This window comes from Saccopteryx bilineata, chromosome 5, assembly GCF_036850765.1.
Source record: "Saccopteryx bilineata isolate mSacBil1 chromosome 5, mSacBil1_pri_phased_curated, whole genome shotgun sequence".
NCBI lineage: Eukaryota > Metazoa > Chordata > Mammalia > Chiroptera > Emballonuridae > Saccopteryx > Saccopteryx bilineata.
Window position 1 is genome coordinate 28,154,951 of NC_089494.1, and position 144,179 is coordinate 28,299,129.

Consider the following 144,179-nt stretch of genomic DNA (forward strand, 5'->3'; position numbering starts at 1 on the left):
AGATACGGCTTCAGGTCAGTGTAATTCACTCTTCAAAGAGGCTGCTAAGATTTATTTCCTGGCTCTGTCTCATTGCTTTCTCTGGGATGGCTCATTCTTAGGCTCTATGTAGTATGTGTGGCTCAGTGGCTTCAGGCTCCTAGCATGACAACCCTAATACTCAGATCAAGAGAGGCAGAGCAAGTCTCTTCGGGTAGCAAAGTTCTCAGATCATTCTGATTGGCTTCTCACCCCGGAATCATCCACAGAATTTGGGGACGTCTGAAATACTAATGGGCCAGGCTTTGTTTTCACGTGTCACCACTAGGGCTGAGAAGTGATCAACTCTATCCTGAAGCTCCTTGGCTGTGACTATGGAAGAGGTCGTTCTGAGAGGAAAATCAGAGTAAGATGCTAGATGACCAGAAATCAATAAATGTCTGATAGAAATCTTATATATACAGCAGGGAACATGTGCCTGATGCATAGTTGTTACCAAGAAAAAGTTGTTAGGTTTGAATGTGAAAATTGAGCAAAAGAAAGTGTCGAAGCTAGAATTAGAGCCCAGATAGCCTGTTAGACTGACTGCTTAGTGCAGGGGTTGGGAACCTATGGCTCGCGAGCCAGATGTGGCTCTTTTGATGGCTGCATCTGGCTCGCAGACAAATCTTTAATAAAAAAAATAATAATGTTAAAAATATAAAACATTCTCATGTATTACAATCCATTCATTTCCTACCGCTCATGTTCATGATTGGGGGTGGCTGGAGCCAATCACAGCTGTCCTCTGGGACAACACCAAACTTTTATTGAATAATGCGTAATGTACACGGGTCGTTATATGGCTCTTATGGAATTACATTTTAAAATATGTGGCGTTCATGGCTCTCTCAGCCAAAAAGGTTCCCGACCCCTGGCTTAGTGCCATTGCTAACATGTGAGGTTAGCTGTCTCACAGGGTTCAGATAGTTGTTGCCTTCCCATCTCCACATCCATCAACCTTGTCATTCCATGGCTGGCCAGAGTCATTCTGTATTCTAAATGTCTCCAGTGGAAGCCCTGGCCAGGTAGCTTAGTTGGTTAGAGTGTCGTCCCTAAATGCCAAGGTAGCAAAGTTTAATTCCTGGTCTGGGCACCTACAAGAATCAATCAATGACTGTATAAATAAGTGGAATAACAAACTGATGTTTTTTCTCTCTCTTCCTTCCTCTCTCTAGAGTCAATTAAAAATATTTTTAATAAATGTTGCCAGTGGAGGTCATGGTCATGGCCATATACTGTTATCTCTGAGATTCCTATGACTGCAAAGATCCATGAAAGTTGCAGAACAGAACCAGAGTTGGAGGTGGGAAGAGGCTTGGCTCCTATGGATCAGGCAGCAACCTGGAGGGAAGGACCAACCCTACCTGAAGCAGCAAGTCGGAATGGGTAGTTCAGCAATGGACAGACTGTGCATCCTTCATTAGCACTCAGACCCCTTCTAGTTTAGGGTCTTCTGAAAGAACCTTCCCTCGGACACCACAGCAGGGAGCATAGGGTTAAGCAGGGACATTGTAACAGAGCTGGGGCAAAGGCTCTGAAATACTGTGGAAAAGTATGTTTCCAGGGAGGAGCCAAAGTGATTCTTCATAAGCAAAATGCTGGGAAAATGTGAGTAAGAGGTGGGTGAAGCAGTCAAGGCATGATCACTTAGTCATAGCATCCTAAGATTCCACTCAGAGTCCTTAAAAGTCTGGCCAGTAATGGCTCAGGTAGATCAGCTTTAAAACCATCCAAAACACCCTGGACTGTGTTTACAGGCATTTGGAAAGATTGCTTATTAAGAAACATATTCCAACGATAAAGCACTCTTTCATCTGGAAACTTTTATGACTTAATATACTGTATCTTGGTCTTTAAAGAAGCTAAATAATTTGAATATAGGAAGTCAGCTGAAAGACCAGTCTGTCATGACTCTGACCTCACACTGTCTCATCTTCCTTTTTTGTGCGCCCTAATTTTTATGTCTCTAAATCAAAAATAAGCTAGTTCCTTTATAGAAACATAATAAAGATGAGAAGATAAAATGTAAAAAAATATATTGAACCAGAAAGACAAAATGTACTATATAAACAAGTGTATTATTATAATTATTAGTTTTTAATTCAGTGACAGGAGGGGAAACAGAGACAGACTCCTGCATGCACCCTGATCAGGATCCGCCTGGCAAGCCCACTAGAGGGTGTTGCTCTGCTGTTCAGCAACCGAGCTCTTCTTAGCACCTGAGGTGGAAGCCATGGAGCCATCCTCAGCGCCCAGGGCCAACTTGCCCCAATCAAGCCATAGCTGAGGAGGGGAAGAAAGAGAGAAGCGGGGGTGGGGTGGGGTGGAGAAGCAGATGGGTGCTTCTGTGTGCCCTGACCAGGAACTGAACCCAGGACTTCCACATGCCAACCAGCCAAGGCACAAGTATATTATTATAATCCACATTATTACTAATGACAGTCGTAGTAACAGCAATACATCTATGTACAGAAAGAAAAGAATAATTTCTAGTTTAGGTGAAGATGTACACATGATTTAAGAAAACAGTGATAACACTTAGCTATCAATTGATTTCGCCTTTGTTATAAGGAAAAGATTGAGAATTTCTATCTTTTGAGTGAGTGAGTGTGTTTACTGTACAAAGAGTAAGCAATATTTTGTATTGAAAACCAAAACTGGAAATCAGGGTGACTTCAGGTTTTGTTCCTTAATTTTCACACCTTTTAACAATAACCTCCAGAAATGTTAAAACCAATCTTTTACTGTTTAATTTAGGGGCATTTTCTGGTATGATTAGTCATATATCTCAAAAGAAATATTGCTCACTTTTTAAAAGAATTAATGGTGATTCCTAGGTGGGAGCATATAGTCATGTATCATTCCCACGAGCGTTAGGTTTTCCCAGGAGAGATGTCTGGCAGCTTTTGTGGTTCAGCAATTTCATAGTTACTGTCCAAAGCAGAATGGACACATCATCAAGTTCTTCCTTCTCCTGCAATCTTGTCTTCCTGGAATTTGTAATATTTTTCTAATATGGGTGAGGGAATATTTTTTTGAGAGTGCACAGTCATGTTAAAGTAAATACCCTGGAGAAATACTTTCAATTAAAATTCAAAGCTTTAAAAATCCAGGCTAGAAAGGATTTCCCTGACCTACAAAACCTAATAAGATTTTTCCCTTTCCATTTCTCCCTCCTCATTTCTCTAAGTGTGTGGAGCCGGCCTGCTTTCTTACCTGGTGGCCCCATTTAGCTCTGCCCTCTAGGCATTTAAGTCAGAAATGGCTTTAAAGACTGTTTTGAGAAAGCTTGACATACTGATCTACTCTCAAACTCAATGAAAATTTTTTTGAGCTGGGAAAAAGAAAAAAAAATCACAAAAATAAAGCAATAATAAAAATCTTTTGAGTAAAAAAAATCTGACCAGAAGATAAAGAGGTAATTTGTGGTGACTGAAGAAATTAAATAAGAATATCTTAGAAAGCAGGGATTTTGAGACCTAAAGAGAGGGCAGGACTCGGGCAGCCAGTGCAAGCCTGGAGCGAGATGGGCTCTGGAAGCAAGGCCTTGTGTTCTCTGGTGCTGGGGGCCGGTCATTTCATCTGCCCCGGTCTCATCCACAAAGTGGGATATGGATGACGAGGTTGCAGAATTTCTTCATGAGTACTACCCGTAGTATATGTAAAATACTTAAAACCATTTTAGTACACAGGTACTCCCTCATTCAGTTATCACTATGAAAAATTAAATGCTTGGGTATAAAGGGGAAAAAATTCTCTTTTTATTGTGAATGTGTTCTTATTAGGGTTATGGTTAAAAGTATAGCTCTTCAACTGAAATTTATAAAACCTAACAGGTTAGAACCAATAAGCAGACATGCAGCAACTGAATAAATCCATGGGTATAAAGCAGTGGTCCCCAACCCCCGAGCCGCGAACCAGTACCAGTCCGTGGGCCATTTGGTACTGGTCCGCAGAGAAAGAATAAATAACTTACATTATTTCTGTTTTATTTATATTTAAGTCTGAACCATGTTTTATTTTAAAAAATGACCAGATTCCCTCTGTTACATCCGTCCAAGACTCTTGATGCTTGACTCAGTCACGTGATACATTTATCCGTCCCACCCTAAAGGCCGGTCCGTGGAAGTATTTTCTGACATTAAACTGGTCCATGGCCCAAAAAAAGTTGGGGACCACTGGTGTAAAGAGTCCATTAGAGATCACTCTCACTGGGAGGCAAGAGAAGTGCCCAGGGCCAACAGTAAGAGGCATACACCCTCAGGGCCCTGCAAATGCTGAAGCCTATACTACAGGAGCTGAGAGTGAGCACCTCCTTAAGTGTGGCTCCCAAGACACCTCTCCTGCCTTCCCCTAGTCTCTGTCCATCTCAGAGAACATCCTGCCTGATACCTCACTGTGACTTTACTTTCTGCTTAGCACTTTCTTCTCACATTCACTGTATCTGGAGACACAACAGCCACCTGTTGTTAGATGTTAATTTCGCAGAGAATTCCAAAAGATCATTACAGGCCGTGTGGCATGTGAAAGAGAACAGGCACACTGAAGACTATACATTTTAACTGCAGAGACATTTCACGTTTAGTCGTCAAAGAAGTACACAGAGGGACTTGCTAAACTTCCCACTGTTGAGGATAAGAAGTCATGACCTCATTCTCTAATTCCAGAGCTTTAATATAAATGCTAAGAATAGCACGCAGGACCCTTTTTCTGGGCTTGTCATGGACAACATTGGGGACTGGAAGGCACCAGCCTCCTTCAAGAACTAGCAACCAAGGGGAGTTTGATGGCAGTTGGTGGACAGCCTCCAACATACATATTTTTCTTAGACATAATCTTCAAAGTGCCATTATTTAATTCATTCAACCCCATACTCAATCTAAGTCATTTGTAAATGTAGGTTGATAATAACTAGCACTTTTATGCTGGACTAGTTGTTATACTTAGATGAAATCATGTTATTTATTTATTTATTTATTATTATTTTTTTAAAGAATGGTTCCTAGGAATGTGGCTACAAGTCACAATTCTTTCTCTATGTAACAAGGTATGAAGAATCAGGCGGTTCCTAATATTGGTTCAACTCCTAAATTCTTCTGGTCTTTCCCTCGTAATCCTAATAAGGCCAGGCAATTCCAGCGGTATAGAAGGCAGAAAGAAGGAAGGGCAGTGGAAGAATGGCACGCCATGACTGTCCCCTTTTATAAGGAAAGCTAAAGCTTCTCAAGAAACCCACGTTTCCCCCATGTATGGCTACCCATCCTGCTATCAACCCTGTGTCTCCCTGCCGGAAAGCAAAATATGTTGGAGACCCAACTCCTGGTACCTCTGAATGCGACCTTATTCAGAGATTGAGTAATTACAGAGTTAACTAATTTAAAATTGAGTCAATAAGATGAACCCTAACCCAACATGACTGGTATCTTTATGAAAAAGGGAAATTGAGACAGAGACCCGGAAACAGGGAGAACATCACGCGAACCGGAAGAGAGCCATCTACAAACCAAGGAAAGGTACCTGAAACAGCATTCCTTCAGAGCCTGCGGAAGGAACTAACCTTGCCAATATTTTGGTTTCAGACTTCTAGCCTCCAGGCCTGTGAGACAATACATGTCTGTTGTGTAAGCTACCCAGTTTGTGGTACTCTGTTACAGCAGTCCTAGCAAACTAATACGTCCTACAAAACTTCTGTTTATATTTTATTGGCTAGAATTGTGGCCCTAGCCATGCCTAACCACAAGGGAGGCTGGACAAGTAGGTATGTAGCTGAACATATTCCTGCCCAAGCATCAGGATTCTGTTAGCAAATTTAAAAGGGGGACTGGATGTTGGATGGATCACCAAGAGCGTTTTCCATAGGAGAGAAAATGTTTGCGCTTGGTAAATAGGCCAAGATGGTTAGCTCTCCCTCCAACATTCAGAGATTTGAAATAATGCTTTGGAGATAGAGTTGTGTAGTGAAAAGAAAACAGGGGGTCTGGAATCTAGCACTGATGTTGCCATTACTTGCTATGTGGTTTTGCCCAAGTTACCTTAACCTCTAAGTCTTAACTTTTTAAATTCACAAGTGGAAATATTAATCTTTGCTCTTAACATTTTAATGCTAGCTACATCAAAGAACTGTTGTCAGGACCACCGAGTATAATAGCAAATGTGAAACTACTTTTGAAAATATGACAGTCTATTCAGATGTAAAAGGATAATTAAACAGGAGATAATTCAGCTTTTATGTTTTGGGAATGAAGAAAAGTTAGAATGAAATAGCCTTCTCTTATAAGTCAGAGGAAGTGAAAGGCTATTCCTCTAAATCTAATTCTTACCAATGAGAAGGTATTAATTGATGAATTGGAAGTGACACCATAGAAAACAACCCCATTTTCTCAGAGTAAATAGCAGTCAGATAAGTGGGTGGGCCAGATGTAATTGGTTCTAGGCTTTATAACAAGTTCAGAAAAAGAGATCGTGAGTCCTTGGCCTATAAGAATACTTCTCCGACATTATGTGCACACAAATTACCTGGGGATTTTATTAAAATGTATATTGCAGTTCAATAGGTCTGCATTTCTCACAAGCACTCGGGTTGTCAGTGCTATTATATATGATCTAATTTGGTATTTTGGTAAATGTTCCACATGCAGTTGAAAATATGTTTTCTCTAGGCACTAAGTGCCATATTTTATATTTGACAATTAGGTGGACATCTTGTTGCTCAAATCTTTTATATCTTTACTGATTTATGTCTGTTTGTTCTACCAGTTACCAGGAAACATTATACTCTATCAGTATGATTGTAGATTTTTCTACTTCTCCTTTAATTCTTCCAGTTTATTTTATCATTTTGAGGTTATAATATTAGGTTCATACAGATGTAGAAGTGTTATATCTTTTTGGTGACTATTATAAATTATCTTTTTATGTCTAGTTTGTTTATTAATTTAAGGTCTAATTTGTCTGGTATTCTTAGATCTAAGCCAACTTCATTTTTATTTGCATAACTTGTCTTTTCTTCCTGTTACTCTCAGCTTTTCTTTTTTCTAATATTTAATAAATATTTCTTATAAGCAGCATATACTTTTTAGGTTGAAGTATGTTAAGTGTCAATATTAGACCATTTCTGATCTACAAAAAAGGAAATTACCTCATACCTGAGTTTTATTTTTATTTAGTTTCACACTGTTTTTTAGTTGGAAATTTTAGTCTGTTGGCAATCACTGAAATAATGGATGTATTTAGGTTTAAATCCACCATATTACTATTTGTTTTTTATTTGTACTACTTATTCTATTTATTTTTCTCTCCCTCCTAGAGTAATAATTTTATTTTTCCTCTCTTATTAACTTATTTAGTATTCTTAAACTTTTCCTTTAGTGGTTACTTCAGAAATTACAGTGTTTTTCTTTGATTTTTAAATGTCTAATATATAACAGTAATTATTCCAAGACCTGTGACCATGAAAAGATATTAGAATATTGCAAGTCCCTTTATTTCCCTATTTTGTGCTATTTCAATTCCACATAAAGTCTCATAGACCTTATTATTGTTGTTTTATTGAATCAATATTTATATTGACCCCCCAACTCCATTTCCACACCTTCATCTGGTACCATCATCTGGTTCATCATCCTGACTGATGAACTCTCCTTAGTACTACTTTAGAGTGGGTCTGACAACAGTTTTTTGAAGGACATTTTCCTGGGTATGAAAATCTAAATTGGTAGTTATTTTCTTTCTGTATTTTGAATATGTCATTCCATTGTCTTCTGTTTCCAATGTTTTTGATGAGAATAAAAAATTCAATCTTATTTTTGTACTCATAAAAAAGTAAAATATCTCATATCTAAATGCTTTTTATATTTTTTATTTAGTTGTCAGAAATTTTTGTATGAATTGCTTAGAAACAGTTTTGTTATATTTATCCATCTTGGGCATTTATAGCTCTTTGTAATCCATGGAATTGATATTTTTTCTTCAATTTTTGGAATATTCTCAGTAATTATCCCTTCATATATTGCTTCCTTCTTAGTTTCTCTTTGTTCTTTTTGGGATCCAATTATATATATGAAAGAACATTTTACCTTGTCCCATTTGTATTCCCATGCTTTTTTCTGAATATTGTTTTCTAACCAACTTCCAATTCTCTCTTCATCTGTCTCTAATCTGTTGTTAAACTCTCTGTTAGGGTTCTCTAGAGAAACAGAACCAATAGGGTATGGAGATAGATATATGAGGAGATTTACTATAGGAAATTGGCTCATGCAATTGTAGAGGCTGCAAACTCCCGCAATCTACCATAGGCAAACTGGAGACCCAGGAAAGCCAATGGTAAATTCAGTCTGAGTCTGAGGGCCTGAAATCCAGGAGTGATAATGCCAAGAGAAGATAGATATCCTGCAAATTCTTCCTTTCTCCGCCTTTTTATCCTATGGGGAGTGACATCCACATTGGGGAGGGCAAACTGCTATACAGAGTACCCTGATTCAAATGTTAATTTCATCCTAAACCACCCTCACAGACACACCCAGAAATGATGTGTAGCCAAAATCTGGGCACCATGTGATCCAGTCAAGCTAATACAACATTAACCATCACCAACCCTTACGTTACATTTTCATTTTTAATTATTGTGATATTTTGTTCCAGAATTTTATTTTATTCTTTGTTATAGCCTCTAGTTCTATGCTGAATTTCTCTTTCTTATCATTTAATTTCCTGATTATATTAGTAAATATTTTAAAGTATATGTCTGATAATGACAATATCTGTATTTCTTATGGGTCTGCTTCTATTATCTGTTTTTTAAATTTTGGTTTTGGGCAAATTTCACCTTTTTATGCTTGTTTGTTCTTAAATGAGTGCTGGATATTGTAGTTAGTTCAAGGTTCTGGATTATGTTTTTATGGAGAGGATTTACACATTTCTTCTGAAGGCAGCTTTACTTGGAGCAGATCACCTTCCTCTAATCAGGTATTGTGGTATCTTGAGGTCTGACTTCAGTCCTCATAAGGAAGGGATAGTCTGTTTCTGATCCCCCACCTCCTGCCAACTGGTTGGAAGACTCTAAACTCCAATACTGATACCCTCAGCCTTTTGCATTACTGAAAACTTTGCTCATCTTCATTTTCAGCTCTGTTTTCTGATCATCTTCATAGCCTCTCGGCTTTTTCTTCAATAATCACTTCACTGGAATAAAATCATGTTGATTTGGGGGCTTATTTCTTTGGGATTCCTATCTCCCCAGAATCTAAGTTTGGCAAGTTCTTGCTTCATTGTTAATTCTTTAAAACCTTCATCATGGAATTTTTATATTTTGTCTAGATTTTCTTTTTGTTTCTTTTTTCTCTTTTTCAGAGAGAGGGAGAAACAGACAGGAAAGGAGAGATATGAGAAGTATCAACTCGTAGCTGTAGCACTTTAGTTGTTCATTAATTGCTTCTCATATTTGCCTTGAACGGAAGCTCCAGCTGAGCCAGTGACCCCTTGCTCAAGTCAGCGATTTTGGACCTAAGCCAGCAACTTAGGCTTCAAGCCAGTGACCTTTGGGCTTAAGCCAGTGACCATGGGGTCATGTCTATGATCCCACGCTCAAGCCAGCAACCCTGAACTCAAGCTGGTGAGCCCATGCCCAAGCCATTGACCTCCGGGTTTGGAGCCTGGATCCTCAGTGTCCCAGGTCAATACTCTATGTACTGTACCACCACCTGGTCAGGCTTGTCTAGATTTTCTAGTTGTCTTGGGGTATGGGTGTGGTTCATCCCATCTCACCTAGTCTGTCTTTGCTAGAAGCAGACGTCACCCAACAGTGTTTTTAAACCTCTTTCTAATATACAGCCAGTGGTGGGAATACTGAGTTTAACAGCGCTCACTGCCAGAAGCAATGTTGAATCTCACTTTCACTTAGATTTTAACCCAATAATTTTTATTATCTTGTCAGCTCATCAATGCTGATGTCCTAGGATTTTGGTTGTTTTTACATGGAGGGAGTCTGACTTAATAATCTAGTCTGTCATATTACCCACATTACTTTTTAGTGAGATTTTTATTTAAATGTTTTCATTTAACATATCCAGTTATAGAAAGGCAAGAATCATATCTTATTCACCCTTATAGCCCCTGACCCTAACCTACTGCTTGACAGAATAGTTGTCAATAATTATTGAGTAAATGAAATATGGTTTTAAATAAGATGACATGAACACATCTAAGTGGGGTCCACTAGAACTGAAAAATATAAAGCTTAGTTTTGCCAGTTTAAAAAACAAATGATTAAGTTCACAAAGATAAGATTCTATGCTCTGAAGGTATCAGTTCACATGAAGTAAATTTACAAGAAACTAGTTTATAAATAACAACATAGCATGATCATGTTCACTAGGAGACACAGCTGAAATGATAAGGAGTACCTGTTACATTTATTCTTCCCTTATCTTTTGGTACTTGACTTCTGTCTTGTTTTTTAATGCTAATGGTTTTCTGCATTATCATTCCTGTATTTTACTGTCTTTATTCATCCTTCCCCTCTGGAAATAGAAGGAAAAAAAAAGAAATAAATATGTAAATAAGTAAAAATTGATATGTGTGTTTATGAAGGGCAATCTCATACAAGCAAGTCCACTCAGAAGATGAAATTACAGATCAGAAGATTGCTATGGCAACGACAAATTAGAAAGGGGAAATTCAAGTTTGCCAAATACTTATTTTCAAGCTACTAAAGTAGATCTTTCTGTTCTGTGATCTTTAAAGGTCATTAGCATCACGACATCCTTTACCTCAGGACAGTGTGAAAGAAACTGAAATTTAATAAATTTTTGTTCCTCAGCTTTCCTTTTACTGATATTACTAGTTCTCAGAAAATCTGTTATTACATCTCTTGGTGAAATGTTACAATATTTACTATTAGAGTCTCTCTTAAAATGTAACAAATGTAACAGTGGCTATGTCCTGATAGACTGAGAAACGTTTTATTTTTTAAAATATCTCTTCATTGCCTGACTGGTGGCGGCACAATGGATAGAGCATTGTCCTGGGACACGGAGGTCCCAGGTTCAAACCCCCGAGGTGGCTGGTTGAGTGCAGGCTCATTCAGCTTGAGAACAGGTTCACCAGCTTAAGAGTGGGGTTGCTGGCTTGAGGGTGGGTGAGGATCATCAACATGACCCCATGGTCATTGGCTTGAGCAAGGGGGTAACTGGTTCAGCTGGAGCATAGAGCCCTCTCACTCCCATTGAGGTATGTATGAGAAGCGATCAATAAACAAGTAAAGTGCCACAACAAGAGCTGACAATGTTTCTCATATACTTCATGTAAGATTTGGTCACTTGAATTTCAGAGTTTTTGCTGGAGGTCTTAGATCTTCTATTTTCTTTCAACAACATTTGACATCATTTGAGGTAATACCATTTCCTCCTCTTTAGGCCAAACTAACAGAAGCCAGCACAAACAATACCGTGTTCAAACATTACTGAAAAAAGAGTAATATTATCTTTAAATTTTACTAAAAATATTTTGTATGATCTTTTTTAAAGTTAGTTTAAAAAAGTTTATGTGTATGATAACAGATATTAGATTATCTACAGAGTGATCAGACAAATGTTCCTTAGGAATTTATCACTTCAAAAGGGCAATGAGGCACAGTAACACGTGGAAAGGACAGGAACGACAGAGAGGGTTTAACACAGACATCTCTCACAGGTCAAGAACTGATATTGCAGACAAGGCTAGATTCACTTGTGGCACAGAGGGAAGTGGGTAGAATTTAACATTTATACAAACTGGGTGGAGGGAGGGAGGCTTTCTGAGTTATGTTTTCCTTTGGCTTTCATCAAATGGGATTTCCCTAGCTTCCCAAATAATGACCAGCAATGAAATAAAGCAGAAGAGGATGTCATATGTGAGACCCAGCTTGGGAGAGGCCGGAATGAAACAACCCTGTGTAAAACATGACCACATTAGCTTAGAACTCTGAGCATTGCAAAGCCCAGTGTGGGGAGAGATCAGAGCTGGCAGAGGGTTATGGAACATTCTGAAGTGGACACTGAAGCCCCTCCCCCAATTAGATGGCATAAATGGAAGGTTAGGGTATTTGCCTCACTTACTCCAGAGAAGAGCAGTAACCACCATTAATAACTTACTCAGTTGACTCTTAACCAATTCACACAAGCATTCTCATGGTAAAGAAAATTAAGTGAAAGTCAAATGAGCAGCCTGTCAGCAAAAAACTGCTGCTGACATTATTAATCTTTCAAACTACCCAGATCTATCATACACATAAAAACCCATCACTGGGCACTTGTGGAATAAGTATCCCTCACTTAAAGGAATGACCACTGTCAGCAAAGTTTGAAGTGCAGAGACTGTCTATCAAATCAATCTTATTTTCCCATTGATTTCCATTACAAAATCGGAGATGCATTCTGCTGTTAAATCTCATTAACTGTGTACCAAAGCCTTTAGAAATGACATGTTTAAAAGAAAAATATGATATTCTGATAAAAAATTGACAGGGATATTTAATATAATAATAGTAATGCTGTGCTATATTCAACACGTCACAACGAAAAATGCTCACGATAAAACAACGCAATCCTACAAACTGTGCCTCACACGCTGCAAAGGGTAATAATTCCCCAAGCGTTAGCAAGTTAAAGTTAATTTCTCACTAATTTCATAACTGTCTTGGCATTTCTATCATTGTATAGCCAAAGGAGTTCTTTTTATTATTTAAAGATCTTTTCTCATTTTCTACTGGCTTCTCTCCTAAAATCTTCGGTCAGAACCCCCTGAATAGCTTGTGATGCTATTCTTAGATGGGGAAAATTAGCCAGTCAGGCTCAGTCATAGTGGTTTCTTGGGTCCTAGAGCAAATGAAGCCTGGAACATCACTGAAGGCAAAACTGACAAAACTGAATCCATCTTAATATGAGCACATCGAGGGGAGGAAGAGTTCTTCGGAAAAGACTATCTAGCTGTGAAAAACACACGCATCAGGACAAGTGGAGACAAACGGGAGATGGACTGAGTCTACAACAGAAGCCACAGGCATGAGTCTACAGGAATTGAGCAGGGCTGTTGAGGACAAAACGTCATGGACATCCCTCGTTCCTATGGTCACCAGGAGTCAAAGCCAATTCAGTGACACCTGACACACACACTCCTGGGATTTGCCCATCACTGGAGTAACTGAGTGTCTCCTGGAAGGTATGCTGCAGAGGAAAGTGTGGGACTGTGAAGCTGGATGAGAGGCTTCAAATGCCCTTCCACACTTCAGAGATATAGTACTACTATCTGACATTGATAATGTGTCTGTGTTTACCATTTAATTTCAACCTATGTACTTGCATAATCTATGTTAAATGATCAAGTATTTTGTACAGTATAGGTTGAATGACTAATTCAATTTAAATAATGATTTTGTTCCAAATCAGAGGAGACTGATATTTCTAAGTGCTGGTAGCTCAAGCTGGAAAAGTGACCAAAGTGACTTCAGATATTAATCTCCACAGGAATTATGCACCACAAGTCATAATGGCATTGAATGGCCAATATTCTAAGGTCTTGGCAGGCCATTCCAGATAGTATTATGCTGAATTTTTAAATTCCTTATCCTTATCATTGTGGGAAGTCAATTTTTGTTAAGCAATAGACCACATGAGTCCAAGCAACATGCTCATCACCCGCAATGCACCCAGGCCCCCCATTAACTACTTTTTTGTTTCCCATTGCAATGCCAAATTTAACACTCAGGGTTGGCTTTAACATTTTATTAAAAAATAAATGTTTATTAAACTATAACATAAAATTCTGAAAAGTCAATGGCAAGATTGAGATGTTTTCTGGAGATTAGCAGGTTACCTGCCAAGTTTCTGGTTAAAACACCAAAACCAAGACGGTTTTCTCCCCCCACCCCATATATGTCTAGAAACCTCAACATGTCAGAGTCTCAGATTTGACACACCCAGTGAGTCAGACCCATGCTAACTAAATGCCCAAGGAACACAGTTACAACTAAAACGTCTTTGTATTGACAATAACAACCGGAACCATAACAATGACCACCATGCTCCTGTGGTTGTAACCAGCACATTCTTTCCCTGCAGGCAGAACAAGTGGGAAGCCAAATTATGAGCTGAGCACAGAAGGAAAACAAAAGGAGATGTGTATTCTAGAGGAATGTTTTATGCAGGACATGACAGCCCTGATGAAGCTGCCATCTTTCTCTTCAGTCAGGAAACAACTCTCTGGCTACATATATGTATGTATGTCATTGTATGTATGACCACAAACATTTTCTTCCAGGTTAAAATCATGTCTCTCACAGACTTGTTTACCACCCTTCCCCTCTCTGACATTCTTGTTTTCCACGATGCAATCAAAGCAGGTTTTCCACGTTCATACTTCCCTCCACTATAGTAAGAGTGTGAAGGAAAACAAAAGTCATTAGTTCATGAAAGTATTTATCATGCTCGTTTCAGCAGCACATACACTAAAATTGGAACGATAAAGAAAAGATTAGCATGGCCCCTGCGCAAAGATGACATGCAAATTCGTGAAGCGGTCCAAATTTTTTTTTTGCTCAGCAAGAGAAACTGACAACAAAATAAACAGCCAACTAAATGGGAAATATTTTCAAACAACAGCTCAGATAAGGGCCTAATATCCAAAATATACAAAGAACTCATAAAACTTAGCAACAAACAAACAAACAATCCAATAAAAAAATGGGAAGAGGACATGAACAGACACTTCTCCCAGGAAGAAATACAAATGGCCAACAGATATATGAAAAGATGCTCAGCTTCATTAGTTATTAGAGAAATGCAAATCAAAACTACAATGAGATACCACGTCATACCTGTTAAATTAGCTATTATCAACATAATAGCAAGTGTTGGAGAGGCTGTGGAGAAAAAGGAACCCTCATTCACTGTTGGTGGGAATGTAAAGTAGTACAACCATTATGGAAGAAAGTATGGTGGTTCCTGAAAAAACTAAAAATAGAACTACCTTATGACCCAGTAATCCCTCTACTGGGTATATACCCCCAAAACTCAGAAACATTGATACGTAAAGACACATGCAGCCCCATGTTCATTGCAGCATTGTTCACAGTGGCCAGGACATGGAAACAACCAAAAAGCCCTTCAATAGATGACTGGATAAAGAAGATGTGGCACATACACATTATGGAATACTACTCAGCCATAAGAAATGATGACATCGGATCATTTACAACAAAATGGTTGGATCTTGATAACATTATATGGAGTGAAATAAGTAAATCAGAAAAAACTAAGAACTGCATGATTCCATACATAAGTGGGACATAAAAACAAGACTAAGAGACAAAGACAGAGTGTGGTGGTTAGGGGGAAGAGAAGGAGGGAGAGGGGAAGGGGGAGGGGGAGGGGCACAAAGAAAACCAGATAGAAGGTGACGGAGGACAATCTGACTTTGGGTGATGGGTATGCAACTTAATTGAATGACAAGATAACCTGGAGATGTTTTGTTTGAACATATGTACCCTGATTTATTGATGTCACCCCATTAAAATTAATAAAAATTTATAAAAATGAAAGTATTTATCAATGATATGACCACTTATAAATTAGTTCCCTATTCCAACATCTCTTTTAAACCTCAGGATCCTCATTCTCACCCCAACGCAAATATGCTTGATTCTACTGCAAAGTAAAATTGCCAATCATGCAAAATGTGTAAGATTTCAGGATGTCAAGAAAAATGAAATTGGTAAAGCAACTGACAAATGAAGACCTATAGACTCAAACAAACAAATGAAGGGGTGATGACTATACTGATGCGTTAGAAGAGAAGAAGATACTTTCAATATCAAGGAATTATGTAATTGAGATCATTGGGAAAACTGGTAAAACCCTCAAACATGTCTACAAAATGACCCTCTTTTTGATTATGGTGTAAAAGTCAAATATAAAATAAAGCATGTTATCAGGTGCTTCATATTTTGTAAAAGAAATTAAGCCAATAATAATCTCCTTGATTTATTACTTATTCATTCTATATATATTAGGACATAGTTGTACTTGCAATGCAAATTTTGTTCAATATAGGATAGAATAAATGTATTTTAATAAAATTGAGTTTTATTTTCAACAAAAGTCCCCAGCAAACCCTTTTTTTTTCTTTTCACTAATTGATCTGAAATTTGGTTCCTGTTTTAAGCAACTTTACCTTAAGGAGGCTTTACCAGTGCTAATCACACAGTGCTAATAAGGACAACCCATACTAATGAAGCAGAACTTTTCTAGTAGTAAGTGCCTGATGTCTCAATTGTGCCTATCTACATATTAAATTTTTACTCTTTTGTTCATAAAATAGCCTTATCATTTCTTAATTCTTGGGGGGGGTAACTTATTTAACTCTTAGGTGTTCCTGCAGTGAACTACTGCAGAAACAGAAAACTCATTAGTCAATAGAGCCAAATATCAACAGGACAACAATTGAAATTTCTTTTGAGAGCCAAATTTTTTAAACTTAAACTATACAGGTACATTGTTATTAACTTAATTAGGGTACTCCTAATCTGGCCTTTGCTGAAAACATCCTCAATCTGATTGAGCTGCCTGTGGCTCGCGAGCTGCGGTTTGCCAACTACTGACCTATAGGATCATTTCCAAAGGGTGATATTAAAAGTAATATTAGCCCTGGCTGGTTGGCTCAGTGGTAGAGTGTCGGCCTGGCGTGCAGAAGTCCTGGGTTCGATTCCTGGCCAGGGCACACAGGAGAAGCGCCCATCTGTTTCTCCACCCCTCCCCCTCTCCTTCCTTTCTGTCTCTCTCTTCTTCTCCCACAGCCAAGGCTCCATTGGAGCAAAGATGGCCCGGGCACTGGGGATGGCTCCATGGCCTCTGCCTCAGGCACTAGAGTGGCTCTGGTCGCAACAGAGCGACACCCCGGATGGGCAGGGCATCACCCCCCTGGTGGGCGTTCCGGGTGGATCCCAGTGGGGCCATGCAGGACTCTGTCTGACTGCCTCCCCATTTCCAGCTTCAGAAAAATATTTTTAAAGAATTAATTAATTAAAAAAATAAATAAAAGTAATATTAGTGTCTCCAAAAGCAACTAGGACACAGAATTTTGAGTCAACTTCGAGTCAGACTTATATTGAATCTGCTTCTGCCACTTAACTGACATATACGGTAATGAGCAAATGATGTGCCCTCTCTGAGCTCTGGTATGCTCATTTGTGAAAATGGAGCATAGTTCCCTCCTAAGATTGTGGTGAAGGTCAGATGTGAACATGTGTAAAATACCATATACAGAGAAGGCATTCAACTATGCAGTCATTATAGCAGTGCTGTTTGTTTTTGGTTTGTCTGACTACCGAAGTTCCCTTGTGATCTTAATTTGTTGATTATTTTTGTACATTCAGAATCTTTGCATGTGTTTTGCAATGTGCATCTATGCTATAAAAAGTAGCTAAATATGACTAATACTCAAAATGTACCTTTAGGAGCGACTTGTGCAAATCTCAGAATGAATTCTAAAACATTCTGTAAGTTTGAAAAAAGTCATAATGAGGTTTTGAGGATTTACACTGTAAAATTTTGGTAGTTGATATTTACATGGGGAAAACCTCAATGAAGGCCACCCTTCTTCACACCCAAGTGATTTTATAAACAAATCTTGACTTAAAAGCAAGAAACTCTGTTGAGAGCCCCATGCAGAGAACAATCCTGAAAATCAGATGTTTCTGGATTTGAACCCCTACTCAACTTGTGACCTTGAGTGACCAACATAGTATTTCTAAATCTGGATATCTTAATTCATAAAGTTGGAGGTAATAAAAATACCTACTTTGGGGTTGTCATGGGAACAAAATGATACACTGCATAGAAAATGTTCAAGTGCCCACACAGCTCAGCACATTGAAAGTGCTTAATAAATATTAACTATTACTGTACTTGTAAAATTTTCAAATTTACAAGCTAACATGGTAGGCAGAGGCAGATTAAGGTTGGTTGAGCCTGACCAGGCGGTGGTGCAGTGGATAGAGCGTCGGACTGGGATGCAGAGGACCCAGGTTCAAGACCCCGAGGTCACCAGCTTGAGCGCGGGCTCATCTAGTTTGAGCAAAGCTCACCAGCTTGGACCCCCAGTTGCTGACTTGAGCAAAGGGTTACTCAGTCTGCTGTAGCTCCGATGTCAAGGCACATATGAGAAAGCAATCAATGAACAACTAAAGTGCCACAATGAAAAACTGATGATTGATGCTTCTTATCTGCGTTCCTGTTTGTCTATCCCTATCTCTCTCTCTCTCTGACTCTCGCTCTGTCTCTGTAAAAAAAAAAAAAAAAAAAAATACTCTTTAAAAAAAAAGATCATTAAAAAAAAGGTTGGTTGAGGCCCCCAGCGGAGAAAAAAATATTGGGCCCTTTACATTAGAAAAAAGTGTGAAGTTGGGGTTTTGCGGGGCCCTTTAGAAGTCGGGGCCTAGGGCATGCTCCCTCATTTAATCTGCCTCTGATGGTATGTCATGTTTTGTTTTTAAATGGTAATAGTGTAACACAAAAACAAACAGTATGTTCACTTGAGCCTCAAACACCAAATTATAGGCTTTGCTCTTTTGCCTCTGGCATTTCCTATATCTGAGTTCCTCTCCTTCCCCAATTACTTCCCCATGAATTCGCCCTCTGCCCCAGTTCTTCTCAACAGCCTCCTCCCCATCCCCCCCCCCCCACAAGAACGGAATGGGGTACCGACCAGGAAGGGAGACCTTATTACAAACTGGAAGGCTTCTACGCCCCACCTCCTTCCTTAAGACTCTGATATGTATCTCCACGGGCCTAACTCGTTCAGATATTATATCTTTTACTTAGCTAACGCCAGGAGATAACAATGGCTAACATTTGGTATTCACCTAACAGCACCAGAGACTATATACTAGGTGAGTTACAAACATTATTTTGACTGTTCATAACAATTAGTCAAGGTAGATACCACTATGCCTATTTCTGAAATGGGTAGGCAGAGGGTCTGAACCAGTAAGTTGCTCCAAGTCACACAGCTAGTAAGTGTAAACACCAATGACCATAAGGATCAAGTTAACGCACTAATCAGGATGTGATGGCTCTAAGCGTTTTTCTACTAATGGGAAAGGCCCATCCTGTCTTCCAAAGAGGCAGAGCTGCCCTCTCATACTGGTGCTAACCTAACCTATGTGTGTGCTATCATGATATCATCTTATTCGTGTATGAGATATAACCTTTTTATACCGTTTATCACCTAGCACCATGGATGTGTATACATAATAACAAATGTACCAAGATCCTCACACATTCCACGCATATACACTACAGTAAATACACCAATTATACAATGGATGTTGTAGGTCTGATCAATAGTAGACTCGCCTCAATTTCAGTAATTCCTGTTTAATTCCCTCTAGCAAATGCTGAATTCCAAATTGTGCTCGTTCTAGAACGCAGAATCATTCAGATATGGTGATATGGAGTCCCACAGAGGGAAAGTTGAGAAGGGTCATTAAGGTGAATATGTTTCTTCCATATGGGTACAATTAAGTTTCTTATCTCTGAATAAGCGCCGAATTCTGCAATCATTCCAAAAGTGGAAGTTCAGCTCATAGTGCGTTTGAAGAAAGCTTTAACTACACTAACCATTTAAGGTCCGGAAAACAACTGGTCAACCCTAACAACGAGCGTGGTGCACTATTTTCACCTAATAGATAACAGGTTCTCCATGCATCTTTATGTGCGAACTCCAGAATAAAACACGATTCCACCTCCGGGCAGACACCTCTCCCGAAGCCACCTGGGGAGCCTAACGTGTAAACCCCCAGCAGAGCTGCCGCTCCCGCCTGTGCCCCACATCTACCCAGGCTCCCGGCCCCTCCCCTCAATTCTTTTTAACACTCAAACGAAATGCCCCCCTCCCCCCCATCAACTCTAACGGGGACTTGGGGCTGGTAACCCGCTGGGGGTCAGAAGGAAAGGGCGGGCGGGCGGGTGGCAGCGGCCGCGCGCACCCGGGCGCTCGGGGGCGGGGCGGGCCGCGCGCAGCTGTCGGGGGCGGGCCGGCCGGGCTCTCCGCGCCGCTCCCCTTTGTTCGGTGCCATTGTGTAGCACTTCCTCCTCTGGCGTTCGTGCTCTGCACCCTGGCAGCCTGTGGAACTTGTAAAGGGGCTTTTGGTGCGTTTTTCTTTTTCTTTTTTTTCGGTTTACTTTCATTAAGTGAGGCCCTCCCTTGCACGGCCTCTCCCTGGCTGCCCCGGAGGCCCCCGTGCCCAGGAGCGAGGCGGACTGGGAAGCGTCATTCCCTCCCCGCGAGGCTTCTCCTAGGGTCTGCCGCCCCGCGCCTCCTGCAGGAGGCAGCCTAACCCCGCATTCTGGACTTGCACCTCCCGAACCGCCGCGTTCACGCCACAACGGTGACACGCGAGCCCTCCTCTCCGAGGGGCGCAGGCTCCCGGCGCCTGGGGCTCTGCCAGGAACCAGGCCGAGGGTCGGAGGCCGGTGCTCGGCCCGAGTCCGGCGGCCCAGGCGCCCCGGGTGCTGGTGCGAGTGTCACCACGAGTGTCACCGCCACCCTCCCCGTCCCTTGCACTCCCGGGCCGCGGAGCGGACGCCTTAGCTCCCTTATATAGCCCTCTAAAAATAGCTCGCCTCGCACCGCCTTGTAAGGCAGCAGGGAGATCCTCCGCGCGCCAATCCGCGCTCGTCGCCTGGGCCAAGCCCCGCCTCGGGCCCGCTCCGCGATACTCATTGGTCCTCAGTGACTTCATGAGCCCCCTGTTTACCTTACATGGTCACACGCGGCCTAATGGACGCCCTCCTCCGAGATCCCACGGCTGCGCGGAGAGCCGGGCGGAGGGAGGGAGTTTGGCGAGGGGGAAGAGCAGGGGGAGGAGAAAAGGAGGAGGGTGGGGGGAGAGACTACAAACTAGCAAGGATGGGGTGGGGGTGGGGAGGGAAGGGAAAAGGGGGTGGGGGTGGGGAGAGAAGCGATCGCGAGAAAAAAAATGCAACCTCCCAAAATAAAGAGCAAAGATTGCATTAGGAGCGAACAGCGCTGCAGAAATAGATGGCAGCTTCGTGTCAGTGAGTTTGCATCCCCCTTCCTGATCCACGCGCTGGAGTGATTAGAGCCCTGGAAGGGAATTGTTACTCCCGTGGAGAAGTCCCCTTTTCCTGGCAGCCGTCTACACTGTACACGCTGGATGCCTCTCTCCATCCACCCCACTCACTCTTTTCTCTCTCACCTCCTCTCTCCCTCTCTCCTGCATTGATTTTTTTTTTTTCCTTTTTAGTTGACTGAAACAAAACAAAACAAAAGGGCCACTGGATGTCTGCCTTCTTGGGGGGTGAGCCAGACAGACTGACAAACAAACAGACCCAACTGTGTTCGGGGGAGGGTTTCTCCTCCCGTTTTGCCCGGCAGCAGCAGCATGGACGTGTTGGCTAGTTATAGTATATTCCAGGAGCTACAACTTGTCCACGACACCGGCTACTTCTCAGCTTTGCCATCCCTGGAGGAGACCTGGCAGCAGGTGAATGATTTAAATTACTTGTGTAAATCGTGTGGTGGCGGCGGAGACGCAGGGGGCTGCGTTGGTGTGGGCTTCGGGTTTGAATTTTTGGTTTGTTTTATCCCCCCCCCCCGGCTGTTTGTTGTTTAAAATGTTTTCGGAAACAGTCATCTGCGCTTACCTCTCCACCCACCCCCTAACCCCTTCGTGTGTCGAGCTGAGCAGCCGCTCGAGCTGCCTGCGGTTCAGTCACCAACACACATCCCTGCGCTCACGTTGTCGGGCTCACTGTCCCCTAGCAGAGACCTGTCTAACTACTGGGGTTCCGAGCAGCCGAGTGCGAAGGTGGTTTGGGGTTTTACGAGCCGAGCCGTGGCTGACAGCATACCGCGCCCCTACAGCCATGAGCTCTACCTACTTGATATCTTAAATCAGGTTCATTTCTGAACTGGTGCTGACAACCGTCAGATTGGGGGGGGGGGAGGATGTTAGTGTCAATAAAGAATAGAAACTTGATTTTAAGATTACAGGGTGGGCAGCAGCGAGAGGAGCCCAGTGACAAAAGATACTCAAGGATATCTAGAAAGAGGACGGGAAGATGTATCTGTTCTAACGCTGACCGTGCATTGTAGCTTTCCCCAGTCAGCCTCCGGAAAGAAAACACTCGCTCCGTGTGTCCTTGTTTCTCTCTTTTTTTGGAGGGGGGGGGGTGTCCCTCTTCAGTTAGACAGCACAACCTTCGACAAAGGACCGTGTGTGCTTCCGTGCCTCTGACTTGGTCTTAGAGGACTAGTTAAGAAACTCAGGATGCTGAAGGGCACCAGTGCTAAGTTGGCTAGGCATCCCAGTGAGGGCAGAGTGGGGCTGGTGACAAGTTCACTGGGCTTTGTGAAGTGGAATAAAGTGCTGGTCAGGGAAAAGTACTAGAGATCTGCTTAAATAGAGGTTTTCTCAGCAGGGATTAGGAGCTGCTGAGGGGACATTCCGCAGGAAATATGGTGGGTGGGAGGTGGGGGACACTGGGTATTCTTTAAAATTCTACAGTGCACGGAGGAAAGTCCAAGAAAACGGTCTGGGTTTACAGATCGGAAATGTGAACTTGCACAGCCCTTGATGGAGGAACCCACTTGCCCTTGGGGAGGGCTACGAGAAGCTTGGTGTGTGGCTGCTCTTGTAACTTCTCCGCTCTGTGACAGCCGCTTGTTAAGGCTAATGAACGGCTGATTTTCCTCTGCCAGGATCCAAGGCGGGATCAGCCAGCTTGAGGCTGGGATGTAACAGTTGCTGCTTTAGCGAGTGAGGTTTGGCTTTTGGTACAACCAGCCGAGTGGCAAAGCTGATCTTCTGACTGTTCCATTGTTACTAGTTGCTGCTGTCCCCTGATTAGAGGCTGTCAGTTTTCTTCCAGGTGTTGGCCTCTGGTGTCTATGTGTCCGTACATGCATTCCTGCCCAACGTTGCTGGCAGATATCTTTGACTTTGTCACTCTCTATATGCACACACAGTTCTCATGTTTTTAGCATAAGGCGTTTCTTCAGTGCATCATTTCTCCTATCCTTATCACTATCTACATCTTCTTCCTCCTTTTAATTCACATGCTAATTAAACTGAAATGCCAGAATTTCATTTTCTGAAATAGCCTTCATTTCACACTGTCAGCCCACTGGTGTCAAATGGTTGGGTATTAACAACTGTCTAGACAGGTTAGGAAGGGAATCTGTTGATTTAGTCAGTCTGCCTAAGGCAGCTCTTGTTTGTGACTAACTGTTAAGCAGTGTTGGAGGGAAGAAAGTTGGCTTTATTTGTTACAACGTTCCCTCCTGATGAATCACACAACTTTGTTTTGGTTCAAGTTATCACAGTAGTAAAGCCTGCTTTGGGGGAAGGCCTCTCCAGAGGGAACTGGCTTTTCTAGACCAGGTTAGACCATCCAGGAGAAAGTCTAGATCTGTGAAGAAGAACATCATTCGTTTGATAATTAGGGGGTGTATTAGATCTATTGTTTCCTCAGAAGCTTTCTCAGCTTTTCCTTACCCTCTCTCCTCCCACTTCCCTCCTCCCTCCATCCACCCCCTTCAAGGAACCTCTTTTATAGTCTCTATCAGCAGGCAAAGGAATTTCCACCCCCCTGCACCTCCCTCCTTATGTCTTGCCTTAACGCTCTCCAACTGCCAGCTACCCTCATCTTAAAACACTGTGCCAAGCAATGTCAGAGGCGTACGCATAGTGCATACTGATAACTTGGGGGAAGCGCTCCCAAATAACATATCACTCCGAGGAGCTTTCTGCTCTGGACTCTACAGTCACAACTGCTCTATATAAAGGTGACTCTGACTCTTTAAGTTCATAGTGATGACAAAAACCTCCGACATCTATCTCTTCCTCTCCCTACCCCCATTCCCCCTTCTGAGTGTAAGGAGGGGGGATGGTTCTATGCAACTGTTGGTTCCAAATCAGCCATCAGATGGTGAAATTTTGAGACTCCTTTGCTCAAAGAGGCTCAAGAAGGTTGCTACAAAGAACCTCAGGCAGGAGGAAGTTTCCTCATGCTCTGGAGTAATCAGATTTTAGAGGTCAAATAAGGAGCAGTTATTAGATGTTCTTCTGAAAGTGAACAGTGTACCTGGCCCTGAGGAGATGAGCGAAACAGAGTTTCCAATCTGATTTGATTTTGTTTGTCGAGAAAGAGTGGCTTGGATGATCAACCGAGAACCTCTGTGCATTTGAAAATTGACAATGAACTATTTGGGGATTTTAAACGTATGGTCCTGCTTAATAGTCAGTGAGCCTATGATGGCTCTCCTGTCACAGAGTCATATTTTGACGTTGAGTTTTCAGGCAATGATGCCTTATCCCATACCGCTCCAACTCTGAAAATTATTGCTGGTGTAATTTAAAAATCCAGATGGACATCCTACATTAACTGTTCTCCATTCCTGGGCTCTGACTGCATACTTAAGCACTTGGCCCAAGTAACATCATCTCTGCCTGTCATATAACTGTAAATTACACTGAGCTTATGTGGTCTGTTATTTTATGGAATTCAGCTGACGCACAAGTCTTAGGGCTACCAGCCTTAACCTCTTCGGAAACTTGCAGAAAAATTTTCCAGGAGCTGTCTGAGCAAAAGTAGGAAAAAGTCAGAGGTATGGCGGAAGCTGGAGTAGTAGCTGAGTACCACTTCGTGATGGATAAAGGGAGAGCCATTCACCGGTTTCGTTGCCAACAGAAGTCATGATTTTTGTGGACCCGCTGTTGACTTTAAAAATAAAAATAATTTGATACAATATTCTTGGTTGTTTTTTTTTTGTGGGGGGAGGCTACAAAGACTTTTAGAATTGGGATATATTGTGTTATAGGCAGGCTGCTATTCCATAAGTGCAGGTCAGGTACTGATGTTCTAAGTCTTATTTGCACTTAGCTGTGCTTCATGCCACTGAGGAGCATGGCATGTTTACTTGAAAACTCTTATGGAATTATGCTTGTTGTTAATGCTGATTCATAATTGGCAGATGGGGTCAGTTTCAGGCCTCTCTTTTGCTCAGAGAAAATTTTCCACTGCTACTGGAAACAAATAAATAAATCATAGAACATTCCTCCCTCCTCCCCCATTTCCCCATTGTTTTAAACTAATGGCATACTTGGCTACTGTAAGAACTAAAACGTCCCCATAACGCTGCAATTTCATCTTGGTTTCAGGCACCCTGAAACACTTTTACAAGGGCCTTCGGAATGAGGCATCTCTAGGGGACAACCTACTGAAATGGTTGCCTTCCAAGAACAGCCTCATGGTACAAGGGATGCGAGCTACACTGCTTCTCTCTCTGTGTGGTGATCTTGCCTGTGCACACTGCCTTCCATAGGCCCGAGCAACCAGGTGCTGTCTCGGCCAGAAAGACAAAGCAAACTGGAGGGTCCCTGCATCCGCAGGTTTGCCTCTGTCCCCAATTTGCAGAAACCCTTGTCATGAATTAGAATCTTCTTGGCAACAGCACTACCCAGGGAAATTTGTAGACACAAAGGAGCCTTGCTAACCACACTGAAGGGATAAAATAGCTGTTGCTTTTTTTTCCTAATGTGATTTGTGTGCTCTTCAGTTACCATAAGTTGGTTTTGTTTGTTTTTTTAATTTGAAACATTGTCTTGGTAGAGGAAAAAGAAAATGGAACTGCCCCTGTTATCCAGTTTTCTGTATAAGGATGCAATCACTAAATAAAATGTAGCTTTACAAATGAAAGCACATGTGAATGCAATCAATCACACACTTAGCCTTTCTTTAATAGATTCATTTCCATATTCTTTTTAATAGATACGTCTTTGTGTAAGTGTAGGGGTTCTCAGAGATTATCATTCAGTCTACCTGTTTGCAGTTTGGTATTTTAAAGTGGGTGAATGTTACAATGCAGATACTTTTACTACATTTGTCTTTAGTGGAGGGGGGGATATAAAGGAAGTGATGACTTCTTTGTTCTCCTTAAAACTCCCACCCCCACTTCTTACCCTGAGGAGAATGTGATGTTGGGGTCCAATCCATTTAAATGGCAGAGCAGAAGATGCTCTGTGACAGCCTCACCCTGAGATGATTTATGTACGGGCATGTCAGAGACCTTCAGCCTTCACATGTGGGCTCCTGCTCCCTCCCAGCCCATTCTAAATATAAATGCCAGTGGGGCTAATTTCCTCTCCACTTTGACAGGAAGAGTTTAGAGAGGGTCCTAATGGAGCTTTTAGTAGCCCTTCTCATGAAAATCTTCAGATTCTTCTCCCTTTAGAGAATTCCTGCAGCTGAATTTTGAGTACACGAGGCATCTTGGTGTTCTTGTACTGAAAAGGCCTGTGTGCCTGCTCGACAAAGGAGACTGCGCTTTACTCTGGCCAGTCCCCACTGGCTCACGTTGGTAGGAGAGCTGACCACCGGGTTAGTAGATGCCCCCTTATCTCTGCTGTTTGTAGTGGCGCGGAGGGGGTTTTAATCACCTTTGTTGGACCCCAGCACTGGCTAATGCAGAAACTGCCTCTGAGATGCTGGTTCACTCAATCCTATCAGTCAGCGTGTGTGCTGGAATTGGGATTTGCTGAAAGTTTAGGACAGCTCCCCAACTTAACCTGAGTGGTGCCAGACGGGTGAGGGGTGGAGATTTAGTCTCTACAAATTAATCCTCTGGCTTTCCCAAAATCAGTTAAGTGCTTGCTTTGCATAAACAGGTGGACACATTTTAACCCCAATTGCCAAATCTTACCAAGTGCAGTGATTAGAAAGCTCTATGACCACTAACGCTATTCAAGTCTTTGAATTAGTGACGGTATCTAATCAGTGTTACAGGTAACATTGACAAAACACTCCTCCGCCCAGTACATTGTATATTATCTTAGAATGGCCACATGCTAAAACATCATTATGCAAATCAGTTTAAGAATCCCCCAAATAAAATATTGCCATTTATAAGACATAAGATTGGACATGATCTTGTTCCTTTCCCTACTTTGCCTTTATTTTCTGCTGGTCATTTGGCGAATTATTTTTATTCCCTCGAGTCCTCTTTTCTTCTCACTTGGTATTTTGGTGTGACCCCGAGCACTTGGTCCTGCTAAGTGTACTGTGTCCGTTGCACTCTGTGGGAGCAGCTTGCCGCTGCCCCGTCCGCCACATGTGTGATGTGTGCATGTCCCAGCTGAGCCGCAGCGGCCTTGGGGTACGGGCTCAGGGTCAGCCTGCTTGAGGTGTGAGTGACCTCTGCTTTCATAGTGAAACTGTCCCTGAGTGAGATGGTAGAGACACTCAGTCACACCTTGTGGGATTTTTTTTTGTTTATATTAAAATATGGAAAAATATTTCACAGTAAACACTGTATTCCTTGCTTCTAGTTATGCGCAAAATACTGTTTGGGTGATGCAGAGTTGAATTGGGTCCAGATTTTGCCTGTGATGAGCTTGACTTCAGTAGGGGAGAGTAAGCATGCTCAGAATTAAGCAATAGAAAAATTAGAATATAGTCGCCAAAAAAAAAAAAAAAAAAGGAAAGAAAGAAAAAGAAATTTTAAGTCCTCTGAATTTTTGAACACTGAACTGTGCCTATTCTGTATTTACCCACTTTGTTATAACCTTGTTTATAAAAAATACTTGAATTTTATTAAGTTCTGTTGTGCTTTTAGCTAATGGCACATTGGGGCTGGTGGCCCTTTTAGGACAGATGAGTATATGGTGTGAATACACATGTCTGTCCGTAATGGCCAGGAAATAGCATCCATGTCTGTGTCATTCGGAAATGATTAGAGGTAATTAAAATAATTAATGTGGAGCCATATGCAATATCTATTTCTAAATATGGGTTTATTGACATTTCCTGAGGGTCATACTGAAAGTCAGCCCCAGGCCTTGCACCAAAGCTAGGAACATAGACTCTTAGAATTTCATATTCTAAAAGGGTCCTGCTTTCCTCAGCTCTAAGACACTAGGGTTGTACCAAGTGATTGTGAAAGCCAGAGGAGGCACTGAGCCCTCCAAGGCCACGCAGCTTTTGTTACCACCAGTGGGCCCAGGACCCTTGTGGATGTCCAAATCAGTTCACCTGCTTTTTGTCACCTGGTTCTCAATATACTTGGAGTCACTTCTCATTCTTTCTTCCTCTCTCTCTCCTTTCTCCCCTTTAATGGGAGGCAAGAAAATCCCCCTTTGACTCTGGACATCACTAGTACATGGAATTTTGGAATTGTCTGGGCCCTAAGTGAACATCTTGGAAGAGGCTTCTATAATAACTTAGTAACTTAGTCCTTTTTTCACTTTTAATAATGTGTGGTAACCTGGAAAGTGTACACTGTCTTTAAAACAAAACAGAACAACAAAAGCCCAATTACACCTTGAGTCTTATAAAAAAAATACTGTCACTTAATATAACAAATAAAGTGGGAGTAAAGGAGGGGCATTGGGTAGCACAGTGGGGAGTTGGGTGGATCACAGACTGGGCTTTTCTGTAGAAAACAACAAACGTGAAGTGACTTTGTCTCGGACACCGTTCCGACAAAGGGACTGCATGAAGCTGGAGCAGCAATCGTGCCAATTCAGGAATATCTTTTTGAAAGTGTTTTTAAACTTCTTGAGAGGATTGGGTAGGCAGTGAGGTTGTAATGTTTTACACAGTTAAACAGGGAATACTGCATATTGTGATAAGCAGTTGGGAAGAAAGTCATCCGTAAGGTTTTACAGAAGTCCTTAGGGGGCTGGAGGAGGAGCAGGCCTCGTTTGCACAGTGCCCCTGGTGAGGAAGGGAAATGGAGGCTTGCTCTCCTCCCCTTTGCCCAGTGAGTGTCTGCCCTCCTCTACCCAGGCTCTGGTAGGTGTGCTGGTGAAAGTGCTTTGTTGGAAATCATCTCCCAAATCTGTTTCACCTCAAAGGGCTTCGAAACCGAAATTTCCATCCCAGATGGAGGCTACTTTATTTCCTCAAAACTGTAATCTTCACCCCCAACTCCAGGCATTTTCTTGAGATTCAGGTCCACGTATCTGAACTGGAAACATGGGCCTGATGATACTCCAGGCTTTTTAGGTTGTTCCATGATCACCTCAGCTGAATATGTTCCAAAGCTTAAACTCATCAACCTCTTTCCTCCCTTTCCTGGCTTGCTGATTTCTTTTATTGACATGAGCTTTCTTCCTGAGATCTGGGCTTGAAGCTTCAGTCATCTTGGGCTCTTCTCTTTCCACTGAATCTTATCGGTTGAGGAATCCTATTGACTTGGCTCCTCCCATACTTTGTGGTCTTCAGCTTCCTGCCTCCTCTGCCATTGCTGGAAGGCAGCCTCTGTCACGTCCCTGGACTGACTTTGTATTCCCGTCACCATGGTTTCAAGTTGTCAGTGGTGCCCTGTTACACACAGGATAAGGCCAAACTTCTAAGAGTCAAGATGTTCCAAGACTAGGTTTAGAGAATAGTTACAAGTGTCCCTCTTCCATGTGTAATAAGTGCCACGCAAACGGATGACTGTGCTTTTCCTGTTTCTCTTTATTTATTTCATTTACGTCAGCCTTTTCCTTCTTCCTCCCTCTTCCCATCTGATTCTGTACGTTCAGAATCTACTCATGCTTTAACGTGGTTGACACATCTTCCAGGAAACTAGCCGCCCCGCCCCCTTCCTTGGCCAACAGTAATTGCTACTATTACTACATTCTTGTGTAGAACTTTTTACTTCTTCACGATGCTTTTCAGTTTTGTCTCGAAGTACAGCTTTTCTATTTATTTTCTTTTTGTCCCTGTGGTCTTATTTTTGCCAGTTGTGTTGAATGATTTAGAGCAGACTTGATGCCTTGGTTGCAATTTTAATAAACTTTTGGTATAGGACTCTTCAGATTCCCAGGGAGCCTTGTGCTAGGCACTGAGTAGATATTTAAGGATATCGTATGACTTGATGAAGATTTGCCTGTGTCAGTAGCAATGGTTTTCAACCATGGACACACCCCCAAATCAGTTAAATCAGTATCTAAAATATTTGGGTAGAACAGATAGATATCAATGTTTTTTAAAGCTTCTAGGTGATTCTAATGTGCAGCTAAGGCTTACAGGGTTAATATCAGCTCTATCAGAGTTGTAGGTGCTTACTCCATATATGGAAATGGTTCATTTCTTGTATAACTTGAATCTAAGTGTAACAGAGGTTTCCAATAAAGCAGGACAGTGTTGGTGGATATAGTTCATCTAGCTCAGGGGTAGTCAACCTTTTTATACCTACCGCCCACTTTTGTATCTCTGTTAGTAGTAAAATTTTCTAACTGCCCACTGGTTCCACAGTAATGGTGATTTATAAAGTAGGGAAGTAACTTTACTTTATAAAATTTATAAAGCAGAGTTACAGCAAGTTAAAGCATATAATAATGATTACTTACCAAGTACTTTATGTCAGATTTTCGCTAAGTTTGGCAGAAAAAATCTTTATAAAACAACTTACTATAGTTAAATATATCTTTTTATTTATACTTTGGTTGCTCCGTTACCGCCCGCCATGAAAGCTGGAACGCCCACTAGTGGGCGGTAGGGACCAGGTTGACTACCACTGATCTAGCTCATTGGTCAACAGTGACTGCCCAAGCTTTATTTCATCCTTTTTGTTTTACTCTTCCTCACCCTAAAGTGTCTAATGCAGTCCCATTTGGCTTGCATTTCCTATAGCCCACTACAGGTTTGCTTAACCTGGTCACATTCTGTTTCTGGTACCTTTGCGGTGTTGGACGTTAAACTCCAGCCATGCTGTGCTTCACATAATTCATTCTCAGAAAGCTCTCGACCATGATTTTCCACTTACCTCAGCCTGCGCTGTGGTTTTCCAGGGATGGAAGCATGCATGAACACGTGTTGCATGATGCCAGATAGGCATTAGGTAGTAGCTCTCCATATTTCTTACTGACCTCAGTGTTTGGAAGTAGACTCTTTTTATAAGGAATTTCAAAGGACCCATGTTTCTAGTGAGAGGAGAAAAAAATAAACCGTGGAAGAATTGCTGCTGAGGACATTCAGGCAAGGAGGCTGCCTCTCCATCCGTAGAAGGCTTAGCTCCTGTGGTAATGACCATGGGCATGTGGTGATCTTCACAAAGAAGCCTTAGAAATGCCTCTGTTTCAAACTGCGATGTTTGCCAAAATGTATGTACTGTAGCTACCTCCTTTTATCTATAAACTGTCTTTGATGGGGGTATGGTTGGCTAGAAAGAACATCATGAGAGGAACTCAGAGCTTAGGGCTGAAGGATGCCTTTTGGAAAGCTCAGTCCAGCTGTGAAAACGGCAATTAGCCGTGCAGCAATTGCGCTGGAAGCCAGTGCCTGCCTGTTCCTGCTCCTGCCCCCACTCTCCCCCTCCTCCTCCCCCTCCCTCCCTAGCCCAGGGAGCAGATTCAATGGAATAGTCATAGTGGTAGCTCGTATTTTTGGACAGGCAGCAAATTTGCTCAGCATACAGAGACGTAGGAATAAATCCCTCATACTTCTACCTTTTGAGCTTTTGTTGTTGGTTCATTTGGTCACTGTAGACCTTGTTAATAGACCACAGTTCCTGCCCATGACAGTGAAGGGGGCCTCTGTGAGGAGGCCAGTCCAGAGTGAGTCTCCCATGAGCCCCAAGGTGCTGCGCAAGGAATGGCAGTGCGCGTCGCTGTCTTCACTCCTGCGTCCTGAGGTTGCTCAGCCCTCACCTGTGCATTGCTTGTCTCTGTCGAGGTCTCCCTTTCTCTAATGTGGATGAAGAGATGATTTCTCTTGTTTGCTTGTGAAAGTCTAACAAACATCTGTAGTGAGATTTTGTTCTCAAGGGCTTAGGGAATTGGCAGTCTCGTCATTGGCACATTCCTTCTGTCACTAAGAAGCAGGCAGATATTACAGAATCTCCCTTTCAGAGATGAGGAAATTGGGGTAAAAGAAGATTTAGCAAGTTGTCTTAATGTGGCTACAAAGCAAATGGCTTACAAAACCAGTGGTAGAACACACTTGCCTCTGCCCTCTCTCCATTTGGTAACCTTCCTATCATCATAATAGGCACCATAATCATATTTAATATATATCAAATACTTCCTAGAGATGATATCTTTGAGCACCTTGTAATCAGCATTTCATTTAATCCTCACAACTACGCTGTGTGTCACTTATTTCTTTATTCCCGTTTTATAGATGGAGACATTGAGGTCAGAGGTATTGAATGGCTTGCCTAAAGTTATACAGTTTGGAAGTGGTTGAGCCAGGATCCAGACCCAGGCAGTCAGCTCAATACTCTGAATTTTTACATTTATACTCTCCTAGTTAGGTAGGAGACACCAGGCAGAAACCCAAGGCCATGGCCTGGCAACCGGTGGGCTTGTAGGTATTTGGACAGCTCTCTGGTCTTTTTACTAAGCCTTGGTTTCTCATTTATAAAAAGACTGGACTCTGCTAAATTTCCTTAAGGTCACAGTGTTTTTAGAAGTCAAATTACTTGGAGGTTTAGAAATCAGGCAGAGCTGGAACCTTGAGAAAGCTATACAACAGCTTCGAGTCTCATTCTGTCACCCGCAGAATGGAGTTAATACTGCCTACATAAGGGCAGGCATGCTGGCTCTCTGGTTCTGTGTCTGGCACATAATCATAATATCCACTCAACAAAAGGCTCTTTTCTCTCCCATTTTTAACTATTCTTCTTCCACTCAGTACTCTTTTTCTAACTATGTAGTGTCTCTAAGATCCCAGTGATCCTGGAGTATCTAAGAGAAGATGAATGATGGGAGGCTGGACAAGGGAGTGTGCTGAGCATTGGATGGGTAGTGCGTACCCATCCCCAGGAGAAGCTCTCGCTTGTACTTAGAGCTGGGAAAGGGCTAGCGATACCCATTGCCCCCAGAAATTGGCCTTAGTTGACATCTTTGGAATTTGCTTGGTCTGCTCCTGCCAATATCCAAATATCCAACCGTTCCCCTTTTTTCCTCTCCAGATTTACTTATGTCTTACTTCTCTTAAGTTTTTCCAGCATGCAGTTATTATTTTTTTTTTTTGAGAGCCGGAATTATGCACATATAACATAACACAGTGCTGGTTACTACACCTGCCATTTCTGCCTTACCTGATGACTGAGCTTACAGCAGCTTATGAAAGTGAATGAGGTTTTATGAGATCTATAAATATCCCAGATAGGATTTTTATTTCATTTCCCCCCTTCAAATAAGACATAATGGAAGTACTCACATACACAAGGAATATTCTTTCTGTGATAAAGTAGGGCATTTTTGAATTGGCCTCTGAAAAGCAATACTTGGATGTGGTTCGTGTCGGGAGTTTTATGGGGGAGGGGCCAGAATCATGTGTGTAAAATTCAAAGGTTATTTCCTCATATTGAAGGTTTAGCTCAGCAGCTATGAAAAGATTTATTTCAGAGACGCCAGCCCTGTGTGCAGACTGCATTCCCTCCTTTGGAGAAGTGTATGTTTGTGTTTTCTTAGATACATAGAAACCATGGGAGGCAAGTCCCACGGGTTGGCAGGAGGGGTTTCCCTGAAACCATGTTTCCACTTGGTCTCGTCTGCTTCCAGCTGTCCCAAGGGAGGGCGTTCTCATCCTTCACCCCAGTTCGTGGATTTTCTGGGAAGATATCACACCACTTAATAGATCACAATGAGATTTTGTTCTCCCTGGAATTTCACTTAAAGAGTCTTAAGCTTATCCAATTTTTAAATACACATTAACCAAAACCAAGAATACAAAGATTTAAATTTTTTTTTTTTTACCGTGCTCATTGAGGAATACCTAGACGGAACCCTGAACTCATAACTTATAAAAAAAAAAAATTAGAAAACAACCTGTGAGGGCGCTAAGCCCCTCACTTTCCCTGTCTATGGAGTGGAAGTCAGGAGCTCCATCGCCACATCTTACTCAGGGCCATATGACAAATTTATTGCTTTAACCATTGTTTGAAAAATTGAGCATTTGCTCTGACTACTTGGATTTTTTGTTTGTTTGTTTAGCACAACCTCTTCCTACATACATCTTTCCCCAGTTCTCAGTAGCTTTGTGTTTAAGTAGATAATTTAGTACATTTGAAGCAAAGACATGCAGAGCATTTTTACCTAATGTTCAATTTTTTCTATTTAACATCATCCAGTGTGTAACATAAGCCCAGCCCTTTGGCTCTGCTACATATGCCTACTCTTTTGTACTTATCATCAAATGATGTGACTTTCCTGGTCCTCAGAGTCCACAGGTGTATATTGCTGGGTAGAGTTAGGAACAGTTAGATGATCAGAGATAGGAGCAGGAAGCAGTGAGGCTATACTGGCTTGAGGAGGTGTTTTATTCGGCCAGCATACATGTTTCCATTTTCTTCTTAATTTGGCTGCTTTTAGACAGATCTCTGCACTCTTCAGTTAACCTGGTCCCCACAATTTTCACCTTGTTTCATTTCTGGTCTCTGGCCTGGTGAGCATGCATTTGGGTTTGTGACCCTCAGACTGGCAGCCCTTGGAAACCCCCTTTTCTCCATGATGCTGTGATTTGGGGATAACCTTTATTTCTCCATCACAGACTCAAGCTGGCTTGCATTCTCCTCTCAACCAGAATCCATTTTCAATTCTTTTTAGATTTTTCTGCCTTGTTGAATGTCTTTGTTTGGGACTCTGTTTTAGAAAGCAGCTTCCAAATTGCATCTCAATTTCTCATAGTCATCCAGGTTCTGTTGTAGATCATTGAAATCTGAGAGGAAAAGACCATCTGGTTTACCCCTCTCCCCTCCTGGGCTGAGCATGCTCCAGAGCATGCTCATTCTTTCTTGGTTGCCATTTGCAGCATTTTCCAATTTGGAAACTGACTCTTAAGTTTCTTGGTCTGAGTGAGAGCCAATGGGACAATACCAAACAAAAAGGTTTTTGGTCAGACATCCCTCATTAACAAGTTCCTGCTGTTGTCATGGGTTCTTCTGTCATTCCCTGAGACCCAACTGGTCAGCGGTGAGAAAAGTTCCTTTTTGTGGAAGAAAAACATGTAACCAGTTCTGAGGCTTCTTAGTCTGACATGGAGGCATGTTGTATAGAATCCCACTAACTGCTTTCACTACTTATTTTTTATGGAAGTGGATTTTATATGACTTGTTTCACTGAGGAAGTGATGCTTTTTGTGTGAAGAACTCCAGGGCATTATAATAAAGTACTTTCCTGAGACTCAAGTAATTTGCTTTTTTCCTACCCTCAGCACTCAGATACTGCCAGTGAGACACTTGGCCTTCATTTTCTAATGCTTTCAGGATGCTAGTCTACATTAGGGGCGTTTAAAACATTTTATTCTTTTTATTGGCTGCTTTATATTACTAAGGATATCATTTAGGTTGACCAGATAGATGGTGATTTTCGGGGTTATTCTTCTCCTGTTAAAAAAGAAGCCAGTCCTTTGAATTACTTGATGCTGGGTGTTCCTCCTTGTTTTCTCCAATCTGCAATTACTTTCCCCCTCCTTTTATGTACTTCTGAGTGCTAAGTCAAAGTCCAGGATCATTATATTGTTAACATATTATTTTTTAAACTAATGACTGTTTATCTTACTATATGAAATAGCTACCATTAAAATATTTCTCAAAAAATACCTCTAGGGAGAAGGGAGGAAAGGAAGGAAGGAAGGTAAAGGAAAGAAAGGTGGACATGATGTAGATTTAAAATGTCCTTGCACATTTTCCTGTGAAAGAGAAGCAGAATGCAAAGCATTTGCCTTCCTACCCAAGATACGCCTGCTTACTTTTTTCTTCTACTTTTATATCCATGATCTCTTTTTCATGCTCCCTATTCAGAGAGACCAGGATTTCACAAATATTATCATTTAAGGACTATTTGATATTTCATGGAAGGCCCCTCCTTATTTGTAGATAACCTGCCTGAGCTTTAGAGATCAACATTTAAGTCCAAGCCAGTATTGAACCTTAAGGAATTGGGGGTTTCTTTTCAATATTTTAAATGCATTTGCTAGTTGGCACAGTGCACAGTGCAGCAGGGCTCAAGACAATGCTTCTTAAAGAGTCCCCCACACACACTCTTCATGAGCACTGCGTTAAATAACATCAGAACCACCTTGAGAGGCAATATTATTCCCTTTTCAGCGCCCCCTCCCCGCAACCTTCTGATGAATTCAAGGAGAAAGTCTCAGCTTTGTAGTAGTAGGTCTTTAACACCAAAGGCCTGATAATCTTTCCTTCTCTTTCTCCTGCTTCTCCATCTTCTTTTTCTTTCCTTTTGTTTTATAATAAGAGTGAACAGATATATCTCAGAACCAGAGCTATTGACAGGCAAACATCAAGCTAAAAGTTAATAATATTATTTTGATTTTGTTGTTTTAATTTTATGATGATTTTTTATTGATGGACATTTATGAGAAAACTTTTTAAAAATATGCAGCCTCAATACACAATGCTTTAGTGAGGCAATTACAAAATAAAAATCATAGGAAATGATTGTGCTGATGAAGTGCTGATTTGGTAGAAATGAATGGAGGTAGACTGAAAATGAAGTTTGAGAAATACTGGTGTGATAGAAAATTCAAGGGGTTTGGAGTCAGAAAACCGGGGATTTTGTCTTGACTTTGTAAGTACAAGCCAGGGCAAATTGCTAAACTGCATTTTGCCATCTGCAATGTGGGGATTATAATAATAGGATTGTTATAATCAAATGATATATGGATGTGAGAGTGCTTTGTAAACGGCCACAGGCCATATATACAATGTTATTGTTTTCAATTCTGTGGTAGGGGAGGCTTTTGTTTCTAGCCTTAAACTAGTACTTCTTGTTAGCTTTCTTCCTTGTGATTTCTATTCAGTTTTCTGAGCAGAATTGTAGCGGCTTTTTACTTGTTCTAATGGGGCTGTTGCTTGTGCCTTACTCGTGGAACTTTCTACTGGTTGTCTAAAAGTGGGGACATAAAATTTTCTGATTTCTTTTGTATGTGTGCATGGTTAGCTTTTAAATAAAATTTTAAAAAGTAAAATTGGTCTATAGTATGAAATGTGTCAGAACTTCTGGCTAATGCTAATGTATTTGGCTTAATTATTTTTTAGATGCAATTTTAAAAATTAAAATATTTTACCATACTCAAGACACAATTGTGTACATTTGTGTGTGTGTGTGTGTGTGTGCTGGTACCTAGGGATGAAGGAAGTTTGGGTTTTATGTAGAAGTGAGAACCCTGGGGAAAGTTTGCTTCTGAAAGTGGAAGCCTTTTAACTAAAATGACGCATTAACAATGTACTGTCACATGTTGGTAGCTGATAAAATGGGGACTTACCTGGCTAGGAAGTCCTAGACTTACCAGGACCTGTCAGCCTGACTTCCAGGGGAAGCCAGCTTATTCTACACAGGGAGTGCTCTTTGGGACATGGCCTCTTATCCAATCCCAAGACAACCCTGAGATAAGTGTAGATAAAAGGGAGGTTGATCTTTCTGACATGAAGACCACACTGACTATGTTGGTTGGGCTCCATGAATTCTTCAACTAGGGATGCTGAGATATCCATGCTGCTTAAGAAAGATGTCATGTTGACAAGGATTTGGGAGCTCAGGTCCAAAGGCCCACTCTAATACGGCCTCACTTGGAGCTCTGAGAGAAATGAGGGCACATCTGGATCTCTATGAGAGGACCACCGGGGGGTTTTAGGCCATCTCTGTGTTGTGGGCTGAGCTGCTCCCTCTTTATACAGCTAGTTGAAGTGCAAGTTTGCCTCTAGGATGGCCCTGGGAAGCAGTCTGTGTGATCCGAAAGGCTTGGGCCTCTCTTGCTCAGTCTGCCTGGATCAAGAGGCAGACTCGGCTCTCCCCTCAGTCGAGGTAGAGTTGGACGGGGTCCTTGCAGCTCCCAGTTTCCAGTTTGCCCGGCACTGGACTTTCAAGTGGGACATAGAGATGGAGAGGGACAAGAATGTCAGGCTTTTGACCCCACTTCTGTAGGGATTTGTTGGGACATACCTTTGGCTTAACCTCCTACATGAGAAATTTGATTCTGGGGTCAGGAATGCGACAAAACACTTGAGTATGCAGCTGGATTTTTGCCATCAATGTGATTTGCAGGGAAATGTGGTCATAAAAATGCTTGAGATCATGAATTGGACAGACTCCCCATCTGGAGAGCCATACCTTTCTCTGCAAAATTAAATATTTATGTACTTTTAAGGTTGAGTTTTGATTTTTTAAAAGAGAATAGAAACTTACTAAACTATTAAAAAAAAAACACAAAAAACACCAACCACCATGAAATGTTTGGGATTGAGTGGTAACACTTCCAAATTCGTAACAAATAGCTCTATTGGAAAACATTGTTTTGTCCTTTCAAGAAAATCAGACCCATCCTAAAACATTTCAGTGGGCTGATGCTGCAGTCCCGGTCAGCGGACATGATGGACGTGACCATTCCCAGGGCTGATGTCGGCCTTCAGCACGTTGTTATTGGAGAGCTTCATCATCATCCATTACTCCTCCTCCTCTCACTTTAGGGTTTCTCCACTGTTGCTTTCCCCATCCAGCACTGACTTCATTTCAAAAACACTTTTTATTTGAAATAATTATAGACTCACAGTGAGTTGCAAAAATAACGCACAGTCTCCTGTATCCTTCCTCCAGCCTCCCCCAATGGCGACATCTCCTATAGCTATCAGACGACTTAGTTCATTTCGAGGCACTGCTCTGAGGAGGTGGGCGGGTGTGGCCCTTACAGAGCGCAGGGAGCTATGGGTCGGGCTCTCAGGGAAGGGGGGTGAGAAAGAATCCAGGCTTCCCTCACACCGGCCTCTTTGAGCCTGAAGCCTCTTAGTTGTTAAAATGAAAAGCCAGTTATCTTTTGTTTAAATGAGAAAAAATACAGAAGAAAAAAGGCTTATTATATGTGTTGATACACATAGCATTTCAAATAAAAGGCTGAGCACTTGACCGTTTGGGGGAGGAGGAGAGATACTGGGGACAAGGAAAGGGGGAAGATAATTTTTTATACTTTTTTTGGTTCCATTTAAATGTTTTCATTACTACTATTTTTTTTGAAAGAGTAATGCAGGTGCTGGAATAATGGGGCATTTATGTTTTCCTCATTATGGTTTAAAGTTTTATATGTTAATTAAAAATATACCAAGCTTTGTAAGAAGATCAATGATTTGGACTGTTAACAATTGTCTATAATTATAGACAGTTGCTGTTCTTTTAGTGAGGCTAGTAAATCAACCCCATTCTCCCCTAACCCATTAGAGAAAATACACACAGGAACCAGAGAGATCGAGGTTAAAAAATCAGGTTTAGCAAGGATAAAGCTGGGTTTAGACCCAGCTGGGAAGTGTCAGTTCCTGTGGCTTCCCAATATTTACCGCATTCTGCCCCGCACCCCTCCACCCCCATGCTAGCTGTGGGCTGACCCATCTGTGGGAATGTGTTCCCAGAAAGCGGGTCACCAGGATTCCCCATGGCCTACCCGGCCCCAGTGCTCCCCCTGTGGCAGGGGGCAAAGTCAAGCCTTTGAGGGTCAGGGTGATGGGAGATGAGTGAACATTGTACTGTTTTCTCTTTCTGTGTATTTTCTTTTAGTCATTGACCACTCTTCTCTCTTGGACAGGAGCGGGTGAAGAGAGTGAAAGGAAGCTTTACTTCTAGGATACTCTTGGAGATATTTACTTCCGGGGGTGGGGGCCTGTCAGGGAGTCACGGGATAGGGGACAGGCTTCCCCTGGGCAGAGTGGAGACTCAGGCCGAGGGAGTACTGTGCCCATGCAGGATTCCCGGGGAGGGGACGGAAGACCCCAGCAGAGCGGGGAAGGAAGACAGGAAGCAGCGGCAATGGCTCCACATTATACGCTCTCAGGAGAAGAGCATGGGTGGATGTTCTGTCCTCCTACTTGAGGAATATTGCCCAGAAAGGACTGGGAGCAGTCAGGGAAGGGGTGTGACCTAATGTACATTTGCTTCTAGTGGGTCTTGAATCCCCCCCACCTCACCTACAAGTGAAGATGGACAGAATTTGAGGACGGTAGGCCCGTCCCCCTGCTGGAAGAGTGGTACAGTACTCCCTCCTTATCCGTGGGGGGTTATGTTTCAAGACCTCCAGTTGATCCCTGAAACCACAAGACAGATCAAACCCCATATATATGTACAATGTTTTCCCCTATACATACCCACAATAAAATTTCCTCTTTAATTCAGGGATAATAAATTAACAAAGACTAATAACAAAATAGAGAACCTTTGTAACAGTAAACGGTAATAAAAGTTATGTGACTGTGGTCTCTGTCTCTCTGTGATAATCCATCTGATAAGCAAGAAGGCTATTAAGTGATTAATGGGCGGGGAGTCTGTACAGCATGGATACGCTGGACAAAGGGATGATTCATGTCCAGGGCGGGACCAAGCAGGACAGCTCAGGATGGATGGCATGCAATTTAAAACTTATGAATTGTTTATTTCTGGAATTTCCTATTTAATATTTTCTGACGATGGTTGACCACAGGTAACTAAAATGGCAGAAAGTGAAACCGCAAATGGTGGTGGTAGTGAGGTGGGGGCACTACTCTATAGGTAGAGAGACGAGAACAGAAGAATCACGCTGGTGGTGGTAGTGGGGTGGGGGCACTACACTATAGGTGGAGAGACGAGAACAGAAGAATCACGCTGGTGGTGGTAGTGGGGTGGGGGCACTACTCTGTAGGTGGAGAGACGAGAACAGAAGAATCACGCTGGTGGTGGTAGTGGGGTGGGGGCACTATATAGGTGGAGAGATGAGAACAGAAGAATCACACTGGTGGTGGTAGTGGGGTGGGGGCACTACTCTATAGGTGGAGAGACGAGAACAGAAGAATCACGCTGGTGGTGGTAGTGGGGTGGGGGCACTACTCTATAGGTGGAGAGACGAGAACAGAAGAATCACGCCGGTGGTGGTAGTGGGGTGGGGGCACTACTCTATAGGTGGAGAGACGAGAACAGAAGAATCACGCCAGTGGTGGTAGTGGGGTGGGGGCACTACTCTATAGGTGGAGAGACGAGAACAGAAGAATCACGCTGGTGGTGGTAGTGGGGTGGGGGGCACTACTGTATAGGTGGAGAGACGAGAACAGAAGAATCATGGTGGTGGTGGTAGTGTGGTGGGGGGCACTACTCTATAGGTAGAGAGATGAGAACAGAAGAATCATGCTGGTGGTGGTAGTGGGGTGGGGGCACTACTCTATAGGTGGAGAGATGAGAACAGAAGAATCACGCTGCTGGTGGTAGTGGGGTGGGGGCACTATATAGGTAGAGATGAGAACAGAAGAATCACGCTGGTGGTGGCAGTGGGATGGGGGCACTACTCTATAGGTGGAGAGACGAGAACAGAAGAATCACGCGTCTCCAGAACACTCTGCTCTGGAGGCTGCTTCGTCCTTTACCGGCCTACCTGTCCATGTGCCCCTTCTTGGCCAGTTCACATCAGAACAGAACTTACTCCTTGTCCCTGAAGTCAACTGGTGTTTGCTGATCAGAGTTTGTCATTTGTCAACAAGAGATGGGGACAATGGAATAAGCACACTTGTTTATAATAAACCACTGGGGTTACTGAGAAGGAAGTAGAGAATGCTTAGTTTTGGAGCTGTGTTTCATTTCCACTCTGATTTCTTTTTCTGGTTCTCTTTAGGATTTTCTCAGTGGTGCCTTGTCCATGAATAGTTGTTAGTTGTTCTTGTGAGGGGAAGGGAAGTCAGCAATGACTTATGTCAACATCTTGGTGACATCACTCTCCTGGTTCTTTTTCTTTAATTTATTCATTTAACTCCTCCCTCTCTTTCTCCTTCCCTTCCTTCTATTTCTTTTTTGAGGGCTTTCTACATGCCAAGTACTGAGTGCTAGTGCTGAGGATGCAAACAGACATTGTCCCTGTCCTCATGAAGCTTAGAGTCTGGAGGTGAACCCAGAAGATCAATAAGTACATATGGAAATTGGGATATAAGGATAGAATAATTTTTCTTGAGTAACTTTCTCAGTCACCTCTGAAAGAGTCAATGGATTTTCCTACTCATTTCACAGCTCTTTCCCATGCTTCCCCAAAATGTTCTCAAAGCTTTTTCCTGGAAGTTTACAGTTACTGCTCAAAAGAAATCTTAAGTGGAACAGACACTTGAGATTGAGAACACTTCCAACCCACAGACACCTGTATTTCATTTGTTATTAGTTTCCTCTCTGGCTTATAACTTCCTGCTTGGTGTGATGTATATGGAGCTGGAGTTTTAATCTTGCTAAGCAGAGACATTGTCATACTTCATATTCTGTATATGTTGTTGGCATTGAGTGAACATGTTGCTGTTTAAAAGTTGGTTTTTACTCTCAAATTATTTCCTAATATATTTATATTATTCCTTCCATTGGAAAAAATAATGAGGGAAGTAAAGAAAAGGAAAAGTCAATATCATATAGCAAATCATGTTAGGCAAGAGATTTTCCTAAGCCTATCAGTTAAGGCCTAAATAATATGCTACTGCATAGCTCTTCCTAACAAAGTCTGTGTATGTAAAAGCATAGGTAGTTTATAGTTATCAGTGGTGGCAATTTTTAAAAATATAGATATAAGTTCTGCCCCAGGATTTATTGGTGAATTGTCATTGTCCCTTGTTGAGAGAGGCGTGAATAAGATCAACGGATTTATCAGTCTACATTTGTCTGATTCTGGGCTGGTATGTGGCTAAAGGAAAAACTTTTCTGGGAAGAATTATGCTTTTTTTTTTTTTTAACAGCAAATTGATTGAATTGATGTGTTATTTGCAACAGCAATGCTAAAGAAGCTGAATACAATGAGGACTTTATAAAAATAAGATTTGCTTGATTTGTGTGATTAGAGGAAAGATTTTGGGATTAAGATGTATCTGAAAACTGACTTTGTTTACCTTTAATGCCTGCCAGTTTGCAGCCTCACAATGACAGTTCCTGGAACTACTGAGGGATAGTGGCAGGATACCAGAGAGACCAAGGCACATCTTCATAAGAAGGGAAAGATGCAGTGAACCCCTGGTCACTGGGTGTGGTGAGGGTGGTGATGCAGATGGGTGATAGAAGCTGTGGGATTGGGCCATGTGACCCAGGAGAGGGAAGACTAGACTCAGCTGGGCGGGAGGAAAGAGGAGTCCTAGGCAAATTGGGAGGGACACAAGGTTAAGGTTGGTGGTTTTGTTTCCATGAAGTATAGCAATAGCACTGTATTTTTTACTAGTGAAAACATTTTCAGATGTTCATTTTGGTACCTGTTGGGATTTGGGAAGGCAGAGTGAAAAATAGTAATAATAGGATGCTTTAAAATTTTTGATTACAGCTGACAGTGTCACATTTGTATGATGTATTTTAACCTTTTGCCTTGGGTTAGCCCCCTAGCATGACTTTCTGGAAGTCTACACCAAACAACTCTTTGCAACCCAGACCTTGCTCAGTCTAGCTGTGCTTTCTTCCACTGTGACAGCAACTCGACCAAGGGCAAGGTTTTTACGGGAGGCTATCAACAGTGGGTTCGCCTGGTAAGCTTCCATGTAGTTGCCTCCCCAGAGGTAAGACTTTAATGAAGCATCCTTTCCCTGGAGCCGGCCTGCCTCTCCCCCATCTTCCCTCCCCACGTAGGCAGAGAGCGAAGCCCTCTCTTATGATTTTGCAGAGTTAATAATGCTGCGCTATTGATTTTGTGAGCCTCTCAGTCACGGGGGAACGTGTGGGGGATGGGCCCAGTGCTCACAATGTGCTTCCTTCCAACTCTTTTTCCAGCCCTGGAGCTTTTGTTTTGAATCTGGAAGCTTTTGACCAGTGCTAGATTTCCAAAGGTCAAATGTGCCTGCACGTCTTGTCCTTAATGAATTAGCTCTGCCCTGGAGCCCTCAGTGAACTCGCCAGTGTTCAACCTGAGCAGTAGCAGCAGCAGCAGCAGCTTTGTAACCAGATCCAACTGCTTGACACTCCACCCTTGAGAAGTGGCTCAAGGAGCCTCTGAGAATTGTTGGCCAGGAGAGTGTGGTCATAAATGCATGTCTACAGGAATGGGTGAGGTTTCCTCTTTGCTTAGAAAGCCAGAAAAACATCAACAGAGAGAGGCTACAAAGGAGAAAAACATATCCAGGCACTGAACCTTTGGTCTTTTCACCAACAAAACATTGGGTCTTTTCCCCCCCATTGATTTGGGAGAGAGGAAAAGAGAGACAGGAATAGAGAGACAGGAAGAGAGAAAGAACCAGCAACTTGTTCCACTTAGTTGGCACTCTGATTGCTTCTCGTACATGCCCTGACTGGGGAGTTGAACCTGAAACCTCTGGCTTGCTGGGTCAACACTTTATCTACTGAGCCACCTGGGTAGGGCTGGCTGGTTTTTAGTGAGGGAATTTCACCTTTAAAAAACAAAACAAAACAAAAAACAGGCCTGACCTGTGGTGGCGCAGTGGGATAAAGCGTCGACCTGGAACACTGAGGTCGCCGGTTCGAAACCTTGGGCTTGCCTGGTCAAGGCACATATGGGAGTTGATGCTTCCTGCTCCTCCCCCTTCTCTCTCTCTCTGTCTCTCTCTCTCACTCCTCTCTCTCTAAAAAAATCAATAAATAAAATATTAAAAAACAAACAAAAAAAACAAAACAAAACAAAACAAAACAAAAAACAACCAGAGAGATAATATTTTTTCAGTCACCTTCTTTCCTCCTTTTGTTCTTCTCTTTCATCTTTTCTCCTCCTCCTCCTCCTTTTGATTTAAACCTGGTGTGCCCAGATCTATTGATCTTTGAGGAACTGATGTCTCTCTTATTTGATGAGAATTTCTTAATTCATTGACCTTATTGCCTTGGCTACCAGGGAACTCAGGGCTGAGTTTACTTCTGTGCTTGACTCAGTATCATCTTTTTAGCTAAGATGTTTTGGGGGGTAATAGTCACCTTCACTTTTGTTCTCATTTCAAAATTTGTTATATGTGTGTTTTAAATTAGGAGTGTAAATGTGAAAAGGAAAGTACCTCAGATGATCTCCTAAAACACTTGGGCTCAGGAATATTACTTGCCAACATTAATTTGGCCACTGGGTCTCACTAATATCTTTTAAGTTCTTAATCTTTCCCTGAATTATTATTATCCAAGAAAACAAGTGATTGCTGTTCAGTGAGTGTACGTGTAAACCTGACCCAAGAGCAAACCAACAACATTACTGTCAGCCAGAAATATTTGGCATTTTTTGGCCCCAGGGGTGCATTTTGTGCTGCCCATCATGTGTGCCCCCTGCATCACAACACTTCATTTCCAAACACACCTCAGTGCTTTCATGTGTGTACACCATTGCTCATGGCGTGTGCTCTTTCGAGAACATCACTGTTCTCTTTCTCCACAAAAGTTCACTCATTTTTCAAGGCCTAGCTCAAATGTGACATCTTCACTGACCTCTCCAGGAGAGTGAATTGGTTCCTTCTCTGTGTTGTCATAACACTTTATTCATGCCAGCCATTAGTCACGTGCATAGCCTGTTATATTTAATTGGCTGTATTGCTATCCCCTTGTCCCTACTATACCATGGCAACTTGTAGGCAGGTATTGAACCCCAAGATTCCCTGAAGTGTCTAGCAAAGTATCTTAGAGAAAGTAGAAGCTCGCCTGACCAGGTGGTGACGCAGTGGATAGAGCTTAGGACTGGGATGCAGAGGACCCAGGTTTGAAACCCTAAGGTTGCTGGCTTGAGTGCAGGCTCATTTGGCTTGAGCACAGGCTCACCAGCTTGGATGCAGGGTCGCTAGCTTGAGTGTGGGATCATAGATATGACCCCATGATTGCTGGCTTCAAGGCCAAGGTCTCTGGCTTGAGCCCAAAGGTCACTGGCTTGAGCAAGGGGACACTAGCTTTGCTATAGCCCCCGGTCAAGGCACATATGAGAAAGCAATCAATAAACAACTAATGTGCCACAACGAAGACTTCATGCTTCTCATCTCTCTCCTTTCCTGTCTGTCCCTATCTGTCCATCCCTCTGACTCTGTCTCTGTCATAAAAAACCCCCACAAAACTCAGTAAATAATTGGTACATTAATTTGAAAGAAGTACATGATACAGTACCTGTCCCTGAAAGGCTAACAGAATTCAAATGGGTATAACCTATTTATCCTAGAGGAGTTCTTTCCTCCTGGCTCTTATCCTGTTGGACAAATCTGTACTGAGCCAGTTAGCCCACAGAAGAGCATGTAATGAGAAGTAATAGTGACTCCTAATTGAGATTTTTTAAAAGTTCATTTAGAAAGCAGTTACTGAGAAGCCACTGATTATGACAGACAGTGTGTTCAGCCCAAGGGAAGTGTAAAACTTAGTACCAGATCTCCAGACTCTTGTAGATTTGTCATGACTCTCTTTGCTCCCGCTTGACACCTCACCCTGCCATCTCTGCAAATTCCCCGCTCTTGAGATTCCTCTTCAGAGCAGGGCTTCAAGCTGAATGGTGCTGGGCAAGAGTAGCCGAGCCGAAGACCAATAAACGCGCTGCTCATTTATGATTTCCTCCAGCTGGGTCTCTCCTCAAGCAAGGAATTTCCTAGGAAAACTGGGCTGTGTTTATTTCCACCCCCACCTGTCCCTACTGTCATATTCCTGGACTGTTTACCAACGTATGTTATCCTCCTCGTCCCTGTAGGAATTTGAGGAGAATCCTAACCTAGTTTTATCAAGAATGGCGTTGTTAACTTCCCGAGCATCGAGAGGAGAAACGACACCTGCCTACCACAGCACTCCAAGGACAGCCATGTGGCCTTGTATCGGGGGACCTCACCTAGGAGACTGGCCAGAAAGTGCAGGCCACAGTCTGAAACTGAGATAGCTGGAGGCATTTCACTTCTACAGTTCAGGATCAGAGTAGCCAATTCCGTCTTCCTCGTGCCTTGCTCCCCTTAGGCAAGCAAGGCTTGGTCAGGAGAAACCAGGACCAAAGCGGAAGTGACTTGAGGAGGCCATGAAGCTAATTACATAGGAAGAGTTATAAAAGTCCCCTGATGTAGGTCTGTGTGGTCTTCATGATACCACATTACCTTTGATTTTATATAGCTATAAAAAGTCCAGAAGTTAAAGGATTTTGATATCCACGATTGACTAGGCACCTCATCCCAATAAGATGCTTAATTACCTGATTTTTACCAAAGATGGTCTTCTACCACCACACATTTCTGAATCAACGTCATCTTCCCCCACTGGCCATTGTTATGTTTAGGTTGTTACTACCAGATGATTATAGACAAAACCACTTTAAAATTAATGTTTAGGTTTCATGTAGGGAACAGGGTTTTGTGTCAGTTTTGCCCTTGAGCTGATCTGTAGCCCAAAATTTGATGGGTCCTCTTCTTTGGAGGTGTGGTCCAGGATCTTTACACAGGCATGAGGTGCTTACAGTTCTCCTGTTTTCCATTGCTGCTTTCCCCCTCCTTTTCTTCTTGCTCCTATTCTTCCCATACCCATTTTCTAGCTGCATTTTCTGTTTGAATTTGAACAAAAGGGATAAGTTACTGATAATACTGGTGTTAAAAAGGAGCCAAGAACCTGACCAGGTGGTGGCACAGTGGATAGAGTGTTGGACTGGGATGCAGGGGACCCAGGTTCGAAACCCTGAGGTCACTGGCTTGAGCATGGCTCACCGTTTTGAGTGCAGGGTCACTGGCTTGAGCATGGAATTATAGACATGACCCTATGTTTGCCGGCTTGAGCCAGTGGTCACTTGCTCTGCTGTAGCACCCTAGTCAAGGCACATATGAGAAGATAGTCAATGAACAACTAAGGAGCTGCAACGAAGAATTGATGCTTCTCATTTCTTCCCTTCCTGTCTGTGCCTTTCTCTGTCTCTCTCTCTGGAAAAAAAAAAAAAAGGAAAGAAAGAGAAAGTAAGAAAATGAACCAAGAACCACTACTGTTCTGAAAGACATGAGGAAAAGGAGGATGTTGAATTTGGTTTGATAAATTTATATTCAGTATGTTTATTGAAATTAGGAAATATTTTTAAAATGTTGTGTGACAGATTCAAATCCCTCCTCACTTTTTCTTCTAGTTTCCATATATTTGGCATCAGTCCAGTAAACAAGTAAAATTAAACTCCCAGTAAATGGTATTTATAAATTTTCTAGTCCCTATCTTTAAGAAAAATACTAGTTCTACTTTTTTCTATCTCAATAATTACACTTGATGTTGATAGGTTGGAATGACTGAAATCCTGTTTACTTTTAAAAATTCAACAAGATATGGAACAATCAGGGAGGACTAGTGATCTCCTAATAAAGGGTGTTGTCTAAAGCAAGAGCACTGGTCCTGGTCTTCCTGGGAGAAATCACACAGAGATGCGTAGTTGGAAACCTTGTAAAATGAAGTTTGGGGTTGATTATTTATTTGCAGTTTGGGAAGATCTTGAACCTCTGTCAGGAGGGATGATAGTTTGTTGAATTTTTAGAATGTTTTGAGACTCTGGTAGAAGGTTCAGAGTTGGGCCAGAAAAAGCTTAATTATTAGTAGCCAAGAAACTTTTGGTTCTGTTTCTGGTATTTTTGATAGTGTGGCTACAGAACGGTGGAAACCCCAATTTTCTTTACAACTTTGGGTTCCTCACAAATGGGATAGGGATCTTAATCCTTGCAGCCCAGGTGGTCTCACAAGGGTTTCCAAGATTACATGGTACATACTGATAAGAATTTTAGAAGCCATTCACAACAGAAGTCTCTGTAAAAACTGTATGTCATGTTATATGGCTTGGATTGGAGAAGTCCAGGTTTCACCTGACTGCTATGCTTATGACTTTGTTCTTGATTCTGTCAGCCCGTTTTCTAGAGAAAAGGCACGTTTTCTATAGCTCTCTGTTTCAGTGCATTGGAAGGTGAGAGCCCAGAGTGTTCCTTTGAGAATAGCCCAGATAAAACGCCCTTTTCCTTATCAAAAGTCAGGGTTTTTCTCATTCACATAGTTGTTTGTGAATCCTGAAAGTGTGAATGTCATTTTCATTTTCTTTTCCCCAAAAGCAACATGCAAGAACTCAAGTTGTTCAAGATCAAGCCAAATATGGCCAAATTTCATGGCGGTCTCAAATCTAGACACATCAAAATATCTCCTTAATTAAGGCAGTGGTTCTGCTAGGGCCCACATTCCAGGATTCTCAGTACAGAAAACATGTTTTCTTTATAGGGGAGTTTTATTAGCAGCAATGCTCCGGTATGTGGTTCAGGTTATTTAATGATGCCGTCACACTGGTGTCTTGCAGTAAGTAGGGCACTAGGATATCTCAGTAGCATATCCTATCATGCCAAAAAGGAATCCTTAATTTGGACCAATAAAATACATCTGAGTGAAGTCTGTCAACATGGTAGTTTAAGAATTCTTAATGTGAATACTGCCTGAGACTGAGAATTCTTTCACCACAAACTGTTAAGTAGCACGTGCATTGGTTCCAATGAGTATGTGTTCTTCTAAAATGTTTTGTTGGCTGAGATGATTGAGACCTCAAAGACCCAGCCCACCCACAGCTCTGGTGGACCTGACCTTCGTTGTGTAAAGAGATTTATACCAAGGAACCACCTTTTCCCCATGAGTGTTTTTTATTAATTTTAAATCATGGTAGTGTTTTAAAACTTAATTTATGTTGTGCATATGCAGCAAGCTTCCTTAGAGGTTGAAACAACAAAGCAACCGGATTGGAAATTAGATTTCCCCCCTTATGCTGCTAATGTAGTTCTTGTTCCACTGGGATTTCCCCTTTGCATAGGCTGATGATTTCTTTGAAACTGTATGGAAATTGGTTCAGACAGGAACAAAGGGGAGAAGGGATGGCAATGATGATTCAAATTAGTGTCTCTTCTTCAATGAGCGTCTGGTGCGCCTGAAAGTGCATGTCATCTGATGCGAGCTGAGCCACCTAAGGTCAAGTAGCCAGAGCTCCTGGAATCCAAACTTAAGGGTCTCAGCACTCGATTCTTCCCTGTCAAGTTGGATTGAATTATTAATTTGAAATCTGTAACATTGTAATGTGGTACAGAAATGTCTAAGCACAGTTTTACTTTTCTTTATATGATGGAAAACCTTCTCTTTTTTTCTCTCTCATCTTTTTCAGGCAGCATGTGACAGATTCCTATTGCCTAACATAATTAACAGGAGAGGGAACAGCTTTGTGACTGTGGGAACAACGACATGTTTAGAAAAAGGCATCTGAAATACATGAAAAAGAATCTACACTTGGTTGTCAGAGGCACATGTGCGCATACCTGCAGACTCACACAAACACACATGCACTTGAAGCCTGTAAAGCATATATTCAGTATTTTCACCCTTAGCTCTTGCCTAGTTCAAATGCCATATCCTCGTAATTGGATTTTGGCTCACTTCCAGGGTCAGCGTTTGAGGGTTCCATATCTGTAAAATAATGATCCCAAAATAAGTAACACTTCTCAGTAAAGATGTCTTTTTATGTAAAATTCTTAAAGGGAATAGAAAGGAAAGAAATGCTTTTGTGTTTAGGAATTTATGGAGAAGTCACCAAAATGGGCCAAAAGAGGAATTTCCAAAGACTTCACCTAAGTGTAAGTGGAGTGTGTGGCTTTTTAAAATGACAGAAAACACAAAATTTTGATGACTGCTAGATTTGAGTGGGCTTTTTATTTAAAGGCTGGTGAATGTGGGGATGCAATTGTTGGGGACCAAATTGATGTGACCTCAACTGCTGAGACCACTGGCTAGAGTTGCCTTTATCATGGAGGTTTATTTGGATGATAGAAATGGCAATAAATGATATAAACTGGGTTGAGCCTCTAGCTTTAATCTGTTCCCTCAGGACACCAGTTAATAAGTGCCCAGAAGAGGGGTGGGTTTGTTCATCTTTGTGACACTCAAGGCATCTGATGCAACATGGACTACTAGGAAGAAATACCCTCTTTGCATCTGTTAGAAATGGGCAGATGTGAGGACTGAGACTGCCCTCTTTGTCTTGAGAAGAGGCTTCATTTTACTCCTGTCTGATGAGTATGATCAGCAAGCTGCCTCCTCAGTTCTAAAACTTGAACTGAAGAGAAATGATGGTTGAGCCTTTTGACTTAATGAGCTGAACATTTTAGGATAAATTTCTTGGTGGAGAGACCAGGTGACATCTTCCCTGGAATTCCAGGATTGATTAATTAATTGATTCATTTATTCATTCAATTATACTTCTCACAAAAAGTAGGGGCTATTTCAAAATGAATATGAAGCGATAAAAAAAAAGCATTTGATTTCTTTTAATTAAGAACATCAGAAAAGCAAACCACAAGTAAAAAAAAATTTACTCAATTATGCAAATGAGATGCAAAACCAACTTTTATTTCATCAGTGAAAATGCATTACACGAAAGGCTGAAAGTACTGGAGTGTCTGCACACTCCCTGATCCCCTAGTCTCTGTGAGCACTGTGCTGGGTGCTGGGGATACACTGCTAAGTCTCTCCTCTCTGGAACTTCCATCCTACTAGGGAAAGATAGACAATAAACATGCAGACAATAAATAACTTAGATAAGTTCAGGGCTTAGTACTAAAAACAAATAAAATTAAGTCTTTTGATGGAGAATGAACAGGGTATTTGGGCTAGTTTACCTAGACCCCTGGTCGGCAAACTGCGGCTCGCGAGCCACACGCGGCTCTTTGGCACCTTGAGTGTGGCTCCTTCACAAAATACCACGTGCGGGCGCTACCTTGATAAGGAATGTACCTACCTATATAGTTTAAGTTTAAAAAATTTGGCTCTCAAAAGAAATTTCAATCGTTGTACTGTTGATATTTGGCTTTGTTGACTAATGAGTTTGCCGACCACTGATGTCCTAGACAGATCAAATAAGGACCCTAAACTGATGACAATTAAGCCAAAACTTATGAGATTAAAAGGAAGCAGGTATGCAGTTACCTGGGGTCTGTATTCTGGGCTGCAGGAGCAGCAGGCATTGTGGCTTTGGGAGATATGGGCCTGGTGTGTCTGTGTGAGTGGGGGAAGGGAAAGAGTTGAGGAAACCAAGGCCAGATTGTGGAGGATCTGATTTGCAAGGAGGTACGCATGATAACAAGCCATGTAAGAACTATCAGCCAGAAGTTTGAGCTGTAAGGGGTCTTTGAGAGTATGGTTCACTCATTTTACAGAGAAAAAAGTCAACTTCCTGCTTAGGCTCAGTAATGTAGTGGGAAGGGAGAGGCGGTGTGGGAAAGGTGGGTATTAGACCTGATTCCCTGGTCAGGTTCTTTTCAACAATAAAAAATGAGGTGGCCCTGGCCGGTTTGCTTAGTGGTACAGCATTGGCCCGGCGTGTGGAAATCCCAGGTTCGATTCCCGGCCAGGGCACACAGGAGAAGCGCTCATTTGCTTCTCCACCCCTCCCCCTCTCCTTCCTCTCTGTCTCTCTCTTCCCCTCCAGCAGCCAAGGCTCTATGGGAGCAAAAGTTGGCCCCGGCACTGAAGATGGCTCCATGGCCCCTGCCTCAGGCCCCCTAGAATGGCTCTGGCCACACAGTAGAGCAACACCCCAAATGGGCAGAGCATCGCCCCTTGGTGGGCATGCCGGGTGGATTCTGGTCGGGTGCATGCGGGAGTCTGTCTGCCACCCTACCCCCCCACTCCCGGTTCTCACTTTGGAAAGATAAAAAAAAAAAAAAAAAAAAAAGAGCCAAAAATAGCGTCTTGTCCACTTGTCTTTCTTGCTTCTCTTCCTGATGGTTTCTGGAGGCCAGAGGGAAAAGAAGAAGTGGCAGAGGGAGGGGTCACTCTCTGGAGTGAGGAAATGGCTTTTACTTCCTACACAGGTACATACTGTCAGGCTTGCCCCATGGCCTTTTGTGAACCCAAATATGCCTCTTGAAATACTGGATGTGTACCAGGTAATAAGCATTAAATATTTTTTTCAAATGAAAAACATAAGAGAATAGATAAATATCACTAATAGTTAAATCTTTTTTTTTTTTTTTTTCTGAAGTTGGAAACGAGGAGACAGTCAGACAGACTCCCGCATGTGCCCGACCGGGATCCACCCGGCACGCCCACCAGGGGGGGCTGCTCTGCCCATCTGGGGCATTGCTCTGCTGCGACCAGAACCACTCTAGCACCTGGGGCAGAGGCCAAGGAGCCATCCCCAGCTCCCGGGCCATCTTTTGCTCCAATGGAGCCTCCGCTGCGGGAGGGGAAGAGAGAGACAGAGAGGAAGGAGGGGAGGGGTGGAGAAGCAGATGGGCACCTCTCCTGTGTGCCCTGGCCGGGAATTGAACCTGGGACTTCCGCACACCAGGCCAACGCTCTACCACTGAGCCAACCGGCCAGGGCCAATAGTTAAATCTTAAAATACTGAGGTATCCTACAAGAAATATTGGTAACAAATGTATACACATCGTTTCTGATGTTCTTTTGGTGAAGAAAGAAGAATTTTTGGTTTCTCCCATCCTGTTGGACCCCTGCCTGTGAGCACAGGGATTGTGCTCACTGTTGCTTTTCAATTGAATTGTTTATTTGAAAGTTGCTCCATCCATCCACCCATCATGCATGCATGCATGCATGCATCCATCCAGCCATCCATTTGACAAGTGCTTTAGACAGCCCGTAAGTCAGGGACAGGTGTAGTGTCCTTGAAGAGCCCACATGCTAGTGAAATTTAAATTTAGATGCTGGTGATATCCATGATGAACCAGAAGATTAGTTTTACAGCATCTTGTTAACTTGGATTAGTGAGTGTCTTAGGCTTTATAATCCAGGCCGTGAGGCCCCTGCACAGAGCCATGGACAACCTTCTCCCAGGTTCTTCAGCCTCTTCCTGTCACCACCCAATCGGACTGCAGAGCCCTCTGTCAGTTTCTTTGATCCTGTTCTGAATAAGCTCTTCTCACTTTTCAGTCTTTACTTTTCTATTACTGTTTCATGGCATCATAGAATTCCAGACTAATAATTTCCTCAGAAGTCCAGTCTGTTTGCCTAGTAGATAAGAAAACTGATTCCAGGGAAGAGAGTCACTCAGCCAGAGTTCCTTGCTTAGCCTTTTATACACATCCGTTTTACTTTACTTTGACGATCATTTGGTATTATTTTCCTTTTCCATGCCCTTGATATATTTGTTTAAATTTATTGTCTTCTTGGATATATAATGAAAATCACACTAGTTGTGTGTTAGTTGCAACATACATAGTGGGTGTTGCAGGCCCTGTTCCAAGCACTTGACGTACATATATCAAGCGATCGAACTCTCACACCCTCCCGTGTGGTAGTTTGTATTATCATCTCATTTTAGATGAGGAAAACTAAGGCATGGAGGAGTTAAGTCACTTGCCCAATAGTGATGAGAGCTAGTAAGTCCTATAACCTGAGTTTGGACCCAGGCAGTCTGGCTCCAGGGCCAGTACCCTTATCCACTCTCCTCTGCTTTGCCGTATTCAAGGGCCATCTATTTCCTCAGCTGCACAATGGCACACCCACACAGCCATCTTAAATACTTTGGGAAATTCCTGGTACCTCAAATAAAGTAAATGTACAAACATCCATGTCAGGAAAAGTGGCTTAGGGCTTGCTGTCATTATTTTTTGGCTGCCATCTTGCATAGTCCGAGGAGTAGGATAAACATTCCTCTTAGCACCCCCACATTGTCCTGCACATTCCACAGTGGACGTTGAAAACCCTCAGTTTTGAAAATAACTTCTGTGATCACCAGCCACTAAATTGAATGTGCCATCAAGGGCCTCAATGAGATTTGAACCTGTTCTTGGGAAATTCAGACTGGTGTGTGTGTGTGTGTGTGTGTGTGTGTGTGTGTATGTACATTGTACATATGTGCAACTGTGCTTTGGGGTAAAAGAAGCAATTGTATACGAATGTATATTTTTATTGGGGGTAGGAGGAAGGGTATATTTGATTAACCCAACTGAGAAGGGTATAACATTGTTTCGGAAGGGAGTCAATGAAATGAGTTTGCTAAAAAAAAAAGAAAATCCCAGTAGCATGGGTCAGGCTGTGCAAGCGATTTAGGAGAGGAAGGGGAGATGATGTAATGGGTTCGGCATGTTCCCATCTTGGCCACTGTGTGCAAAGGGGCCCGGGGAGCTCGGGAGGGTGTGTACAAAGTTAATGGGAGGTAGGGATGAGTAAGAGCGGGTTGTAAAACAGGATTAATCACCCCTTGTCAGACCTTTCCCTGTAACTGTGTTTTCAGTAATTTTTGTCTGAATGAAGGCTCTCTAGCCAATTAATGTTTGTTTGTTTCCTTTGGCAAGACCCATTGCGGGAAGAGATGAGATTGGGGAGTTTAAAAGTTTTGTTTTGTTTTTGTGTTTTGGAAGAAGAGGCAAATAATGTGTTTGGGTTTTTAATGAAAGCTCTCCTGCCCCCTCCCCCACTTAAGAGGCAGGAGGCAAGACATGGCCAGCTGGTGGCTTGAACTGACACAGGTGCAGAGGCTGTGGGGGGTGGGGAGCCAAGAATAATTACAGGTTTCTGAAGCATCAGGCCCTGCCTGACAACAAGCGCTCGTGTGAAAACTGCTCTTTATGGAAAATTAATGGTGAAGCTGAAAAACTATCAGAGCCATTGTTGTTCTTGGGAAGCCATCACTCCTCTGAGGGCAGGCCTTCTCCTAGGTCCCTGGGCCCTCAGGAGTCCCTAGGACAGAGGGCCCTCCTTCCGAGCAGACTGACTGACAATGCCACACAGGGATGAGTGGACAGGTTTTTCCTTTAGAAGCATCTCATCTGCATTTTGTGTGTGGGTGTCTTAAACCTCACTTTCAGCCCAGACCTAGGTCTTTGGTTTTTCGTTGGCTATTAAGGCATGACTTTTAATTTTGTCTAGGAAAGTGTAATGACCAAAGCAGAGACAGCTAACAAAACCCATTTTCAAGCTATAAAGTAACAAATGGGATTTCCTCCATTGTGTGTCCAATTAAAGAGGGTTAGTTGGGACGTAAGTCAGTAAGTAGCAGACCCAATATGTGGTCCAGCTGTGCACCAGCAGTGGAATCTCTTGACCACTCAGAAGACTGAACTTAGTTACAGTCCAAGGAACAGGCCAACTCCTGTATTAACGAGTGATTCTCTTTAAGGGCTGACAGAGGGTGGATGCAGCAATTGTGGGTAGAGGCCAGTGATAGACTTCAATTTGGTATGTTCTGAAAAATAGCATCTGGAAAAACAACCCGGGACCAAGATAAAAAAGGCCTCTGGGTGCATGAGCCATCTTGTCCCTAGTGGAGACTGTCAATTTTAAGGATCCCAGACACAATGAAGGAAGACAATGCTTTTTTCTAAGTTGTTGAAGGTGTAGGGGGAGCCCAGAGCCTTCTTACAAGGAGCCTAAGACCTGGGCCCCATCTCTGCCCAGGTTCTATGACTTTAAGACTCACTTTAACCTTTAATTCAGATTTGAGTTGTGTTGGGGATTTCTTTTATATGCTGTAATTTAGGAATCCTTCGAAGATAAAAAGAGGTTTTTGAGGCTACTTAATTCAAAGACATCACCCACTTCCCAGGCCTCTAATCATACTTTCTTCCTTTCCTACCTCTCCTAGGAAAAATATATACAAATAGGTATTTTCTTTTATGTTGGAATAGTTTGGGGAGGGAGGAGAAATGCTGAAGAGATTTTAGTAGAAATCCCCCAACTTTCATGTTTGTTTAGAATTCAGGTCCTTTCCACAGCGTTGTCGCTCAGAATTTTTATGTTACTAGAGGGAAACACTTAGTTTGGCTTCATCTCCAGCAACCAGTTGATGTGAGAAATGCGGAGAGGAATGTGATGCTCTGTGGTTCCAGTCCTGTGGTTATTTTGTGGAGTTCAGCAAGTCTGCAGTAATAGCATGATACTGTTGTACCTCTGGGCTGTGCTATTGATATTTTTAAAAATTCTAATAGCTAAAAGAGATTTTCACTTATTCCATATACTTGCTTATCCACATTTTCTAGACTCAGTTCATTCTCTTCTAACCTTCCACCCTAATATCTCTGGCAATGAAGGGCAAGGAAAAGTAAGTATTTATTTTACATTTTTACTGGAATCGCATTTTAGATCTTACAAGGTTGACTCTTGTCACAGGTTCATATATCCTCCCTGCCATGAGCTAGGTTCAGGGTTAGATTCCCCATCTCAAACCTGCTTTGAAACGGTGACACCTAGAAAGATGTCCAAAGGCTCGGTGGCTAAGGTTCCCCTGTGGGTTTACTGAACCTATTAATCATGCTGCTTCCTTCCCCTCCTCCAATCATTGCGGAAAATGGTACCAGAACACGACGGCCATGTCTCCAATTCCTTTCCCATCCTTCAGCTTGAACCTAATTTTAAAAGACTAGAAATGTGTCAGAATCATTACATCATATCATCCTTGAGAAGGAAAATAAATCATACAGTTCCCATAAAATACCAATCTTTGCAGTACTGCACAGGTTTCCAGGTTGGTTTCAGGGGTCAAAGAAATAAAGATTTCTTTTTTTTTTTTTTTGCGTGAAGTATAAGCATACTTATAATAAGTTAGAAAAGGATGAATATCTTAGAACAGCGGTTCTCAACCTGTGGGTCGCGACCTCGGCGGGGTCGCCTAAAGCCATCGGAAAATACATAATGCATATCAGGTATTTACATTCCGAATCATAACTGTAGCAAAATTACAGTTATGAAGTAGCCACCAAAATTATTTTTTGGTTTGGGGTCACCGCAACATGAGGAACTGTATTGCAGGGTCACGGCATTAGAAAGGTTGAGAACCACTGTCTTAGAAGATCAATTTATTTATTTATTTATTTATTTATTTATTTATTTATTTATTTTACAGAGACAGAGAGAGAGTCAGAGAGAGGGATAGACAGGGACAGACAGACAGGAACAGAGAGATGAGAAGCATCAATCATTAGTTTTTCGTTGAGCTTTGCAACACCTTAGTTGTTCATTGATTGCTTTCTCATATGTGCCTTGACCATGGGCCTTCAGCAGATCAAGTAACCCCTTGCTTGAGCCAGCGACCTTGGGCTCAAGCTGGTGAGCTTTTGCTCAAACCAGATGAGCCCACGCTCAAGCTGGCAACCTCGGGGTCTCGAACCTGGGTCTTCTGCATCCCAGTCCGACGCTCTATCCACTGCACCACCACCACCTGATCCGGCAGAAGATCACTTTAAAAAAGAAGTCTATATTACCCTACTATCAGTAGTTTATTTTCCTATTCTGGGTTGTATATGAAGATTTCAAAACATAAAAAAGTAATTAAACTTTGGGACACTCCCAGGAGAAAGGTGGGGGATTCATTCCCTCTTTCTGTACTTCAGACTCTCTGGGGACTATGGTACCATGGTTAATAGCACATGACAAAACCACACATAGTAAATGTCAGGAAAGGGCTCCCATGGGCAGCCAAGTGCAGTTCACCAGTGTGTACAATTACCTGGCTGAGCATTCTTTTCTGGGAACCCAAGTTCACCCCTTCCTCGTTGGAAAAGGCATCATCAGCATTATCAGCTATATCACTGTCATTATCAGGTCAAGGTCTGATCTCAGAAGAAGCATGACTTTGCAAATTTTCATGAAGTGGGAAGCTATAGTTCTCCATGTTTTTGCATCTGTGTTCTTTCTCCATTTTGTTTTCTCTTTGTACTATCTCTTGGATCTTTCAGGTGAATGAAATAGGTGAAATACTTGGGATTAAGGGCAGCTGGCTAAAGGGACCACAAATGACTAATAATTGTTTACAAACATAGGTAGCATTTTATTTCAATGACTCTATATTATTTCAGGGAAAAACTATTTAACGAAATGCAATTTCTTTTTATTTTGTTTTGACTCACCAAATCAAGTATACATGAATCCAAAGACTTCAAATAATTACTCATGATGACACAGTTATTGAGTGGTGGAAAAAATATTGGACCAATGACTTTGTCTTCTGTTCAGATGAAAAGACACAGAAATAAAAACTAGGACGTTTTATGTTCTAAACATTTGGTTTTAATGGGATGGCATTGAGGAACGTGGACTAGAGTCTGCCCCAACCGAACGTAGATGTAGTTACAGTGGTGATGGAATGGGTTTGGGAGGTGATTCCAGCTCATTTTTTGAGAAAGATCTAATTCTCACAACTCTATACCTCTATAGACACTGAGACATCTCTGCCATCCAAGATAACATAGGTAGAAATTTAGCTGTAAATGATTATTTTTATTGTTTGAGAACCCATGTGGTATAGCTACTATGATTACTGCTTTCAAAAAGATGATGACCTTAATAAACCCAACATACCAGCAATTTTTGGACTCTTAAATTTACTTTGGAGATAATTGTTTAATTATCCAGGATTAAATAAGGGTGGCTTTCAACACTTGCCAGTCAGCACAGTTTTTTAACTCCATTTTTTTCTAGATCAGGCTTCCTGAAAGAGAGAAACTTCATGTTGAACTTTGAGTAAAAATGATTAGTGGGAGGAAGGATGAAATATTGTGTCAAGCATATAGGTATAATGGGAAGTAAAGAGAGGAAAAATAGGTGAAGGATACCCTTTGGGGAGGGTGGTAGGGGAAATGGCAAAAGTGCCTAGAGGTGTTTGTAATCCTTACTGGCAAGTTTCATGTAATTTATGAGATAAGAACAGGGTGAATGAAGGCCATTTGGTAGCCTTGGCGTTATGATGCCCTATATGATCAAAGTTCTTGCATATCTCTTGATCCTGTGAAAGTACCTCCTAACAGCAAGGTGATTTTGATGAACTTTATTTGTGCTACAAGACTTGGGATATCCTGCTCTCCATCAACCTCTGACTTTGGAACCTATCATAGAAATAATATGCATGGCAGTAATAGGTTTAAATTAAAAAAAGATAGGTCTTGGATTATTTCTTTTAATATGCATGTTTCAACAAAGTAGTAAGGTGATGAACAGAGTGGAGAAAGTACTAGAAAAGATTTCAGGGTGATCTTTTCATAACTAATTTCATGTGATATTTGTTAGGAAACTGGGAGAGGAAGAAACCATGCATTTCAAAGTTGAGATATCAGAGAGCCTTCAAAAAACTCATCTGACTCATAATAAGAAAATCACTGTGCACTGGGCACATTTCCTTCCCATTGCTGACCCTAATGGATTTTCGAGGGGGTGGAGATTGAGCCTGTGTCTAAAGCCTTTAGTTGTAAAGTTAGGTGAGATTGTGGGAAGCCTCATTTCTCCAAGGTAAGGTACCAGACAAACATAATTTGTCATTAAATTGAGATCAGCCAACAATTATTTGGAGTTTGCTGTCAAGCGTCATTGGGACAGAATAAATCTTTGGTTTTGGTGGGAAGACAAACATTTGAATTCTATATCCAAATTTACAATCTGTAGATGCTCCTAGTTTACTGTTGGGTGTTTTCTTCTCTTTCTCTCTCTCTTTTGAAATTATTTATATTTATAGAAAAGTTGCAAAAATAGCACAGAAAGTTCCCTGATATATTATACTTTGCTCAGCTTCCCCTAATGTTGCATAACCATAGTACAATAATCAGAACCTTAAAATTAACATTGATACAGTACCATTAACTAATCTATACATTGTATTTGAAATACATACTTTCCCCACCAATGTCCCTTTTAAAATCTAGGATCCAGGCCAGGATTCACTGCATTTAGTTGTCATATTTCCTTAATCTCCTTCAATCTGTAACAGCTTCTCAATCTTCCTTTGTTCTTCGTGACCTTGATACTTTTAAAGAATACCGGCTAGTTATTTTGTAAAATGCCCCTCAATTTGGATTTGTCTGATGTTTTCTCATGATTAGATTGCGGTATGCATTTTTGGCAGGAATCACACAGAGTAATGTTGTGCCCTTGTCAGCCTATCATATCAGCGGTTCATGATATAAATATTATATTATTGTCTTATTACTAGTGCTGCCAACTTTGATCAGATGGTTAAGGTAGTACATGCCTGGTTTCTCTGCTGTAAAATTATTTTTTTGTCTTTGTAAATCATATTTCATTGGGAGGTACACTTTGAGACTAGGCAAATATCTTTTTCCTCATGATACTTCCATCTACTAATTTTAAAAACCATTGGTGATTCTTGCTTGTAGTCATTATTACTTTGTTTGCCTAATGGAGATTTTCTATTTTCATTATTTCTTCTGTGTGTGTGTGTGTGTGTGTGTGTGTGTGTGTGTAAGAGAGAGAGAGACAGAGAGAGACAGAGAGAGAGAGACAGAGAGGGACAGATAGGGACAGACAGGAAGGGAGAGAGATGAGAAGCATCAATTCTTTGTTGTGGATCCTTAGTTGTTCATTGACTGCTTTCTCATATGTGCCTTGACTGGGGGGCTACAGCAGAGAGTGTGACCCCTTGCTTAAGCCAGCAACCTTGGGCTTCAAGCCAGTGACCTTTGGGCTCAAGCCAGCGACCATGGGGTCATGTGTATGATCCCACACTCAAGCCAGCGACCCTGTGCTCAAGCCAGTGAGCCCACGTTCAAGCCAACGACCTTGGGGTTTCCAATCCGGGTTCACTGCATCCCAGTCCACTGCTCGATCCACTGCGCCACCTCCTGGTCAGGCTGTTCTATGTTTAATTGTAATTTTACTGTAAGGAGGACCTGACCCTTCATTTGTTTATTTATTCAATTGTTTATTTATATCACTATATACTCATAGATACTCATTTTAGTCCATGGGTTAGAATCCATTACTGTCATTATTCATTTGTGTTGTTCAAATTATCCATATTTGGCCATTCAGAGCTCCTTCAAGTTGGCTGCTGTCTTTCTGACATACTTGACTTTTTTTTTCTGACATCACTATATGAGCACTTCCTTACTTTCTGGTACCACAAGATAGTCTAGGCTCATCTTTTCTATTCTTTGCCCTAGTCTTTGAATCAAGTATTTCTCTAAGTAGTCCTGGTTCCTTTATTGGATAATGATACTTACAAATCAAGATCTCTGTGCCAGCTGTGCCCACTGCTAGTGAGGTGTCTTTCCATATATATTGGCAATATAGGATGTAGACTCATACTTGCATATACACATTTATTTCTATCTATACCTCTGTGTCAGTATATTAAAATCTGTGTAAATAATGATACCTCAAATTCTAATTAATCATATCATCATAGGTATTTTTTAAGGGAGTTCTTGCATTCATTAAAAAGATATTGGAGACAAACTTTCTCTTGATTTGGAAATAATCTAACATTAAAACCCTCCTCATTAATATTTTAATCTCCAACACTCTTGATTAATTTCTGATTTGCAAAATCTTCCCTGTCTAAACTTTGTCTCTAGCAGATATTACAAGAAGTACACTGCTTACAAAAATTAGGGGATATTTTATAGCTTCATATTCATTTGAAATATCCCCTAATTTTTGTGAGCAGTATATATTTCTCAAGACAAAAAGTATTCAGTGATACCATAGGGCTGTCCAACACACCCTAATGTGTACCCGTGCTTCTCTAATTCTCAGTTGGAACAAGAGTGTCCTGTATTAGGATTGCAAGTGACAGCCTCTCTTAAAGGGTCCAGATTTTTCCATACTTTAGTGATGGAGGGGATATCTTAATACTTAGATCATCGGTGTGATGCATGTGCACTTGGACCTCAAACTAGGGCATACTGGAGAGGCTATTTTTTAATCCTCCCACCAGAATATGTAAATGTGTTTAGAATACTCAGTTCCTCAGAACTCTGAATTTAAAGAGGTATGAGCTTCCTAACAATCACAGCGAGTTTTTAGTGACTTTCAAATCTTTGAGCTACAAAGTATATGAGAAGACAGAGCAAACCGAAGCTCTATCTATAGACAGTGGTGACTGGGAGTGTAAAGGAGTTCTTGCATAACCCCTGAGTCAGCTGATTATTACCTGGAACATAACTGTGTCTCAAAAGTTTGGTTCTGTTTTTTTTTGGCAAAGCTAAAGAAGCACTACAACTGTGTTCCCGAACACATGGATTAGTGTTCATTTCTAGGATTGCTAGCCACAGTGTGGTCCTGGATATGGATAGGGTTGTCAGCAGATGGCTCGTGTAGAGTGGAGTAGAGTACAATGATTAAAGTAATGTTATAAAGTTGATTTTATCTTTGTTTGATAGACATTATGTACCTCTTGGGTGCCAGACACTGTGCTTGGTAGGTGACAGTTTAAAAAGAAAAGGGGAGGTTTAAGAGAGGTTTCAGGAATAAGATCTTTTAACTCAGAAGTGAATCAACTGGAGCTAAGACTGAGAGTTTTAATACTGGGGAAAGAAGAAAGTTATAATTTCTAGCAAATGAGATGGGAAAATGAAAGAAAAAATTTTGAGACATGAACTTCAGAAAAGGGGCAAGTGAGGATAATGCATGCATATGTCTAGACCTGAAAAAGTAGCAGTGCTGGTTTCAAATATAAAGTAGTGGGAAGCTACTCAGCAGGAACTATTATTTAATTAACAAGTAAAATGGAACCAGAAGTTACTTTTCCAATAAGCTTTCCTTGACTAATATTTCCACATTATAGAGTATAGAATTCATTGTCTACTTACCCCTAAGAACTTACCAGCACACCTTGTATGTTCCTTGCTATCACCTTGCTTTATAAATTCATGTCATTTTTAGCTTGTAATTATTTACCCTGTTCCTGCATCACATGGACCTTCTTCTACTTCACAGAGAAACTTGCACCTTGCTGTGGACAAGTAGTTGAATAAACACTTGTGACATGTATGTTGAATGAAGATTGGAACCAGCCATTAGTTTATGTTATTAAACCCCAACAGTGAGACCCACAGCAATTCACAGCTAAAAATCTGTTTTTTTTATTCAGTAATGCAGAGTTATACTGGAGGCTGATTAATAAGCCAGTCTTTTGAAATGTCACCACAATAAAATCCTTGACAGATACAACACAACTAGGTATATCATTAAAATATATTATTAACAGAATAAAAGCCTAGAATCAGAACATTGGTTGGTAACATAGAAGCTTTACGGAGGCAGTAATTTAGGAGCTAGTCATATTTTAAATTTGCCATCAGTAATTCTTTATTGAAGGCCAGAAGTTAGAACAAATTGAGCTAGTGTAAGTTAGCACCGTGGTTTTATACAAGATTCTGGAAAAAGTAGGATTTTTAAGTGAGAGCTTTTAGACCAGAAATTACAAAGACTTATGTGCACCAGGCATGAAAATTTGTGGAAACTCTGAACCTCTTGTTACTTTTTTTCTTTGCCAGGTGAAAACTTGATGTTGACATTAGTTTGGGTTTTATCTTTAACAAATCAAATAGCTTTGTTTGAACTCATTTTATCAACTAGTCAGAGAGGTTAACCATTGTAATGGACTCATGCTCCTTGCTACAAGATATGGAGCAACTGTACTTTGAATAACTTACTATAAACAACAAGGGGTTTTGTCTAGTACATTGAAGGCTTTATAAAGGCATTCTTTTTTCTTTAGACTATTTATTGATTTCTTTTTTTTTTTTTAGAGAGGGGGAGTGAGAGAGACAGAGAAATGGGGGAGAGGAGGGAAGTATCAACTCATAGTAGTTGCTTCCTGTATGTGCCTTGACTGGGTAACCCCAGGGTTTTGAACCAGCGACCTCAGTGTTCCAGGTTGACACTTTAACCACTGTGCCATCATAGGTCAGGCCTATAAAGGTATTCTTTTAGAACATTATTTATTTCTGTTGGTTAGGGAATCCATGTTTAAGGCAGGCTTGGTGTTGGCAGCTTGTGCCTAAGGTCACCCCTTAGTTTGGGTAGACATGGTTTGTTTTTCAGAGCAAGTTGAAAAATTTGGCTTAGTTTTTGTGATTTGCCCATCTATTTGAGAAATGAAGTTGCACTATAGGGATTCTTGTCTTTGTATACAAAACCTTCTCTGATTCTATTGCTTTGTTCTTAAATGGGAACTCCTAGAGATGCCTGGAGCATCTCACCTACTGAAGTGGATTGTGGGGCAGGAGATCATTTTAACATTGAATGTTCTCTAGGATCTTGACTGTGTGGGATAGCCTTTCTGGGCCCCTAGTCTCCCATCAATTCTAGTAGTTGAGCTCATATGGTGGGACCTTATGAACCTTTCAAGTGTATTCAAAGAGTAAGTAACAAGGTCAGACCTTTCAGTAGGAAACTTTCAGATACGAGCCTGAAACCATTCTCTGCATCTTCATGAATCTTCCTCCTCTGCCTGTCAACGTGTGACCTCATGGTGTTCTTTGCCTCTGATAGCTGTTTCTTTCCCCTCCTCCTTTCCCTCTGCAGACATGCCTTGAGCTGGAACGTTACCTACAGACAGAGCCCAGACGGATCTCGGAGACCTTCGGCGAGGACCTGGACTGCTTCCTGCACGCGTCCCCTCCTCCATGCATTGAGGAGAGCTTCCGGCGCTTGGACCCCCTGCTGCTCCCCGTGGAAGCGGCCATCTGCGAGAAGAGCTCGGCAGTGGACATTTTGCTCTCTCGGGACAAGTTGCTATCTGAGACCTGCCTCAGTCTCCAGCCAACCAGCTCTTCTCTAGACAGCTACACAGCCGTCAACCAGGCCCAGCTCAACGCAGTGACCTCATTAACGCCCCCGTCATCCCCTGAGCTCAGCCGCCATCTGGTCAAAACCTCACAGACTCTCTCAGCCGTGGATGGCACAGTGACGTTGAAACTGGTGGCCAAGAAGGCTACACTTAGCTCAGTCAAGGTGGGAGGGGTGGCAACAGCAGCAGCAGCCGTGGCGGCAGCTGGGACAGTTAAGAGTGGACAGAGTGACAGTGAACAAGGAGGGGTAGGGGCTGAGGCATGCCCCGAAAACAAGAAGAGGGTTCACCGCTGTCAGTTTAATGGGTGCCGGAAAGTTTATACAAAAAGCTCCCACTTAAAGGCCCACCAGAGGACTCACACAGGTAGTGGTACAAGTTGGCCGCACGTCGTTTCTTCTTTTTCCTCCTTTAGCCTTCTGGTGGGAAGGGCTTCTCTTTGTTCCAAGAAATGGCACCCCTGCCAACTGGGAGGTGATAGAGAGGCAGGAGGGCCTGGGTGGGGAGGCAGATGACTCACTGTGTCCTTATCTCCAGATGTCCTGAGGACAGGACATGGGCTTGTCCCTTGCGGGCTGTGGGGCCCTTTCAGAGGCCATGCCAACCTCAGCATAAGATCGCACAGCTCCGGGGATGCCTGAATGGGGGCTCTGGTGCTGTGACTCACAGCTCTATGTGATGCACACACTTGTCACATTCTGAAACTTTTCATTGTTTTAGGAATGTAGTGCTGCAGTTGTGATTAACACTGGAATCTGAGGGGGAACGTTTGAAAGAATTCACAGTTAAACAAGGTAGCCGGGGTGTCCCCATTCACTGTTTTCCCAGCATCCCTGGTTTTTCATCAAAGTCACCAACAGCAGGAGGGTTTCAGAGTTCATTAGATGTGATCATTCTATAATTAATTGGCATCTCCTCTTTTGCATTGTTCTCTGGCGCATGCTTTATGGAGAGATGGCAGAATGGCTTTTTAATGAGCTTGCTCCTGAGAAGTTGCTAAAGTGATTATATTGCTATGTGTGTGGTAGGGGCGGGTGGGGGCTGACGGGGACTGTATATTTTCCTCAGGACTTCCATAGTGACTCCCAGAAATCAGACTGATCTTTGGAGCAAGGGGATAATTTCCAGGAGTGGGGTTTACAGAGAAAAGGCTGAGATTGGCGTCTTCCTTGAAACTGGTCTTTGTTCTCTGCTTTGAGATGGAAGCTTAGGGCTGGTGTCTCTTCTTGGTATCAGCATCCTGGGAACATTTGCTGTCATTGGTGGGTTTTTAGCGAGTCCGTGACAGTGTGTTGCCTATATGATTTTTGCCTGCTGTGTGCATAGTACAAGCTGAATAGGGAAAACTCCAAATGTACACACAACAGAATGAGATATTGTTGAAGACAAGTGGGTGGTGAATCTAAGCGAGGAAGTGTCTGGTGAGAGTTCTTTTTGGGCTCACCACTTGCCTTTCCGCTACTCTCTGGTGGTTTGTGGACAGTGTCACCAAGAAAATTGCAGTGCAACGTTCATTGGCTGGAAAGGGTTAACTCTGCCACTAACTAGCTCTGTGACCTTGAGCATGTCCCTTTATCTCACAGGCCTCATTGTCCACATCTATCACATAATCTGGTTCTTAAAGCCATTTTCAGCTCTACTGTACCAGTCTGCGAAATGTCTATGTTTGGTACAGTAGAACTTTCCTGAAGTAGGGCTGTGTAACATGTGACTAAAAGAAATCACCGCTGTGAACCACAAAGTTATTGCTATGGGAGGGTGAGGACTGATACTGCTTCCTTGTAGCCCAGGACTTAGGCAAGTACTCCTCTAGTTCTGAGCCCAGTTTCCCTTGTGGCTCTTGCTGGGTTCATGAGAAGGTCTCCTAATGGAACTTGTGAGCCCTGTGGCTCAGGTGCAGAGCCCCACTCACAGCTTCCCATCAGAGCCTGGGTTCAAGTTCTCCACCCCACGTACACCCAGGGTGATGCTTCCTATTGTCAGCATTATTCCTCTCTGAAATTGTCCTGAAGGTCGTTTCTTTCTCAAGTCAGTGAGTAATGACAAGACTTTGCAGTGTTCCAGGCTTCAGTTGTGATTCACCTCCCGCTCCCCACAGGAAACCAGAGAAAGCAGGATGAGGCCAGACTATTGAATTTTGTTAGGGGTGTGGAATTCATGATATGGACACATTTCTGAAATATTGACACTACGACAGGCCACATCCTGCCTAGTATGGTGACTGGCAGCTCTGGGGCAGCAGAGATTCCTTTTTGTGTGTGTGCGCGGGGGTGGGGGGGGTGGGGGGGGGTGGGGGGAGTGGTAAGCCAGAGCATTTTCTTCTTTTTCTTATCCCATCTTCCCAACAGATGTGTCAGAAGGGTAACTCTTTAGTTACCAAGCTACGGCCCGCAGGCCGCATGCAGTCCCCTGAGGCCATTTATCCGGCCCCCGCCGCACTTCCGGAAGGGGCACCTCTTTCGTTGGTGGTCAGTGAGAGGAGCATAGTTCCCATTGAAATACTGGCCAGTTTGTTGATTTAAATTTATTTGTTCTTTATTTTAAATATTGTATTTGTTCCCGTTTTGTTTTTTTACTTTAAAATAAGATATGTGCAGTGTGCATAGGGATTTGTTCATAGTTTTTTTTATAGTCCGGCCCTCCAGCGGTCTGAGGGACAGTGAACTGGCCCCTGTGTAAAAAGTTTGGGGACCCCTGCTTTAGAGCGATGTGGAATTCGGTGCTTTGGGAGACATTGTGTACTCAGGTGATTGTCAAGGTGGAGCTCATGCTGTGTCCCAGCACCTATAACTACTTCACATTTGGGGGACTGAAGTGGAAAGGCTCCTCCACGTCGGGAATTCACTCGGGGACGGGGCAACACGCGGAATGAATGAGAGCGAGGTTCTGTAGTCAGGTGGACTTGGGTTTGAGCTCTGGCGCTACCATTCCCTAGATGTACGACCTGGATAAGTTATTTATCTCCATTAAGTCTCGTCTTCCTCATCTGTAAAATAGGGACAATTGTGTTTACCTCCTAGATTGTCTTGAAGATTAGATAATGAGACACTATATATAAAATACAAGAGCTTATTAAAAGTTAGTAGTAGGGCCTGACCTGTGGTGGCGCAGTGGATAAATCATTGACCTGGAAATGCTGAGGTCGCCGGTTCGAAACCCTGGGCTTGCCTGGTCAAGGCACATATGGGAGTTGATGCTTCCAGCTCCTCCCCCCTTCTCTCTCTCATCTCTGTCTCTCTCTCTCCCTCTCTCTCTCCTCTCTAAAACGAATAAATAAATAAATAAAAATTAAAAAAAAAAAAGAAACTCCCTATTAAAAAAAAAAAGGATAGTAGTAGGGTTAAGTTTAGGGGTAGTTATTTTTATTGCTGTTGACATTGATTAGTGATGATTTCATGAAAAAAACAGATTTATGTAAATGGACAATAAGCTACTTAGCCAACGTTAAATACAATAAAAAAGCGAGAAGCTTTTCTGTCCTCACTCCCGCACTTTTCAGTGTCAGTTAGGGGGGACGATGCTCACGGTCATCAGCTGTGGAGGGTGAAACTGCATGTGCGGGCATTGGCCACTGAGGCTGGCACTCGTGTAGCCCAGGGCTTTTCTAAGACAACACAAGAAGCAATTGCCTCGCATCCTCAGAGCCAAGCATGGAGGGAAAAGTAGGTGCTATAAGAAAGAGAGACAGGACAGAGGCAGAGGTGGGGATGAAGGATGGGGAGAGGGAATATGAATTAATTTGGATTAAATGGATGAGAATCAGAAATATTTATTTGGAATTGGTGTAAACGGGGCTCATGGGAAACTGAAAACAAAGGTGATAATTTATGTGGCGTGGATGAACTAAGAATAATGAAAAAAGCATGAAGGATGGAATCAGATTAAATGCTAACATACCAAGGAAATGGAGCAGTAAAAGCTTGAGGGCAAAGGTATATGGTGCTGGGAACTCAAGAAAAGCCTGCAGACATAAGTGAGTGGATGGGGGAGAGCTGCTGACCGAATGTTGAAGTAAAGTGTTTAAAAAATGGATTCTGGTTGAATTTAGGCAAGCTGTTTTAACACAGAGCTTACTTTAATTCAGTGAAAATATTTGCTTATATTTCGGTTGGGGAAGTATTTAGGAACAGGAGAAAAAGAGTGTGAGAGAGAGAGAGAGAGAGAGAGAGAAACCATCCAGGGGAAATGGGAAATATTGGCATTTTGTTCTCTAGTTATATGCTCTCTCTTCTAATATGTTCATATGTTGAAAGGAGACATTTGCAAAAATGAAATAAAATAAAACGTGTGGCTCTCTGTCCATGCACAAGAAAGACAGTACTTTGTTGGGAAGGTGAAATTGCTTGCATTGAGGAATTTTTAACTTAGTCTTTATATATAGATAGAATTTAGAATTTATTGAGCTGGAAGAGGTATCTCCCTGCCACCCTCACCAGTTTGGCTGTTTTTTGAGGATGCTGAATCCTTTAAACTTTTTGCCCTGGAGGATGTTAGGCAATGAGGTGATTTTTTTTTTCAGGTAGCAGATGTTCAAGTTGGTAGCTGGGGCATGAATACTGGTTACCCAAGGAGGAGAAGTTATGGATGTGGGAGCCAGAGGTGTGGGTGATGGAAGAAGATGAGGCAGGCCTGGGACAAAGGGATTATTGTGAAGTAACAGAATCTCTGTGAAAGGAAGCATATAAAAACGGACATATGGTTTATTCATTGGGAAGAGCACTTAGTGCTGGCGTGAGTGTAAAAATGTCCTTTAGCAGCCAAGCCATTATGACCTCTCTCTGCCACTCTGTTTTCTGGTCTTTGTGTAATACAGTTTTCTTTCTCAGTAATTCAACTGAATTATGATCATAATTTTATTCATCTTCTTAGAATCAGCTCAATAATCCTTACATTGTGATGTAGGGGAAACCTTTACTTTCAGTTTTCTAAAAATCACTCTATTATGCTCATTTTAGTAAAAATCAATTTGTTAAAATGGTAATAGATTTTATGCAAAAAGAAAACGAATTCTTTTTTACATTTCTTTTTTATCACATCTGAGGTTAGGGGGGAAAAAGCCTGCTATAGAAATGATGCTTTGTGTTAAATGAGCAGACATTTCTAGTATGGAGATTTATATAAAAGCATGTTCACATTTATACTAGTAAGAGTGAGTCATGTTGGTAAAGTCAGGACAAAGGCCAGCAATGGAATCTTTGGTCGTTGGTCACAGAGGAGGGAGCAAAGAGGCCGTGCTTCTCACATGTGCTGTCTGGAGGGCTCCTTCCGGATGGTGATGAGGACATTCTAGATTTTGCAATGAAGGAGGTAAAGGGATGTTTTCAGGTGGAAAGGTAATACCAGTGTGCAGTTAGCATTTTATATCTGCTTTGGGGTGGGTCATAATGAATCAAGATGTATCACAACCTTTTAAGTTTAATCAGGACTTAGGAAAATTGTTTTTAAATGAAAAGGTGGCTAAAGATATTACAAACAAACAAGATGAATGTTATGTTTAAGAAGCAAACAAAAGTGCTTATTTTATACATATAATGAAAGTTCTTTACAGTTTGAAATTCATTTATTTTGCGTATTCAACAAACAAAGCATTTGCTTTGCATTTTTCGAAGTCTTCTACAAATATACTGCTCACAAAAATCGGGATATTTCAAAATGAAAAGGAAGCAAAAAAAGGAAGCATTTGATTTTTTATTAAGCAAGGACATCAGAAAAGCAAACGACAAATCAAAGTTGATTATGCAAATGAGATGCAAAACCAACTTTTATTTCATTGGTGAAAATGCACTATACAAAAGGCTGAAAATACTGAGTATCTGCCCATTCCCTGGTCCCCTAATTTTTGTGAACATTGTAGTAGCCCTTTTAATCTTCATATTAATATGATGACATAGGTACTATTTTAATGTCATGAATGAGGAAAATGAGATCCAGAGAAGTCAAGTACCTTGCGCACCTTCACAGAGCTCCTGGGTGTCTGGTTCTGGATTCCAACAAAACATTATTGCTCTGTCCAGGCTCTTTTATGCTAACTAATGAGGGGGAAAGAAGTCAAGGAGATATTTTTCTTAACCCATTATTAAGAGGAAATGGGAAACATCCTAGTTTAAATACAAATTGACAATGAAACTACTTTAAGTGTCTTCTAAATAGATAAAAATTGGGAGGATCTTGAAGACATAGTGCCTCATCAAATGACCAAGACCTAGAACAAGGAAATTACAAAGGAGCAGTCTTCCATTTCCAGGCCCATTATTGTTACTACTATAGCTACTATGACTGTGGTCATTACAGTTAAACCATTTTTTTAACCTTAGAATTAGAGAGAGACTTCCTTATAACTATCCCAGTATACACTCATTAAAATGACAAATGTTAACAGTGTATACCTATAAAATAAGAAAGGCAAACATTATCACATATAGGGGAAACTGAGGACCAAAAATGTAAAAATGGCATAGCCCAAGTTATAGGATCCTCCATGGGCAGAATTAAAATTTGACTAGTATTTCCTGTCCCTTAGGCTTGCATCTTATTTAACAGATCATCTTGCTTCTTATTTACTTTGTTCATTCAGCCATTCCGTCAATGGGTATTAAGTGCCCGTAGATGTTAGGCCCTGTGTCACGAAGGGAGCAGCAGAGGAGAAAGGAAAGGCAGTTTGTAGAGTGGGAGAGCTAAAGGCAGACAGAGCGTTAACTGGGAGTAGGGGCTCCTATTAGTGGTCAGAAGCAGCATGGATGATTCGGGATAAAAAAAAGTTGCTTTTCTCTTTCTGGGCAGAGTGTTTATTGATGCTGTTTATGTTTTTAAATGATGCCAATATGATAGTACACTAATTTGTATAAATAGAAGTTCTAATTCAAGGTCAGGCCTATTAGCAGGCCAAAATTGAATGCCTTTGTTTAGAACTCTAGGGGGCCCAGCCACCACTTTTAACCTCCTTAGTGCTATAGATAAGAATTCTTTGAATTTATACAATAGCAACTGAAATGGGGCAATTTGAAGACATTAAAGGACCTATAATGTGCTGAGACACATGGCTGCTAATGTTTATCCATGTGTTGAGGCAGAAACTCATTAAACCCCAATTATGGGATGGAAGCTAGAATAAGGGTTAACTGTTAAGTTCACAAGGTGGAGAGAGTTTAATAGCGTTTGATATCTTGGATTTAGCATGTTCAAGATTTAAGAGAAAGAGTTGTTAAGGAGTGTGAATGAGGTGGTAGAAAACAATTTATGGGAGAATTTTATGATTCAGAAAATCTTTTGAGTTTCACTGATAATTTAGCAGCATGCTAGCTATTAACATTTATGAAGATAAAATTAGGGAAACATATTTGGGTAGAATATTTTAAACTCAACATATACACAGCAAGCACATTTATTTTATCATTATAATATGGTAATAAATGTAGGCTTTGCGAGATGCCTATTGCAGATGTCCTTTTAATGGATAATTAGTAGTCACAAAGTAAATAAACATATTACAATAAAAATGGAGGAGAAAATAAAAACATGAAATTAATACATATTTCATCATACATTATTTATCAAAAACCCAGTTATGAGACACTCACTATTCTTTTTTTTTTTTTTACAGAGACAGAGAGTCAGAGAGAAGGATAGACAGGGACAGACAAACAGGAATGGAGAGAGATGAGAAGCATCAATCATTAGTTTTTCATTGCACGTTTGCAACACCTTAGTAAGTTGTTCATTGATTGCTTGCTTTCTTATATGTGCCTTGACCGTGGGCCTTCAGCAGACCGAGTAACCCTTTGCTGGAGCCAGCGACCTTGAGTTCAAGCTGGTGGGCTTTTTTTTTTTTTCTCAAAGCAGATGAGCCGGTGCTGGCGACCTCGGGGTCTCGAACCTGGGTCCTCTGTATCCCAGTACAACGCTCTATCTACTGCGCCACCACCTGGTCAGGGCACACTCACTATTCTTTACCCCATCTCTGAAGACCTCGCTTTTGATGCAAAATCCTGAAATACGTTTTCATAAAGCCGTTATATTTGGAAACTAATCACAAAAGAGAATAGAGCATGAGTTGGGGGTGGGAGGTAGAAAGAAGGGAAGAGAATAGTGGCATCTCGTTCAGAAAAGGCAGTGAAATAATAGAATTTTATAAATTTGAGGATTTACACATTAGGCCATCTCTGATTGATAGAGGAGAGAACTGGAAGGGTTATGAGAAATCTGTACAGTCGAAGGAATGACACTGGGAAGACCACATGTGAACTTTAAAGAAAACTATTCCCTTTAATAACTAGATAATGTATGGAGCATTTCTATGATAATGTTACTGACCGTGATGATCTTGGCTATTCTGTACATACTGTATTCGGAGGTTTGAGGAAAGTTAAATGGAGCTTTGTAAAGAGTGCAGGTTAGGATGATATAAAAATGAATTGGTGTTAGGCAGTATTTCTTATGTCTCCTGAAGTTGAAACATTAGTGAAGTGCTTTTATGTGAATCAGAAAAAAAGGAGTTTTAAGAAAGTCATATGTAAAAATAAAGGGGAAAAAACCAACCTTTTTTTTTTAAGTTTTGGAATAATTCTTTTTAAAAAATTAGTTAAAGTATAAGGACAGATTAAAAAATATGTATAAAATGGTGTGCTTTTCTTTGAAAAATAACCAATTTGAATTTAGTAGAAATTATAGTTAAAACCTTGAAAATGGATCCTGAGAAATAATACATTTTATGTAAGGAAGTTAGTTCTGATAAATGAGTGGAGCTCTTTGGGGAGGCAATTTACCATGGACATATGTTTAATGGGACCCAGAGTTCTGCCAGCCCACTCAAGTGCCAATGGAGAGAGCCTGGCTCTGTCTACCAGACAATTTTGATTTGCCCCACCCTTATGGAGGTGAAGTGAATAACCCTGGGCAAACCTGTTTCTGAAATTTCAGTTCCTTCCTTCTTCCTCATGCCCTACCTTATACCTGATGTTGTCCTGCACTGAGTCACTCCCTGCCCTTGAGGCCTTCCTTTACGTCAGCAAGGATCTGGTGGCAGTACACCATGCAGGGGTAGATTATACATACATTCTTCAACTAGTGTTGTACAGTGAAATCTTTTACTATTGGAATTTATAATGGTCAAATGTGGGAGACTGTTAATGGAACTTCGGGAATTGGCAAGCAAGTAGAAAGAAAAGCTGGGGTATGTTGGGGCTGGAGCGGCATTCCCCGCATCCACTCCAACCCTGTCCCCTCCCCTGCTGCTAGACTTTCTACATTTTCTAAGAGTCACTGCTTTTCAACCATTTTAAAAAGTAATATATTGTCATGGCATTTATTAAGCTAAATGTTAGTAGCAGCAAGACCATTCAAAGTAATCGGAAGTTAGTGTCTTTTGAATGTGCTGGTTATTTGGCCAACCAGTGCTGGTGTTGTTCCCATTCCTACAATGTTTCTATGTTCAGTTGCCAGTGTTAGGACCTGACTAACCTATATAATGGAGGTCAAGCCACTAAAATTAAAAAAAAAAATTTTTTTTTTTAATTTACTGATTTTTAGAGAGAGGAGGAGATACCGATTTGTTATTTTACCTTTCCACCTTACCTTCATTGGTTGATTCTTGTATGTTCCCTGACCGGGGATCGAACCTACAACCTTGGCATACCAGGATGACTCTAACCAACTGAGCTACCCAGTTAAGGCACCACTTAAATTATTTAAGTGTCTCTAGTCAGAATAAGTTTTTCATGGCCTGTCCCATATTTCTGTTCACCCTACCTACTCCTTTATCCTCTGTGCTTGTTGACGTGGGAACTAACCCAGGATTGGACCTCATCCCTTAAGCTTTTAGGGATGGAAGACCAGGGTTCCCTTTTACCAGCTCCTCATGGGACTGGGTAATCCCACATCAGACCTGCTCGGCAGAAGTCCTTCCTTTTCGGATTCTGCATCTTTTTCTTTCTTCACTTCAAAGGTTATCTACAGGTTAGACTCCTTTATTTTGTTTGCAAAATAAAATGTATTTTTAATTTAAAACTCATTTTATATTATAAAGCACTCATCTGGTATCATAAAACATAACAAGTTTTTGTGTAGTTGTTTCTTCCCTCAGAACGTATCCTTCAATTACTATAACTGACATTCAATTTATGGAATTCAGTAAAGTAAAACAGTACTGCACATACTGTTTTCAGGCAAACAGTGTAAAGTTTTTTTTTAATTCCAAGTTTTTTGGAATAGAATAATTTGAACCATTTCACTAGTTGAGATCAAGCTGATTGAAAGCCATCAATCCTTTTGTTGCAGGCAGGAAGCCAGAAGTCATTCTCAGTTGAGGAAATTCTTTTCCTTCATGGTAGAGTATTGCCTAGTTAGGTGTGTTATGGGGTGTATGTAATGTCTTCCTCTAGAACCCTTGTTTTCATATCAAGGAGATTTTGTAAGAAGGACTATAGATTGTTCTAATATCAAAGCCATTGTTAAGTGAGAGAGGTCCTAGGAGTCTAATGTAGAATTATATAATCCATGTCCTGATGAATAGAACCCAAGAAAAAGGTTGAGTCTGGTGCATATTTTACTGTATACAAGAGTAGCAAGATGCACTAGGAAATGTTTTAGAATAGCTATGCGGTAGTCCTGTTTAAAAGCTGTCTGTCTTCATTTTGTGAGTTTATGTGATTTAATGTCACCTCACTGGAATTCATTAGTGTGATTATGAACTTACAATATGGTGTTTGAATCCCCTTACTATAGGATATACACACTCTTCAGCTGTACTCAACTTCTATTGTTGAAAGGAAATGATGATTTTTTCATACTGAATTTTCAATTGGTCATGAGCTTATTGAAGCTAGTACTGGTATTTTAAAAAGAGCAACAAAAGGTACATCTTCCTTCTCTGATAGACGTAATAAGACATTTTATGTTCCTAGTGTTCAGCAGAGAGTGTCAGAAAATCAATATGAATAAATTCAAGTACACAGGCCTCAGACTATTCGAGAATGTATGAATGGCAAAATGACGGTATACATTATTAAGTATTTTTTGCTTCACCCACATGTAAATATTAGCACTTAGGAAAGGTGCCATAGACTACTTAGAAATTTAGAAGGCAATTTGCTGGCTTTTTTGTTCTTTCTTTTCCATTCTTTCTTATTGTTGTTTAGTGTCTCAAAGCTTACAACTAATCTGAATTTGAAACTAAATACTGTCATTACAGAAGATTTTTTTCTGAGTCCTTCCAATTTCTCTGGGGACAAAAGAATGGCCGCTTGAAGCAGTAGAGAAACAGTAATTAGGGCAAATAGTAATAGTGTGCATGATTGAGGAAAATGTGAAGAAGGGAGGGAGAAAATGCAACAGACAGAGTTGTACAGCCTGTTACTAGGAAACCACATCAGCATTAAATACAGTGTGCTAATTGGCTATCCTGTTTCTGCCTGGGTACCAGCCTGGGCCTGCTACACAGCTGTTTCTGCTCTTTCTGGTTGCTAGGTAACTGCATCATTTCCACCACCCCCCCTTTGTATTCTGGAGGCTAATTGGCTACTTCTGCTCCTGGTGTTGCTGCTGGGTACCAGTCTGGGCCTGCTGCTCTGCTGTTTTCCAAAGGGATTTAGTGGGGGGAGGGGAGGAAAAGGGAAAGGAAGATATGCTGGCAATTAATGGAGCATAAGTGCAAATTCTACACAATGTCTGGCACCTGCGTCCCCTCTTCCTGCTTTCTCAACTAAATCCTTCAGCTAAGAAAATGTTAGAATCTTAGTCTTCCTTTTCTCTGCATACCTTTTGAATAGGATTTAAAGAACACAAGATATTTGAAGGCATTACTTAAATAATGGATTCGGTCTTCTTTAGAAGGAACTAGCAAATTTTTACACATCTATATTGGATGTGGGCATGATAGAATGTATGCAAACATTAAAATCACTAACTTATTAACCAGGCAGCCTCTTTAACATCTTAAGGGTAGTTCAACGTTATCTCTTAATGAACCAAATTCCTTTGTAGTCATTCTTTTTGATATCATATGGAGTATAAAGAAGTAATACGGACTAAAAAAGATTGTGGGATTTTCCCAAATGTCTTACTCATTCAGAAGGAGCAAAGGGAAGTTTCTAGGCTCATGACTTTGCATTACAGATTTCATTCTCGTGGTGGGCACAGCACATGTCTCAAGTACTTTTTGGTGATATGTTGTATTTAAACCTAGAAATAATGCATGTTTTGAATACCTTATTTTCTTTCCTTATAACAACAAACAATTGTGGTACAAAATAAACCTAAATCAGTTTTGTGATTTTAAAAACGTGTAATTACTTTCCATATAGTTGCATCTCCTATTTAAGTAGAGGTTTCCATTTCATCAATAGGGAAATTTTCACTGGAACTGTGGGGAGAAAGATGCTTTAGAAGTGAAGTGAAGTGATCCTTCAAGAAGGTTTCACGTTAAATAGTTGAGAAAGTGCATGTAAATTGGGGCTCCTTAAAGAGGCCGCTTCATCCCCCTGGGAAGGAGCTGTTTTATTGAGAGAACTCAGAGCATGTTGTGTGACTGTGCACAGACGTAGTTAGCAAAGGCAACTCTTACTTCACGCTAATGGCTGGTGCTGGTTTCTCATACTAATGAGATCTACCACCCCCTATTGAAAGTGAAGCAGGAGGAGCTCTATTCTGAGCAGTAAGCCCTGCCACTCGTAAGATCAGATCAGGCTCTATGGAATCAATTCTGCTTGAAGTATCCTTAAAATAGCTAGAAGGCCTCGAACTGGGCTAGGATCAGAGAGAGAGAAAACTGCATGTACCAGAGATCTCAAGGAAACCAACTAGCCATTAGTAATATTCAAACTGCACAAGGAAAGCTTATTATCAGAGGATAACTACAGAACACGTAGAGTCCTATTTCTGCTATTTCTATTAATAGGACAAGCTATTCATCACTCAGAAATATTTGTCCATTAAAGGACTTGCCCATTTGGCCTGACCAGGCGGTGGCGCAGTGGATAGAGCGTCAGACTGGGATGTGGAGGATGCAGGTTCGAGACCCTGAGGTCGCCAGCTTGAGCCCAAGGCTGGCTCGAGCAAGGGATCACTCGGTCTGCTGTAGCCCCCTGGTCAAGGCACATAAGAGAAATCAATCAATGAACAACTAAGGAACCGCAACGAAGAACTTATGTTTCTCATCTCTTTCTGTTCCTGTCTGTCTGTCCCTCTCTCTGACTCTCTCTGTCTCTGCCACAAAAAAAAAAAAAAAAAAAGACTTGTCCATTTGATTATCAGGAACCATCTTGACAAGTTTTGTATTCTGACTTTGGGAAGGGGTGTTTTTGATTGTTTTAGTGTTTAGTCTTTGCTGATGGCAGATTGTCAGAATAACAACTTTCCACGTATGTTATGGATTGTCCCTTGTTGGACGAAGCAGGACACAGGGTGAAAAGTTCAAAGAAGTCCTGGATGTTTGTCTTGTCCACCACTCTTCAGCCATCCGTTGGGTGTGGTTGTTTTGTGTATCTGCATTCTGGCACTGGGGAGACCTGGGAATCTCAAGGCAAGGCTCTTTGAAAAGGCTGACGTAGTCATGGTTAGCCTCAGCCATAAACAAGCCCAGGACTCGCTCCCAAACTTCCTCTCTTTCTTTATGCTCTTCTGGTGGCAGATTTGTTTTCCTTTGGACATCTCCATGTTTAAAGTTATAGTGGGAGGACAGGCATGCTCTGGGGATGGATGAAAGGAGATCTTCCATGAGTTGCTTCAACCTTATGGTTCTCCTCAGTTTTAAAATCCTGCCTGGTGAATTCTCATCTCCACAGAAAGTTACTACCTCTTATTTGAGGTAAATCAGTGACAAGCCTGGGAAAGAGGAATCTGTTGTCTGCTGGCTGCCCTGCAGGGCTGCTGCTAACCTGTATTATGCCTTTGAGAGACTCCAAAAAAGGTGCCTCTTCCACGGGGCAGACACTGCCTTGTACTCAGCCCCCCTTAGCCCTTCAGTTGGACCCTGTGCTCACACCCTCACATGGCTGCCTGCTCACCACAGGAGCTGATCCACTCCGTTAGGCCTTCCCTGACCCTTCAAGAACTTGTGAGGCTAATGAGGTTCCAGTAGGAACATGAAAGTCACACGACTGTTCAAGAGGGGACATTGGAGCCTCCTCTCAATGGTTAAAGAGGCCATTATGTGTGAGAGAAGAACTTTTAGCCCAGCTGTTCTCCCCAAATATATGATCATTAGTTGCCTAATGCAGCAATTCTCAACTTGGGCCAATTCTGCCCCTCAAGGGACATTTGCCAGTGTCTGGAGACATTTTTTGGTTGTCACATACTGAAGGGGAGCGGGGTTTGCTGCTGGCTTTTGGTAAGTGGAAGGCAGGGATGCTGTTACACATCCTACAGTGCACCGGGCACCCCCACAAGTCACCTGGCCCTAAATGTGAGCGGTGCCAAGGTGGACACACACTGGCCTAATGCAATCTTAGTTGGCCTTCACTTTTTCTTTTTGGATTACGCTGCACCACCAGCAAAATACTTCCTTTTCTTTTAAGACCACCAAACAGGTCTTGCTTTCCTTTTTATGATCTTTTAAAAGTTGACTAAATATAAAAATTGTATAATTCATTGTTTCCGTCGGGACTTAGAAGATGTGCTGTTTTATCCCCTGTGATACGAGGGAAATCTCGCCACCCCTGCCAGATGCTTAGCTTTCTAGATTTAACGGTAGTGATTGCGGCTGCTCACCGGCAACATCCTCTCCCCTCTTGCTGTAGGCTCCTGACGTGTAATAATTTAAGATTTTGCTGAGGCAGGGGTTTGAATCACATGAGCTGCCAGGCTGGTAGGTGGGAGGGAGGCTTTTAGCAGGGAAATGGGCCTAGCTGACCAGACACTAACGATCATTTTCTATCTGTCCTCTCTCACCAAATTATAACAATTGTTTCCTTGTTATCAAAAGGAGGTTGACTGTTAGGGGGGAAAAATGATTGAGGATAAATGTTTTCAAACAAAAAATAGAACTTTTATTAGGAGTATGTGGTACTTCAGTGCACTTCCGTTCACTCACTATTCCGGTTCCAGGGAGAAAGGTGCTATCTCAGGGAAAAGGATTTAAATGGCATCATCTAATGGACATATACTTTATGCTTGCATTTGTCAGGAGATGTGAATTATGCATTGGCCCTTTCAGCTACACTCACATGCATAGAAAATAATATTGTCAGACGTGTCATCCCCAGATACAATGGACAATATGCTATTATAATTGTGTGGCATTGTCCTAGCTGTTTGGAGATAATACTGCTGACATTATTCTTCTCATACATGTGAATGTGGCTGTAGGAAGTACGTGACATCTGTGTCTCTCACATAGATTAGCTTATCCTTTGCCACTTGGAGAGGTTGCGATTAGTGAGCTGGCCTCCTGGGGTCATAGTAAGTGTCATGTTTTGGGTCACAGTTGTTGTTGGACCTTAGTTTTAGGCCCAGTAGGGAATTAGTAATATTTATCTTGATGACCTGACGATGCAATTGTTGTTTAGTCAGCTCCCCAGAGCAGATGTGCTGAAGAAAGGGTAGGCTAAGGCCTTCCTCTCACATTGGCTTTGGGAATGAGAAGGCAATTGGGTATCAAGCCCAGGAATGGCTGCCTCCGTATTATGGCTTTATCCAAATAAGTAGCAATGATGATATCATCTGTATTGCTCTTCATAGTTTACCAGCTATTTTCTTGTACTTCCCTTTATTTAGCCCCCACCTACCTGTGTGGAAGATATTCTCATGACTATCATTTTATAGATGAGGAAACTGAGGCTCAGAATGATTTTTCAAGTTTTTTTCTGCCAAACTGTAAAGCCTACCCCATTGGACAGGATTTCCTTTATAAAATCAACTATATATATATATAAATCATAATATATATTTATCATATATATATTTATATATATATAAAGTTTTTTGAGGAGGGGGATAAATTAAAACAGGACAGAAATGAATTCAGTTGTGTTTATGGTTCAGCAAAATAAAGGGCTTAATATTTGCCACCCTACTTATTTCACACGTAGTATCTTGTCCAATGTGACAACAAATTCAGAAGAGCTCAGAAAACTGAATGATTGTCTTATATATTCCTATTTGTCTGTTTTGATTGAACTTAAGAATCCTTGATCTTAGTTGAATTTTTTTTCTATTTTAAGAAAGCAAGTAGCTTTGAAAATGTCGTGTTGGTTCTCAGAGTGACGTCTCAATACCAGTGCATTGCGCATTTTAGAAAATTTGTGGAGAGAAATTGCAAGTAGAAACTTTTCTTTGAATGCGGTCCTCTTTTATAACTAAGCTGGAAAATCCAAACAGCAGTGCCTTAGAGAAGTATTGGGTGAAGCGAGGAGTAGGTGGATGGTGGATTAAGGTGCACATTGCTGTCTTAGGTATACCAGAAGTTTGCTAGGGGAGTTTGAACAAATAATTTGTGGTTTTATTTATATGATAAATGTGGAATTGTCAGAAGTGTCATCCCCACGTGTTTTATCTCCTTTTGTCCCACTTTTATGGATGTGTTAAATGTCTTAAGAGAAGATCCTGCTTGATACAGGAATTATAAATTCCTAATGAGCAAAGCTCCCAAACTCAGGTTGATTCCCCTGCTGTGAGCATGGGTCCTCCTCTGTACTCAGGGAAGCGTGCGGGGTGGGGGGGAGCAGCAGCTGCTAACATTCAGCGAAAAGATCTACAGGAACCTCCCAGTGATGGCCATTTGCATTGTCTTCCAAAGATCTGAGGAAAGAAAAGGTTTTAACCCCAAGAGGCAAGTTTCTACAAGGTACAAGGAATAGCACATGTGACTCTTAATTAAGGTCTCTACTTTTTTTAGTATTGTTTGCCTCAAAAAAAAAGTAGATTGTTTTCTTTATCCAATCTTGCGTTCCTGTGCATCTTTGCATTTTAAAATTTATTTCTCCCCCTTTTATTTATTCTGCCAAAGAAATAACCGTAATAAAAAGATACGATTGGCAGGGCCCACCCCCATTTCATAATCACCTTTCCCTTGCTTAGGATTCGACGCTAAGCATTTAGAAGGCTTGCTAACCCACCTGTGTGTCTTCTACCCCTTCCTCAGTCAGATCTGAAGTTTTTTGCGGTTTTCCTTGGCGTCCATCCTCACCACCGAGAACAGTTAATAAGCAGTCAGGGGCTGGAGAGACATCTTTCAACCAAAGGAAACCTTCCAATATATCTTCGGTACTGACCTCGCGTGAGCTAGAGGACCATGGGCACAAAGCTTATGGGATCAATTACCACGAGCTCACTGTTAAACATTTTTTTAAATCTGTTGTGAGAAGAATAAAGCAATAATTTAAATGAACTGAACAGCTTTTGCTCTATTGAGGCGTTAAATCTTTGTGTAAACACAATCACATTGTGCAAACTAGCTCTTTTCAGTTGGCTGATTTAGACAGTGAAACCACTGAAGTTTGGAGGTCTTTGGGTCAAGGGCCCGTTTTGCCACGGTTTGAAAGGTCACCTGCTCATTTGTGTCTGCCGCGCTGCACGCAGGGCCGGCCATGAGCGGTACCGCTCCGTGCCCGCGGTACAGGGTGCGGCTGACCGTGGCCAGACCGCGGTCTGGGCGGCTGGGCAGCGGAGCTGCGCACAAAGCGAGTGCCGCGCGCGCGGGTGGAAGTGCTCGCGAGCCCCCGGGGTGACGCGGGGAGCCGGCTCCACGGTGGAGAAAACAGCAGTTACAAAATATAAATGTGTTAATTATTACACTGGGCCCATGCTATATAATTTTACACACACTCATATTTGTGATTTACGGCTTGCGGCTCCATACAGAGGAGAAGCTTGCTAATTTAGTCAAACTGTTAGGGAGGCCTCGGAAGAGGATCAAATTGGAAGGAGACTACTGGGAAAAAAAGAAAAGAAAAAGAAAGAAAGGTTTCCTATAACAACCAAAAAAGAAAAAAAAAAAGAAAAAAATTTAAAAGTGTCTGCTATGTCAGAGAGTTCCTTTGTTCATTTATTTTAATAAGCCGAGCTTCACTTTAATTATTCATATAAAGCCCTGGAAGGAGTGGACCTCCCGCCCACGGCAGCTGAGGCGGTTACTACCGAAACAGCCTGCCCAGCTTTTCCTGCTTGTCGAGTTTTCACCTGTGAGAGGTGGGAGGTTCATGCATACCTGCTGCCCCTTTGGAGAAGGTGGGGGAAGGCAGAGCGATCCCAGCCACAGCTTGGGGCACCCCTCTAGGAATCAGGCTGTGCTGTCCCTATGTCATTGCTCTGAATCGTCCCAAGGTAGGGAGTGATTTTCCCACCCTCTGCAGGAGGAAACCGCAGCCTAGAAGAACCCAGGGGTAGCAGCTAACAAGTGGCCGAGCTGCCTCTGAAGGTCAGGTCTGACTCCAGAGCTCCTCCAGCAATGTTTTGCTGGAATTTCCTAGGAAGGAAGCCAGGGAAAGGCACAGAAACACAGCCCCTCCCCCTCTGTGCTTCCACCACAGCCCATCCCGTTTGCTGTGCTTTCAGCCCATTTCCTGGTCTTAGCAGCAATTACCATCATCGTTTCCGACAGCTTTCCAAAGTGTTTCTTGTCTTGGCAGAATCTTGAATTACTTGTTCTGGGAGCTCTTCGGAAGCAAAGCACTTTGGAACAGAGTGCACTAGTTCCAGGGTACCCAGAGCACCCGTGCTTCATGCCCCTTGCAGGGGAACTCCACTGGGACCTCAGGGTAACCTGAAGGACCTGTTCAACTTAGATGTTTAATTACTAGAGGGAAGGGTGGAGGCTGAATGACCACCCACTCCTCATAGCAGAATCCTGGGAGGCTTTCCTGGTCCACACCCTTTTACTTCTCTTTGTCCCATCAATTTCCATATCTTGCTGGCACCCCTTCCTGTGTTTTGTATTTGTTCGCTTCTCTCCTCCTCCGCTGCGAGGAGCAACACCATCCACGCTGCGCCACTATCTGGTCCCTCTCGGACGATTGTAGAGCCCCTGGAGGGTCTCCTCACATCAGCTCATGTCCCTCTGCAGCCCACTCCCGTTTTGTAGCCAGAATGATGTTTTTAAAGTTTAAATCTGATCATGTTATGCCTCTGCTTAAAAGCTCACAATGGCTTCCATTGTTCTTAGGATAAAATCCAAATTCTTCCTAAGTGTGATCTGTAAGAGTACGGTCCAATAGAAATATATAATGTAAGCCGCATAATTTTAAATTTTCTAGAAGCTTTATTTAAAAAGTAATTCATTGTGCTAATTAATTTTACTACTAGATTATTATTTAACTCAATATATACAAATTTATCATTTCAACATGTAATCATTATAAACAATGATTAACGAGCTATTTCACATTCTCTTTTCGCCCCAAGTCTTTGAAACCTGGCATGTATTTTATACTTGGAGCACATCCCAGTTTAGATTGCTCACATTTCAAGTGCTCAGGAGCCATATGTGAACTCGGATTGGACCGAGCAGGTCTTTAAGCCTTGCCGTCTGGCCCCTGCCTGATTCTTCGGCCTCACTGTGTCTCTCTCACCCCATAGGACACAGACTCCAGATCCTCCTTTTTGCAAGTTTCTGGGTGAGGTATGGGGCAGGATGTGGCAGAGGGTGGAGAACCTTCCACCTGCTAAGGAGTTTGCACAAATAGCCCAACAAAGAACATCTTCATTCTGCCCTTCTACCCTGTGGGGCTTTCAGGCAGCCCTGGTGCGGGTTAAGAGTGAAGCCCTTGCTTTGCAGTTGGCCTTGGAAGTTTTTATCTAGGACTGTGTCAGGTGACACAGGTGATTTTTGAGGAAGTGAAGGGAATGAGATGGAAAAACACTGGTAATAGTGATTTGTGGTATCAGTCTCCTCTGAGGCACATTGACTGCCTGCCCCATAGTGAGGTCATGTAGCCAGTAGTACTGTTACATGAGCTAAAGGTGAGAGCATGGGACCCGGGGCAGGAAGAGCAAGCTGTTGGTCACACCCCTGATTTCTAGTCTTAGTACATGACATTCCTTCACCCATTTATTTTATAAAAGGACAGCTATTATATGGGTGCATCTAAATAGTTCTGACATTCTTTCCAGTTGAAAGATTTATTTTATCTGGAAAGATTTCCAAAGGAAAAGTAAACATTTGTTCTGTTTTAATTATAGGCCATTAAATACTATAAAAGGCAAAGTGAGGTAGTGGTTAAGCTTTGGACACTGAAGGTGAGATTGCTGAGGTTTAAATCTTGGCTGTACCTCTTATAAGCTGGCAAACTTATAAGTGGTGAGTAGCTTAATTTCTTTGACCCTCAGTTTTCTCATGTATAGAATGGGATAAGATAATAGCATGTGTCTCGTATGGCTATTGAGAGGATTAAAGAAGAGAATGTATGTAAAGCCCTTAATGTCTTATATTGTCCAGCACAAAATGAATGCTTGATAAATATTAGCCAATAGCACATTTCCCTAGGACTTGTAAAACACTACCATCAGTCAGGTTGGGTGGAATTGGGCCATAAGTCTTGACTCAGGATAACCATTCAAGGTATATTCTCTGAAAAAAATAACATTTATTGTCTAATTTTCTTGTATATAACATTTTGTATATCTTTGTGAGAAGGCAAATATAGGCATATCATGAGGGCTTGATTCTACCACCCATATAGTCAATAGAAAAGCCAAATATGTTTTCAGAGAATTTGAGTCATGGTGAAATATGCACCATATTTCAGTGGTGCACAAGCTTGAGGCTATTTTTCTATACTTGGTGGGTTGTCGTGTTTTGTCTGAATCCTTTGGCTTTCTAATCAGTGACACATTGCTGGTTGAGGAGTTAAGCCTTTAGTGTCATCACTGATTATTAAATGAAAGACTGGCTCCAGAAGGTGGCCTGCCTCTAACACCCTAACACTGGTTTCTAACCATCTTAGCTAGAAACAGGTGATTGCAGGCCCTTCTTCACCAGGGAAGTATATCTGAGCACTGGGTGTTGATAAGAGCCACGTTGAATAAAGAAGGATTTTTGTTTGGAATATTTTCCTAATCACTTTGCCTGTTATAGTGCTTTACACTATAAAAAGCACTGGCACAGACACCATCTCGCTTCATCTGCACAGTTGTCCTGTGAAGACAACATTAAAGAAGGGATTAGCTCTCTTTTGCAGAGGAGGAAAGTGAGACTGACAGAGTATGTAACTTTCCTGAGATCACGTAGTAATTGGAAAAGCTAAGACTTGAACCCATGTCTTCTGATATGTGACTTTACATGTATATATTTTCTACGAAACTGTGCCTGCACACAAGAGCTTTGGCGACCTTTCTGAAGAAAATAAGTAAGATCAAGATGTGAAATAATTTTTATATATTACCAGTTTGGGCCATTTAGTCATGTATCATTTTCCTTCATTGGTTTCTGTTACCCTTTGAATTAATAAGAACATAAATGAAACTATTTATGACAGAGACCCAAGCCAACAGAGTCTTAAAGAAAATGTAAGATTTTTTTCCCCTTTCACATAAAATTTCAGTCTCTCAGAAAGCTGTGCTTTGAAAAGCTGTCAGAAACTCAGACTCTTTCCGTCCCATTGGTTGCTCATCCTTAGATTTCTACCCCTTAAGGTATTGCCCATATCCTTGCAATTCAAGATGGCTACCCCCAAGCCTACTTTCTAGGAACCTAGTTTTTATGCAGCTATAAAAAAATACAGCCTGAAATTGCACTTGTCACTTCCACTGCCATCTCATCAACTAGAACTTAGTCCTCTGTCAACATGCAACTGCAAAGGAACTGGGAAATAGAGTCTTTATTCTGTGTGGTAATGAGCCTAACTAAATCTGGGAGGTCTCTTATTATAGAAAATGGGAGAATGAATATAGAAGGACAGGTGGCCATTGCTGCTATGCTCTTAGTCTTAAGAACAGTTTCTTTTTTTACAGTCAGCCTGTAATGCAGACATTTTCACATGAAACACTTGACATCTGAAATTCTAAATATACAATAGTAAGGAGAAAATCCTACTTCATTGCAAAATCAAATTAACTGCATGAAAACTAGTTTCCTGTGGAATGCAAGAAGTTTTGAATAGAAACAGTGTGTATCTTGCATTTTGGGAGAATAGTGCGTTATTGGAAGAATAAGTTGTTGGATATTAATAACTCGACAGAGTTAGCACAGGGTCAAATTCACCACATCTTAATATTTCTTGCATTCCTCCCCAAAGTGTAAAGTTACATTGCATTGACATTTTTGTAACAAGTTGAAAATTTAGTAGAAGAATGTAGATAGAGAAAGTATTTTGTAGCTGTGGGTTTAGCACTGACAAAATTAGGACTGTTTGAGGTTAGAGCTATATGGGCTGACAGATTGCATGAGGGTGTTTCTACATATGTGGGTGTCAATATGTTTGTGCTGAATTGTTTGCAGATTTGAGGGGAGAGGGAGCTCATGTGTGTGTTAATGTGAATTCCATGGGTGGCTTTCATCATTGCATTTTCTTCTCATTTATTTTTTTATTATGGAGCAGCAGAAAGAGGATGTGGGAGGAATTAGGTTGCAGTGTTTAAAGGAAGGTTGGAAAAAGGGCTAGTAATATATGCATATGTTTGTCCAGTCAAGTTAATGAAAGGTCTTCGGCATGTCTCTAACATTCTAAGTTTGGGAACTACTAAGGTTATTAAATTTGGCCTTCTGTCCTTGAAGGCTCCCAGGTGTGGCTCTTATAAACTCTCCAGTCCATTCTTGAAATTCCTCACATATGCACTTTTCACCTCAGCTGTGATAAACCACTGACTCAAATCTCTTGAGTCTTTGCACATGCTGTTCCTTCTCCCACAAATGCCCATTGCTCCTGTCCCTGGCATCCTTCAAGTTTCAGTGAGACTTATCTCCTCTGTCACGTCTACCCTGATGGTTCTACTGCATCTTAGGGTCTTCTACACATCCATGCACACGCGTTTACCTGCTGCAACACGTTGAGTCCTGTGTTATTTGTATACGAGCATGAGGACTCCTCTGATGCAGGAACTTTTTCCTTTTACCTCTAGTTTCCAGCAGTGTCACTGCTGGATACCTATTAGAACCAACAATTAATGTTGATTAAATCCAACTTGTCACACTGGCGAGGCTGTATTTTCACCATCAGTGAAATAGACTGGAAGTCTAACTATTTGACTTTTCCTGTTCACCCGTGATGAGGTGTTTTGGAGATAATGCATGTTAGAGTTTATGAATCTGGAAAGCGAGGTGGTAATGAAGCTTTTTGTACTGTTGATTTTCGATTAACCACCCATCTCTTCATTAGGAAGCATCATATTGAGTGTATGTAATGTGCCTAAGCCTGTGCAAGATATTGTGGGTGATGACAAAGAGGCAAGTGAGAAAGCATCTAGCCCAGTTCCTGGACACACATTGGTTATTTCATCATATTTTGAATTGGAGTGTAAGATGTCGCAGATTAAAATTTTCAAAGTACTTTCCATATAATGTGGGTGGGGAAAAGCAAGGCAAGGGATAAAGGCAGAAAAAGATAAATATCTCTAAGAAATAATAAATAAATGGCCAAAGGATAAAAACTCAGACAAGGCTATAGTTTCCTGACCAGGAAGTACTTCAGGTCAGCGTGACATGGACAAAACAGATACATTCTGAGTAGAAGAGATCCTAGTAAATGGAAAAGGCTGGGGAGGGTTCTTAGGGACCTTGGAGGGTGAGGGGCTTATGTAAGGAGGGGGGGGTGGATAAGAGTAGAGAAATAAGTGAGGTGGTCTTATGGACATCTTTTCCTAAATACATAGACAATGGTATGTGAAAAGCATCTATCTTAGGTTATTATTTGTCAGAATAAGAAACTAAGATTTTTCTTCTGGGTTATTCTTTTTTTAGACTTCATAACTGGGTAAGGTACATTACATATTTAGGTTGCTTTAGCTAATGGTGAAATTCATTCTTTAAAGAAAGTGTTTGATCACCTTGGACGAGAGTTATATAGACAAATTGATGTTTTCAACCTTGGCTGATTTAATATATGCCTCTAAGAATCTCTAGGTAATTGGATCTTTACCTATTCAGGCCGAATGTTAGCTGGTCCGGGGGAGGTCCCAGCTCTCCATCACTATGTAAAGTATCCAATTTGGGCTTCTTGGGGATCAATAAAGTTACCTTTCTTGGCTTTTTAATTTTAGGACAAATTGCCTTATAAAATATTGATATGCTTAGCCCAGTTCTTTACCATCTGCACTGATATGATCAGGGAATAACAATTAAGATTAGCTTTAGCTTAATCAGAACAAACTCAGGATGCTGAAGCCAATCATGTGGTAGCTTCCTAAATCAGATCTGAAGTAGTTTTGGATTATTTACACCTATGGACTTTTTTAATACCATGTTTTATACCATGTATATATAAAAATCATTCAAGACAAATTAACCACGATGCCAGTAAAACATTTGTTTCCCATATATATATATATATATACACACACACACACACACGCACACACACACGCACACACACACACGCACACACACGTATATATATTATGATATGTAGCAGAAAGGTAACTTTGAATCCTAATAGCCAATGAATAAAGTTTATATTTTCCAATTTTTAATTAGCAAAAAAGAAAAGATCAGTGCACCTAGGACAATAATTTGGTATTATCAGCTAATGAGATACGTGCCACTTGATGACTAGCGTGGGTACTGGATCAGGGCAGCTTTGATTTAGCCCCCTCCCCACTGCCCTGAACTGGACTCCGTGCCCCTCCCTTCCCGTGACTCCCAGTACCCAGTCCTCTCACACTGCTCTCAGGCTCCCCTGAATCCGCCCCAGTGGTGTCTTTGTCTTACTACCACACTCCATGAAAGAAGAGTAAGTTTCCGGCTATACCCACTTGAAGTGTACACCTGGGTTGACAACTTCTGCAATTGATCGCATCTTTGGGGGAAGGGTTCCCATTCTGTGTTGGTTTATTTCTGAAGGGCAACTATTGTACTTCATTAGAGAATCATCACTTTCAGAATGGCTTGGTGATACTTTTGATAATAACTTAGCTTGGAACATGTGTGAAGCTGAAGAAACATTTCTTGATTCCTGAAATTAAATTCTTAATAGTGATTTGATGATTGTGATAGTTATGGACTATTCCTGCATATGTCTCCTGCAGTATGGATATCTTTACATTTGAATGCAAAAACTAGATTGACTATGAGTTTAAAATTTATATTTTTAGTGATAAAACTTCTTCCTAAATATATCAAATTGAATTGTGGGAATCTGGCTTACAAAGTAGTACCTTTACGACTAAGTAGAAGAAACATCTTATATATTCATTTCAAACACAGTCATATGGTATAGTTGTCATCTAAACAGGAAAAAGATGAATGTTTTAACAACTTCTTTCTTGATATTTAGTATACTTAAATTTTCAAGTTGACATTAAACTTTCTTTGGCATTATCCCTAAAAATTTAATAAAAATAATTTTTATAATTAGTCTTGGACAACAACAATAAAAGCAAATTTAAGAAAAGAATAAAAATAAAACAAGGGAAAACATTCAAAACAAATTAACCATGATGCCAGTACAACATTTGTTTCCCCTAATGGTCATGTTTACCGATTTCAGTTTAAGAACATAATGCTTCAGGTTTTAAGTGAGATTACAATTTTTGAGAATTGCATTTTTAAGAGTTGTGGGATTTCCTTTTGCTCTGTTGGGGTGGGGTTAGTTGTACCTCACTCACCCCACTGAAAAGTATTAGAGTACTATACAGTACTCTAATTTTTATTTAAATAAAAGATCAATCTGACTTTGAATGTATTATCATACTCCTTGGCTTATGGGAAACATTCTATGGTATCTAAAAACGCATGCATTAAAATCACAGGTTGCACATTGCAAAAACTTTGATTGAGCACCTGGAATGGTGGCCAGTTTTTATGACCAACCAATCCGGTCTTCTTCCAACATTTCAAATAGATTCACCAAGAATCAAACACTTCACTTGTAAAAGAATGTTTTGGAAATGTTAGCAGTCATTAAAAGTGGAATATGGCCCAAAGATTGGTTTAATCCCGTGTATTTTCTGAGAATGCTTCCCAAGGCAAGGTGGGTGTGAGAAGTGGTTCACCCTGACGCTTGGGCTCCTGTTTCAGCCTCATGCAGAAGCCCTTCTGCCCTTGCCCAGAGGTGACGGAGGTCTCTGTCCCGTAGCCCTGTCGGGCTTTCTTCATGCCTGCACACTCCCTTTCAATATCACCATTATTGTTCAAACACCTCTCACCGGTTTGAGACTTTGTAACTGACCACCCACTCTCATGTACTAGACTCCACTGAATGTTCCTAACCATAAGGAAGCAGAAAATTCTTTTAAAGTTCTTCTCCACACAGGAACAAAAACATCTCAAAGAAGAAGTTAATTGACTCTACAAAGCCACATTGCTATTATGTGGCAAAGGCAGAACTAGAAGAAACTGTTTTTTGGATGCTTTACCTGTATTTTGTTTTTATGGCTAATCCGTTTTGAACCACTAAAGCAGTGATTCAAGCTTCAGTGGTGCATCAGGGGAGGCTTACCCAATGGTCCGGTACTGCAGTCTCTCTGGAATGCCCTCGTCCACCTCCAGTGCACATGAAGGTGCGTGGGGCCTGGCGTCGCTTGTGTGCAGGCAGGAGGCTTTCCCACCTGGCAACTCTGATGCAGAGACCCTTTCCTGTTACTTTTAGTCTCTAGCAGTGTCACTGCTGGGTACGTATTAGAACCAACAATTGTGACTTGTGGTGACGCAGTGGATAAAGTGTCAACCTGGAACGCTGAGGTCGCCAGTTTGAAACCCTGGGCTTGCCTGGTCAAGGCACATATAGGAGTTGATGCTTCCTGATCCTCACTTCTCTCTCTCTCTCTCTCTCTCTCTCTCTTCTCTAAAAAAAAGAATGAATAAAAAAAAAATCTTTAAAACCAGCAACTAATATTGGTTGAATATGGCTTGTTACACTGAAGAGGCTGTAGTTTTACCATCAGTGAATTAGACCAGAAGTCTTAAGTACTGTATTTGACTGAATTTCCACATAGAAATGTATTTTAAACCAGTGCTGTCCAAAATAGAAATATATTCAAGCCATTTAAAATTGTCTAGGAATCACATTTTTAAAAAGTAAAGAGAAATAGACAAAATAATACAAAATATTATTTCAACATAAAACCAATATGAAAAATTATTAATATAGTTCTGTATTAATAAATTTATTATTTTTACATACTTTAAAAATAATTTTATATTTACATTCTTTAAAAACTCGTCTTTGAAATCCAATGTGAGTTGTATATTTACACATACTTAAAATCCATGCACTAAATTTTTAATGGTTAAAGCTAAGTATAGTTTTATGAAAATAAAAGTATAAAATATTCTTTATATTGCTTCATTTTTAAAATTTTTAATTAGCATTAAATTAGAAGTTCAGTTCTTTTGTCACCTTAGCCCCATATCAAGGGCTCATAGCCACCTGTGGCTGGTGGCTCCTGTATTGGATACCACGGTTGTCAGCAGCTGTGGGGCTAAGTCACATCCTTTCTCACTTGTCTCCGTACTCTGAAGTAGAAGCAGCGCCTCGCTGAGGATGCGATGCAAATGTTTGCTTCCATATTTTTAAGCAACCATTATAAGGTGGTGATACAGGCTGTGATGACTTAACCCAACTTCAGCCAACTACTGTTTTATTAGTTGTTTTAGGAATAAAAAAATAGAGTAAATGTTTGTATGTTCTGTAAAGTGACTAGTTCTTTGTGCAAATTCAACAACTCAGGTCTGAGTAGGCCTTTGGGTGGGCAAATCATATATTAACCAAAAAAAGAACACAAAACACCACATGGTACATAAGTAATAAGTACACGTTCTACTTGATGCTGTAGTTATAAGTGCTTTTGAAATTCTGGGAAATAAAGCCCTGGTCTCATTTTCCGTCCATCACCTAATCTAAAAACCTTGAGAAATGAAAATGTTTAAGGTTCAGATGAGAACTAAGAGGAGCTCTGAGACCATTTTCCAAGCAGCGTGAAAAACTCGGGGCAGTGTTTAGTTACAGCACACACACACGAGAAGAGATTGCCGAGTGATGGAGTGATGCTTACCGCTCACTCTTTTTCCAGCATGAGGAAAGCTCAGTGACATTTTCTCTCTCAGTGTCCTTATTCCCCAGGTGGCTTTAGTTCTGCAGTACGCTGAGCATGCTGTGAAAGCAAGCAGTTGATGGGTCTTTGCCGGTTTCCACTGGACACTCTCAGAGGCAATGTAAACCTAGTACAGAGCATTCTTCCTCCTTTCCATTTTGCATTTTCATTTCCTGATCTGCAAAATTTCAAGTTCCTAATCCAAGTCCTAAAGAGACTAGGACCTTGACATGCCCAGATAACAGAAATCTAGTAACCTCATTCAAAATAAAAATAAAAAGAAATAGATAAAATTAGTTTTAACAGAAAGCTGGGCATGCCAAAGTCCTAGGTCTCCTTCGAAATTGGATTAGGAACTTGAAATTTTGCAGATCAGGAAATGAATGCAGAAAATTTGCATTAGTGATGTTTATTTTCAAGGGACCTTTAAACCTGGAATGCGAGAGTCTGACACGTGTTCATATTTCATGCTACAGTCTGTATTTTAAAGGCAAGTTTACCCTGCAGTACATTTGACATATCTCCGATGCTCTCCCAGCCCTCTTCAGTGAGAGCCTTTAAGAATGACTTCCATAAAATGGTGCACTTGGTTTCCCAGAGGGCGTGTTGCCCAGGAGACTGGGGTCCCAGGTGTCTGATGAAGATTTCAGGGAGACTTTCAGGATATTGTTTATTTTAGGTTTGGGAAGATAGGGAAGAAGTGGAAGTGATCTTTGATTGAACGAATATTAAACCCATTATAGAGTTCCACATTTTTGTCCCCACAGAAGAATGGCCAGGTTTAAACAAGCAAGCCAGCAAACATTTTCTACTTTTAAGCCAGTTCGATACCTAGAATGAGAGGGGCTGAAATCACATGGGCTGTCCTGCTTGCCTGTGAGTGCTTGGGTCTTTGTTGCAAATCAGGGTGCTTTATTCACTTAACATAATCCTTAGCATTGAGCTAGGCCTTGCTTAAGTGCTTTTGGTATCACAGTGGGCAAAACAGATGCCAGCATAAAGCTTATGCTTTAGTAGGGAACATAGACAATAATATGTACAAACAATATGCAGTCTGATTTTAAAGTAATGAAGTGACAGAGGTAACAGGATTTGCTGTTTTATAGAAGGTGGTGAGGTTAGGTCTCTGTGGAGGAGGTAGTTGAGTAGTAATACGAATGAAGTAAGAGATCTGGAGTATTCCAGGCAGAGGGAGGAGCAAGTGCAAAGACCCTGAGGTGGGAACATGTGAGATAGGTCATGCTAAACCTGGAAGGGTGAGGTAGGTGAGGTGATTAGAAAGGTTCACCTGGGGCCTTATATGCTTTTGACTTATTCTAAGAGTGATAGGGAGCCATTGGGGCACTCACATTTTAATTTCTTCTTAACCTCTTTCGGGTCTTAAACTTACTTGGCAGTCTAGTGAAGCTTGTGGAACCATTTGCCAAATAATGTTTTTATGCATAAAATGAAATCCAGAGGATATCACAGAAACCAATTATATGGAAATATAAGGACTAAGGTCTCCTGTAAAGGACACACATGCTCTGATTTACATTTTCAAAGGATTGCTCTGACTGCTGTGGATAGAATAGACTGAGGGCCCAGGGTGGGCGTGTGAGACCTGGGAGCTTGGAGCCAAGCTCTGTTCGTTTACACACCACAGAGCTGGAGTCTGTAAAGTAGGGTCGTGCACCACTGCTTTCTGAGTGCAGGAAGAAAAATTTATACCTTCTATTTATATTTAATTAACCCTAATTTTTTTAAAGCCAATCTAGTGAGTCTCTCTATGTTTTGTTTGTTTTTTTGTAAATGTATTGCGTAATAAATATCAGAATGCATTCATTAACCCATCAAAGAGAAGGCTTTGTTTCATGTAACATTTGCTTCATTTATGCACATACATGCATATACATGTCTCCTTGTGTGCTGCAAATTCCAATGTAAAGTGTATTTCCTCTTCTATTTTTCAATTACAGTTTACTTTCAATATCATTTTGATTTGGTTTCAGGTGTACAGCACAGTGGTTAGACAGTCATATGCTTTACAAGGTGGTCTCCCCGATATTTCCAGCACCCACCTGGCAGCACACTAAGTTATTTCAGTGTTGTTGACTATATCCCCTATGCTGTACTTCTTTTAAATGTCTATGTTGGATGTGTATTTTATAATACTCTAATATTTATATATTAGGACATGAATAAATCTACATACACCAAAGGGTATGTAGTTTTGTTTTGTTTTTTGACAGGGACAGAGAGAGAGAGTCAGAAAGAGGGATAGACAGGGACGGACAGACAAGAATGGAGAGAGATGAGAAGCATCAATTTTTGTTGCAGCACCTTAGTTTTTCATTGATTGCTTTTTCGTATGTGCCTTGACCGTGGGGCTACAGCAGACCAAGTAAATCCTTGCTCAAGTCAGTGACCTTGGGTCCAAACTGGTGAGCTTTGCTCAAACCAGATGAACCTGCACGCAAGCTGGCGACCTCAGGGTCTCGAACCTGGGTCCTCCGCATCCCCGTCCTATGCTCTATCCACTGTGCCACCGCCTGGTCAGCTTTATGTGTTTTTGATCAATCAGATTTGATGGTCATGATGAAGTAGAGAAAATTAACCTGTAAGAAACTAACAAATGCCACATTGGCTCAGACCACATTGCATGTCAGAGGCCATTTTGTGGGGCAGCATGAATTCCTGCCATGATTCACCCTTGCTAAATGTCAGTCCTGTTTCTCAAGTCTCCTTAATTCTTTTTAAGAGCCCTCGTTTGGTTATAAATCTATTTATACCTGATTAGACCTGCTGTCACTACTGAGATGACATGTACACCCCCAGGGTTAATTTCCAGATAGGAAAAGAAATTATTGACATTCCTCCTAAAATTGAAGTCACCCCGAAGAGTGAGTTTTCCTTGTAGCACTGTGAGCTGTGGGCCCTGTCATACTCCCTCGTCCAACCTCTTGTGATGTGCCTGCCTCACCACACTCCTTCTGGACTGGACTCCTAATGTGTAAGCCTCTCTCCCATCTGCCTTTTTCATATAGTATTCCTTGAATATTTTCATCCACTCTTGAGGCACAGTGAGTTGAAAGGTAGGCAATATCCCAGGTGCCATGTTGTATAGTGCTGTGAAGGTATGACATTTTCTGTTCTATACCCAGAAATAGTATCTGGAGTAGAGCAGAGGGAGAAGGGAGGGTGAGGGAGATGAGCAGGTTTTGCATGAAATTTGCTCCAGTTGTGACTGAACTACCTATTTCTTTTTCCTCCCTCCCTCCCTCCTTCCCTCCTTCCCTCCCTCCCTCCCTTTCTCCCTCCCTCCCTCCCTTCTCGCCTTCCTTCATTTCTGAAAAAAGAAACTTTCTTTTATAAAGAAAGAAACCCAAGGCTTTTATAAAATGAGAAGAAATCTGCAAGGTAGTCTGTTTGAATGAAAACTAATGCATTGTAAATATAGGTGGTTCCACCCTCAAGATCAAGCAATGGGTGCTAACTCCATGCAAAATACTGATAATTTCACCTACCTGCTTGCAAGTAGAAATTGGTTTACGGAAGTGGGTCTAGAACCCGGAAATGAGGTCAGCCTAATCCTCCTATTTCTAAACCCTAGATATGAAGTTATATTTCCAATTCCTTATATATTTTTTCTGCTCTTTTGATTTCTTAACTCTGCCTTTTTCCAGGCATCACTCCTTCATTTGGCTGAGTTTCTCCTTGTTTATTTTAAACTTTTTATCAGTGAGAATTTTCAGAAATAGCAACTTGTACATAAATTAATCAATGCTGGAAAAATAGCTTGATGAATCACTACAGTATGACTTGGCAAAACTGTCAGGGTACAGGAGGGGCTTGTCCTCAGTATGGTTCTGGGCAGCACCTAGCCGTAAGCAGGGAACAACGTTAGTGATACAATTCAGAGTCAAGTCAAACTATCTGTAGTTGCTGTTTACACAGTTGCCAAAGGGCCACTCAAATGGCCACTGGATAGGACATAGTCTGTGCCAGAATTAACCAAGAACCTACATTATTTCCTGGGAAATAACGAAATCCTTGATATTATTTGTCAAAATAAAACAAAATGGAACTAATTAAAAAAAAATCTGCCAGATGAAAAGCAAAGTTTGAAAAAAACAAAACAAAACCCCAAAGACATCCATTTTCATCTCTTTCATTTTCTCTCTGTCCTTCCTGTGTCCTTCAGAATATGGTTGCCTGTGACGGACGGGTTAGTTCGATTGTGGGATTGATTTTGGGGACTGAATATCTCTGCTTATTGCTGTAGAATGTCATAGGATTTTCGGATACCTCGTTGCAATTGGGCCGTGTTTGGTCCCCACGGTTCCAGGAACCTCCAGTTTAACCTGTATTTGAAGAGTTTTGGAGGTGGAGGGCATTTTGAATTTCTGAAGTCTTTGGTGCCTCGTTCTCTGTTTGTTGTTGTTGTGCATGCTAGATTTCCTGGAAGTAACAAAGCCTTGTGGGTAATCAATAGCATTACAAAGGGTGCCCACCTGCTACTCTGCGAGGGCACTTCTCTCCCCAGCTGGGGTCTCTTACTCCCCTTCAGCGTCCCACGCATTCATAGCTGATCTAGAGCCTCACTTCTTCTGATCCGCTCTCCATCAATATACTGGGGATGTATTTAAAGCTTAAACAGACTATGTTTTCCAATACTTCGGTTGCCCAGAGTGACTCCAGACCCAGCAGTCTGGAGCCTGAGCTCTGCAAGTTTTTGTTGACACCCCGTTAGACCTGTCCCCTCAGCCCCTCTGAGCACACGAGTGAACTGGGGAGGAAGGGGAGTTCACAGTGATTGGATATGTACCTGGGCCAGGCTCAAGAAGTATGTCTTCTACATGACCACTTATTTAAGCCTCATGATAAATGTGGGACACGTACCCCCCTCCCCCCGCATCGGACACTGCTCACAGTCTGTAATGAACTCAGAAAGATCCCAGGTTGCTAACTCCAAAGTCGATTTGACATCTCCCCTCTTCACCTTCTGTTCAGCGGGTACACTTTTCTAAAATTTTGGCTTCAAGGATCCAGAGGTGAACTTTTAACACTGCTCAGGGGTTCATTCATTACTGGCTCCCAAGGCTGAATGGGCTTCCTCCTGCGCTCCAGCTCTCCTTCATGTCTCCTTGGTTCCCTTTCAAAGACGTGCCCGCGTTCCTCGTGCCCCTTCTCGGCATCTTGTAGAGCAGTGGCTCACTAGGGCACCGATTTAATGACATGAAACTTTCAGTTGTGTTTGGCTTGATTCTAGGTGATACAAATAAAGAATTGTGGTCACTTTGTAGTCACGCTTAAAGGGGAGAAAAAAAGGTAGAAAGAAGAAAGTGAGTCAAGTTAGTCCTGGGCAGTGTCTCCTTAAGGGCTGCCGAGTGAAGGCTGAGCCGTGAAAAATGGAGGAATAATGGGACAGCCATAGATAGTCCTTTGGTACTTGTGTAGCCTGAAATTTGGGGTTTGGCCGTTTGCAAGTTATGTGAATCTTCCATGTGCCAGGCACTGTTCTAATGAATAGATAGATACTGCATATTCATTTACATATTAATTTATCCTCTCTAACCCTTGGAGGTACATACTATTATATCTCAGAAAACAGAGGCAGAGAGAGGTCCAGTTACTTAGACAATTAGAAGCAGAACTGAAAAAGGTTGACTTCAAAGCCATTGACCACTATACTAACCTGCCTTTCAGTTACAGGGCTCAGTAACTCGTGACTTCATGTGGTTTTAAAGATTTTTCATCTTAATTAGAACCAACAAACCATACAGTTGGAAGGGTAAATATTTGTCATGTTTGATGACAGACATTGATGGGCTTAAAAAAAAAAGGTCTTAGGAAAAGTCATGTGCTCTCTTTTCCACGTCCCTCCATCTGTATGTACTGTGAGAAAAGGTCACTTGAGTATGAGAGCTCGAATTTCATGCTTTTAAGCAGCTTCTCTGTGGCTAAACCCCTGCTCTACAAATTGGCTTTAAAAATATTTTGTAATAGTGTGTATCTTTCTCTAATATGAACACTCTGAAGTCATTAACTTGTGGACTTCTTAAATAGGACTTGGTGACTGTATTTCACACAAATGCCAGGAATTGTCAAGTGATTTTTGCTTTGCCCTCAGATCGTAGCCCTTTCTCGTGACTGCCCATCACTCATTTACTGGAAGGAGCAGTGGTTTGGGGAGGCCTGGGCTGTTGGCCCTGTCAGGCAGCTACCTGGCTACAGTTTGGGTGGGGGAGGAGACTGAAAAAGCTGAAATGGTAAATTACTGTAGGTTCTGGAGAAAAATAGATTAGAAGCATTTGTGGTTCAGATGAAAATAGCACATTTCCTTTCTGCTTGGACTGGGGGGGTCAAAGTGCTCCAGGGAATAGAAAATAAATAAAAATTGATCCCTCACCAGTTGGAGGAAATGCTCTGGCTCTGGAAACTGAAACGACAGCTCCAGATTTGAGGATCTTGTGAAACCACTTCTGAAGGTTAAAAAAACAATAACAACCCAAATACTGGGAGACTAAAGGAAATGTAATGTACAGTGTTTAGGAAATGTATTCTTTCAAGAATGGCTTATATAGCCCTTTCCCAAGACTGATAAACAGGTAGCAGAATCTGATCAGGCGAGTGGCCATTTTGTTCCTATCACTGACTGTGGTCATTCCATTTCTTTTTGCAGGTGAGAAGCCTTATAAGTGCTCATGGGAAGGGTGCGAGTGGCGTTTTGCACGAAGCGATGAGCTCACGAGGCACTACAGGAAACACACAGGTGCAAAGCCCTTTAAATGCAACCACTGCGACAGGTAAAGAAACTTAGAAACTAGCGGACGGGGAGGGAAGATGGTGGGTTGGAGGGCGGGCTGTCCATGTGCTTGTGGATTCATCACATGCCTGTCTCACAGCATCTCCAATCTGGGGATGCTATGTACTTCTCCACCAAGAAAACCGATGAGATAAGGGTGCCTTTTTGCATGTAATGCAGAGATAATATGAATTCTTGTTTCAGTTACACAAATATTTACTGAACACCAGCTTTGGGCCAGGAACGTTAGTCGCTGGATAGCAATAAGACACAATTTCTACCCTCAAGGAAATGATGAGACAGATCATTTTAGTATAATGTGAAAAGTAATAGGATAGAGAATGGTTACCTGTAGCTGCTTCTTTTGATCTTTTTATTAACATCAATACCATTTTCGCTCATCCTTAATAACGTGAAAGAGCAGAAAACCTGCTTAGTGGAAGGATGGTGAGTTATAAGGCTTTCCTCTGAAGTAATAGAAAAGAATTTACTGAAGACGGGTCCCATTCTTTGGGGGCCGGCACCATCCTTCCTCCTTTGAAAGTAATCACAAAGGTCTAAAAGATGGCTAAGCTTTGAGAACTTATCCTATAATTCAATTTCCAAACCTTCAGCATTTGATAGTGGAAGAGAGAGCACGTAGCAGCAGATACTACACAAGTAATAGTATCTGACAGCCTTGGCATTATCAACCAATAAAGCCCGGAATGGAGATTCTGCAGGCCAAGGTGAAGGCAGGATTAGGTTTAGACATAATCAAATAACGGGCTTGCATCTGAGCGTGTTATCCTTCTAATCCTATTTCTGTGTTTAAAAGGAAGCTTAAGAAAATTAACCATCTTTTTAATGCAATACTAAAGGTCTCGGTTATGATGAGAAAAATGCTTCTAATACGATAAAAGCCCTGAAAGCCTCAGGGTTCCCCGGCTTGGCCAGCCGCTCACAGGATGGCAGGAGGGGCGTGCAGGATGTCCACCGAGGTCTGGTTCTCCTTGGGAGGAAATTTGATCGCTTTCGCATCCTGCCTGCCGGGTCCCTGTGCCGGCCCCTCCCCTCTCCAGGCCTTCCTCTGGCGTGGTGTGTGTTTGTTTGGAGAGCAGGTCAGGGGTGGCCAAGTCACATGTGTGGCCAGTTGGCTTGGAGCTTCTTTAAGATGCTTATAAAGGAGCATTCATGTTTTTCCTCTTTTTTTTTCCTTCTTCCTGAAGAGGCTATTTTCCTCTTATCTTCATTCTTTAAGAACTAAATAAAGCCCCCATGCCTTCTGGAACCCAGAGATAACCTCCCACCCAGGGCTGAGGAAGTACACTTCTCAGAGCTATTGTCCTTCATTCCTTTGGAGCTTTCTTCTGCTACCCAAGAATACAACCTGTTGTTTATTTCTACCCCATTACCTAAATGTCCTAGCAGCTCTTCCATGGATTATACTTCAGGCATGGTTCTCCTTGTTTGACAACTTCCCCCCACTCCCACCTCAAGTTTCTTCCTCTCTAGCCCTGGCTACTAATAAAGAAGCAACATAGATGCTGAGTCTTTGCCCCAGGAGTTTGAGAAAGGGCATTATACCCACTCTGTGAGTTGTCAGAGTGTATACAGGAGGTGCACACATTAATCCCAGCCCTGAAGGGCGGGGAGGCTGTTACTTGGAGATTGTGCATTGTGGATCACCTTCATCCTTGGAAATGGACAGAGTTCTTCTGGGGAAATTGCCAGTTAGTCTTTCTTTCTTAATATCAACTGACTTATTGTGAAATTTACAACTGTGTAGCTGTTGACATATTGGAATTAAATCTGATGGTGTGCTTTAATGAGAAATATTTCAAACCAACTAGATAATTCAGTGAAGGCTATGTCAGAGATGGGCAATTTGGTTAGTCTTTTTGCTTCATCAAAACATACTATGGTTTCTGGGGCTAGAAATTTTCTAGGCAGATGGTACAAGTTCTGCAGCATAGTATTTGGGAGAGATTATGAATAGCGCAAAGTCCTGTGGCATCGGCCAGTCGTCAGTGCATTTTCAACAATGTCAGAAATGAGGGGTTGGACTCTCATCAGTGTCTTATGACAGGCAGCACCTTGCCTTTCAACTGCAGGGGCTGTGCTAAGAATAGCGCAGTTCTGGGAGGTGGCATCGGTAACTGGAGTGGGTCCAGGGCGGATGAAAGGAAAGCTGGAGCAGGTGGGGAGCTGGTGTTCCTTCGAAGACTCTTTCCTTCCGAAGCAGAGGGCATCTGTAGCCCTGAGCAGGACACCGGATCCTCCTGGCACCGCCCTGTGTCAGCGTGAGAAACCTACCTCTTGCCTCTTCTAAATTTGAGCACTCGGACCCTATTTAGAGGCTAAGCTGGGATTGGGGTTTCCTTTTCTTAAAGCATGGACCATGTATACTTTTATTTTGCATACAGGCTAGAATAAAAGATACATGTGTATGTTTTGCTAACATTTAAAATTTCTAGAGGTCATAAAAATCTGTATTTCTGGCTTTGTCTGGAAAAATCAGATGATCTAGTAACGTGGTCTCCTGTTCCCAGGGACCAGGGGCCATAATTTCCTGGAGCCATTTGAAATGGCCATGTGACCACTAATTTCTCACTGTTCCCACCACTCCCTGTGGTCTCCCAACATGAAGGCAAACTGTCAGCTGACATGGATCACCACCACACTTGCTCTGTTGTGCTCTTACAGAGAGCAGTATTTCTTTGTAGCCACACCTTATCTAAAGTGGAATCACACAGTGCTGTGTTTCTTTTTCTTTTTCTTTTTTGCCTTTTTATTGGATTTATTGGGGTGATGCTAGTTAATAAAATATAAATCAACAAACAACAAGTGCTGGCGAGGGTGTGGAGAAAGGGGGACCCTCGTGCACTGCTGATGGGAATGAAGATTGGTGGTATAGCCACTGTAGAAAGAAAACAGTATGAGTTACCTCAAAAAATTTTTTTAAAAGTACTGTGTGTTTCTTACACTTGACCCACTGCCATGTTTACTTTATCTGCCTTCCCTGAAGACATTGGGCTTTGGGACTCCTGGCTGCAGGTCTGGGCTGGGGACAAATGCAGTGAGGTGACTCGGTCAATTCCTTACCGTTGTAAACCATGCCAGCCCACTGAGTGACCAGCGGCCAGAGGATGAATCTGTGTCTCAGCCCCTCGAGCATGAGGCTGCTGATGGTGACGAAAGGCTCTGCTCCCACTAGTGACAATAGGTAGGCCATTGTTCTGCCGACTCAGCACAGTTATAAGCCAGGGAGACTGCTACCAGTAAGGACCTCCAAGATCTTGGGCAGATTTCGATCTTTGAGTCAGCTCGCTATAGGCGGTAAGAAACATCAGCCATTGTCAAGCCCTCTGGGGCCCTAGAGGGTTGCTGTTGGCTTAATGCCGGCATGACTTTAGTGTGCCTTTTTCGTAAGCAAGAGAAACGACCATAGGGGTTTGACTGCTTCTCTGTGATGAACAAATTTCGATCATTAAGGACCTTCTTATTTAAGGTCATCTGCCTACTGTCTAGTCATAAATACCCTCTGGGGGTATATTACCCTTAGAATTATTTGATTCTACATTTTTCAATGCTGAGTTTATCTATTATCTTATATTATTCCTATGTAGAGCTCAGTAATAAATTAATAAATATAAATTAATCATGGATAAGTATCTTGCTGGTGTATTGAATTTAAATAAAAACCTCAGTGGAGAGGGCCCTAATCTCATGCTAAGTATCATATACTTCTTAGAGTTTGAACATAGAATGATGCTAGTTTAATTCTGGAGGGACACAATTATAGTTCATATCATGTTAAAGATCTAGTGGGTTTTTTTCCATTTATTTATTTTTTTCTGAAAGAAATAGAAGGCTTGCACATATATTGCTAGATACCCAGCACAGAGTAGGCACCTGGTAAAGGTGGAATAGAAGTCTAGAACATATACATTACTGAATGGCTATTGCAAGTGAAGCTGTGTATCAAGAATATTGTTTTCCTCTAAGTTCCCAGAATAGCGGAAGGAAAGGAAAGAGGCTGTGTCCACTACTAAGCCTTCCCCTTCACTTCCTGCCTGCTCAGATCCCCACGGCTCCCTTCGGAACAGGCAGACCACCTCATCTCTGTTTGGTTGCCTTCTCACAGACCTTTACTAATCAGGCCTGACCAGACTAACTTATGCACTAGCTTTCTAGTTGCTGCCATTACCACTTGCCACAAATGTAATGTCATTTTCATCTATCTTTACAAATGTATTATCTAATAGTTCTGTAGGTGAGAAGTCCAACACAGGTCTTACTGGGTTAAAATCAAAGTATCAGAAGGGCTGCGTTTTTTCTAGAAGCTCTAAAAGAGAACCCATTTCCTTGTCTTTATAGCTTCTACAGGCTGACCCCATTTCTTGCCTCCTGACCCCATTTCCCCATCATCCAAGCTGTCGAGTCCTTCCCATGCTGCCAGTTCCTCTGCTTTTCTCTTTCAATTTCCTCTTTCATTTATAAGGACCTTGTGAAGACATTAGTTCTGCCCAGAAAATGCAGAATTATCTCCCTCTTTTATGATCAGCTGATTAGCAAATTCCATCTATAACCTTAATTCTCCTTTGCCTTGTAACCTAACATACTTAGAAGTTCTGGGAATTAGGTGTAGATTTGGAGAGGGGAAACCATTCATTATTATACCTGCTACATACTCCTTAAATTTACATTTCAGCCCTCCCTTCTTCTCGGCTTGAAAAGCAGGTGTGGCTAAGAACCTGGGATTTGGAGTCAGACTACTTGGGTTCAAATCTCAGCTTTGCTTCTTTGTGATGAATACCTACCTCATCTGGTTGTGGAAATAAGAATGGTACCTTCTTTCAAGACTTTTTGTAATGATATTAACTTTAAGGAATTGCCTGCAGAAAGAAGTTTTCAATTTAGATCTTCTTTCTCTAGGCTGTTGGGATAAAAGGAGAAAGAGAGGCAGGGAAGTGAGAAGGGAAGAAAAGAGATCAGGTAGTGGACACTACTGAGTGTACCTTCCGGAGATAACAGAATTATGCACATTAAATGCTGAATTCCCTGCAGGCTATATTGCTTTTCTGTGTACCAATGGCATTGAGTACTTGCTGTTAAAGAAAATTGATTTCTGTTATATAGAAAATCAAATCCCCAATGGCACTCTGATGGTACTCAAAGGACTAACCCAAATATCTTGCTCATTCTAAATCGGAGCCTGAAATAAGTTGGTATTAGAACTGTTATTATTCAACATGTTACTGGATTAGGATGTTTTCTACTATTCTTTTCCCATTCTTATATATTTTTTAAATTTTACCCTTGTTCTGTTTTACTTCGTTTCCTTAGGGTTCTATCCTGCACATGTACCTGTTTAAGTAGTGAACACAGTGTATAGAGAATGTAGGGGTCAGGGAACAGAGTGGGGTTTTTTGTTTGTTTTTAAAATAAACAAACACAGGGAAATCCTGCAGTGAACAAGAAAGCTTGCTAACCTGAACAGGACAACTCGCTAACATCCTAACAAGAATTTTGAACTGTGAAGGTTTCTGGGGCTCAAAGGGAGCCAGGGAATACTCTCCCAGGTAGGAGAGTGGCCAGTTGTAGGAGAAGAATCCAGAGGGAGAGCACACACTCAGAGCTAAGATTGACTGCTATCTCGTGTGCTGACTTCACTTCTCGCCAGAGCCTTAGATTGTAGGCTTCAGGGATATGGAAATGCCCACCTTATTAGTTAGAACAGGCATCCCTAAACTACAGCCAGCGGGCGCATGCGGCCCCCTGAGGCCATTTATCTGCCCCCCCCCCCCCCCCCGCTGTACTTCCGGAAGGGGCACCTCTTTCATTGGTGGTTAGTGAGAGGAGCACTGTATGTGGCGGCCCTCCAATGGTCCGAGGGACAGTGAACTGGCCCCTTGTGTAAAAAATTTGGGGACCCCTGAAAGATACAGACACCAGATTCAGACTAGTGTTGGCCTTTAAGGGTATTTATTAGCTCAGGTAACTAAGAACAGGTGTGTCTTTGGGCTTGGCTGGATCCAGGTTCTCAGATGTTGTCATCAGGACTCTCTCTCTCTCATTCTATTCTCTGGCCCAAGTTTTCTCTCCTGACTTCATTCTCAAGCAGGCTATTTCCCACATGGCAGTGTGGACACCAGCAGCTCTAGGCTTCAATCTTAGTAGCTTAGCAGCCCCAGTGGAAAGAAAGCTGCTTTCTTCCTTTAATTTCATCAAATGCCCCAGGACAGGCTCTCGTTGATCTTTATGGGTCACAGGATTTACTTAGTGGATCACTATCGTCATAACTTCAGCCTTAGGAGGAGGGTCAGCCCATACAACTAGAATGCAGGAGAGTTGCTGCCCAAGGGAAAGTCACATTGGTGATGTTATAAGAAATGAGAAGGCGTGAAGATAGCCACTGCATCTCCTGTGAAGGTTGGGAAGACCCAGTGGTGAACCTTAGGTGCCAAGAAACAGTGTCAAACAAGTAGATTTGCAGGTCTACCTGGGACCTCATCTCAATTCTGTCCCTCAATAGCTGTGGGACCCTAACCTCGCTTTCCTTACCACACATACACAAAAGGGTGTAAACTCTTACCATGGAAGGTTGCTGAGGACATCACTGGGGTGATGCTGGGGAAGCACCTACCATATGCCTGCATATTACACCACACTCAGGAAACGTGAGCTCCCTCTTCATCTTTCTGTTGAGATGAACTTAGTGTCTGTGTAAACCTGTAGGTATCGTAGGCAGTGTTTCTGGGCTTTCGTTGTGAAGCTCAAGGCTGAACTTTGGGTGCGGAAATGTTAGAGTTCCACCATATATTAATACAGGCTAATCATTCATGGAGTGTTTGTAGTATTCAGGCATGACCCATGTTGTTTCCAAAGCATTTGCATATTTATTTCTTCTTTATTAATGACAATTATGATCATAATAGTTAACATTCATTGAGATCTTATTATGTCCCATGCAATAGTTTAAGCAATTTGCATAGGTAGTCTTATTTAATCCTCACAACTAAGCTATGAGTTAAATGCCCCGATGATCATCACATTATGAAGAAGTAATTAAGGCATGGAGAGGTTAACATGCTTGGAGTCACACAGCTGTTGGGAGAGCTGGGATTTAAACCCAAGCAATCTCCCCCCTGAGCTCACCTTCCTAACATGCTACCTTGTTTCTCAGTCCTCATGTCCTGACTCTCTTTAAGGGAGGGTTAATCATTTTCTGAGGGGTGATGGAAGTTGAGTTTTTTGCCTGGACCCCTCTAATATCCTTGTTGTTTATATTTCCTAGGTGTTTTTCCAGGTCTGACCATCTTGCCCTCCATATGAAGAGACATATCTAAAAATCCTGAAGGCCAGAGTTGCCATGATGTCGGCCGTTGTCCGAAGGAAATGCCATGAGGCGGGGGCTGGACTTCAGGCAGGGACCCATTGCCTCACAGAAGAAAGTTCTCACTTCTAAACCTCTGTGTACACACACACAGACACACACACACTCTCTCACACAGAACCCCCTCCACCACCACACACACTATCTTGCACTCAGCTCTATTTAAAATATATACGTCTATCCTTCATGCCTTGCCCTAGCCAGATGGTAGAAGACAAAGAAGAGGGAAACCGGGTGAACTCAGCAAGGCAGACTGGCTGCTCACTTCAGCACTATTGGAATTATTTCCTGCCGTTGCCAATGGAAATCAGAGAAAATGGATGTGACGTTGCTGCAGGTGGACAGCCGTAAGAGGGGCTTATCTCTAACTTGCTTCTCAGTGCAACTTGATAGGAGAATACAACGTCTTAAAGTTGCATATGTGTAGCACTAACGTTTCTTTTTAAATAGTTGGGGGAAAATGACCTAGAAAACCAAATTGCAGTTTGGTAGCCAAAATTAACTCCTGGTTTATTTGTCCTTTGTGTTTGAAAAGTCCTACTATTCCGTGCGTCCAACTTCCTCAAAGAACTGTTGATCGGTTTTGGTTCTTCTTAGTACCATTGAGATCTTTCGAGTCGATACCAACGGCCTTAGCGGCGACGGACTCTGGAATAACACCTTACCCCTTTCTGGCCTGCATTTCTCTAGACTTCACTCTTAAGGGAGGAGTTTTCTTTTCTTACTTTTTGATCTTGCACACCATATGCACTAGGGATTCTGGAAACTTCTAGCATGACTGCAAAGTGGCCAAGAGAATAAAGTCCTTGATGATAAATCACAGTCTATCCCTTGAGCCTCACCTTATTGCCAGTGCTAGATTTTTTCTTTTTAATCTCTCTGTTTTTTGCTAACGAAAACTTGAAAGGCTTATTTTGGAAGCTTAAATGTTTTATCTGTTCTCCATGGACTAAACCTCTCCAGGACTCTCTCAGCACCTGGATGTCTGGCTCTCGAAGCAGCCAATCAGATGGGACATCACAGTTCTCTCCTCCCCTTGAGGCGTCATGACCTCAGCTCATAGTGGTCAACCCTGTGCTGTGTGTCATTGCTACCCTGTGCCCAGTTTCAGCGTAGATGCTGCTAGTCTCAAAGGGCAGCTGCACGTTGAACCTAACTCTGGGTTATGACCTGACAAAAAGCCAAAAATACCACTCCTTCCTGGGGAAAACGGAAGATGCCTCCCAAGTCTAGTGGCTTCAAAAAACATCATCCTCTCTTCTTCTCTCATACCCACTGAGCTATGTTACTCCACTTGTTAAAACACACAGTTCAAAAATGCCGTTGTGGGAATGAAGGGTGGACATTTAAGGAAAGGGTTGAGATGTTTCTCTCGTCTGTCTAAAAGGAGAGATGTATTTCTAATTTTTTTTTTCTGGCTAGGCCCATCATGACTTGTGACCTAGAGCACCCAGGATCAACAGAGGCCTCACGTTTACTCTGCAGATTGACTCCAAGGGGGTTACATTTCTTACTTTTCATCCCACACACACTTCCAATATCGGTCTCTATCTACCCGCATTCCTAGCTAGCTGGCACTGGCCTCAACTCCAAAGACTGCCTTTAGGACCATTAAATGGCCTATGCAAGCAGGCGGGGTGGTTATTAGGACAGATTGTATATTTTGTATATTCTGGGACCATCCCTTCAAGACACGTCTAAAAAAAAATGGCATTTGGTCCGCACACGGTTGCTGCTCCTTCATACCAGCTGGCTCCCCTCCTGCCCTCCTCTGACTGTCTGACTCATTGACTGTTAAAAGGCCACCCCATACCTAGTTGGGATGCAAAACTGAAGCCTTTAAGTGGAAGTAATAACATAAGAAACACAAATACATTTATGACAGCAACCTTCAAGATCCTTGGCATTTGGTTTCCTCAGCCTTCTGCAACCTTTGATTTCACTGAAATGTTGAAACTACTCATCTGAGGGTAAAGGAGCTTTCTTGTCACAAATGTTGTAGCTGCCAATTGGACACGTGGGGCATTCTGAAGTCTGGCCCTTAAACCTTACTTTCTCTTTTTCCTTTTTTTCAATTTAGACCAAAAATAAAATAAAATAAAATAAAAAAAAACCCAACCCATAACAAAACAACAACAATAAAAAAACCACCCTAAAACACATACACACAAAAATCTGCCCCTTTGCTGGAGGCAGTTATGTATATGTTAGTTGGAGGGTATTTTAAAAAAATCAGTTTTATTCCAAAGATTTAAAACTAGACATGACTTAGAAACAATTTCTGGAGCACTGCTTGCTGACAATCTCGTAGTTCTCTACTGCATTCGAGTGCATTTCACGGCCAGTCCAGCAGGGCGTACCACGGGGTTATATTTGAATGTGTGGTGCATCATTTCTGGATGAAGGATGTGGGGGGACCTTGAACCTCAGCTGTATTTAACTGTAGCGCCTCCAGTCAGTGCACTAGATGAAACTTTAGACACCCCACATTTTGTTGGTTCGCTCGTTTCCCTTTCTATAGCAGCCTCCAGCACAAATGCACGCACACATCAGTGATGGCATTTGCCATGGCTGCCACGATTTACAAATGTTCTCTCCCCAGCTGGGGCTGCTCTCGCCTCTTGAAATGCTATTATTAAGGGTTTATAATACTTAATTTAATTTTTGAACTAACCAATGCAAGGCTCTATTAAAAAGAAAGTTAAAAAAAAAAGAAGAAGAATGCAAAAAGAGTAATCATTGCTTGTTTGCTCCCTGTTGTCATCTGTGGTCTTGAAAAGATCTCATTTGAATGTGGTGGAACAAAGGCCCTTTGGTCCTCATCAGTGTCTGAACTGTTCTGTAATTCCTCTCTCTTTTGTATCAGTGAGGTCCTTTGTAATCTGCTCCTGACCTTTCTCAGAGCAGGGTGCGCTGAACCGTGATGGTGGGGCTTGCTTGCTTGCTTCCGAGTCATTTGTTGACTGTGAGAATTGGCCTGAGAATTTGGTGGGTGCTAAGTGGATGGCTTTGAAACTCTTCTTCTCTAGCCCAGTTGACACCTGTGGATGGTAACCAGTCCTGACCGTGGGAGGGGGGGGGTATAATCCCAGTCATTCTGGAAATGAATTTGTGATAGAATGCCCATCATCTCCAAAATGGCAGAGGTGATTGGTAAGAGCCTGTTGGAATGAACAGGCTTTCCTAGAAATGACCTGAAAATATTTGGCTCCCAAACGGACAGGTTATTTAAAACAGAGCTTTAATGGACATTTGAAATACATCAAACGGTTTTCTCATTTCAATTGTTACTTCCCAATGTTCCAGGGGCTCCCAAATTTGAAAGGAAAGCCTGGCCTAGTGTTTCTTGTGAGTGTCTTCTCACACACACGTAATCCGGGGCTCCGAGTTCCATGTAGAGAACAAGAGTATTTCTAAGCCATTGACAATTTTGACAGTTTTCTTTATTTCAAGTTGTGCTTCTTTCTCCTACCACCTGGCTGTAAGTCAAAGATGTGGAAACCTGAAATGCTATGCTGCTGCTAGCTACTGGCCTCCTGCCCCACTAACGGTTAATCTGCCCAACTTAATGCCTGGTGGTGATGACGATTACATCCAGAAAAGAGATGTTTGGATTCCGTGACAAAGCTGCATTTTATAAAAATATCAGAAACCCCAAAATGAACTTCATGCCGACCATTTCCTTCTCCTCCCTACATGCTTTCCCTTGCAAAGCCCTTCAAATACCCCAACTCCTCCCCTCCTGTGCCTCCTTGTGCCCTTTTTACATCTTTGATTGCCTGATTCTAACAGGGTAAAAAGACAGCCAACCTCACGCATGATTAGCAGAACTGATTCCTATTTTTGAAAAAATCTTCTTTGAATCTAAAAGCCAGAGAAGATTTTTTCAAGGATTTTAGTTTGGGATAAGCTTCCAGATAAGCCATGTCTATTTGCATCAAAGGGGAAATCAACGGGACATTCAGGGCAGCTCATCCATCGTGCCCAGAGCGTCCTGCCTGTAGCCCCCACTTCTCAATTCTATGGCAGAGTCGGAAAGAAAGACACTCGAGCGGCAAGATCAGCAAAACCTAGTGATTTGTTTTATTGGTTCAAAATGGTCTCCTCTATGGAAGGCACTTGGTAAAATAATAAAATGCAGTGCAAAGTGCTTTTGTCTTTTGCATGAGTTGGTTTTAGGAGGAGGAGGAGGAAGAAGGTAGGGAAAGTCAGAGACGCAGCACATTGAACTACAAAGATCAGGTTCATTGTTTCTTTTTTAATAAAAATCTTATGAAGGCCAGCATGTCTGCCAAAGTTTTGCACCCAGATCTTTGCCAAAGTGAATATTCATTAAGTAGAACCTGGTTGCGGAAGCTTTCCCTGGCTTCTTCCGGAAGTGGCCGCCTGCCAAGCGTGGAGTGAGGGCAGGAAGAGAGAATTTGCTTTCTGAGTCTGGATTAAATTTCGGTAAACATGGTGATATCTCAGTTTGAAAACGAGAGGGGCTGGCCTGAGCATACATCAGTGCCTCTTTGATGGCCTACTTTCCTCCATGAGCCTCATTGAGAATACTTGAGATGGAACAAGAAAAATGTGTCCAAGGAAGCAAACACTGCTCTCAGTGCGAGATCCCATGACTGACTGCCTGAGGCTTCAGGGTTTCCTCTGGCTTTTAACACTCTCTCTTAAACCTCCTCTGCTGGTTCCTGACAGATCCCAGAAAAGGGGGTAATAAAGCTGCAATGAACTTTCTTATGTGCACCCTTCCGATCTAGTACTGTATTCTTCAGGTGTTTTGCATTTAAGTATAAGTCCTCGGGAAACAGGTATTAAAATGGAGAGAGAAATCCTAGGCCATCGCTTCACAAATATCCCAAACAAGATACTCTTCAAACAGGGCTCCCTCTAAATGGTCATGAGGGAAGGTTGATCCGTTCTTTGTTGGGGACTGTTTATACAATTTTTTTCAACTGTGAGCTTTGGAATTGTAAATTGCTTTGACTCCAGCTTCTGTCTACTGCCATAAAATGGACCCCACATCAGAATAATGAGGGTGGTATGCCGCACACACCGAGAAGTGTGCATGTGTACCTATTGTACCTTCGCAGAAGGAAAACAGGCTACAGACGTTTGAGAGGCGTAGCCACCAGTGCCTAATATCTTTCTGGAGGGATGGATGCTTATAATCGCCAGTATATCGAAACCACACTGCGAGTTCCACATAAAGGGGAAGGGCTGAGGGTGGGGACAGGGACATTTTAATCATAGGCCTTTGGGCCAGAGACAGAATAATTTCTGTACATCTTGGTCCTCAGAGGCTTTTGCTCATTGGCTGGTTCTCAACCTTTTTTTCTTTTTTTCCCCCCAGCATGCATTTCCTACACTCACACTTAATTTCCTTATCTTTCACTTCTGCTTCATTCCAGGGAGGAAAAGTACACCTGTAATGGCCAAGATCTCCTTGCTAACACAGAGGCAAAAATAAATGTTTCATATTTTTGAAGCCTCCCCTTCCTTTCCACAAAACTCCCCCCCCACACCTTCTCGCTCGTCATCCCCTCCCTCCCCCTCCCCCACATCTTCCCCGCCACCACCATTTTTCTTTCAACTCACTATGATCCTCTTAACAGTTGGCTTGAAGAAATTTATTTTTGCACTATACATTTTCTTTTTGCCAGATGTGTCTAACAAGTGTGTTTGGAGAGACCTACTCCCAGCCCCCTCCCCTGCCCGCCTGCCCGGTCACATTCTCTCAGGCCTTCTCTGGTATTTATAATATATCACAGAAGTACCCAGTCTTATAGCCCTCGGTTATGCCTTTTTTTGACATTTTATTTTTTTTAAGCTTTTTATATATATATATATATAAATATATTACTTTGTCAAGTTTTTTTGCTGTACAAAAGTCTTAAGATTTAAAACTATTATTTGTATTATATGATGGTGGTATGTTAATGTTACAAAATTATTAATGAAGAAAAAATTTATTTTTGTTACTGGTCTGTTTCATAATTCTTTTTTAAATTGGTATATTGTAAGATATCTATGCAAAAAATGTTATGTGACGCATTTTTATTTAAGAATGTAATATGTGTAATAAACAGTAGAATGTGTTTGGCCTTGGAATGCCTTACTGTATTTCTCCTTAGCTTATTTCATTGAGAAAGGAAAACTCTCAAAGAGACATAAATGGGTCCTTATATACCTCATGAGAATTTTTGTTCTCTCAGAGAGAAAGGGAAAGCGAAAGACTGTATTAGGTCATTTTTCTTTGGGGGAGTGTGTGTGTGTGTGTGTGTGTGTGTGCATTTTATGGTTTCAGTGAGGTAACTCAGTGCCCAAATAGGGTGGAACATTGAAGATAGTTTATTTCTTTGAGGGGAGGAAAGGAACAAATTATTGGAGGTTATGAAAAGCATTATTTTAGAATGAGGTGGGTTATGGGATGTTATTTGTTTAGGGGGTTAAGGGAGGCTTACTGAAAGAAGTTTATTTGGTGAGCGAGGGATCGTTTGTTGTGGGATAGTGTGAAATAGAAACATATTTGGCAAAGGTGACTTGAAGCAGTTAGTGGAGGAGTGAAGAGGGCCCAGGTGAGGGAATAATGTAGGTGAGAGGCGGGAGGAGTCCATTTACAAGAGGTAACCAAGTGGGGAAGAGCTGACTAATCAGGCAGAGCACTTTGGGTGCCATTACATGGTGCGGAAAGTGAGGGGCAAATATAAGCTGTTCCAGACACTGAGAAGAGGGAGATGAAAGGCCTAGGGGGAATGCCCAGAAGGAGAAAGGACGCTGACTAAAATCTCTTCTTCCACCCATCATTTCCGGGAAAGAACCTCCAAGTCAGGAGGACTGTAAAGAGTCTAACTGGTGTTACTATCCCAACATCCCTTGCAGGTGATTCCCCAAGAAAAGTCTTATCGTTCACTGGAAACAATAAATGCATCTGTCACTTACATGGGACACAGTGCTACTCAAGTTTTTCTTATCACTCTCTGGGCTCTGGAAAAGGATACAATGGTGAATCACATCTGTCCTTCATCAAAGGAGTCTGACAAACTTCTCAATAAATATGCACATTCAAGACTGTGGCTACAGCGACTGGCTTGCTGCGTTGGTACAGACCTGTCTCAGAACAGGAAAGCAGGTGTAAGGAGCGTCACAGTGGGTCTGGCAAGAAGCTGAGGGACTGTGTTCTCAGCCTAATAAAACTTAAGGTAAAGACCACGGTTGATGCTGCAAGGGGCAGGGAAATGTTCCTGAAAACTGTAAATATCAGCTGCCATGTCTTTCAAGCAGAAAAGTGAGCTAGCCGGTCAACGGGGCAACCTAAGGTTAACTGACAAACTGCAGGATCCACTGGGAAAAACACTGGGCCCAGAGTCTGCAGTCCTGCCTCCTGGTCCCTGGTCATTTAGTAGATCCACAGCTAGATGAGTAACCACCTCAAAACCAAAGTTTACCTAGAAATTTCTTTGCATGATAAAGTACAAGACAGCTTTGCAGTCTTACTTAGAACAAAGCTATTGTTCTGTAATTATAAACCTGACTTATAAAAAATGTCAAATCGGACATTTTAGATGAAGGACAACCTGCAGTGCTGAAATATTGAAAGAGTAGTAAGTTTAACCTATTTGGAATAAGGAAATAAGATGGTTTATATAAGTGAATATTCTAGATGACTGAATCTTTTATATTTAGAAACATCTTTTGCTTAAAGTATATCTAAAAATAAATTACCCAGTTCATAACTTTTTGAGCATCCATTTTTCAATATAACATAAATTCAGGGATGACTCCAAACTGTGAGGTTGCTTCACCCCACACTAAATGACTCGACACTTCAGACTGAGTGACTGTCTTTTTTTGCTGCAGTATCCCTATTTGGAAGTTGCAAGGTCTTTGTGTCACCTTTTTTTTTTTTTTTTTTTTTAATTTTTTTTTTTTCATTTTTCTGAAGCTGGAAACAGGGAGAGACAGTCAGACAGACTCCCGCATGCGCCCGACCGGGATCCACCCGGCACGCCCACCATGGGGCGACGCTCTGCCCACCAGGGGGCGATGCTCTGCCCATCCTGGGCGTCGCCATGTTGCAACCAGAGCCACTCTAGCACCTGGGGCAGCGGCCAAGGAGCCATCCCCAGTGCCCGGGCCATCTTTGCTCCAATGGAGCCTTGGCTGCGGGAGGGGAAGAGAGAGACAGAGAGGAAAGCGCGGCGGAGGGGTGGAGAAGCAAATGGGCGCTTCTCCTGTGTGCCCTGGCCGGGAATCGAACCCGGGTCCTCCGCACGCTAGGCCGACGCTCTACCGCTGAGCCAACCGGCCAGGGCCTGTGTCACCTTTTAACAATATTTTTCTTCTTGTCAATTAGGAGATATCAGAGAATCAAGCTCGGTAAGTTAATACAAAAATAACTATAATTTGAATTCAACATGCAGTAATCTGAAAGTGTAACCTGGCTTCTCTAGGGGAGTGATGTGTGCACACCTTGTGGCTGCTGTCACCTGAGGTTGCCTATCCATTTAGGAATGCTGGGCTAATAGAAGGAATCTCATAAAAAGGCAGAGCTCAGTGGAATTAATAAATAATTTAGTATTTATCTAGCTCATCCTCCACATACGATGATAGGTTTAGAAGAGGGGATGGTTAAAATTTTTAACTGAGACAAGAATTTGACATGACTGGTAGATGATGCTTTCCTGGGTTTTTCACCATTCCTTCTCCAACATTAAACATTTTATCTGAGCTCTTAAAATGTAATCTATTACTTCTTTTTTTAAAAAAATTCTTCCTGATCATAATATAGTTACACATACCACCATACTCTATTTAAAAATGAAATGATGCAAAGACAGTAACAAGAGGTGGGAGAACAAGGTTTACGTTTGCGCAGACTTTTTCACTTCACGTACACTATATCTGAGCTGCTCAGTAAGACTTCTTCATAGTAATGGAATAAGCATCATTCACCACCATGACCCTTTGCCCTTACAGATAGAGGAACTGGGGTTCAAAGAAAGCATATGACTGTGAAGGCCCAGGGGACACACTAAGTGGTAGAGCTGACCCATAGGTCAGTCCCCTGACTCTCAATCCAGTTCACCTTCCTCTATTCCTCACTGCTTTTGGGAGGTTAACCAGGAGCTAACTCGATGTTTATGTTTGTCTAGATGACATCACCAATGGCAACTGTAACTTAATTTCTCCATTTCCTCTCCATTATTCACAGAAGGTAACCTATAATGTAGATAAATCATCACCTGCTATCATTGGAAGGTATCTTGGAGACCTCTTTCAATGCTACTATTATACTTAAACAGGCTTAGAGAGGTTGTGACTTATCCAAGGTCATATAGCACATGCTCTTCATAACAGGAGTCAAGCCAGGGTTATTGATATACAATAATGATCTACTAGTCTTGATTGGTGTTTCTTAAACTTTAGTCACTTTAGTACACCTTCAAGATTCTTGCAATATCCTTGCACTATTATTTCTTTAATATTTTTCTTTAAATTGATCCACTTTTTAAAAACTGAGACTGTGTTAGCTTCGTCCAAAGCAAAAACATCCCTAAAAACACTCATTTGACTGTTTTCCTTTAAATAGAATGGAAAATTAATATACAACTCAAAATAAAAATATTCATCTTCATGTTACATTAAAAAATTCAGTTACTGCTGGTGTTACTTACAGAGGCGCTGTTCTGCACCATTCTCTGAAATCTGTCCTGTACCATTTCTCTTTAGCTAATTATTTAGTCCATATGATGCTCCTTGGAGCACATTTCAAATTCAATCTAAAACTAAGTGCATGTGAAAATTTAATAAAGACTGATTTGATGACTGGGAAGTTACTTAAGGACCCTAAGGTCTCTCAGGAGGAAGAAGATAATGTGGCCAGAAGTGAAGTGAGTATGCATTCTCTGCCGTGCCTTCCCATCTTTGGAACACCCACCTTCCCTCAGGGAAAGGCACTGTCTGTGAATGGGCACTGGATGGGCTTGGCGCCAGGTCATGCCATTATTCTGCTGATGGAGCCCTGACCATTAGGCATTGACTACATCAAGGAAGTTACCCTTTTCTCATGTCGCCCAGTCAACAGTCAATACCTAGAAACAAATGCTATAAGAACGCATTCCTTCACTATAAAATGGTTTCAAAAATGTGCTCACCTTTATGATATGTTTCCTCGGATCCCCAGGGCACCAATCTGCGTACACACATACACACAACTCAGCCCCCAAGATGTTTCTGCAACCAGCTTCCCGGTACCTGATAGTCGACTATTAAATATTTATTTTTTGCTTAAAGTTGTCTCTATTTTTATACTACAGCTAGCCGGGAAGAGGTAACCCTTCATGTTTTATTCGTCATGTGTACCATAATGTGAATCAGTTTATTCTATCCTTATACAAGAAATGGTTTTAAGCACTAGGAAAATGAGAGATCTGAAGATTATGGATAGGGAAAAAATATTGAAGCAAGTGGCCAACTTTGGGACACGGGAGGTGAGGAAGGGGGAAGCAGCCAGGCCAACAGTTCTTTGCCCATTACTGTGGAGACACAGGATATTAAATGACTTCATAAAGAGACTGAAGCAATATTTTGTTGCCAGCAAAATTTCCTACGTGATTAAAACAAGAGTCTACAGAAACCTGAGTCTGCAAAGCTCATCACAGAAAACAGCTACTAGTATATGGGTAGCCTCTAATTAGATAATAATGGCAGATCTCTGGCTATGGGCTTGATGCTGTTCCTTGAAGCCACTTCTCGCTTCAAGGGGTCCTGGTCCCGTGAGCAGAACGTCAAGGTTCTTTCATAAAGATAGGAATGTACAGGAGTCACTGGGGGAGTATTTAAAGGAACACTATTTGTGGACTCTGATATCAGAGACAAAGCAATGATGATGTGTTTTCTGCAGCTACCCAGTATGCTGTGTTCTTAGGATTAAGTTCTTCAGACTGTTACGTCTGCAGACTGTTACGAGAAGTACATGGGCTGGGATTATGGAATTGCTACCAAAGACCCCAGGCTAAAAGAAGTAAATACCCTGATCTTATTTACATGCTCAGGTGAACTCATGGAGGCAAAGCCCGAAAGATATGCCACTTGAAACCGTAAATGAATTGACTCAGTGTCAAATTTGTTACAAACTCGTTTTTCACCCCCTGCTTAGAAATATCTAATCATACCCTAACGGACATAGTACATGATGACAATATTAATGAACAGTCAAAATTTGAATCCTAAGTTTGGTTCTAGGAACTTTTAACACCTTTCCATTCTCAATCTTGATTTTTTTGTTTTGTTTTGTTTTCATTTTTCTTCCCATTTACTTTCTTTACCTCTTTCTTTTCTCCCTTCTTTCTGCCCCCTGGCATCTGCAAACACTGTGAGGAACTGGATCCAAAGCCCATATTGGACTTCCCCTCTAGTGTCGCCTCAATGACCAGGCCCCACGTACCTTTTCCTCCTCCCCGCCTCCTCTGTACCTTTAGAGTGTCAATATCGCCAGTTGCAGGGTGTCCATTTTTCAGCATAATTGAAAATGATGCTACTAAGAGAATGGCTTTGGTTGTATCCTGGTTTCCCTAGGTACAGTTAGAAACAAAACCCGCCAAATGATATGCAGGTTTCCAACACAGCTTCCCGTGTTAAAGGCTGTCATGTGCCAGGCAGCGGGTCAGTCACTGGGATTTGCCTCTCATATAAAATGTGTCGGCCATATACATAGTAATTTGAACATTTCTTACCAAGACACATGAACAATAATAAAATAATAATGATAGCTATTCGATGAATCTTAATCCCAAGTAACTAGTAAAATCTAAAATATAAAATTTCTGCCTTAGCTCACAGTCCTATTACAATACAGGTGGGTTTTGGATTCGGCAACATAATCATCCCCCAGATTGAAACTGACTATTTAAATTCATGCAGAAGCCAGATGTGAGGGGTGTTTCTCAGGTTGCGAGCCAATGACCACATGCATCAGAATCACTGAGTGCTTTTAGAAATGCAATATTCTGAGTCTCATTCTTTGGCAGTGAGAATTAGACATCTGCATGTGAGCAGGTTCTCTCGGGGACATTTTCAGAGCACCTCGTAGTCTGTGAAACACTCATATATGAAACAAAGCAACATTTTAAAATGCAATTAAGTGTTCTCCAGTTTTTACTCTGAAAAATATATATTTTCATACTTACGATCTGCTCAGAGTGGGGACCATCTATTCCTCAAACTACACGTGCTTGGGCTCTGTCACAGAGAGAACTGCCTCATCACCAGTCACTACTGGGTGACTTCTAAGGAGGTGGCTGATCAGGTCAAGTCCCAGGAATGCTTTTCTGAAAGTCTGCTGAAATAGACCTTTCTAAGGAAAAATCCCCGGTGGTAACCCTTTGAGGTCAGTGAGTTTTTTGTTTTACTGGTTCAATCCAGTCCTCTTATTTGGCTTCGGCAGCACATGTCCTGTGCTGAGATGGGTGACCTCTGGCAGGGGCCCTAACCTGGGCTTAGGCAGGCCAGTCTGTCACCTGCTCAGGGCCCTTGGTTTCTGAAATGCCAACACACTCTCTGTGTCAAACCCAATCTGTGTTTTTAAAGCTTTGCCTCCATCACTGCCACCTTTGTGCCACTGCAGCTCAGCTTTGAAACAAAGGTTCCCTGGGACTAAGAGCTGGGAGGACCTACATGAATCTGCTCTCTGTGAACAGAGCCCTTGGATCGAAGCCCCATTTTATGTTCAGATTTTATCAGGAATTCCTTGTGGCAGTGGATGATATAGGCTTTTCTATATTCTGAAGAAGTAATTCTAAAAATAGGTCTATGGAAGAACCTAGCAGGGAAAAATGGGTGCAACAGGGGAATTCTCCAACTGATTGTGAAAGCCCTTCTTGAAAATGTTCGGCTGCTGATTCCTGCTTATCTCCTTCCTCTGACCTGCGGCACCCGGGAGAGGAGGTGGTTGGCTCCGGAAAACAGGAAGGGAATTGCCATAAATCTGAGCGAACTTAGAAAGAGAAGGATCAAGCAGACGCGCAGCAATCGATACAGCAACGTCTTGTTTGTGGCGACCGTTTGGGGCTCTGTTGCTGGAATGTAATCCTGCTGCATCAAAGCATGCGTGGGAGAGGTGAAACGAGCTCCCCTAGCGCCTCCTGGGGTGATGGGCAGGCATCGGGTACAGGAGTCCAGAGTCCTTGCTTGCAACTAGAGGAAAGGTCTGCAATGATCCGCTCCATTCTCTTTAGCTTTTATGGCCTCAAGTCCCCCAAGAAAGAGAGAAAGACGACAGATGTCTCTTTTCCTTCGCTCATGTTTGCAGGATGGGATATATAAATGCCACTTAGCGTTTCCTTCCACTCCAGAAAGTGCTGTTGGGGGAGCAAACGAGGAAACCACAATGAGAACAGGGACTAGATTGTTCCCTGACTAAACTCAAGGAGTGATGCATTGCTCAACGGCCGAGGGGGGAAAAAAGCAAAGCATGGGTTTTCTTGTCAAGGAAAAAAGCATGGGTATAAAAAATGCTTTGACTGAAAAGCAAGTTCACTAATTGATTGTTAATGACTACACAGCCTTAAATGTCTGGAATTTGGTGTAGATTCAAAGTAGTTTGACATTTGCCAACCGTTATTAAATCTCTTTGATGATCTCCCATGCAGCGGGAAGAGCAGCTGATTGGCTCTTGGGGACGGAAAACCAGGCAGGCTGGGCACGGGAGTCAGTGGGGTGTCTGGAACCCAGCTGCTGTCTCCTAACTCCCCTCTGCCTTGCCAGTCTGGCTCCCCCTGGCATTCCTGATGCTTTGGTCTTCTCTGGTCCCCTTCCCTGTTTCTGTAGGCTCTCTTCTCTTCTGTTCCCCCTCGTTCTCAAAGTTGTATTTTCCCAACACCAGTTCATCTGCTTTTAAGAATTGCAAGAGTTAAAATACTTGGACATACTGCCTTGGCCAGTTGGTTCAGCGGTAGAGTGTCAGCCTGGCGTGTGCAAGTCCAGGTTTGATTCCCTGCCAGGGCACACAGGAGAAGCACCCATCTGCTTCTCCACCCTTCCCCTTCTCCTTTTTCTCTATCTCTCTCTTTCTCTTCCACAGCCAAGGCTCCACTGGAGCAAAGTTGGTTCTAGATGCTGAGGATGGCTCCATGACCTCCACCTGAGGTGCTAGAATGGCTTCAGTTGCAACGGAGCAATGCCCCAGATGGGCAGAGCATCGCCCCTAGTGGGCTTGCCGGGTGGATCCTGGTCAGGTACAGGCGGGAGTCTTGTCTGCCTTCCCCTCCACCTCTTCTCACTTCAGAAAACTACAAAACAAAGAGATACTTGGACATAATGGGAGTTGGGCCTGGGGCATGTTACATGCTCAGTAGTGCTGGCTATCGCTCTCATTACTGACAAAAAGCTTAAATGTTTCAGGCGAGCATTTCCTGGATCTGAGTCTAACCATAGTCCTTGAGAAAGTGGACATGCTGTTCACACGCTTCCCCATCTTGGACTGGTGGCCTCGCCTTGGGCTCAGGGAAGACACATAGAGAAAGGAGTTCCATTCGTGGCACACGACCTCTTTTTCCCTCCACTCTTGCAGCCACACCAAGTGAGAGGCCCTCACCCCTTGCCCAGCTCAGAGTCTCCTCAACTGTGACCTCACCAGAGAGGCTCAGGGGGAGGGGGAGAGAGGAGCACGTGTTTCCCAGGTTCAGTCCTGTTCTTTCTCCAGGGACTTCACCCCGAGAAGTGAATCGATGTGTTCTCAGAAAACACAACCCCGGTGTAAATGTTTGCCATTTTCTCTGCTAAGTGTTATTTTTTCCATGTTAGAGGTCTGATTTCCTGCCATTCTTGGAGAGTACCGGGAAGAAGAGGATCAGGAAACTCGGCACAGAGCAGAGCGCGGACTCAGTGCCCACTCGTTTCCGGCCTGCTCCTTCGCAGCTGCCGGAACGCCATTCCGAGGTGTTCCTGCATTGCTTATTTTTGTTAAGAAAGAACAGTGTCTTTGTTAGTGGATCCTAGATGATACAAGCAGCAGATTCAGCATTTTCCCTTCGGTTGTCACTCACCAGCAGCATGGCTTTCCCGGTGCATCATGTCACGGGGCCGTTTCCTCAGCCCTTAGAAAAGGACAATACTTGCTTGTTGAATGATTTGGATTTCCTTCAAAATAAAATGTCAGGCAAGTCTAACTTACTATTATTATTGTGAAAGGCTGCTGTCTGGGGAAGTGGTTCTCCAACCAATCACTAGTTGAGTGCTTATAATAGAAAAGCTGTTATAGGGTTGCAGAATTTGATATAATTGTTTAGTTTTTTCATAACAGCTCTCCATAGGTGCAAGTTGTGCCTCTTTTGGTTATCATTTTAATAGCTTGTTGATAGCCTTAATAAATGACCACATTTAATAGTCATAGTGAACTTGTGAGTAGGATAGATATTATGTAAGCCCAACTCCCCACCCCCTCTTTGTTTGAAGCACAGGGAGGTTGAGCGACGAAAGTGCTGAGCAATGGAGGTGAGAACATCCCTCTTCTGTTCCTTCTCTTCCCCATTCACCAGGTGCTGATGAGCACTTCAGGCAGCATGCCAGATGAGCTGCCCCAAGATTTGGTTCACTTAATAGATGCTTATGTCTATAACTAGACTATGATAGTATTCTGGAAGCTTGTTCAAACACTGAATTTTGCTGAGCAAGCCCAGAGTTTTGAACTGGTGACCTCAGCATTCCAGGTTGTTGCTTTATCCACTACTACACCACAGGTCAGACTCCTTGATAAATTTTTTTTTTCCTTGATAGATTTTAAGTTACATTTTCAGTTAAGACCTTTAAGATGAGTCAGGTAATGCATCACATTTTTAAAGTTCCAGAATTTGCCCTTGGTGGCCTGTTGTACCTGCCACTTACTTAGTAAATGCACAATAAACATCTGATGAATGGATGAATGAATGAACACAGAAAATCTTTAAAAATAAGGACACAGCATAGATCTATGATTAAGAGGAGCAGGTCTTGGTATCAGATATAGTTAAGATCAATTTTTGGTTGTACCACCTAATAAATGTAAAACAATCAGCAACTTACTGTCTGAGTCTCCATCTCCTTAGCTGTAGAATGAAAATAATAATAGAACTTACTTCCAAGGTTGTTTATTTATTGAGTAAAAATTTTTTGAGCACCTACTATGCACCAGGCACTATTCAAGGTTCAGGAAGATAGTTCAGAAAATACAGGTGGCAGGATTCCTAGACAATAAATGAGGAAATAAGTTACTTAAAATTGTGATGTGGTGATATGAAGGAAATAAACAGGGTAATGTAGACTCAATCATGGGTCTGTGGTCTACTTTAGACAAAATGACAGAATGGAAAGAGAAGGTTTTTCTAGGGAGGTGACATTTGAACTAAAACCTGGGGAGAAGAAAGTGAGCATCCATGGGTAGAGCTAAGAAAGAGCTTTGTGAGCGGAGGAAGCAAAAGCCAAGCCAAGAGAGAGGACAGGATTCCAGAGCTGGAGGGACAGAAAGGAGACCTCTGGGGCCAGAGCACAGGGAGCCAAACTGTGTGAAGTAGGAGAGAGGTGGGAAATTGTCCAGGTCACACAGAGCCTTGTAGGGCCAAGTCGGGGTTTGAGGTCTTGCTCTAAGAGCAATGGGGATCCACTGAGGAATTTAAACAGAGAGATCCCCTTACCTAATTTACATTTTTAAGCAAGCATTTTGCCAGGGTAAATAAAGAGCCTTAAACATCCACATAATAGCTTCGATGAAAAGCCTGAGCTCTTGGCTCATTCATTTCCCCCTCTCTTCCTATCAACAAACCCAGGGACTCACCCTCTAAAATACTTCCAAGTGTCTTCATTTCTATTTATATCCATGAAAACCACTTTCATCTCAGCTAGTATCTCCCACCTAAGCTGTTACAGTGCTGCCTTAGACACCATGTGTTGGGAATCGTCAGACTTTCAAGGGGAGAGGTCAAGTAGGCAGTTGGACATTTAAGGCTAAAGCTCAGGCTGAGGATCACATGACATAATAATGCACAGAAACAGTTGGCCCAGCACCTGGCTTCTAGAAGGTTCTTAATCACATGATTATTTTTCATTTTTACTTTTTAAAAATAATACTCATTCCCCTGGTGCTTTTCAATATGATGAAAAGATCATTGGGAGCAGCAGACTTGGGTTTATGCCCCAGTTTAAAAGCAGTGTGATTTTGGACAAGTCCTCATATCTCTGAGCTGCTGTTTTCTCCTCTGGGAAATGAAGATGTGAACACCGTTTCTTCCTATCCTACAGGGCTGTTGTGAGCATCACATATAACGATGGATGTGAAAACGCCTTGTAAGCTGAAAAGCATCTTTTCATGAGCGATCAACCATATGAAATTATATTTAATTTCATTTCCCTTTGTACCTGACCTCTTAGGTTCCAATTCTGAAAGGCAATACTGCAAAATAAATTTTATCGTAGGGCTCTCGGGTGCTCCACTCACAGTCAGACCAAGTCCCAGATTCGTGAACCTGTGCCTTATGTAATCCAAATCAGGGCTGTCCGTTAGACCTTCCTGCTGAAACGGGAGCGTGCGTCTGTACTGCTGTCCGGTACGGCAGCCACTGGCCATTGTGGCTACTGAACATTAGAAACGTCACTAGTGTGACAAAGAAACACTGAATTTAAATTTTTTTCCCCATTAATTTAAATGTTAGTAGCCACATAGGGCTAGTGGCTGCTGTATTGAACAGTGCAAGTCCAAAACCTTACTTCTGCAAGCCCTCATGTATGAAATGATGAGGTCTTTTTTATATAGTTCTATCTATACTTTCATATCTGCAATTCAGGCATAGACAAGCTGATTTGGATAAAATAAAAAAGGCTGAACCCTGAATCGCTTTTCTTATTCTCAAGTAGAAGATAATCCTAGATTTTTACTTTAAAGTTCATAGCTGTTTTATTTATCAACAAGAGAAAAGACTTCAAAACAATGACAACACAGTCTCAAATAAAAGGCAATCCCAGGAAGATGAACGGTTTAGGAAGCACATTCTCCTGGGAGGTATAGTCTGGTATTCTAGTAGACTACTTGTTCCAAAGTTAACAGTCTCCATTTCTAGTAAGAAAAATCGCTAGGGAAGAAAATATTTAGAACTGCATATAAAGGGGATGCTTTACATGATGCTGACAGTCGCAAGGTCATAAGGGGTTTTCGTGATGAAGCTGGCATTAATGTTGTGTCTTTGCATAAGGACTGTGTTGTTTGTTATGGGGTATTTAGAACATCAGCAGAAGTGTATAGAGAAATGGACAGAAAAGGACAGTAACACGATTAAATTGTTTGAGGGGGAAAAAAATGAGAGGTCAGCAGAAAAGAATCCCCAAACAACCAAAAGGGCTAGAGATGGGAGGTGGCAAGAAGTGCAGAAAGCTTTTGAAGAGGAGAAAAATAATGCAGAACTGAAATCAGGAAGACAGAGAGGGAACAGATTGGGGTAGGCGGTGAAGATCAGAGAAGAAATTCCACATCCATTTGTGAAAGGCACTGGGAACTGTGTGTGTGTGTGTGTGTGTGTGTGTGTGTGTTGGGGGATGCGGGCAGTAAGAAAGACCAGAAAAAAAATTACTTTGGAAAGAAAGAGTGACAGGTAGTGAGGACAAGGAGGGACAGCTGTCATCTCATTTAATTAAGAAATTATTAATGGAACAGACGGGCCGGCCACCCTGAGCCTTTACTGATGAGATGCTACTAAAATTGCAGATAATAGCAGCTGAGAAGTTATTGAAGAGCAAAAGTGGTATGAATGCTAATTTAATTGATAACATTATACTTAGCACAATGCTTATAAATTTAAAAATCACACATTAAATAAATTAAATTGGCTTCGGTTATCATCTAATTATGGTTATTTAAATAATGTGATACAACTAAATGTTTTTTAAAAAGAGTCCTAATTACTTTAAGTGATTATTCTTGTGTTCTGAGTTCTCTTTTTAAGCAGTTAACAGTTCAATCCTCTGTCCTAGTGGAGGTAATATTCTCCTGATGGCCACGCCTTTACCAAACCTGCGTAGCTGTTGGGTCAGAAGAAGAAAAAAGCAAACTCAGCTTCTAAGTGCCTTGGTGTTTCCTCTTCTGTTTCTTATTTTTCCATGATAAGGATATCTAGCTTCTCTCTTCAAACCACCACCTGTCTCTTTCTCCTTTCTTCCCTATCATGTAGAGTTCCCCGACTTCTCTCTGCCTTCATCATAAGCAAACATGGCACCAATCTTGTTAGACTAAACGTAGCACAGGTCATACTGGAGCTCAGCCCTGCATGTTCACGTCACAAAAGTTGTCTGGATAAAGAGCCAAGAACCATAATCCTGTGGCTGTGACCATGTTGTTGACCATGGTTGAATGAGAGAGAGGCAGCATTTTGCTCACCTAACTCCTTTGTGGGCAGTTACTCCTGAAATTCGAACTCACAGTAATGGCCTCATAGTGCGTGGAAAAAAAAAAAAAGTCAAAGCAATGGAGAATTAAAAAATATCTTTATTTTTCCTAATAATATATGAATGGTGCAAATTATTCCAAAAAAATACAGATGAAGTTAACACTCTTTTACCCTACCTAAACATTCACTATAAAGAATTTGATACATTTCCTTGGCCCTGGCTGGTTAGTTCAATCTTTTAAGAGCTCAATAAATTAGAAACAACAAGGTTGCAGTTTTGATCCCTTGTTAGGGCACACAAAAGAAGCAATAAAAAAATGCACAACTGAGTGGAACAACAAATGCTTCCCTTCCCTCTCCCCTCTCTCTCCCTTTCTTTCTCTGTCTCTCTTAAAAAAAATCAATATTGATATTCCTGTCTCTCTCTCTAAAAAAAAAGGGAGGAAAAGAACAAAAAGAATTTGATACATTTCCAAAAATCAACATACATATTAACATAAATGGGATCTTATCTATGGAGTGTTCTATAGTATTCTTTTTTTAACTGAATGTATAATAGCCATATTTCCAGGTCAATATGCCATACTTCATTGACTAAAAGACACTTGTGATTGTAAGATTATGTGCCAGTAAAATATAAATACTGCAGATTATAAACTGTAAGCTCTGTAGACTATAAAACACATCTTAATTTCAGAGATGTTCAAAAATTAAAAAGGTTATCTTATAAATGATGAAATACAGTATTAAAATATTCCTTAACATTTTGACAGTTGCATAATATTTCATTGTATAGCCATATCATAAATTACTCAACAGATTTCCCATAGTAAACAGCTACATTTTCAATATTTTCATATTTTTATTAACTTTCTTAATGTACATCTTTGCACACATTGTGTTACTTCCTCAGATTGAATTCTTAGAAGTACGATGGATGGGTTCAATGAGTGTGTTTATTCTGTGATACTGGTTTACACTCTCACCAGTTATGTTCCAGGGTCTTACTTCCTCAGGCCCTCAGCAATGGACGTATCACCTCCTTAAACCTAGCCAAAAAGCACTGGGTCTCAATTAAGAAAAATCCAAAGCCACACAATTCCTTTGCCATCCAGTATCATTTTTATCTTTCTTCTTGTTGTTGCCAAAATTCAGGACACTTCAGGAACTGGAAATGGTGGTGTCCATAGATGATTCCCCAATGGAGGAAGCCCAGACCCATTTATTCGGAGTCATCCTTAACACAGGGCTGTGTTCAATGATCTGCGTTACTGCTCTTCATCTTTCTGCCAATTAGGAACAAGGCCTAAGGATCACACCTTTGGTTGTGACTGAATACAAGTAGCCCCAATAAATTAGATTGGGGCTACTTTCCTGAACCTTTGAGTTCATTTGATCTGAAACCAGTGAACCCACACTGTGGGGACACAGAAGATGAACAACTTATGGTTAGTTCCTGACTGAGGAACTTACAATCTAATAGAGAAGATGAGATACGTTTATATAAAGTTATAAAACTACAGAGGACAAGATCATCGATTTCACCAGACAGGATATGATTTAGTGTCAAATGTGCAGACATTACGTCCAGAATTTGAATGAAATTTGGAGACAGAATGCCCTGTCCCTCTGAGAGGCACCAAGACCAATACTAATGCGCCGTGACCCTCTGGAAGCACAAAGATGACACATGGTCGATTCTACTCTGGGCAGCATCTGCGTCCTGTACCGTCCCTGAGGAGTCTAAGACACATCAACAAATGCTCAGTCTTTTCCTGGAGCAGCAGAGGCCAGCTGTCCCAGCGTCCTGTCAGTCCTGGAGGGGAGGAGCGGAACATTTGACTCCAGCCCATCTTCAGGAGGAGTGCCCCGAGGGCAAGACACAGAGTTCCAGACTCCTGAGAGCACATGCAGGAGCCACAGCTGCCGCACTAAGAAAGTGGGAACGCACCGCATTTCCATGCCCACTGGTACAGGGACCGAAGTTCTGTTCATAAAGCAAGCTTCCTAGTTAATCAGTCATTCAAGTTTGGGGACTCATGCCTCCCAAACCAAATTTCATGAGCAAGAAAGAGAAAGAGAGAAGTGGCTCCTTTATTTTATTGTTTCTGAAGTTAGATATTCATAGCTTTTAGGAGGCACCACATCGTGTCCTGCTTTAGGGCTCTGGTTTAATAAGGATGACGAGAAACAAAGACTCACTGGCTAATACTGAGAGTGCGAAGGCGCCCGCCCCAGGCCCTGCAGGTCAGGGCCTATGTTGGTAAATGCCACGCAGGCTGGGAGCCGGTGGGAGGAGCCCCAGATGCGGAGTCAGGAGAGAGGCCGGGACCCCATCACTGGATGTGACTCAGAACTGCGGTCAGAGTACCGGGAGCGGTTGAGAACAAATACAGGTTTGGACACACTCGAACCTGAATCAGACTCTTGGGGTGGGAGAGTCTTTGTTTTTCAAGAAATTCCACCAGTGACTCAGATATGCTCCTTTGGTTAAAAAGTTACAAAACTAGATAATCCCTAGCAAGGAACTCTCAGCCTCATTTCTGATGTTTTGTGGCTTCTATAGAATAATAAAAAGAAAGAAAAATAAAAATGAGGCTTTAAATAAGACGTTTGAGTACCTTAATTTGTGTTTACATTTAACCTAATAACACTTACTATGAGATTGCAATGCAGTTGAATCTCACAAGGTAATTAAAGATTTATTAAAAAAAATATTAATTCTTGGAGAACCATAGGCAGTCTGATCCAAAAATGGAACACAAGTATAAGGTTGTATGATGAATGGCTACTTCCAGTCCTGCCATGGTATCTCTGAGACTGAAGATAGCACCTCATTTGGTGAAATGATTAAAGTATAAATTTGACCCTCTTCATTAGTGGGAAGCCCAGGCTCTCATCTTCCTTATTTCTCCCCCCACCCCCACCCTTCCCATGATAATCCTGCCTTGAGAGTTCTGGGTTCAGCCATAATGATCAATGACCGCTGGTCATACCGTTTCTAGGCTATTTTCCCACCAGGGGAGAATTGTTCATGACAATATTAATAAGAGCTGCTAACATCTGCCGAGCTCTTTCTGTGTTTCAGGCTCTATGCTACGAACAGAAAATAGATTTTCCTTTCTATCCCAGCAATCCAGGTCCCAGAGAGTCCACAACTCAAGAGAAGCCGTCTGTTTTCCAGAACAAGCTCCATCCATACTAACATATTACTAGTGTGAAATATGGTTCTCTTCTACTCTTCCAGCCAGTGTATTGGCTTCCATGTAATTATCATCGTTTTTTTTTAGGATACTCCAGCACCATTCGGACCCCAAGTTCTTGACATTGGACACAACCTTACGATTTAGTGACCAAGAAATACACTGATCTGGTGAGGTAAGACTACATATGCAAACATAAACCTCCAAATAAAATGAAGAGGGTGATGGGAAAACATGCGAGTATGCACCCCGAAAGGGCACATCTCTGCCACCTGCCCCTCGGAGGCAGCTTTCTTCCTTCCCACCCGGGAGTCTAAGCAGGGGGTTGTGTTCCCCTTCTCTGATGTCTCTCTTGAAAAAGCATCCCTGGGCTGCCAGAGGTGCATCCCTCACCATGTCCTTCACACCAGCCCCTTCCATATTCTCCTCTGGACATCTGCACGTTCCTTCTTCCGTCCCTGTCTCACAGCCTCTGTAGCGGTCCTCTTCTCTCCTCCCACAGACCCTCATGACTTCTCTTTCCTTTGAGACTCTCTCTAGCCACTGACATAGCTTTCAACTTTTCACAGCAATATTCCTTTCTGGAAGAAAAAGAGAGGATTCCACAGTTACTCTCTATCCTTATCAGGGCACCGGCGTGCACGCTGGTCTCTACTCGTGCTGTCCCTGGTACACCGCACGCCTCCGCACCGACAGACTCGCTGACCTAGTCCCCGTCCTTCCTCTGCGGCCTCTCCGCTGGACTTGAGGCGTCTGCACTGGACATGGGGCCTCTCCGCTGGACTTGAGGCGTCTGCACTGGACATGGGGCCTCTCCACTGGACTTGAAGCATCTGCACTGGACATGGGGCCTCTCCGCTGGACTTGAGGCGTCTGCACTGGACATGGGGCCTCTCCACTGGACTTGAAGCATCTGCACTGGACATGGGGCCTCTCCACTGGACTTGAGGCATCTGCACTGGACATGGGGCCTCTCCACTGGACTTGAAGCGTCTGCACTGGACATGGGGCCTCTCCACTGGACTTGAGGCATCTGCACTGGACATGGGGCCTCTCCACTGGACTTGAGGCGTCTGCACTGGACATGGGGCCTCTCCACTGGACTTGAGGCATCTGCACTGGACATGGGGCCTCTCCACTGGACTTGAGGCATCTGCACTGGACATGGGGCCTCTCCACTAGATTTCAGACGCTCGCTTCCAGGGTCCTCGGTGACTCTCATAGCCAATTTCTTCTTCCTCGTCTCTAAAATTAGTGATTTCAAAAGATTCTTTTCATTTGTTCTCTCTCTCCTCTTTCTAGTCAGTATCATCTACTTTACCCACTCATTGTAAGCAAATCACACCCCCAAACTGGTCCTACAACCAAGGAGGAGCCGTGAAGAGTTTTAAATAGTGGAGCCACCTAAGGATCCTATTAGAGTTTTAGATCCCCCTGCTGCTCTTTGCAGACTAGATGGGAGGAAGGAGGACGGAAGGCAGGTTGACCTGCGAGAGCCCAGGGAACAGATCCTGGTAGCATGAGCCAGAGTGCCCGTGCATTTCAGATTAATTTGTCAAAAGTATAAGCTCAAGTGATATTATTCCCTCAAAAAAAAACTTCAAACGGTGAAGCTTACAAGAAAAAAAAAGCTATTTGCTACATTTCTCCATTTCTGTTTTATCTTCCTTTCCAACTCAAGTGCTTCCTCCTCCTTGAAGCTTTCCATGATTTACCCCTGCTCTGAATTGTAATATTTCCTACTTATCCACATCATTTGGCCTGGATGCCTAGTCTTTTATCTTAGTAACCCTTACATACATTCCCAACTTTCCCACAATAGATTGCCAGCGTCTTCAAAAAGTGACCTTTGTAGGTTATTTCATAAAAAATGTGCTTACAGAGATGTAATTTGAGCAAACTAATTCACACTTGGGTGTTTCTCACTGATTAAGACAGCTTCCCCTATGATACTGAAGTCTTAATAGAGAAAAAAGTTTCTCTGGGGAAGAAGAAATATTTATTCCAGTCTTTCTGAAATCATAGCTCTCCAGGATGTGCCATAGTGCAGAGATGGCCCATTGCTTTGCCCCAGTGCTGCAAATCCATCTACGTGGGATTCCTGACGTCCCAGGGAATAGACGCTTGGGCGAAGACACCCTACAGACAGGGCCTCTACGGGGAGCCTGAAGCCAGCACCCCAGCAGCGCTTTCCAGGAGGCCCATAGCTCCCTCTTGCTTGAGCCCATTCGCATGTTGACCATCAGGCACTCCAGCTGATCTGAGTGGTTCCAGGTGGCATGTGCCCTTCGGCTGGTCTTTTATTAACAGGCTTGCAGAACAGGGAAATGGGTTTTTATTTCAGGTCATGTGGGAGGGCCGGCCTAGTCTGAAAAGCTTTCCTGTGAAGGATGACCTTTCTCTTCCTAGTTCCCTCCCCCAAACTCTAGGTCCCTCAAGGCCAGACTTGCAATTTGGAGAAAGAAGAGCACCAGCACCAGAAGACCGGGGGGCTTTTATTTCTTAAGGGCTTGTGCTTTGAGGGGTAGAAGGGAGTAGGAAAGAGTGGAGGAGGAGGCAGAATAATTGTCATGTGAGGAGCTATTCGCAAACTAGGAAATACAATTGAAAAAGCCCATTTATATCAACCCAGGTCTGCCCTGTCTGGCCAGAACATGCTGTGATCACTGCCGCTAAGGGGAATACCTCTGTGTTAGGACATCATCATTACCCTTCTCTTTGGCTTGCAACCCGCACATTGGGGTCTGCAGATATCTTCATTGTCTATTTTTCTTTTTCTTTTTAATAATAATTAAAATAGCAGGAACTAGTCTTTTGTAAGATTTATTTTTGGATTTGGTTTCCTCTCTTCATTTCACACCATCCTTTTATTTGTATAAAAATGTCACCTTTTCATAAAAAACTGTATTTTCAATGGCTCTTATGACTGCGGTGTTAAATCATTGTGGCATCTGTTGGCTTGGGATATAAAAAGACGTGAGCATGTGGCCACTCCGGCATTAACGCACCCGTGCCATTCGCCAGTTTGTGCGAGACAGTGGACAAGCGTACCAGTCCCTCCCCTTTTTCTTCTTCACAGAGTCAGGTTGAAACCATGGAGACTGTTTGATAACAGAGATCTAAAGCAGAGTTCATTGGAAGGGTCACCTATACCTCCCAATTTTTTGATATTCAAAAACAAGTTGCATACACTAAAAAAAAAAAAATTTAAAAGAAATAAAAGAAAAAGAAAAAGGACAGCTTAACAAGCAACACCTATTGTTGCATAGACAACATTAGCTCAAACAATAGTTGACCAATCTGCTAATAGGCGCAATTCTTTCGCATGACCTGCCTCTTTGCAAGGGGAGTTCATGGCAAATTGCAAGCGAAAGAAAAGAAAATCGAAGCATTTTCATGACCCCCATATGGGGTAAGTTGCTTCCAGATAATAGAAAGCTGACTTTTTATTTCTTGATACATCCTTGGACCGAAGGATCAAAAACGTTTTGTACACTTCAAAGTAAGCAGTGGGCTCGCAGGCTCTCTCTGGTGCCCAGAGGAAAGGTAGCGTGTTCATACTCTGTGTGACCACTCCGGACTTGCTACTTTGCAGACTGTCGTTGCTTTTGCTCAGAACCAAACCCAGAGAGGAGTGTGAACTTGATTCATGCAATAAATCCAGTCCTAGCCCAGGGTGAGAGCCCCAGCCAGCTCCCAGCGCCCCTCCTGTGGCCTCCTCCACGCGCTTCCAGTGCTATTGAAATGATTCAGGGAGCTGAAACTGGGCTGTTATTTTTATCACTCATTCCCAAAAGTAACATGTTTGGCTAATTTGGTCCTTATTCCTGAAACCCCCCCCCCCCCCCCATATTTAGACATGGAAGAGGAAAGACAGAAAGGAATACTTAGGCCAATCAGTCTGAAAACAAAACTTGGGGTGGGGGGGGGGAGAAGGGAAGGGAGAACCAACAGAAAAGATGTGGCTAGACAATCCCCCTTTGTTTTCAGAAGCCCCCCCCTCCACCCCCCTCCACCCCCTCCGCCCCCTCCTCTCAGGACTGTGTCTTTCTTCACTCTTATTAATTTTTCTCTGCAGCTTATCTCTTAGCCCCTAGGTAAGGGGAGATCAGAGGCGGCGCCTTGGCTCTGGAGGCGGCGGCTCTTTGGCAGCCCAGACCGGCAGGGAGCTCAGAGAATGCGCTCCGCAGCCAGAGCGCAGCAGGAGTCCAGCGGGCACCCCGGCTGCCCTCCCAGCTAGAAGGTTTTTCTCATCCCGCAAGCGCCCTAAGGGAGATTAATAGTCGTCCTCAGCTCTGGGCATTTGTTCTTTCCCGTGTGTCCTTGACACATCGAAAATATCCATTTTAATGCCTCTAAGCAGAAGGAATAACCCCAAAAGGTTAAGGCAGGAGGTGGACAGTATTATTCAAAGACACGCTGCTGGAAACCTTAATAATTACACTTTGGATTGCTGTGCCTTCTCCTTGTGGCAATGGTTGTCACCAATTTTCTCAGAGGGTTTTAAGAAGGGACTTGAAATGAGCATACTTTCAAATTAATGTCTTGATACTTGTTATCTGCATGACCTTGATGAAGTTGCTTCAATTCTCTTAGCCTCAGTCTCTTCATCTCGAGAATAGGGACAATAATAGTCCTGACCTCAGAATGCATTGAAAGCATTAGGTGAGCTAAAGTGAGTAACACTCTTTGTCTAGTCCTGGCTGCATGTAAAGATACCACGAACTCTGGTGAGTAGTGGGAGATGCTATTCTGCTTGTGTGGCTGTGTAGTAATTTTTGTCATTGATGAGATGAAATCTTAATAAGGGTGTAATCATATCTGTATCTAATGAAGAATCTTAGAAAAAAACAGTGAGCTGTGATATCAGGGTCAAGTCAGGAAAGCAGAAACCATTCTAAGGATTTTAAACAGACAGGATTAAATTCAAGAACTGATTGTGTAGGTAGGTGGTAGAAGAGATGGGAAGCCAAACAAGAGGGAGTGAAGCAACCCAGAGATGAAGAACAGCAAGAAGCTGCTGCCCAAGACTGAAGAAATACAGGGAAAAGGTGATGTGACAGAGACCAGAAGCCAGAGACTACTGGACCCAGAGCTGGGACCTCGAAAGGAGGGGCTTAAACCCAGAGGAGTTCAATTACTGTTGTGAATTTGTCACCTGAAGCAGAAAGAGAAGTACTTGGGTTTGTCTTACCTCCTGTCCTCCCACATGGACTGACCTTGGCCAGCAGCCTGTTGACGAGGCTATCTGGAAGTGTAATGTGCAGAGTCATTAGTAGCTACAAATCAACAGAGATGAACTCCAACCGTGGAGGAAGTTGAACCCTTCATACCTATGAGGTTAAATAAGAAACTGCTTGATATATTGAAAAGAAGCCATTGAGATCTGGGTTTCAGCTTTTAGCTGGAATACTGAAAGGTCAAGAAGTTTGAAGCCAGGTGATTATTTTGCTATGAGCATACCTGAGGCATAAGATGTTTAAAACATTGAAAAAGGCCCTGGCGTTTTGGCTCAGTGGTAGAGTGTCGGCCAGTGTGTGGATGTCCCAGGTTCAAATTCTGGTCAGGGCACACAGGAGAGGTGTTCATCTGCTTTTCCATCCTTCCCCCACTCGCTTCTCTCTCTTTTTCTCTCTCTTTCCCTCCTGCAGCCATAGCTTGACTGGAGTGAGTTGACCCTGGCTGCTGAGGATGGCTTCATGGCCTCTGCCTCAGGTACTAAGAAGAACTCAGTTGCTGAGCAATGGAGCAATGTCCTGAATGGGCAGAGCATTACCCCATAGTAGGCTTTCCAGGTGTACCCTGGTTGGGGTGCATGCAGGAGTCTGTCTTTGCCTCCCTTCTGCTCAATGAACAAAAAAAAAAAGCGGGGGGAAGAAAAAAGAAACACGAAAAAGGAGAGATGACAATTGCACACCTTTTCAGAAGCTTTCTAAAAAATTTTTTTCTCACCTAAAGAACTCTTATCTATAATTATTTCAATAACTTCCACCAAAAAAGCTCCATTATTATTTGTCAATGCCAGCTGATCAAATGGTTGTTTACCATGGTGAAAAAATGACTTTGCCATCATGAAGGCCAATGTTGATTCTTTGGTACATTAATGAGTGCAAAAGGGAAAGAAAAATTGTTAGTGTCTTTGCTTTCTGCAGAGTTGCTTTTAAGCTGAGAGATGTCTCTCTGAAAACGCATCAGTCTTAAATATGAGAGAGGGCACTAGATGAAGACTCAATATGATACATGCTGCAAATATTCAACTAGCACCTTGGCTTCATCTCTCTGTCCTACACCATAACACTTGTTTCTTATAAAGTGCCAGGCTCTGGCTCTCTTCCCAGCACAGAATGGGCTCCCTAGCCATTTCATTACCAGAAATTACAGTGATCATCTGCCTAACTGGGAATAGCATTATCTGAAACACAATTATAAGAAAAATGAAAGTCTAGGTGGCCCAGTGATGACTAATCAGAAATATTACTGCCTGGCACATCATACCACATCATATCTCAGGATCATCACAGGTTGTTTTCATTTTCAGAAGCACTTTGATTATTATTAACATGGTTGGGAGGAATAAAGCCATCTTTAAAATTCATAATTTAGGGGCCCTGGTCAGTTGGCTCAGCAGTAGAGCATTGGCTTGGCATGTGGAAGTCCCGGGTTTGATTCCCGGCCAGGGAACACAGGAGAAGCACCCATCTGCTTCTCCACCCTTTCCCCTCTCCTTTCTCTCTATCTCTCTTCCCCTCCCACAGCCAAGGCTCCATGGGAGCAAAGGTGGTCCGGGCACTCCATGGCCTCCACCTCAGGTGCTAGAATGGCTCCAGTTGCAATGGAGCAACACCCCAGATGGGCAGAGCATCGCCTCCTAGTGAACATGCCTGGTGGATCCTGGTCGATGCATGTGGGAGTCTGTCTCCCCCCCAAACCACCCCCCACTCCATTCTCACTTCGAAAAAAACATCTTCACTTTAGGTATTAAGGAAGTGAAGTACACAAAGGTCTAGGGCAGGGGTCCCCAAACTTTTTACACAGGGGGCCAGTTCACTGTCCCTCAGACCATTGGAGGGCCTGACTATAAAAAAACTATGAACAAATCCCTATGCACACTGCACATATCTTATTTTAAAGTAAAAAAACAAAACGGGAACAAATACAATATTTAAAATAAAGAACAAGTAAATTTAAATCAACAAACTGACCAGTATTTCAATGGGAACTATGCTCCTCTCACTGACCACCAATAAAAGAGGTGCCCCTTCTGGAAGTGTGGCAAGGGCTGAATAAATGGCCTCAGGGGGCCGCATGTGGCCCACGGGCCGTAGTTTGGGGACCCCTGGTCTAGGGACACCATGATCAAAGGCTTTCATCAAAATAGCTTTTAAACTCCTAGGTACATAATCATGATTTGGTTTGGTGTGAATCCAAGTCTGAAATTCCTACCCTGTGGCAGTGGGAAAAAAATAACTCTGAAAATTGGGACTTCTCAGGGCTAGAATAGTACACACTAATTTAATGAGGTGGCAAGGCACATAGTCCAGGAGAAGCAAACTGCACAAATTTCCCAGAAGATGGAAAGCTCCAAGTGTGGCTCTATTTGCATTTGGAAATAAGTGTAAAACAAAACACCTCTGTAGGAGTTATAGGAACCTAGTCTTAAGGTCACTGTCTCTAGCAAAGTCTCCTCTCTGAGGCAAAACAAACCAAAAAAGGGCCCACAAATTTGATTGCCACGCTTGAAGAGAAATGTTCCAAAATATGTTGTGTGTGTTTAGCCTTGCAATAATGCAATCACATGATAGAGAACAATTCTATGTTGCTCCAAGTCTGAACTTTTAGCTAAAGCGTGGTTCAAGTTAACTCAAGAGGCTGAGGACCATGAGGTCAGAGAGGAAAGTCAGCGGCTATACCTACTGTAGTCCAGATGAGAAGAATAAAGAACCTTGACCATCAGTGCTCCAATCCAATCTAGATTCTCTGCTTCTAAACTGCAGGGCTCATCTGAGAGGTGGTAATAGCACGGCGTAGCAGTCTCCAGTAGGAGCATCCAGTGGTGGGATTCAGTGGGTTTGCACCAGTTTGGTAGAACCAATACCTAATATTTTGTTGAGTTCAGTGAAGTGGTTGTTAAAATGGCACTTGTAATCAGAGTTCTCTCTAAGGTGGGCACCTGCCCAATGTGGAAATCACAAATTTACATTCCTTACTCTTTTTTAACATTCATCTGCGCAACAGTGTATTCTAAGCGCCCGTAGTAATGTTCATTCCATCCTTAGGTGAAAAAAGTTACAAGTGAGGAGGTCAATCAAGAAGCAATATGGAGGGAGAAAAGATAGCAGCGGAGTAGGCAGACACACAGACGCCCAGCTCTCACCACCAAACTGGAATACAAATCAATTCAGGAAAAATCAGCATGAAAAACCAACTCTGAACTACAAGAACAGCTCTCAAAAACCAAGGAGTAAAGAAGAAGCCACAAAAAACCTGGTAGGGAGTGCCTGAATCTCCCCTGCTTACAGGAACGAGGGGGGGGGGTGAGGCTGAGAGCCCAGAGGGGATCTCACACAAGGGAAAAGGGCAGAAACTACTGCTCACAGGCACTTACCTGGCGACCAGAGAGCGAGGTGTGTTGAAAAGACCAGCTTATCTCCCAAGTGGAAAGGACAGGGAGAGGGACAGACTGTGAGGGGCTAGGAATGCAGGAGACGAACTAAAAAAGCTGACTCATCCGTGCTGGAGGTGGCCATAGCTGGGGGAGGGACTGAACCTTTCACAAAACAGAGCTGAATTGCTTCCAGATCAGAGATCTCCAGACATCTCTCCAGCTCCAATCAGCACAACAAGACACAGCTGAAAACAAAAAGTGGGGAGGAGGGGCAGTAACTCAGGTCTCCATGGAGATCTGAGATACACCTCCCCCTACTGAAGCTGAGAAAACACCTTGCCCCCAGAGATATTAATTGGCTAAAGAGGCCTTCAGAGTCTCAGGTTACACCCACTGCATTCCTGGATACAGTTTCAAGGAAGCCCCCTGCTGAGATCAGTAAAAAGACTATCACCTGTTAAGAAAACAAACAAATCAAGACTTCAAAGCTGCCCAAATCTGAAAGTGGATTACAGATAACAGCTGATACCAACCCAAGAAGACCTAGAAATAACTGAAAACTGGAGGTAGACAACACCAAGCCTAGACTCAACCAACTCTACAAATAAAAACCCCCAAAACAGACAATGAGAAGACAAAGAAGTGCAATCCAAATGAAACCACAAGAGACACCTTCAAAAGATGAACTGAGTGATATGGAAATAATCAAACTTCCAGATGCGGAGTTCAAAATAATGATTGTAAGGATGCTTAGGGATCTTAGAACAACAATGGATGGTCATTATGAACACCTAAATAAAGAAATAGCAAGTATAAAAAAGAATCAGTCGGAGATGACAAATACAATATCAGAAGACCACAAGCCTGACCTGTGGTGGTGCAGTGAATAAAGCGTCGACCTGGAAATGCTGAGGTCACCGGTTCGAAACCCTGGACTTGCCTGATCAAGGCACATATGGGAGTTGATGCTCCTAGCTCCTCCCCCTTCTTTCTCTCTGTTTCTCTCTCCCTCTTTCTCTCCTCTCTAAAAATGAATAAATAAATTTAAAAAATTAAAAATAAATAAAAAAAGAAACAAAGACCACAATGGAAGAAATTAAAAACAGGATAGATAGAGCTGAGGATTGAATCAGTGAGTTGGAGGACAACTGGAATGAAGGCATGAAAGTAGAGAAGAAAAGAGAAAAGAGACTCAAAAAGTCAGAGGAAACCCTTAGAAAGCTCTGTGACAACACAAAGAGAAATAACATCCGCATCATAGGGGTTCCTGAAGAAGAAGAAAAAGAACAAGGGATAGAGACTTTGTTCAATCATATCATAGCTGAAAACTTCCCTAAATTAATGCAAGAGAAACTCTCACAAGTCCAAGAAGCACAGAGGACTCCATTAAAGAGAAACCCAAAGAAACCTACACCGAGACACATCATAATTAAAATACCAAAGCTAAGCGATAAAGAGAAAATATTAAAAGCTGCAAGAGAAAAAAAAGTTATCACCTACAAAGGAGCCCCCATAAGGATGACAACCAACTTCTCAACAGAAACACTTGAGGCCAGAAGAAAATGGCAAGAAATATTCAAAGTAATGCAGAACAAGAACCTACAACCAGATTACTTTATCCAGCAAGGCTATCGTTTAAAATCAAAGGAGAAATAAAAAGCTTCCCAAACAAAAAACAACTCAAGGAATTCATTACAACCAAACCAATGCTGCAGGAAATGTTAAGAGGCCTGTTGTAAACAGATCAAAGTGGGAAAAGAATATAGCAAAAAAGGAATACACCTTTAAAGAAGAAAATGGCAATAAACAACTTCATATCAATAACCTTAAACGTAAATGGATTAAATGATCCCATCAAAAGACATAGGGTAGCTGCGTGGATAAGAAAACAGGACCCATACATATACTGTCTACAAGAGACACACCTTAGAACAAAAGATACACATAGATTGAAGGTAAAAGGATGGAAAAAAACATTTCATGCAAATGGAAATGAAAAAAAAGCTGGGGTAGCAATACTTATATCAGACAAATTGGACTTTAAAACAAAGGATATAGTAAGAGATAAAGAAGGCCACTACATAATGATAAAGGGAGTAATCCAACAGGAAGATATAACTATTATAAATATCTATGCACCTAATATAGGAGCACCCAAATATATAAAGCAGACTTTGATGGATTTAAAGGGCGAGATCAACAGCAATACTATAATAGTATGGGATTTCAATACCCCACTAACATCACTAGATAGATCCTCAAGAAAGAAAATTAACAAAGAAACAGCAGACTTATTGGAAACACTAGATCAACTCGATTTAATAGATATCTTCAGAATCTTTCACCCTAAAGCAGCAGAATATACATTCTTTTCAAGTGCTCATGGTACATTCTCTAGGATAGACAACATGTTAGGGCACAAAAGTGCTCTCAATAAATTTAAGAAGACTGAAATCATATCAAGCACTTTCTCCAATCACAACGGCATGAAACTAGAAATGAACCACAACAGAAAAGCTCAAAAATTCTCAAACACATGGAAACTAAATAGCAGGTTGTTAAATAATGAATGGATTAAGAATGAGATCAAAGAAGAAATAAAAAAATTCCTAGAAACGAATGACAATGAGCATACAACAACTCAAAATTTATGGGACACAGACACAGCAAAAGCAGTACTGAGAGGGAAGTTCATAGCACTACAGGCACACTTTCAGAAGCTAGAAAAAGCTCAAATAAACAACTTAACCCTGCATGTAAAAGAATTAGAAAAAGAACAGCAAGTAAAGCCCAAATGTAGTAGAAGGAAGGAAATAATAAAGGTCAGAGCAGAAATAAATGACATAGAGGCTAAAGAAACAATACAGAGGATCAATGAAACTAGGAGCTGGTTCTTTGAAAAGGTAAACAAGATTGATAAACCTTTAACTAGACTCACCAAGAAAAAGAGAGAGAGGACTCAAATAAATAAAATTAGAAATGAGAGAGGAGAAATAACAACTGACACAACAGAAATACAAAATATTGTAAGAAAATACTATGAAGAACTGTATGCCAAAAAACTAGACAACCCAGATGAAATGGACAAATTCCTTGAAACGTACAATCTTTCAAAACTCAATCTTGAAGAATCAGAAAACTTAAACAGACCAATTACAACAAATGAGATCGAAACAGTTATCAAAAAACTCCCAACAAAGAAAAGTCCGGGGCCCGATGGCTTCACAATGGAATTCTACCAAATATTCAAAGAAGAACTAACTCCTATCCTTCTCAAACTATTTCAAAAAATTCAAGAGGAAGGAAGACTTCCAAGCTCCTTTTATGAGGCGAGCATAATTCTAATTCCAAAACCAGGCAAAGACAACACAAAGAAAAAAAATTATAGGCCAATATCTCTGATGAATATAGATGCTAAAATCCTCAACAAAATATTAGCAAACCGGATCCAACAATATATGGAAAAAATCATACACCATGATCAAGTGGGATTTATTCTGGGGAGGCAAGGATGGTACAATATTCGTAAATCAATGTGATTCATTACATAAACAAAAAGGAGAAAAACCATATGATAATTTCAATAGATGCAGAAAAAGCATTTGATAAAATCCAGCACCCATTCATGATCAAAACTCTCAGCAAAGTGGGAGTACAGGGAACATACCTCAACATGATAAAGGCCATCTATGAGAAACCCACAGCCAACATCATACTCAATGGGCAAAAATTAAAAGCAATACCCTTAAGATCAGGAACAAGGCAGGGGTGCCCCCTTTCACCACTCTTATTTAACATAGTCCTGGAAGTCCTAGCCACAGCAATCAGACAAGAAGAAGAAATAAAAGGCATTCAAGTTGGAAAAGAAGTAAAACTATCATTATTTGCAGATGATATGATATTGTATATAGAAAACCCTAAAGTCTCAGTCAAAAAGCTACTGGACCTGATGAATGAATTCAGCAAAGTGGCAGGATATAAAATCAATACTCAGAAATCAGAGGCATTTTTATACACCAACAATGAACAGTCAGAAAGATTAATTAAGGAAACAATCCCCTTCACAATTACAACCAAAAAAATAAAGTACCTAGGAGTAAACTTAACCAAGGAGACTAAGGACTTGTACTCGGAAAATTACAAAGCATTGATAAAAGAAATCAAGGAAGATACAAAGAAGTGGAAGCATATACCATGCTCATGGTTAGGAAGAATAAACATCATTAAAATGTCTATTTTACCCAAAGCAATCTATAAATTCAATGCAATACCAATTAAAATACCAATGACATACTTCAAAGATATAGACCACATATTCCAAAAATTTATATGGAACCAAAAGAGAACACGAATAGCCTCAGCAATCTTAAAAAAGAAGAATAAAGTGGGAGGTATCACACTTCCTGATATCAAGTTATACTACAAGGCCATTGTACTCAAAACAGCCTGGTACTGGCATAAGAACAGGCATATAGATCAATGGAACAGAACAGAGAACCCAGAAATAAACCCACAGTTCTATGGACAACTGATATTTGACAAAGGAGGTAAGGAAATACAATGGAGTAAAGACAGCCTCTTTAACAAATGGTGTTGGGAAAATTGGACAGCAACCTGCAAAAAATGAAACTAGATCACCAACTTACACCACTCACAAAAATAAACTCAAAATGGATAAAAGACTTAAATGTAGGCCGTGAAACCATAAGCATCTTAGAAGAAAACATAGGCAGTAAGCTATCCAACATCTCTCGGAGCAATATATTTGCTGATTTATCTCCACAGGGAAGTGAAATAAAGGACAGGATAAACAAATGGGACTATATCAAACTAAAAACAACTAAAGACACAAGAACAGAATAAAAAGACAAACTACACAATGGGAGAACATATTTGACTATACGTCTGATAAGGGGTTAATAACCAAAATTTATAAAGAACTTGTAAATCTCAACACCAGGAAGACAAACAATCCAATCCAAAAATGGGCAAAAGAGATGAATAGATACTTCTCCAAAGAGGACATACAGATGGCCAATAGGCATATGAAAAAATGCTCAACATCACTAATCATTAGAGAAATGCAAATTAAAACCACAATGAGATATCACCTCACACCAGCCAGAATGGCGCTCATCAACAAAACAACACAGAATAAGTGCTGGCGAGGATGTGGAGAAAAGGGAACCCTCCTGCACTGCTGGTGGGAATGCAGACTGGTGCAGCCACTGTGGAAAAACAGTATGGAG

The 144,179-nt window shown here is 41.9% G+C and overlaps 1 protein-coding gene and 1 non-coding gene across 6 annotated transcripts; both read left to right on the plus strand.

The window, feature by feature from the left end:
* Positions 1–14,476: 14,476 nt before the first annotated feature.
* On the plus strand, positions 14,477–14,583 carry LOC136307093 (U6 spliceosomal RNA). Its single transcript, XR_010725786.1, has one exon. It is a non-coding gene; the product is annotated as a U6 spliceosomal RNA (small nuclear RNA).
* A 6,413-nt stretch (positions 14,584–20,996) lies between these two features.
* Positions 20,997–111,554, plus strand: KLF7 (KLF transcription factor 7). Of its 5 annotated transcripts, none has more exons than XM_066278715.1 (4): positions 20,997–21,559; positions 65,177–65,810; positions 100,216–100,339; positions 107,618–111,554. In XM_066278715.1, exons 1-4 carry the CDS (start codon positions 21,458–21,460, stop codon positions 107,667–107,669), a joined length of 912 nt encoding a protein of 303 aa, XP_066134812.1. In that variant the 5' UTR covers positions 20,997–21,457; the 3' UTR covers positions 107,670–111,554. The 5 variants fall into 5 exon arrangements, with proteins under 5 accessions (XP_066134812.1, XP_066134813.1, XP_066134815.1 ...); XM_066278716.1 differs by having other exon boundaries at positions 65,177–65,807; XM_066278718.1 differs by having other exon boundaries at positions 65,177–65,605.
* The last annotated feature ends 32,625 nt before the right edge of the window (positions 111,555–144,179 follow it).

Excerpts from the sequence above, each read along its gene's own strand:
- KLF7 (XM_066278714.1), top strand. The coding sequence starts at position 21,458 with ATGGACGTGTTGGCTAGTTATAGTATATTCCAGGAGCTACAACTTGTC. Across the intron at positions 21,560-65,176 it reads TGGAGGAGACCTGGCAGCAG|ACATGCCTTGAGCTGGAACG; the intron begins GTGAATGATTTA and ends TTCCCTCTGCAG. Across the intron at positions 65,808-82,512 it reads CCACCAGAGGACTCACACAG|TCAGATCTGAAGTTTTTTGC; the intron begins GTAGTGGTACAA and ends CCCCTTCCTCAG.